At 48.2% G+C, this 144,179-nt stretch overlaps 1 protein-coding gene across 1 annotated transcript; it reads left to right on the top strand.

Annotated features, from left to right (window-relative positions):
• Positions 1-139,385: 139,385 nt before the first annotated feature.
• TCL1A (TCL1 family AKT coactivator A) lies at positions 139,386-142,165 on the top strand. The gene is made up of 3 exons (XM_045815816.1): positions 139,386-139,505; positions 141,512-141,682; positions 142,109-142,165. Exons 1-3 carry the CDS (start codon positions 139,386-139,388, stop codon positions 142,163-142,165), a joined length of 348 nt encoding a protein of 115 aa, XP_045671772.1.
• The last annotated feature ends 2,014 nt before the right edge of the window (positions 142,166-144,179 follow it).

The raw sequence follows: 144,179 nt of genomic DNA, 5'->3' as shown, positions 1-144,179 counted from the left end.
TCACAGATCACAACTCGCAGACGTCAATGCCCTCCTGCCTTACCCCCAATGCCTCTGGATGGACACTTTTGCAGTTTTCTGCCACTTAACAGCCATATGGGCTAGAGATCTGGCCCGGAGCTGCAAATCCTGGGCATCTGTTCTCTCAAGGTTTGGGGGCAAAAGGTACAGACGCTATGGGTCTCACGGGGGCCATGCAATGTTATTTCTAATTCGCCGAATCAAAAAATTGTGCTGGCCGCGAAGACGTTCTGGGATCTTGCAGATGACAGATGAATCACAACTGAGTTTTCCACCGCCTTCTGTCTGCTTTTTCTCGTTAATCACCTACCACGCATCTTGAAGCTCTGGCAGAAAAGCAGTTCAGGAATCCAGGAGAGGTAGAGGGAGGCTCTGGTTTGTTAAGACGTCACTCACATGACACAGGCAAAGCCAGCGTCAGAGCTGGCAGGATTTTAAGCTGCCGGCAAAGAGAACCAGCCCGAGTACTGTTACTAGAACGTAGGGACAGGTGACTTGAAGCCCTTACTAGCTGTAAACTGTGTGTCTGGAATCTCGTGTCCTGGGTGGGGTGTCATTCCTCCAGATCTGCAGGCCGATCAGCAAAGATGAGCAGGAGCTTGAGCGTGCGTGGACTTCCACCGGCCGCTGGGAGAGCCCGTGATGACGGCATCTCTACTCGGCAGCTTGAAAAGTTCTTCAAAACCTGCATTTCCTCCAACTCCTGGAAATTCTTTTTCTTTTTTTTTTTAAGATTTTATGTATTTATTTGAGAGAGAGAGAGAATGAGCTGGGGGAGGGGAAGGGACAGAGAGAGAGAGAAGCAGAGTCCCCGCTGAGCAGGAAGCCTGACGAAGACTCGATCCCAGGACCCGGAGATCATGACCTGAGCCGAAGGCAGACGCTTAACCCGCTGAGCCACCCAGGTGCCCCAGTCCTGCAAATTCTTAAAAGCTGCAGCTGAACCTTGAAATTCTGCTCTATGTTCCTCCTATGTCCTTTTGGCTCGTTGTTTAGGAAGGATTAACCCGTGCAGGATCTTGGAGGCGCAGTCACGCTCCTTTGGAAAGCTTCTGCTACGTAATTTTGATTCTGAGGCCCTTGAGGAGGTTCAGGCTAGCAATGCCGTCCGAAATGTCCCACGGGCCAGGGTGTGCTCACTTCCCACAGAGCCCAGGGTGACACGGGACCTAGAGAAGTTATTTTCTATTTTAGCTTCCCCCGAAGAACGACCAACGCTAACCCTTTTGGGGGAACACTTGGCTTATTTCTGAACATCTCTGGACCCTAATACATCTGACACAGAGTTAAAAGCAATCCAACGTCCTAACAAAAATCCCCGCGAATTCAGGAGAGTCAGCTCACCCCCAAAAATTTGGGATGAAAGGACACCATTTGGTTGCCAGGCACATTGCAGGGACGGTGGCAATGAGGGGTGCGAGTGACTTAATTCGAAATCCTGTGTGGCTCTGTCATTCACTACGCGGGTCTGAGCAACACACTTCAGAAGACGCTCTCTCGAGCCCCAGGCTCCTCACCTGGAACAAGAAGTTGGTGACGTCTCCCCTGCAGGGAAGACGGCATGTTCGAGGACTGCTGCTTCCCCTCCCCGCCACCGTCCCTTGTCCCCTCCCTACCCTCCGGACCTGCTGGTGACTGCGGCTTTGCCAGGGAGCCCAACCTCAGACACCACACTACTTCAAGTGTTCCCAGGAAGCCGGCGCAGAGAACCCAGCAAGAACACCCCTGCCAAATCTATGAACTTCTCACCGTCTTTCAGCTTCGGCTGAGTTCAAGGCTCTAATTAAAGTACTTTCCATTTGCAAAACAACTGCAAACAGTAATTACACACTTCCCCTCCTTACCTTCCAGGAACAGCCTGAGAAGGAGGCAGAGCCTCAGCGTCCCCAGGACCTCAAGCTACACACACACCGTCATGTTCTTCCTACCCCAATGACCCAAATTACACACAGGCTCCTGCTGCTCCGGCCACACGGACCCTAGAGAGGGTCACGGCTCACTCTAGTGCTCTCGGATGTGTGCCAGGACTCCACCGTGCCAGCGACACCGGCATCATCGTCTTCAGGATGAAAACCCCACCATCACACGTTCAGGGTAGAGTCCCCGCTTAGGGTAATAAAGAGCGTGTTTTATAATGACCGGTTCTTCTTACTGTTTATATGGATGTCTAATTGGAAATGTTACGTAACCTTGAAGTACGGAGCATTCCGGAGCTATTAATAACCAGCTGCATCCCAAGCCGAGGACTGTTCAAGCTTAGAATTAGAGAGATCACCTTTTACTAACACACACACACAGACTTGCACACGCATGCACACAGACACATGCACACGGACACACTCGCTGCAGGGATGCCCACGGACGCCTAGAGAACAGGAATAACTTGTCCAAAGTCACAGAGCCAATGAACAACAGAGTCAGGAACAAAGCCCATGCTTCCCGGCCTCTGGGGATGTTCCTTTTATCTACACATCCCATAAGTACCTTCATACATCCTAATGTTGCCCAAATCCCCGGCACCCCCTGGGGTCTCGGGGTGCTGGGCACGTAAGCTCCAAGCAAGGCTGCACGGTCTACATTCCCAATTCAGAGACGGGACACCAACAAGAGAACACCTCATCGTTGTTATGCATTTGTGATATAAACCCGTCCTGTCATCCCAAAAGAAATCAAAGGCACCCAAAATATATGCGTACCCGAGGCCACCATATGTATGGTGCCCTGAGCTCAGCTTTCGAGATCTTCCAAAAACAGGTAGGTTTAAGAGAAACCCAAAATTGAAAAGGGAGAATTTATTCTTGATTACACATTTTCATGTTGGGGGTGGGAGGGCAAAAAATGGGAAAGAACTGACGAATTAAAAACTAAACCATCAGGCATAGGAGTAATGTTTTACTGCGTAATCTGGCTTTGGATATCAGTAGTATGATACACGACATATAAACTGTCCTTTCATAATTACATTATCGTTTTCAAAAGTAACTCAACAAAGATTGTTTCTCTGCATTTGTTTTTATACAAAATCTGACCACTTAGCCACAACGAGCTGAAACACACAACAGCCACAACGCGGGGAGATTAATATGCCCACACAAGATGCATTACTTGCTGTTTGCAGACCCTATGAGCTTGGCAAAATGAAACCTTTGCTCTGGTTTTGTGAATTTCAAGCAGTCACAAAACCCGCTGGGAGCTTAGTTTCTGGGAAAAAGGTGAGACATGCCCATTTCACTTGGGATTCAGTAACACTTTAAAAGGTTCATTAATCCACATCTTAAAAGACCTATGACAACCCCATTAAGGGCCCATAGGCCAAGTTGATGGATTGAGCTGCAACAGGCAAAGAGCAAGTCAGGGTCTAAACATTCTCATGGCCACCTTTTTTGTCACAGTCACTCTGTGTCCCTGCTTAGGTGGGCTGCACCTGTCACTAATATAACCAACAAACAACAGAGAGGGGGATTCTAAAAATCACTTTATTTACATGGTTAATTGTTTAGGCTGAGAAGGCTTTACCTATTCAACGATGATGGATTCTTTCTGGAAGGGACAGGCAGGCTCACCAGCTTGCCACTTTCTAGCCAGTTGGACGTCTAATTGATGCACTGTATTTTATCAGCTCCTAGGGGCCAATGTCTTTTCTCCCAGTGAAAAGCCTAACCTATCCCATAACCTCAATCTGGCACCTTGGGACATTTTATAGCCACCGGGCTTTAGACCAATAAATAATCCATCCACCAGAGCGCTGCTCAGCCTTCCCCTCCTCTGCGTGGAACCTGAATCTTGCAGCTCCCCTCCTCGACCACAACCTCTTCTTGGAAATCAACAGAAATCAACAGTATTCAGGGCAGAGCTGTTAGTCCAGATGTATGTGTCTGATGAGCTCACACACCCTGGCTCAGGCCAAGAACCCACTCTCCTCCCGATCCCAGGATTGTTTCGTTGGAAAGGAACTGAGAGGTCATCCGGGCCGGCTAGGCGAGTCTGGAAACTGAGGCCCCTTCCTGCTAAGGGCTTTCCCTGCGCTGACACCAACACTCTACATGCCGTGGAGACAACTACCAAGCCCAACACTTGGACACTCGATCGAGTAAACGAGCCGCTCAGACCAGGACCCAGTGATTCCCTTCGGGGTCGGCCTAAGTGCACTCAGGCAAACAGTGAAAAGCTACAAGCCGGAGAAATGGGCACCAGCAGAAGGTCCCACTTCTACATCGAACCCCCTCTCCCTTTCTTCTGGGCTGGCAAGGGTGAAGTTCTGCTGACAGGGAGGGCTGGCAAGTGTGAGCCAAGACAACATTTCCGACAGGGTAGGCTCCTGAACGGTGGCCATCTGGGCTCAGCCCCAGTGCTTGGGAAGTAACCATCTCCAAGACTTACACGACCAGGGGCAGGTAGCCTCGATTAGCTGTCACCCCACAGAAAGCTTCAGGACACGGCTTCTGGGGCTGAGCATGTGCCAACAGGCAGAGCCTAGGAGGGGTGGGGAGAGGAACAATAATCTGCCCTTTGCATCCTTGAAGAGGCCCAAGAGAAACAGCATCACAGGAAAAGGAGCACCCAGCGGAGCATGTTAACCTCCCCCCCTTAACTAAGAGAAGTAATCTTATGCTTGCAATTCACATGAGGGGGTAACAGCCACCTTAGGAAGGAATGGACAAAAAAATACATGCTATGGACAATTTATCTCACCGGAGCAGATCCTCGGGGGCACACGTGCTTCCACACACATGCAATGACTCCAGAAGGAGGCAATTAGTAGAACTGGGACAAGTGTGTTTGCTACAAAGGGGTCAGCTTGGCGGAAAGAGTACCCTGGTATCCTTGTGACCTTGATTAAGTCATTCAACGTCTCTGGGCCTCAGTTTCCAAATCTGAGCCATGGAAGAAGGGGGACCTACTTCCCTGGGTGTTTCCGAGGCACGCTACCCAGCACAGCTTGGGCGCCCATGACGTAGTCACTATATATGAGCCGTCTCCCTCCACAAATGAGTCTTCCCCCACAGATGAGTCTGACCCAAGATGCTTATATCCTTATCTGGACCGAACAGGTCTCCTGCCTGCGTGTCAACCCGCATCTGCCTCCCCGATGGCAGAGAAAAGCCCCGGGTCTCGAAGACGCCCAGGCGGTTCAGCCTCCCAGGAAGGGTTTGGGGGTAGAGGAAACGGAGGGGTTCAATAGGAAGCCCCGCAGGCTTCCAGGTTCTCGGTGGGGGCCGAGCAGGGGGCTCAGAGGCGGCCTCCGGGCCGGGCGAAGGGGCTTTGTTCCCGAGGCGGAGGGCCTGGCTTACCGAGCAGCGCATCCGGAGGCGGGCGGGGGGCGCGCGGGGCACGCAGCAGAGCCACAGCCCGGCCGGGGCCGGGGCGCCGGAGCCGAAGGAGGGCGAAGAGGAGGAAGAGGAGGAGAAGGAGGAGGCTGCCGTGGGCTCCTGCCTCATTCTCCCGGGCAGCGCGGACCCGCTAGCCGCCGCCGGCTGGGGCTGGCCGCCGGGCGCCGGACCCCGTGCGCGCCGCTCATGTCCCCGTCCGTAGCTGGCGAGGTGTGCGCGCAGCCGGGTCGTCTCCGGGCGGCGCCCCGGGGCTCCTCATGCCCCGCGCAGGGGCTCGGCGGGAGTACCTCGGGGAGGGAAAGAGAGAAAGAGAGCGTGAGAGCGCGCAGAGCAGCAGCCGGCGGGGGCCGGGGGCGGCGGGCGCCCGGCAGAACCGCGCCGCCCCACCCACCGCGCCGGGTAGGGCGCCGAGCCCCAGAAACTTTAGCACATGGCCGGGCCGCGGCCGCGGTCGCGGGAGGTGCCCGGCTTCGCTCGCGTCCCCCACGCCCTCCCTGCCCCAGCCCCGGCCCCCGAGCCCAGCTTACCAGCGGCGACTGCGACCGCGGCAGTGGGGCGCCCACCCGTCCGCGCGCAGAGCGGTGCGCACGGGCTGGGGTGGGGGGGGAGAAGGGGGCCGGCGGTGTCGGGGTCCCTGCGAGGGAGGGGCACCTGGAAGGTGGCGATCGGCGCGGGTTAGGGCATCCTGGGAGGGGGCGGCGTGAGAGTCGGGGTCTGCAGCCCCTCTGGGCGAAGGTCCGTGCGCCCCGGCCCCCGCCCCGCGGCGCGGCTGCTGAAGGCGCGCGCGGGCTTCCCCGGCCGCGGGTCTGCGGAGCCAGCCCCGTTACCTAGCGACTCGCTCTGGGGAGCCCACGCTGACGCGCGCGACGAACCGGGCTGCGGCAGCCGAGGGGAAGGAAGGGGAGGGGGAGCTGAGGCGGGGGGAGGAGGAGGCCGGGCTGCTGCGGTCGGAGCTCCTCCCTCCGCCTCCCCTTCAGCGCTGGGGAGGGGGCCCCGGGGAAAGACTTGGCCTCAGCCCCGCAGGCCGGGGAGGATAGGGAGGATGCGGGAGCGGAGGCGGGAGGCGTGGAGGTGCTCCTTCCCCTCACTGGGGACGCAGCAGCAGGTGGCGGCGTGGCCAGTTGAGGCCCGGCGCCCACAGGCGCGTGGAAATGCGCCCGGCTGGGTCGGGAGAGCGGCGAGTGTGGCTCTAGGCGCGCGGGAGTGTGTGACACGCTCCCACGCACGTGGCATACATGGGGACCTGAGGACGGGAGTGAAGGAGGAGATTCCTCTTTCCTTGGTCTCCCTCCCTCCTTCCTGGACATTTGCTCCTGTGATGGCTGTCTCTTCATCATGGAAGCCCAGGTCGTGCAGCTCCTGCTCTGAGCTCCTCCTACCTTCTGAGAAAGGGAGGTTGGGGCAGCTGTGCTCTTGGGATCAAACCACCACTACCGCCTCCCCTCCCTGGCCCTTGGTGATGCTTCCCCACCCCACCTCCCATGTCCCTTCGCCTGCCTTGGGGGCTCTATAACGTGCCTCAGGGTGCCTTCCTGTTTCTGCATTTGGGGCCTTGCAGACGGGGGTCCACATTTGGGCCTTTTCAATTGCCTGCAGTATGTAAGAGGTTCCTTATGTTATTTAACATCGTCGCGAAACTGGAGTGCTTGTCAGGGCATACAAATCAAAACCACAACGAGGTACCACCTCACGGGGGTCAGAATGGCTAAAGCTAGCAAGTCAGCAAAGGACAGATGTTGGCCAGGTTGAGGAGGAAGGGGAAACCCTCCTACACTGTTGGTGGGAATGCAAGCTGGTGCAGCCGCTCTGGAAAACAGCATGGAGGTTCCTGGAAAAGTTGAAACTAGAGCTACCCCACGACCCAGCAATTGCTCTACTGGGTATTTACACCAAAGATACAGATGTAGTGATCCACAGGGGACCCAGTGTTTATAGCTGCAATGTCCACAATAGCCCAACTACGGAAGAGTTGAATGGATAAAGAAGATGGGGTCTATATATACAATGGAATTTTACTCAGCTATCAAAAAACGAAATCCTGCCATTTGCAATGACGTGGATGGAACTAGAGCATATTATGCTGAGCGAAATAAGTCAATCAGAGAAAGACAGTTATCATGTGATTTCACTCATATGTGGAATTTAAGAAACAAAGCAGGAACATAGGAAAAGGGAGGGAAAAATAAAACAAGATGAAATCAGAGAGGGAGATAAACTGTAAGAGACTCTTAATCATAGGAAACAAACTGAAGGTTGCTGAAGGGGAGGGAGATGGGGGCTGGGGTAACCAGGTCACAGGCATTAAAGACGGCCTGTGTTGGAAGGAGCACTGGGTGTTATATACAACTGATGAATCCTTAAACTCTACCTCTGATACTAATAATTTAAATTAAAAAATAAAAATAAAATAAAATAAATAAACTGGAGTGCTTGTCCCCAAAACTCCTAGCTGAGTACCAGCATCCAAGGTACGCCATGAATGTGGACATGTGTTTGCTGCAAGGCATGCAGCCTGTCTCTTGATCCTCTGGGACCTCACCAAAATACACCGCAGGGCCCAGGAAACGGTGCTATGACATATGACACCTGCCACAGAATAGGAGCTACCTGCCTCCTCACCGGCAGGACCAAGCTCACGCCCCTCCCCCACCCTGCTGTCCTCTCTTCCTGTCTGGTATGGATGCGGGGAGAACGAGGCAGAAGATGGACCCTACAGAGGACGAGGGAGGGGGATCCTACCAGCCCAAGAACACCCCATACCCCACAGGGCACCTCCCCTCTCTCAGGGGCTTTGCGAAACAGCAAGGCCCAAGTGGGTTTTGTTGACACGGTGACAGGATACTTCCTCCAATCATCATCATCATTGAGAGGCCATAATTCATGTAGAAAAACCCTACAATCTGATCCAAACAGAAAACTGGATCTTAAGAAACCAAGGTCAAAGGCAGCACTTTTCTGGGAAAACCACTTTACAGCTGAGCCCATGTGCAATGGCTGAGCTCTGACATTTTCTAGGGAAATTGGAAGCAGCACCTCTGAATCCCCGACCCTCAATTTTGTTTTGAAGTGATAAGCTCTATAAGTATTACCAAGTGATACTTTTGGAGCCATAGAGAAAAGCAACTCTGTTTGCAGGGACTATGCTGGGTACACAGAGGAGGTGGCATCTGAATGGGGTCTCCAGGCACGAGTAGGTGCTGGGTGGTGGAGAACAGGAACGGGTTGATCAGGAGGCATGTGGGTGTTGTGAACAGCATCCCCCTTGGGCTGGAGCTGAGAGAGACCCAAGACAGGAAAACAAAAGGTTGGACAGGAACGAGGGGAGGTCACAGCCTCTGTTAGTGTCGGTCCCCTCCCTGAAGGCGCAGGCAAGCCCATCTGCTGGGCTGGTCTCTTGGGTGGCAACTGGGGACAGACAGCAGGCAAGGAGCCAGAGGACAGGGCCCAGCCTGCAGGCAGCCAGATTACCAGCTGTGCTTGATCTCCTACTACAGGGACACTAGAGTCGTGAACCCTGCTAGCCTCAGCACTTTGCAGGGCCACTGCGAGGGATAAGGTCCTCCATAAAGCTCAGTGTGTGTGAGACAGGGCTTGGAGACCTGTCCTGGGTACATTGCACGTTCACCCGCACTCAGGTTGTTTCCCAAACCTCGTTCATTCCTTTATGCATTCATTCATTTGGTAAACGTGTATTGAGCACTTACTATGTGCCCGGCCTCTGCTGCTTCTAGGCGCTCAGCCGTGGACATGCCACGGCCCTGCCCTTATGTTACTCACAGTCTAACGGGGAGAGAGACCAGTCAGCAGACGTGCGGCAGGACCTGGGGTCAGTGCTGTGGTGCCTGTGGGCTGCATGGTCTGTCGTAAGAGGGTCCCTTCCCCAGATTTCAGGAGTTGGGGAGGACTTCCTGGTGGAGAATTTTCTAAGATGAGTGGGAATCAGCCGAGTGGAAGGCCATGGGTAGGGGAACGTTCTGTGCACAGGGAACTGTGGGGCCCTCCAAATACTAAACCGTAAAGCCCACTGAGAAAGGTCAAACCTAGTTGCAACTCGTAGAGAACCACAATGTGTAGTCCAGCCAGATAAGCACTTGATGTGGGGGTGGGGAAAGCGGGTCTGGGAGGGAGGAAGGAAGGAGTTCCTTTGAAATGGTTCAGGAAAAGTCAGAAGAATACCTCCTCTTTAAAAATAGGTATCGGGGCGCCTGGGTGGCTCAGTCGGTTAGGTGTCAGACTTCAGCTCAGGTCATGATCTCAGGGATGCAGGCAGGGCTCGATCCCTCTGCTTGTGCCTCTGCCCCTCCCCTGCTCATGCTCTCTCTCAAATACATAAAATCTTTAATCATAAAATAAAGTAAATAAAAATAAAAATGGGTATCTCTGCTGGGTAACAACTTCCCAGTTGTTTACGGTGCTTTGTGGTTTTCCAGAGCCTTCTACATCCCATTTCAATGGCCCTTGTCGCATACAATGGAGTTTGGTCAAGGCGGTCCCTCAGCGTCAATGCTGATACCTGGCAGAGCCCACAACTTGAAGCTGGGGCTTCCTCCTGGGTGGTCCGGTCCTGGTAATCCCTAATAATTTTACCTCTCTAGGGTTCACCAAGCACGCCTGCTTCCTGTAGTGCACGTCTGAAGCTGACTGTATTGGCATCTCCAGCCTCCAAGGAAGAAAATGCCAGCCCCCTGGTCGGCAAGGGGCTTACAGGGGGACTCCCTGGACTCATCAGAGGCTGTGGCCTCTGGGCTGAGAGGCAAGGTGTGAACCGCCTGCATTCTGTGAACAGGGTGGTCTGGGTGAGGGACAGGGCTTCTGTGTTTCGGGGTGATACAAAGGACAGGTAAAATGAAACAAAGAGGACTCTAGCACCATTTTTGTGAAGGAGAGGAAGCTTTGGAGTCTGAAATCTCCCTTTGCAACACCCCTATTCAAGTGGGTTATCAAAATGAGATAATCCCAGGGGCGCCTGGGTGGCATAGCGGTTAAGCGTCTGCCTTCGGCTCAGGGCGTGATCCCAGCGTTATGGGATCGAGCCCCACATCAGGCTCCTCTGCTGGGAGCCTGCTTCTCCCTCTCCCACTCCCGCTGCTTGTGTTCCCTCTCTCACTGGCTGTCTCTGTCAAATAAATAAATAAAATCTTTAAAAAAAAAAAAATGAGATAATCCCAGCGACCCTCCTCAGAAGGGGGGTGAGACCTCGCCCAGGACGGCTGAGGACAGACGAGACGCTGGAGACAAGGAAACAGATAACTTACAAAAGAGGGTATCATGAACTTCCAGAAGCTGAAGGGATTCCTTATCGGAGACAGTTTCATCAGCTCTTAGGGGAGGCCCTGGCAGGCTGACCTAGGCCACCAGAGAGAACAGCACTTAGTAGAGTGGCGATCAGCGAAATCTGGCCTGCTGACTACTTCCGCCAGTCAGCTTTTGCTGGAACGCTGCCTGCCCCTTCCTTCAGTAATTGTCTACAGTGCCTCGTGCTAGAAGAGCGGAGTCAAGTATTTACTACGGAGACCGAATGGCCTCCGAAGCCTAACGGATTTAGTGCAGAGCGGTTTGTCAACACCCGAATTAGAGCAACCCTGGTACCCAAGGGGCTGCCTCATTAGGTGGTGAGCTCCCCATCTCTTGTCGTCTCCAAGCAAAAGCTGAGTCCCGTTAAGCAGTGATGTTGCAAAGTGCCCAAGTGACCTTTAAAGTCCCTTTGAGATGGTAAGAGTCCTGCGGTTAATGACTCAATGAATTATTCAAACTTTTGTTGCCAATAGTCGCGACCACGGATAAGCCATCCTTCTATTGAGCAGCCTCGGGAGGACCGCGTGGCGTAAGGTGCGCGCCACCGGCCTGAAGTCCATCATGGAGAGCGAGACCTTTCTCTGCCTGTTTCATCCGAAATGGACGATGTGCAAATTCAGGCAACCCCAAGGGGGAACATCCGCGGGAAATCTTTTTACACCCAAGCCTCTCCCGCTGGGAAAGACACACTCACGTGTCAATTCATTGATGAATCACTGCGAGGATCGTTTCCGGGCCACCAACACGCCACGGGGCGCACACATTACTGTGTGTTTAGAAGGGCTTAACTGCAGTATAAGCTAACTTAGCTTCATTGGCCTTCTGTCGGGGTCTCTGGGGACGTCATTCAGCAAACTCAGTGCCAGACCTGGAACCGGGCAGAGCCCCTGCCCTTGAAGAGCCGGTGGCTTGGGCCCCAGCTAGCCCGGCCAGAGTGAGAGGAGAACCTGGTAGATCCGAAAGGCAGAGAGAGAGACTTCCTCAGCCAGGTGCGTTTACCCAGCAGAGCACCATTGCTGCTCAGCGCTAGTAACAGCAGTGTGCTTTCTTTCCAAGCGGGATGGCAAAGAAAAGCAAAACAGTCTCTTCACAGAAAAACGAAAGCTGGTGGCCATTTCTCTCCATCTTTTTTTCTCAGCCAGACTGGATGCAAACAGGTTCAGTGTCCCCACCCCAGACTGTCTTGCAAACACCGTGACAGAAACAAAGGGAAATGTTCCCATGCAGTAATCCAAGCCTGCATGCAGAGACAAAGATTTCCCAGCCTGAAAAGGAGAACGTCCCCTTGCGAACAGCACCGGCAAGGCCAAATCGATTAAATACTCTTCTGAATGTCTGCGTGGAGGCCCGCGTCCCCGATCCCAAGTGGTCCAGTCCAGCCCACACCACGGGAAATTCCAGGTACTGCTCTCCCTAAAACCATCGTTGCTTGGAGTTTTTCTTCCTTTCCCTCAGCAGAGTATAATGACAGCAGTGACAAGCCCATTTTACATTTTTACATTTCCTATTTTTCTTGTTGCTGCTTTTGTTTCCAAGGGACAGATAATCAAGGTATTTGGTTGCAGGTTGACCCTTGGCAGGATGCCCCCCACCCCCCGCCGGCCGACAGACACCCCTAAGAGCTTTTCTCCTGAGAAGCATTCGGATGTTATTCAGACCCTGACGCACCCGTTCTTAGCCACTTAATCATGCTCAAAACCTATTTCAACCGAAGTCATGCTTGCTCTCCAGCTCGGGGAAATCTCGGTGTTGCTCTGTGTTTACACGGCATTTAAGAAGACCCTGCGGAATGCCAGGGACTTCCGCCTGGAGGTAAACAAAGCAGCATCCTACAAGAACGTTCTAAATGCTCCATGCCTTCAGGGGGATCCCCGAAGCCAGTTACTCCGTGGTCTTCCTTTTCTCATTTGTGCTGTGTGACAGGGGTCCCCTAATGTCCATGTGGACACCTCCTGTCTGAGCCTTTCATCCAGACCCCAGCGCGCCTAACCCTTCACCGTGGTTTATTTTTCTGTCTCTCTCAGACATAGTTTGGACTGCGTTGAATTCTTAAACGAGAGTTCATTCCTCTGTGTGTGTGTGTGTGTGTGTGTGTGTGTGTGTGTGTGTGTGTTAACAACTTCCAATGCAAGGGGGCAAGGGAATACCAGCCTGGTCCCCAGTTAATTACAAATGAAATGATTCCTAGATATTTTATTGATAATTACCTGGTGTCAGCATATGCTTGGTTTCAGCTCCCAAGGTAAAACTTGGAAAGTATTGTTAAGTTAATTACTCTGTGGACGTCCAAGTACACGTTACCTTATTCCAAGGATTAACATTAATGTAGTAATTCAGTTCTGCTGAGATCTTCCCATAAAATAGACATTTCCCTAAAATTACTGAAAGTGAGAAGGTTTTTGAAGTCAATCATTCTGCCTTAGTCTCAACTATCCATAATGTTAATTGCTCTAAAAACTGACAAATATTCTCCAATGACAGCGAAGCCATGGTAATTAAGAGATCACATGCCACAGAACTGATCTATGATCAGACCGTTTCGAGGAGCTGCCCCCCCCACCACACACAGCCAGTTAACCTTGTCATCTGTTAATGCTAAACAGACTGTCACACTGTCACCCCGGTCATGTGTCAGGAACGCGGAGGCTCTTGGCTGCAAAGAAGACAAGTTTCCCCACCTTCTCTTTCCAATCAAGGTCCTTGCTAAGACTTTCGTTTGTTCCAACAAATCAGCCAGAGCCTGAGCTGCCTCATGAGAAGGCATAGAATCAAGTCCAGTTTGCGGAAGCTGGTTTCCTTGCACTGATTCCTCTAAACAAATAAATGAATAAAGAGGGAGGGGCTTTGGGTTGCTTATGAAAAGGTAACATGGATGTTGAATTGCTGGGGGGGGTTCCATTAAGAAGCCATCCGGGAAAATTTCCAAAGATGTTTCTTTGGGTTAAGAAAACTTTAAATAGGGGTATCTGGATAGACGAGTCTCTGCAATAATGCAGTCATCATCATCGTCATCCCTGCCAGCATTATTGGACCTTCCTCTGCCCCAGGCACTGTCACGTGCTTTATTCCCACCTAAAATTCACAGAACCACTGCAAGTCCCTATCATTAACCCCATTTCACAGATGAAAAAGCAGCATCCCCCAAAAGCCCAAGGCTCTTTTTAATCTCCAAAAATCTAAACTTAGCTGATGAATATTTCAAACTGTTCGAAGTCGTTAATTTAAAAGTAACCGTAAAATATATTTCTATCTGACCAGCCAGAGGCTATAACTAAGAAAATGCAATGCATTCTGTAATATCAGTGAGCATAAAGGCAGAACTTTCAAGACCTAAGTTCTCCCCTTTCAGAGTAACAAGACGCGCCGTGGCTGACTTACCTTGTTGCCTTCTAAACAGCTATCATTTTAAACTACTGTTATTTTCAGACTTGACCCGCTCAACACACTTAGTCACTGCCCACACTTTGTAACAAAAAAAGAGAAGTTCTTCCCCCTTCTGTTTGTTTTCTCTAAACCATTAAGGTTTAAGTAGCAGCAGGCTTGTTAAAATATTGTGATCCATTGCGTTTTTAGAGATCATGGAATATACAATTGCAGAGGGTACCTGTCTGTTAGCTTCCAAACCACTTCTGTCTTCTCAGGTCCTCTCAAGGATCATTCTAACTGCGGTTCCTAGCAGCTCTTATGTGATCAGAGCAACCCTGCTGCTGGCTTGGGGAGGATGGAAGAGGTAGGTGGAAGTGTAGTCAGTACAAAGGATTATGAGTTCCCCATTCCCCAATCACATTGCTGGGACCTTAGAAGTGAGAGTTTCCTCTGCGTGTGGGAGTGCGGGGCTGCTTACTCAAATGGGCGGTGAAGTTATAGGAGAAGGCGGAACAACAAAAAAGAGAAAGCACTAATACAGCAAAATCTGGCCTACGGAGTTAAAATCTGTTGGATCAGCCAGCCAAGCCTTTCTGGCAAAGCAGTACAGAATATATGTTTACCCTGTTAATTTTAAGTATTACAACTGGAGAGTGACTAATAGCAAAGGTCACAGTCTGCAGTGGGGGTTAAGTATGATGGAGTTTGCAAAAATGCAAACTTTTGTTTTTTACAGCAACTTGGGAAGAGGCTGCCTTGAAAAACTAGCGTAACGCTGCCCTTTTCCCCCCACCACTCCCGACACAAGATAAACTAATAAGTATCATAAATCCAATCACAGTCCTGGACCAGGAATTTCCTTGGTGCAGTGTTTTTGAGAAGCACGTACAGTCAAAGCCAATCCAAGGAACTGGGGGGTTTAAGGCATCTAGAGTTTTTTTTGGTCTTTTTATTTTATTTTATTTTATTTTTGCCCTTATTCTGGAGATAAATTTCTGGGAGCAGTTCATAAGGACATGCATGTTGATTCTTCTGCCACGTGACAAATATGCACAGCTTGGAAACGTTTGTTGGCAGTTATTTCTCCTTTACGCACGGTTGATGGTGCTGCCAGCAGAAGTGGCTGCCATTTCCTGAACAGCTACCATGAGCCTTGCAGTCTCCGCATCTTGTTTTGTTCAGTCTTTCTACCAAGACTGAGAGGGGGCTCATGCATTACCCACCCTTACAGAGAAGAAAGCCAAGGGTCAGAGATGTCAAGAACATACCTCAAGCCATCAGTTATCTACTGCTTCATAACAAATTACCATATCATTCAAGAACTTAAAACAGCAAGCATTTATTATTTGACAGTTCATGTGGGTCAGAAGTATGGGTGTGGTTTAGCTGGACCCTCCGCTTCATAGTGTCTCACAAAGCTGTAATCAATGTGTCAACCAGGGCTGGGGGCTCATCTGAAGGCTCAACTGGGGAGATCTCTGCAGGAGGCTTTTTCGCCCATTGTTGTTGGCAGAATTTAGTTCCTTGTGGGAAGCTGGATTGAGAGGCTCACTTCCTAGCTGCCTATTGGCCAGAGACCACTCTCAGTTCCTTGCCCCATGGGCCTCTCCAATATTGCGACTTGCTTCATCAACATGTACAGGTGGAGAAAGCATTAAAGAGAGTCTGCCAGAAAGATGGAAACCACAATCTTATGTGACCCAATCATAGAAGTGACACCCTATTACCTTTGCTCTATTCTGCTGGCTGAAAGCAAGTCAGAGGTCCTGCCCACACTCAAGAAGAGGGGATGATTCTAGGGTGTGAATACAGGAGATAGGGTTACCGGGGATGTCTTTGAGTGTGCCCATCACACCAAACATCTAGTTATAGTTGCCACTAGGCTGACATCCAGTCTCCAAGCTTTTTCTCATGTCCCTTTCTTCTCCTTATCAGATCTTTCTTGTCCTTGGACGTTCTGCTACAGCCACACATTCTTCTAAGAAACCATCTCTGGAAGCTTCATCCTTCCATTTCCTTTTTCCCTGCAGTGAATTACTCTAGCACTGATAGCAGCAGACATAGTATTCAGAGGCATACCATTCTTCTGTGCAAGCTGTTTGGTGGACTCTTAAGGCATGCTTTCAAGGGGCACATAGCCTTAAAATGTGAACCATGCGGGGTGCCTGGGTAGCGCAGTCATTGGGCGTCTGCCTTCGGCTCAGGGCGTGATCCCGGTGATCTGGGATTGAACCCCACATCAGGCTCTTCCACTGGGAGCCTGCTTCCTCCTCTCCCACTCCCCCTCTTGTGTTCCCTCTCTTGCTGGCTGTCTCTCTGTCAAATAAATAAATAAAATCTTTAAAAAAAAAATGTGAACCATGCAACCCAGGGCTCTGCAGATCTTCCTCGGGGCTGATGTTTTGGGGAGACACAGAGGGCAGAATTCTGCACCCAAAGCCCCCTTCCACATAGCTGAATAGCTGTTATCCTCTACATCATATTAGCTTTCATTGGAAGACAGATTCCATGGTGAATAGGTATTTGGAGGCCATTTGTCAGAGAAATGGTTTTACAGATGATAGTTTAATTCCCCAGTTAGCCAACCACTTGCAATATTGTTTCTTTGAGAAAATATGTTTAAAAATCCAAATTTGTGGGGCATCTGGGTGGCTCAGTCAGTTAAGTATCCAACTCTTGATTTTGTCTCAGGTCATGATCTCAGGGTTGTGAGATGGAGCCTGGTGTCAGGCTCCTCACTGGGTGTGGGGTCTGTTCGGGATTCTCTCTCTCCCTCTCCCTCTGCCCCCCACCCCTGCTCTCTTTCTCTTGCAAAAAACAAAACAAAACAAAACAAAACAAAACACCAAATTTGATCCTATGTACAGGGAAAGATCCTCAAGAGTTGCTAAGATGGAGGCCAGGAAGAGCAAAGTACTTTATTATTTTCATCTACATAAGAGAAAGCATTTCTCTGGGTGCCTTCTAGGACCCACCCAGTGATGTCCTTCTCTCCATTACCACTGCACTAGATTTAGTTCATGCACTCAGACTTTCTCACGTGGATGCCTGCAGCAGGCTCCCACCTGGCCTCCCTGCCTCCAACCCATCCTCCACCCTGTAGGCCAAATGAACCTCCTAAACCATGGCAACCATGCCATTCCCCTACTGAAACTCCTTTAATGACATCCCTCAAAATTCCTTGATTGGCTCATGAGGTCTGTCCCGAAGAGCTGTCATTCATGGATGTCTAATATCTTTTGAAAAACCTACTCTTGATAGTTCCCACACATGATTCCCACATTCCCATGGCTGAGTGAAAAATAACATTAACAGTCCCATTACCACTAGGCATGTGACTTGGGTTCTTCCAATCAGATCCCTCCTGGGAGAATTGGATATGGAAGTGTGTTATGAGGCAGCAGGACCAATCATAACCCAGGAGATGGTCTCTGTCAGGCACAACAGTGGAGGAATCTGGAGCAGTATCCTGTCCAGGATGATCGGTGCCGAGTGATGGGTATTGGCAACCATGGTGCTCTGGTGTGTTCAGTATTAGTCATGGCTGCATAGTTACTGACTGCATGGTGTCTTAACCCTGTGGGTTTAACTAATGGAGTGGAGTCTTCTATTTGTTGATAAGAATCCTGACCAATACAAGGCCATCAAGTCCCAGTTCTGACAAATTTCTTCAGCCTCCCTCTCGGCATTTTTCTCATACCCTCCATACTATGATGTGACTGCATTAAAAATATTTGGAGTCCACCAAAAACCTGATTCTTTCTCTACTTCCTGGGCTTTCCCACATGCTATTTCTTGTGCCTGAGACATTTTAACCTGTCCTTTAATTACTTGCATTACTCCTATTCAATTTTCAGGTTCTTTTGTAGACGTCACTTTCCCTGGAAATTCTTTCTTGACCCTCAAAGTCTGTATTAAAGACCCCTCTTTGGGGGCCGCCTGGGTGGCACAGCGGTTGGGCTTCTGCCTTCGGCTCAGGGTGTGATCCTGGCGTTGTGGGATCGAGCCCCACATCAGGCTCCTCCACTATGAGCCTGCTTCTTCCTCTCCCACTCCCCCTGCTTATGTTCCCTCTTTCGCTGGCTGTCTCTATCTCTGTCGAATAAATAAATAAAATCTTTAAAAATAAATAAATAAAGACCCCTCTTTGAGCTGTACTTCCTGTATTGCAACACACAAATTATTGCAAGGTCACAGGTTATTAACTCATCTACATCTGCCTCTAGGTTATGGGCAAAGAACGTGTTTACATTGTTCACCCTTTGCAGTGGATAGCTACTGTTCTGCCTGCGCATAATTGCACTTCCTCTTACTGTGGAAAAGATCTATTTAATTCAGTTAGTTAGAATGCGGCTACTAGCTTTTTGCTGATTCCAACCTCCTTGGCCACAGTGATGAATAAGATGGAAACCTGACACAAGCTGGGCCAGTCAGAGCCCTTCATTAGGAATTTTGAACACGAAAGGAGAAAATGTGATCTTCAGATCCATCCAGGTTCCAAAGCTTGAGATGTGGGTCTAGGGATTTTAGGGGTCATGCTTCTTGTATTATTAGTCTGTTGCATAACAAATACTAACCTAGCAGCTTAAAAGAGCACACATTTATTATCGAAATCTGGGCACAACTTTGCAGGATCTCACCTGAAAGCTATAACTGAGGTGTCACCTGGTGCTCCAGTCTCATCTCAAGGTTTAAATGGGAAGGATCCCCTTCCACATTTACATGGTTGTTGGCAGAACTCAGACCGTTGTAGCCTATAGGACTGAGTGTCTTGGTTTGTTGAATACTGTTGGATAGAGACCACCTTCAGTTCCTACCTGGTTACTGGCTGGAGGTTTCCTTCAATTCCTTTGCCACATGAGCCTCCTCAGCATGTCCATTGGTGTCATCCAATACAGCAAGGGAAAATGTGCTAGCAAGAAAGGTGCTACAGTCTTATGTAATGTAACCACAGAAGGGACATCCCATTACCTTTGCCATATTCTGCTGGTTAGAAGCAAGTCACAGATCTTGCCCACATTCAAGGTAGTGGGGTGGGGAAGTTTACACAAGGTTATGAATGTTAGAGAGCTGAGATAACTGAGGGTCATCTTAGACTCTCTCTGCCATACACATTCTGAATAGAAGAACACATTTTGGAATAAAGTAGAAAGAATAAAGAAAGAAGAACTGAGTGTCCCAGATCCTCATTCCAATTGTTCTTTAGTACCAGCTGTAATCCTACAAGTTGCCACATTATTATTACCCATTCTTCACAGAAGCTGGTGTTTTATCTCTGTATCAATCAAAAAGGTTCTAACTTATATACCATTGTATATTTAGTGCCTAGCATAGTACCTGACATATAAAACATGATCCTTAATAACATTTTATTGAATCATCAAGAGCCCTGCAGCTTGTTCAAATATGTTGGCAATATTTGGCAAAATATTTGAAGTCACCAAATCCTAGGATGTTGGTGGTTAGTCCTCTTGTTCAACCTGCTCATTTTACATTTGGAAGAAATCAAAGTTGAGAGAGAACAAGGGAGTAATCTGTCCCTTATCATACAATTAGTCTTACAGTTTAGAATGAGAACAGGGTTTCTAAATCCTGCCTCTGAATTTGGCCCTCCTAGGGTGAGGCAAAACAACCAGACCCTAAGGTGAGTCAAGGGTGAATCAGGACCACGGACAGCGGTTCACATGTACAGACCCCTCTGCATTTTCGCTTTGAATGGCCAATGGGGTTTCCTGAATCCATGAATTAAGGATTGATATAAAAATAACTGATGTACCAAGCAATAACTTAGCTGAGTGAAGTTATTAGTTTTTATGTAATTTATAGTTTCAATATATGTGAGAATCATATAGCATATCTCTGTCGTGGCTATGAGTACATGATTTTCCTTGATGCTTGTCAGACAAGGAATTTAGATTAATTGCTATTTTTTTAACAGTTTCAGTAATTCTTGATAATCAATTTGTCTCAGAAAGAAATTAGCATTCTTGCAGTTCAATGATCTAAAAATATGCTCTAAGAAAAAATTTATTTTATAGCCTTATGCAGAATGCATGTCCTTTTTGCTGAATAATGTTCTTTGTTTCTGCAAAGTCATGTGCATTCCCCACTGGTTTGTTTCACATAGTTAAAATAGTTGAAATGTTTTGCTTGCTTTTTTTAATACTCGAAGGGTGTCAGCACGCATTTTGACATAGCTGGAAATGGCCCACCAGGGGTTTTCTTTACAATATTTGCAAAAGGTAATCTCTCAAATTTGCTAGTTGTAGAAAATTGAACATAAATACTTTCAACTCAAAAAGACTGCCTGATTTAAATACTTCTTATTCTGTGGTTTTAAGGCACATTGAGTGGGAAAGTGTTTTACAAACTTGACATCACCATGCAAATATTTGTGGCCCTTGTTAGAAATAACAGTATCATTGTGGTGGGATTTATTATCAAGACATGTAAGGGGAAGAGATAGCTTTTCTCTTTGACACACACAAAAAGGCAGTTTCAAATGGGGCAAAAAATTTGGACTTGAGTCTAAGGAGAGGCTGGGAGGGGACTATTGGAGAAGCCGCTCAGTGGGATTCACACTCAACTTAGTGGTGGCTGAGCCTATGTCCCTGGCAGATGTTGAGCTCCTTGAAGCGAAGACCCATGGTATCCATCTTTCTGTCAGCCCCTTCCCTCTGCCCAATGCCACACACTCAACAAATGTTCCTTGCTTTGAAATGGATGCCTTTCTAAGCCAAGTCATCCAAACCAAGCAGTTATGCGTGTTGGGTAAAAACTGAATTTGCATTACCCAAAGAATTATATCTTGTGTCTTTCCTTCCTTTTCTTTTTGGCTTCCTGGGAAATATCCAAAGTTGCAAAACTCCAAAAGGATGATAATTAGAAGTTAATGTAACTCACGGAGAAAATTCTTTCGCATGGGAGCAGTGAAGATGAACCATTATAAAGGAATTTGCAAAATGGGTATTTTACCACATCGTGGGACATTAAGTTAAATGCTTTTAATGGAACCACATCTTTCAAAAGCAGAGAGCCACTGCTAGCTGTTTTCCTTGTACTTCAGTAAATTGAAATTGTTGACCCATATTGCTGTTCTCCGATAAGACAGGTTCCTCTCACTTTGTTTTGCAGGAGAGAAATGGTCTACATGGGGCTTATTCTGGGGCTTTATTCTTTCTCCTTCTCACATGTTGTCAGCTCTGTAGAATGGAATCCCAAGAAGGCCACGAGATTGGTTGGCTGTCTTTGACTTGCCGTTTGACCTTGGGCAAGACATTTATGTAAGTCTCAGTTCTTTCACCTGGAAAATGGGGACCATAGGCTTGCCTCAGAGGCTTCTTATGAAAATTAATAAATCTGCATGGAAGCACTTTGCAAGTCTGGTAAGAGGCTTACTTCCTTGAAGGGATAACAGAAGAGAGAGTTTAGAAGAAAAAGAGCAACATGGATGCAAACCCATGTATTTGCAGATTTTCTGAGTTTGTTTTTATTGGCAGCAGCTGGGTAGGTTGGGGAGGAGTCAAGGAAGGGGGCACAGGTGCACTTCAGCCTGGGGTGTTGAGGAAGGCCTCCTCCTGAACTTCAGCCCTGGCTCAGCCCCCAACCGTGAGACCTTGGGCCGGTCACTTTGCCTGTCTGATCCTTGGTTTCCTCACCTGCAACATGGGGATAACCTGCTGCCTCACAGCACATGAGAAAGTGGATGTGAAAGTCTTACATAAACCATAAAACTCTACAAAAGTACCAGTAATTACTTTACTGTTAGTTAATAGTGAATCTAAAAGCACTTGGATTCCCCACACTTAAAGGGAATATTATCAAGCTAATCCTTTCATTTTAAAGGTGCAGAGCCATGGAATACCAATGCGGTGGCTAATGGAGGTCTCCTTTATGCTCAGGTAATTGGGAAGAGCTGTAATTGAATTTCATTGTTAATGAAACTGACAATTGTGAGTTCCACTTTCATTTCCTCAACCTGTGTTTGTTGCACATCTGCTATTGGCTAGATTTGGGGCTGGGATCCTAAGATAGAGTGAGCCAGGCATGTGCCTCCCTGTCCCCACCTCCTCTAAAAGCAAACTGGGAGGAAGAGTGTTTTCAGTAGAGGAAGGGATAGAGAGCAGTAGAAGCAGAGGGCTTCCTGGGGATCTGTAGGTAATGGGTGGTCTATGGCTAGGATATCACTTGTAAGTGAATTTATTCTACATTGAATCTGGTAGGTTTGCTTCCAGAAAACCTTCCGAATTTTTTTCCTTTTCCTATTATTTTCACTCCATGTGCTGTTGATTGTTGAACACTTGGAAAGTCCACATACTACTTAGCACTTTATTGGAAAAGTTCTCTCTTTGTTGTTAACGTCTGAGTCCTTCATGTCTTTCCAAATGAGCTCTTCAGAAATAAAGCCATAGAACCTGAGAACTGGCACGGGCCTTAGAGAAAATATATTCTGGTTCCCTCATTTTACAGAGATGGGAGCCAAGACCCAGAGAGACCATGCAATGCATTCAAGGTCACACAGTAAATTAGCAGCAGGGTTGGAATATAATCCAGGCTCCTCTCTACGGCTCTTCCCCTGCTCCAGACTACTCCCAGCTCTGAAATGTGCTCTCATCTTCCATGCTGCCGACGGCCCTCATCCCAAAACACTGTTGCCCATTTTGTGGCTAATCATTCAGGATACAAGGTTAAACTAGCAATGCCCTGGGTGCCTTTCTTCCAGAGAGGAAACCACTGATGACAGATTGAATTTGGCATTACAGATGAACACGTTCTGATTTGGTTACTTTGGGATGACTCCTACTTACTGGGTGTGCTTTGTGGCACTCCAGAGCCTCAGAAAAAGTTCTAAACTTAGTGAAATCCCCAAGCTTCCTATCTGCACTAAGAAGCGTTAAAAAGAACAGAGAACTGGGAGCCCGATTACCATGATACGACCCCAGATCTTCCCCTTAATTACCCAGATGAGCATGGGAAAAGGTCATGGGGATTTTTCATTCACTCATTTGATCAGACAGTTATTGGGTTCATTCAGTCATTAAAGTTTAGGGCCTCAGGCTATGCCCTCAGGATACACTCACATACAAAACATGGTCTCTGTCCTTGGGGAGCACAATCTAGACGAGGAACAGACACACAGAAAGTATATATTGTGCAGCTGTACCTGGGCTCCCAGAAAGCTTGGTAAAACCATACCTGATGTAGCCTGGGGGTGAGGTCGAGGGAAGACTGTACAAAAGAGGTGAGGCTGAAGGATAAGGAAGGTCTGAAGGATTCTCGGGTAACAGGTGGGTTCCAGAAGTAGAAAATAACATTCATCTAGTCATCCGTTCATTCCCGTGATAGGTGTTAAGCGTCTCCTATAGATCAAGGAACAAGGAGATGATAAGACACAGTCTCTGCCCCCCAAGGAGGTATCAAAAGCTTGAGCAAAGGCTCCAGGGCTTCGGGAGAGCATCTGGCTTCAGGGAGCAGGAAGTAGCTTTCTCAGGGGGAGTGGAAGCTTTTGTAGAGGAGGAGGGGGAGGAGAGCTTGGAGAAGAGGCTGTACAATGTGTCTTAGCATGTTTGTGATTCACATGGAGGACTAGGACAAAGGTTCGTGGGAAGGAGGGTGGGGCGCAGGGCAGCAGCATCCAATTTTAACTTTCGGAAGATCTTTCTGGTGGAATAGTGAAGAATGAATGAAAGTGGGCAAGGAAGGGGCACCAAAGTAGACAAATCAGGGGACTGTCGCTGATGTCCTGTGGGGGTGGCCCAGAGAAGTGCCAAGGCAGAAAAGAGAGAGGGGATGTTACTAGGCAGGAATCACAAAGTTGTGTTTTCTAGGCCCATGTTACTAAAGAGAAAGTTGAAAGAAAACAGGCTTCTGTGGTTTATATATACAATAGAATATTACTCGGCCATCAAAAAGGACGAATACCTTCCATTTTCATTGACCTGGATGGAACTGGAAGAGATTATACTAAGTGAAGTAAGTCAATCAGAGGAAGACAATTATCATGTGGTTTCACTCCTTTGTGGAATATAAAAAATAGTGCAGAGGATCATAGGGAAGGGAGGGAAAACTGAATGGGAAGAAATTAGAGAGAGAGACAAACCATGAGAGACTCTGGACTTGGGAACCAAACTGAGGGTTACAGAAGCGGTGGGGGGGGGGATGGGGTAGCTGGGTGACGGGCATTAAGGAGGGCACGGGATGTAACGAGCACTGGGTGTTATACACAACTGACGAATCATCGAACACTACATCAGAAACTAATGATGTACCACATGTTGGCTAACTGAATTTAAATTAAAAAAAAAGAAAACAGGCCTGTCCTTCATCATGTCCCTGCTTAGAATCATCCTCCGCCATCCACGATGCTCCGTCTTAGGAAAGCTGAGCCCTGCCCTGGTCCCACCACTGGCCAGAGAAACATGTCGCCATGTGCTGGGCCGATTTCTTCCCCGTCATACCTGGGGCTTGAGGTCTGTTTACCCCAGCTTCAGCTCTGCAACTGTCTATGCCCACGCTTCTGGGCCCCGACAGCTGATCCCTGCAGCATCTGCTGTTACCAAGGATATTTAGGGTCTTAGTTGGGCCATTTTAATAGCCTGGCCCTCTAGGCAGACAGGGGGCTGGAGGACAGAAAGTGGGAAGCACCAGCATAATCAGGGAAGCCATCTGCGGAGGACGTGGGGTGGTGCAGTGCAGAAACGCGGAGGGACTTAGCGAGGAGAAAGAGAAGCCACCTTCTGGGGCCAGAAGCAGCCTGCACAGGGACTCTGGTGGGATGGCCCTGGCGGTCTGTGGCCAACCGCTGTCCTGATGAGTCAGGGCATCCCAGGCTGGCTGGCAGATACGGTAAACAGCACCCCTGACTGTAAGGCGGCAGCTTCCTGTGCTAGGATGTGGTCTGTCCATGAGAGGAGAGGAAGGAGAAGCTAGAAACAGAGGGGGGAGGTCGTGCTGCAGGAGTCAGACAGAGCCTGATTACAGAGGCCTTAAAAGACAAGCAGCAGGCATGAGCCCGCAGCTCTTCATCCCCTCTTCTCCCTACACTCTGAAACCCTGATGCCGGTACCCAAGTCAGTGCTTAAATCACTCTGGCTCCCTCTCCAATTCCAGGTCTCCCCAGACCTCGGGCAAGTTCCTCGGCCTCACTGGGCCTCAGTTTACCCATCTGTAATACGGGGTCGGTGATAATAGTACCCACATGCTATGCTCTGTTGAATGATAAAAGGAAATCATGTGGTTAAGTCCCTAACACAGTGCTGAGTATACAGGAAGTGCTCAGTGCAGGTAGGTTGTTGTCCGTGTTTCCGAGAGGCTCATGGGTTGGGTCCTGGGTGTTCTGGCCTGTCTGGTGTTTCGTGTTGACTGGCTTTGCACGGCCCCTCCATTGTCCCTCCGCTGTTGGTCCCTCAGAATCCTCAGCTACTCCACAACCAGCAATGTGGTTCTTTTCTTCTAAAAGACTGCTGTCAATTTCATACATTTTGCATGAGCCCCTCCCTTGGAAGTGGGCTTTCAAAAATAAATGCAATTTAGAATGACATACTTTTCCCTTGCCTGCCGCATTTCCATGAGCCTTGTACAGCTGGGAGGAAAATCAGCCAGGGGTTCTCAGGGAGGCTGCTCGGCTGTGGAAATCCTTGGGCTATAAATAGTGTGTGTGTGTTTTTTTTAATATGATGGACTCATTTTCTCTGATCATAAAATCCATGGCTTCTATTTATAGCCACGATGTTGCTCGCTAGTACTGGGGGATTTTAAAAATAGGCTTCAGGACTAGGGTGTGCTCAGGCAGCTCTCGCCGTACGAAGGCAGCAGAAGGGGCCTGGAGATTCGGGACTGCGACTTAGGGCCTTTGCATTAACCCCATGCGGTCGCGGAGTCCTCCTTGGTTCCGCGTTCCCTCGTGCCTTGTGCCTTCCGCTTGCATTATTCGCTCTAGTGAAGACATTTATTCACTCATTCATTGAGAACCTGCTTTGGGAAAGCCATGACGCTATGCTTTCAGGACAGAAACAGCGAGCTCCTAGTATCAAGGTATTCAGATTCTAATGGAGGAGAGACGTGTAAATACATGGAGGAGTCCACGATGGGCCTGTGATAAATGCCACAGCACAGGGGTGCGAAGGGCCTAGGTGGCATGGGGGCAAGGGATGCTCCATTCTGCCCAGGGCAGCTGCAGAGCCCCCTCTGGTAGGTGAGAATAGCAGCTCCCAAAGATATCCAGGTCCTGATCCCGGGAACCTGGGGATGTTACCTTAACGTGGCTAAAAAAGAGTTTTGCAGAAGCGGTTAAGTTAGGGATCTTGAGAGAGGGAGACTCTCCTGGTTTCTGGGTGGGCTCAATGTAATCATGAGAGTCCTTGTAAGAAGGAGGCAGTAGGAGCAGATGTGCAAGAGGAGGAAGAGAAAGAAGATGAGAAAGGAGGAGGAGGGGGGGGGAGGAGGAGGAGGAAGAAGAGGAGGAGGAGAAAGGACCGCAGAAGCAGGGAGAAAATCGAAGATGCCTTGCTGTTGGCTGTGAAGACGGAAGGGCCACAAGCCAAGGAATGTAGCTTGAGAAGCTGAAAAAGGCAAGGAGATGCATCGTCCCCCCAGAGCTCCCTGAAGGAGCGCAAGCCTGCGGATACTCTGGTTTTAGCACCGTGGAGCCGACGGTGACCTCTGGCCTGCAGGGCTGTACAAGAATAAAGGTGTGTTGTTTTAAGCCATCAAGGTTGTGATGATCCTTTTCGGCAGCCATCAAAAACGAATCCCCCCAAGGTGGCGCTCTGGCTGGACCACGGTCATGAAGACCCATGTCGGGGCAACTCCCTGCTGTCGGCACCTGCAGCTAGTCTATGTTTGACCCTCTCTCCTTGACGCCGCTTGTGCCGCAGTAAGCCAGGCTCAGCTCCAGCTCCAAGGTGGCAGGTTTGGGCCCCAAATCCTTAGCATCATCCATCCCCCAGGCCGTAGAGTTGGCTCAGGACGAGCACATGACATACGTTGATCCAGTTAGATGTTAAAAGAGTTGCCTTCCTGGGGCGCCTGGGAGGCTCAGTCGGTGAAGCATCTGCCTTCGGCTCAGGTCAGGATCTCAGGGTCCTGGATCGAGTCCTGCATCAGGCTCCCTGCTCAGTGGGGAGTCTGCTTCTCCCACTCTCTCTGCCCTTCTCCACTGCTCATGCTCTCTCTCTCTCTCAAATAAATAAAATCTTTAAAAAATAATAAATAAAAATATATAAACATAAATGTACATATAGCTAGGTCTCCTCTCCTATAGGTTCTGTTTCTCTGGAAAACCTGGACTAGTACAACTGTATGTTAACTAACTGGAATTTAAATAAAAACTTGAAAACAATCGCTGGATTGGGGATCTCTGTCCCTGGCCTCCAAAGTATCGAATACAAATGGACAGGTCGTGTTGTGAGCAGAGGGAGTCAAGAATGACGGGGGTCAGAAGCAGGCGCTGTGCCTGAAGCCTGTGTCTGGTATACAGGAAAGCTAAGGCCAGAGACAAAGGCCACAATCACACTGTCCCACAAGAGCCAACTGAGGGTTCGACCACAGTCTGTGGGGCTCAGAGCTGGGAGGAGTGTGGCCAAGGTGGACTGCAAACCCTTTGTTTTGCAGATAAGGAGGTAAGGAGAGCAGGGAGGCTTGCTGGAGGTCATACTGTGAGTTACTGGCCCTAGAACCAGAAGTCACATGTCTCCAGCCTCTCGTCACTGTCCCCCCAAGCTCTGCTTTGCCCTGACGCTGCTGTCACGTGGGTGAGTGGGCAGCCTCGGTCTGGGCCAGCCACCTACACACTGGTGCCCAGAACAGCTATCCCGGCAGCCTATACCCAGGGGTTCTATATGGGCTAGACTCACAGGGGAAAGCCCTCTCATGCCTTCTGTCTGTATGTGGCTACAGGGGGCCGTATGTGGTTTCCTGTAGCCGCTGGCTATTTGGTGTGTGGGACAGAGCTGGAGAGTCAGAGTCTCAGAACTGGGGCTGGCCAAATTCCGCCTCGTACAGCTCTGTGTCCACGGACAGCTGTTTAACCCGGCAGACCCACTGTTCTCCCACGAGATCTTTCTACCTTTCAAGGGCAGCAGATGGGTAGAGATATTGGAGGTAATAAGTACTTAATGAATCATAAGATGCTGGCATCCACCAAGATAGTTATCGCTCAGATTTTCCCTCCTCCTACAAAGGAGGCTCCACAGAGACTGGGAGCCCTGACAGCAGGTCCATAGAGCGCTCCAGGGAGTGGAGCTTGGTCCCAGGGACATCCCGTAGTTCGATGCCTTTGATCTAGAAATAAGCCATGTAGGCATCTGCCTTAAACTGAGCGTGGAGAAGTACGCCAGCGACTGTGGGAACTCTCCACAGAGTCTCGTTGTGCTTCTCAGTGCAAAAAGAAAGTGAGCTGGTGTAAGGGTTGGGGGAGAGGTCTTTAAAAAGAGGAAAAATTTCTCTTCCACTAGCTCAACAGAAGAATGTACATCTTTTATGCAACCAAAGCGGAAGGTCAGCAAGTGGCATAAAAATATAAGTCATAAAATATAGAATGTTGTAGAGATGGAAGGAACCTGATAAATCATCTAACTCACCACACTCATTCCCCAGATGATGAGCCTGAGGTCCCCAAAAGGAATGCACCTTGCCCAAGACTATGGAGGAAATTCATAGTCTCGTTGGGGCTGGAAGATGCTTCTGTGTTCTTGTTGTGTGCTTTTCACATAACCTCTGGGACGCCCACAATCCAGGCCCTGAGCCCTGGAACCTGTGAAATGTGCCAGCTGTCCTCAGTCATGTGCGCCTACTGGTCACCAAACACAGTGTCAGTCTCTCAAATAAGATAATGATACTCATTTGCTAAGCTTGGGAGACATATGAAAATCTTTGTGTGAGATTTTATAGCATCCAAGAGATTTCCTTCTAGAAAATACTGTGAGTTTACAGCTAAGGGGTGCATTTCAACAAAGGTGAACCCTCCCTTTCCAAGCTGCTGTTATCCCCAGATCCCCACTGATCACCTCCATTTCTTCTGCAACAGCCACGACACTCTGTAAGTTAACACCTAGCCCACTGAAAAGTGAGATGCGCCATCCTGGCTACGATCAAACATGGCTTTGAGATCAAAGCTGGCTTCAAATGCCAGATCTGCCGATTGATTTCTATGTGGCCTTGGCCAAGACTCTTCAATCCCATGGGACCAGCTCCTTCTCTAATCAGGTGTGAGGGAGGATTAGATAAAAATGTAGAAGTTGCCTTGTTTATGGCGCTGTCTGTGGTGCTGATTATTCTCTTCGTGTTGCTGGGTACTAACCATCACCATGGGCAGAAACAACAGACACTGGGCGAGAGACAGGGGAGGCTCTCAACATCTTTAGATAAGGATCTACTGCACCACAGGGGTCAATTTTATTCAACTAGTATTACCAAGGAGCCACAAAGTGCCTATGGAAGGGATGCTGGGAAGAGAGAACCAAAATCACTGCCTCCAGGGGATCCATGATCCAGTGGGCGTGTAGACAGATGCAAATGATCACACAAGGCAGAAAGGTATCCCAAGCAACAAATAGACAAAGGGACCCATAAGAGGAGACAATGAGGCCCAACAGTGGGGACCACACCCTTGTAAACACCAGGGGAGCATTAATGATCAATGGTATAATTTCTGTTTTGATGGAGGTGCTGGCTACACCCACGGATACATGGATAGACTCCCCAAGTATCACAGTCTGGAGAGATATTTGATAATGCAACCCAGGAAGGATTTTTCAATCATCAAATTCTGTGCAATGAGAACAACTTTTTTTAGGCAGAGCACTTTTAAAGGCCTGCCCTTCCTGCCAAACCCTGGGCTACATGAACTTTCTCTCCCTCACAACTGAGTGTGCTGTGCAGAAAAGTCTGCATGTTGGGAAAATAAACTTACTTGTATTTTTCTCAAAGAGTGGAGCTGTGCAGTATTAGACTAGGGATGGGGACAGCCAGAGCTATAGACTATAGATAGGAAAGACTCTGTTCCTAAATTGTGACCTTCTTCAAGCAATTACAGATATAGAGAAGGAAATATTCTCTGTAGTGTCACAGGACCTTCTCACTGATATCTACTTTCTCTGACCTCTTTACTTTGAAAATCTGATTTATGGAATAGAGCAATGTACCCAGCTTAAAAATGATCCTGCCTTTTGAAGACTGTCTTTGATATGGTTCCAGCTTGTGAGAGAAAAGCAAAATTTGGGGATTAGGTTCCAGGAAAGCTCCTCAAAGGGAACAAATTATGTCTTTTTTCTTCTTCCATGTTGCTCCTGCCTGGAACACAGGTGTGATGGCTGGAGCTGCTGCACCCATAATGTAAGCATTCAAAAAAGACAAGGAGTATCACAGTGTTATAGGTCCTGGACCAATACCAGCCACCCCCATTTCTGAATGTATCCTTATGTGAGAATAATAAACCCATATGGTGTATGTCATCATTATTTGGGTTTTCGATTGCATTGCCTAAATGCAAATCCCTATGTGATAAACACTGACAATAGAAAGTGTATTTCCTACATAGGTGGTGTGGACACTGGCAAGGATCAACCTATAGCAAAGAACGAAAGTAATAAAGAAGAGGATCTGAATAGGACCAGAGATTCTTGGCCACCTCGGGCCAAGAACTGCACCAGTTTCCAACTAGGAGGGGTTGGTGTTGATGAGTATAACCAAACAGGCTTCTACTCATGTGAACTTAATTTAAAAAATTAACAGATGTATTGATGTACATTTGATATATAAAAAATTGCACACATTTAATCTCTAACACTTGATGGGTTAGAACATACGCACACATTTGTGAAACCATCATCACAATCAAGGTAATAAACACCTATCACCTCCAAAAGTTCACTGCGTCCCCATCTTCTTAACTCACTGTGGCAAGAACGCAGTGGGACCACTTCATGAATTTTTAAGTGCACTATACATACTGTTAATGATAAGCATGATACTGTACAACAGATCTCTAGAAGCTCTTCATCTTGCATCACTGAGCTTCATACCCACTGAACAACTCCCCACTTCCCCTCCCTCATCTTCTAGCACCACCACTAATTTCTGCTTCTATGCGTCAACAATTCCAAACTATCCACCAAATCGGTAACAGCTTTGTTTCAGCAGGAAAGGAAGCAGCATTACGTGAAGCGCATAGTAAAGCAAACCTAGAGCACATCTGTTTACCTGTTAACGCTACGTCCTTCTCTAGCTTTACAACTAGTTCAAATGTTGTAACTCCTACCCTAGGTAGAGTCTGAAGATTCACGCACCTTGGGTCATTGGCATTGATGCACAGGATCGTGGAGACACGATGGTTTCCGTAAGTCATCTGGCTTTTCGGTGCCCTAAGAAGGACCGCATACTCAAGGCATATCGAAGAACATTGATGCTCTGTCTGAGGTTCTTATTTGTTCAACTCCACATTTTGTTCTTCCTTTCATTGAATTCCCATTGCTGGAAGGTAGAAAGCTTCTCATGGAGACAGCTCACGAATCCCAAGCCCCCTTTCCTCATAAGCGTGGATCAGTCACACTAAACCAGGTTTAGCTTCCACTGATCTGTTTTAAGGGATTGGTCGGCTTCACCTGCCACCAGTTTGCTGCAATGCTTGATGGGTACCATCATTTTACACACGTCTCACAACAAGACAAAAACTTGACTGTATACAGACATTTCTCTAAAGACAACACACAAATAGCCAACAGGTCTATGCGAAGATGTTCAACATCACGAATCATCAGCAATGCAAATCAAAACCACAAAATCACTGCACACCTGTTAGCAGGGCCGTTATTAAAAATAAATAAATAAAAGCTAAGTGCTGGTGATGATGTGGCGAAATTGGAACCCTTGTCCTCTGTTGGTGGGAATGCAAAATGGTGGAAAACTATGGACAAAAGTATGGAGGGTCCTCAAAAATTTTAAAATAGAACTACTGTATGATCCCGCAGTCCCATTCCTGGGTATGTAGCCAAAAGAATGGAAATCAGGATCTTGAAGAGATGTCTACACTCTCCTACTCATTGTGATAATAATTCACAACAGCTAAGATAGGGGAACAATCCCAATGTCCATCGACACAAAAATGGAAAAAGAAAATGTTGTCTAGCCATGCAGTGGAATATTATTCAGCCTTTAAAAAGAAGGAAATCGTATCATTTGTTGCATGCTTGGAACTGGAGAAAATTACGTTGAGTGAAATAAACCAGTCACAGGAAGTCAAATACTGCAGATTCCATTTGCATGACCTAACTAGAGTAGTGAAACTTATAGAAGCAGAAACTAGAATGGTGCTTGCCAGGGATGGGAAGAAGGGAAATGATGTTCCGTGGGTATAAGGTCTCAGTTACGCCGGATGAGTAAGTTCTAGAAATCTGCTGCACAGCATGATATCTGTAGACAGAAGCCCAGGAGCATGCACTTAAAACTGTGTTAAGAGGTGAGTCTCAGTGGAGTGTTCTTACCACACACACACAAACAAGATGAACACACAGTTCTGGAGGTGATGGATAGGTTTACAACCTTGACTGTGGTCACGGTATCCCGGTGTACGCAGATGTCCAAACTCATCAAATTGCATACATTAAATGTGTTCAGTGATTGTGGGCCTCATTTATATCTCAATAAAGCTGGAAGAAACTAAACTCAAAATTTTGTACACTCCTCGCCCCCCACAGTAGCCATTTAGACTAGATTGAAGTTCTCCCTGCCCAAATCCTGTACACGCTTGACTGTTGCTTTTCAAGACAATGAGGTAATGCAGGGCCCCCTTTCCCCGCCAGATATACTCGCCCTGGTCTTAGCAGATTTACCCCCTGCAGCTCCATGCTTAGGCTCCTCTGCCTATAATAACTTTGGTTTTAAAATTGCACCAGAATGTGATCTTTTGGAAGACATCGCAAGTGACAATTAGGAATTCAATTGAAGATAAAATCCAAGTCTGCGCGGGGCTGCCAAGTCCAATAACTCAAATCAGGTAACACCACCTGGCAGGCAGAGGCAACGTTTTCACAGAAGGCAAGCTCTTTTCAAACACCAGTTGTAAGCGGTATCCTGATTTCAGGCCCATCAACATTTAAAAAGACATGATCTTAGAATTGAGGAAATACAATGTAATAACTGTCATGCGGAATTTACTCAAGTTAATTTGTGAGCAAATGGTATTCAATAAATTCCATGCTTCGGGTACAGCCCAAATCAATGATTTCCTTACGGCCTCTTTCGAACATTCAAAGGTGAAAACCCTTTCAGGTATCATTAGAGTCAAGGCAGGCTTGCTAGCACCCAGCTCCACCAGGCAGAGATGGGGCGGGTTCCGCGGCCGCTGCTGCCCCAGCACAGAGTCGGGCACATACCTGCGGCTCCATTATACCTGAATGATTTTTGAATGGGCTCCCCCAGACTACAGTCGTCAGCATTCTATGATCAACAGCGGTGAAGTGGTGTGGCCGGCAGCTGACGTTGCTATGGCATTGACCAGGTGGCTTATAAAAACAGAAATTTATTTCTCACAGCTTGGGAGGCTGCAAGTCTGAGATGAAGGAGCCAGAGTAGGTTCTGGGGGACCCACTCTTGCAAGTTGCAGATGGCTGACTTCTTATTGTGTCCTCCTGTGGTGAAAAGAGGCAAGGGGCCTCTCTGACCTCTTCTCATAAAAGCACTGATCCCATCAGGAGGGTCCCACCCTCATGACCTAAGTACCTCCGGTGAACATTAATTAAGGGGAACCTCACTAAAGCAGACTTGGGATGCTACAAGGGGAGGCTGGCCGCAGGGAAACACTCAATGTCAGTTACAGGAAGAACTGTCAATTACAGACCCAGCAGAAGAAGGGCCAACAGGAAAGAACCATCAATTAAAGCCTCCAACAGGGAAAGATGTACATTGCATTTCATACAAGAAATCGACTACTGATGAGATACCTCATTGCCCTGAACCCTTTCTTTTCTCAAATGGGTTTCCATTTTAAACAACCCCTCCCAACTTCCTCCTTTTCCATAAAACAATGTTTCTCTCATTTGTTAGACTTTGTTACGGTTTTGCCATGGCTTGCTTGTGCCAGATTGCAATCCTCTGTTATGCCCAAATAAACACTTTTTTTTCCCCCCCGCTGGTAAAATAACTGGCAGGTTTATTTTTAAGGTTAATGCTCCCAATGGCCCCACCTTCAAATACCATCACATTAGGATTCAAGTTTCAACACATGAGTTTGGGAAAACATAAAGATAAAATCCATGGCAGTCAGGAGTGGAAAGTAGTCAGTGGAGGAAGGAATGTATCAGCCGAGGATGGAGTTCTTGCAGAAGGAACTGCAAGAACAAAGCACAAAGATGGGGACATGTCTAGGAGGGTCAAACAATGGGGGAGTTCTTGCTCTGGCAGGAGGGGATGTGAGAGATAAGGAGCCATGACTCTGGGGGTTGCAGGACAGGTGGCTGGAGCATTCCTGGCCTTTGCTGCCATGCTGCAGAATTGAATTTTTCCAACCCCATTTGGCAGAAGTCAGAGAGTTACAAGGTATTTGACCTTTATCTTATGCCATTTAAAATGTGCTTAAACATTCAGGTTGGCTTTGGCACTTGAGCTAAAATGATGAACCTTTCTTTTATTTCAAACTAGCCAACTAGGTTATCACTTCTAATCTTAAGTACAAATATGACATTTCTTGCTAAACAAACTCCAAGGCAAAATATAATTGCTCCAAGGCCGCCCTTCGCAACGTCGGTGCCTCACTACGGCATTGTACGCCGGAACACCTACATTCAGGTTCAACACCTGGACTTCTAGATTTGTGAGAACCTCCCGTCCTCCAACTCTGACAGTTCTGAACCATGTTCTGTTACACTAGGAGCTCTAATATAAGGATAACGTGGCTGGGCTACTTGGCAGACTAGAACTCCTCTGTTGCCATCAAACTCCTTCCAATCCTTTCAGTTAAAATTGGTGTAGGGGGGCGCCTGCATGGCTCAGCTGGTGAAGCCTCTGACTCTCAGTTTTGGCTCAGGTCATGATCTCAGGGTTGTGAGATCCAGCCCCGAGTTGGGCTCTGTGCACGCAAGGAGTCTGCTTGAGATTCTCTCTCCCTCTCCCTCTGTCCCTCCACCCTGTCTTCTCTCTCTCTCTCTCAAATAAATAAATACATTTTTATAAAAAAGATGAGCGTTGTAAGTTGAATTGTGTCCCCCAAAAAGATATGTGCAAGTCCTAATTCCTGGGACCTATGAATGTGACCTTATTTGGACATAGGGTCTTTGTGGACGTAATCAAGTTAAGACGAGGTCAGATTGGTCAGAGCAGTGTGACTGTCACCAGTGGGAGCTGGGGGACAGCCATGTGGGGGAAATGGTATGGAAGGGAACACGTGTAGATTCACCAGGCTCAACCTAGGGTGTGGCCTTGGGGCTTCTGTTCCCCACAGGCACCTGAAAATGCCTTAATTGGGGGCTCAAGCCACAGGCGACATTTTTGTTACAATCCCAGAAACCAAATGTCGGGTCTTCTGAATATGGCCTGCCCAGAGCGTTTGTGTCCTCTGCTGATGTCGATTTCAGCCACGAAAGCTTGGTCGCCTTGATTATACGGATACGAATTGGGGGAGAAAAAGAATCCGATTTGAAGAATTATCGAGGTTTCATTAGTCATAGCCTAATCCAACTTTCTTTTTAAATATTGGTAGATTAATTTTTTAAAGTTCAGAATATACAATGGGGAAAAGACAGTCTTTTCAATAAATGGTGTTGGGAAAACTGGACAGCTCTGTGCCAAAGAATGAAATGGGACCATTTTCTTACACCATTTGCAAAAATAAACTCAAAATGGACTAAAGTGTGACCTGAAACCCAGAAAATTCCTAAAAGAAACCATAGGCAGTAAGTAATCTCTCAGCCATCAGTCTTAGCACGTATTTGGATCTGTCTCCTGAGGCAAGGGAAACAAAAGCAAAAATAAACTGTTGGGACCACACCAGAATAAAAAAATCTTCTGCACAGCAAAGGGAACCATCTGCAAAATGAAAAGGCAACCTACTGAATGGGAGAAGAAATTTGAAAATGATACATCCAATTAGGGGTTAATATCCAAAATGCATAAATAATATACAATTTAACGCCAAAGCCACAAATAATCTAATATATGTAATATATATTTAGTTATATATAATATAATTATTATTTTTATTATTTCAATATTTTTATTATTTATTATTATGCTATGTATTATATTATTATATTATATATGAATATAATTATATGTCATATATTATATATAATATCATATTATATATAATTATATTATAATCATATATTAAATATATAATAAATAAATATATTATGTATTATTAAATTATATATTTAATAATATATAAATATGTAATGATCTACTATATAATGGAATACCACTCAGCCATAAAAAAGAACGAGCTCTTGCCATTTGTGACAACCTGGATGGTCCTAGAAGGTATTATGCTAAGTGAAATCAAAGAAAAATACCATATGATTTTACTTTCATGTGGGATCTAAAAAACAAAACAAATGCATAAACAAATACAGATTGATAAATACAGAGACAAACTCATGGTTGCCGGAGAGGAGGGGGTGGGGGGATGGGCACAAGAGGTGCCGGGATGAGAAGTACAAATGTCCAGTTGTAAACGAACGAGTCATGGGGACGGAAAGTACAGCGCAGGGAATCTAGTCAATAACATTATAATAACGTTGCGGGGTGAGCACACTTATTGTGGTGAGCCCTGCATAGTGTATAGGATTGTTGAATCGTGATGTTGTAAAACTGAAACTAATATAACATTATATGTCAACTATACTTCAATAATACCAAAATTTTTAGAAAGTGACCCAGGGGCGCCTAGGTGGCTCAGTCGGTTAAGCGTCCAACTCGGTTTCTGCTCAAGTCATGATCTCAGGCTTAAGATTCTCTCTCCCACTTTCTCTGCCCCTCTGGCTCATGCTCACTCTCTTTCTCTCAAATAAATAAATAAATAAATAAATCTTGCAAAAAAATGTGACCGAAGGGCTCAGTGCTTTCCCCTGTGACACACCAGGCCTCATGTACAGCTTTGAGTGGGAAACTAAGAGTTCTGTCTCTCTGTCAGGGGCTCCTTGCCCTCTGCCCAGATCCCCTGGGAAGTGACTGACCACAGGGGTTGCTTGCTGCCCTAAGTATCGAGGGTAGGCATTCGGAATGTGTCACGATCTAATCCCCGCTCTGCCACCTGCCACATGCGTGGTCCTGGCTAATTAGGGATCTTCCTGTGCCTCAGTTTTCACATCTGCAAAATCAAGGTGGTAATAAATGATACCCATCTGGTGGGATTACTGTGAGGGTCAAACAGGTTAACCTAAGCCAGTAAAGTTCTTAACACAGTGCCTGGTAGACAGTAACTATGTCTTATTTGCTATCACTAACCAGAGATACAGGAAGTAAACAGTTGGTTATTTCCAGGGGTGAATTTAAAATGATTTATACCCAGTTTGTAGGAAGTCTTAAATGAATGAACAGATGAATAAATAAACAGATGGATGATTGGATGGGTCAAAATACTTCTGAAGGATAGCTAACGGCTTTGCTATTTTTCCCCCCGACATGTCCATTTAACAGGGAATTCCTTCGTCATAGGGAGTTAGCAGTGTGACATCGGATGCCGGGGCCTCCCGACAGGGTGGACATGTAGATGCACGGGGCTCCAATTAAAACCGTCTTCCTAGCCACAAAGTCCCCAGGCCCTCCCACGTTCCGACACAGGCTAATTGGGGCCTTGAGTTGCAGGAGGGAATCCCAGCTATGAGTGACATGCGTTTCAGCTCCCACGGCAGGTTGTCAGCTCACGGAAGCGGGAGCCTAGAAGTGAAAGTTAATGACACAGGGACACAGAAATAGATGGCAAACGTACAGTTACCTCTCGTTTTAGCATTTTCTGTCCTGTCGGGAACACAGTTAAAGTCATACCATCTTTGGAGGCCAGAGGTAAGGGTCACCTTGGACAGGCATCCACTCTGTCGCCATCCAGTAAGCACCTACTACGTGCTTGGTACTGTGCCTGAGGTTGGGAACGTCCAGGGGACCCAGAGGCAGCCCCTCTCTTCCACTGGGTCATGGAGAAAAGATGAATGATTCAACATTTCTGAGCATTGAGGGAGAGAGGGCGTTGTGAACTGGATTTTTATCATACAAGAGAGTGGAGAAGCCCTCTTAGACCTGCCTTGAGGGTCAGGGAAAGCTGTAGGGGGAAGGCACATCTGAATCTGGGCTCAGCCGACGAAGAAGAGCTTACTGTTGGGAAAGCTGGGAGGCCCCTCGCAGCAGCAACAGCATGTGCAAAGGCACGGGGGCATCAAGAGCCTGGCACTTGTGTTGTGGCTACGGCAGCAGTTAATATGTGTTGGGGAGAGGTGGGAGATGAGCACAAGCAAAGCCAAGAAGGAACTTAAACTCTACCCTGCCGGCTACTGGGGGGTCGTGAGCAAGGGAGCGTCACGTGCGATCAACCCATCTCCTCATTTTCACCGAGGAAGAAGATGAGGCCCTGAAGGAAATGACTCTCCTAGGACCACTAAGAGAATCCCTGTTGGCGGCAGGGCTCTCTAAACTCTGTGTTCAATTCCTTCCCATCGCACTCTAAACCCAGGAAAACAAAACAAAACAGAACAAAACAAAAACATAAAACCAATCTCCATCAGGAATGAGGCTGCATAAGGATAAAGAATTCTGGTCGGAGTTATTTGAGATTGAATTTCCGTTCCATCTGACAGCTTGGACACTCAGCTTCCTCATCTGTAAACTAGAGAAGATCACGTTTTCCACGCAGGATTAAATGAGACAAACACTATGAACACACCCAGCACGGTGATTGGAAAATAGTGGGGGGATCAGCTGCCCTAGTCTTGGATGGGAGGAGACCATGCTGTGGAATCCCACCTTACTTTGTCAAAGACATCTGTAGACCAGGAGTATTTTCTTGGGGGATCTTTAGGGGAAATGCTCAGGACTCTGTGCTGGGGGTTTCCCTTGACCTACCCTTCCTCTCTCTCCGCCAAACTAGTACGGGGCTGCCTGGGAAGACTTTTCCTCCTGCAAACCTTCCTGCTCGGCATTCATATTCGGAGCAGCTTTGCTTCTCTGAAATGATTACCCACAAGTTATTTGCACTAATTTGCATGTCATGTTTATTGCATTTTGAAATGGTTCTTTTGTTTCCAGAACAGCGGACATACTGGGGAAGGAGCAAGGGGAGGAGTATGACCTATCTGAATGTAGGGATAGGAAACAGGCTTAAGCTTAACGTGTTTTTGAAGCTGGGAATGCACGAGGGCGAGGGGCCTGGGGAACCACTCTGCAGAGCGTGCATTGCACTAGCACGCGTGCTGTTTCAACCCGGAGGCCTGGGTGGCACCTGATCGCCACACCAAAGGGCACTTGATGAAATTGTGTAATTAAGCCCCAGTAGGCTCTGCGTCATCTTGTAACAGCTACGGGCTGGTGAGTCGCCCTGCTCTATGGGAACAGCGAAATGCAAAGAACTTTTCCGTATCTTCTGCCTCTTTGCCTATTGACAGGGGTAACCTGGTTGTTTATTTTGACTTTTTGAAATTCTCTCCTTCCCTGGATCCTCTCTGGCTGCTCTGTAGTGCCTTAAAGGTCTGGGTCCCCCCGGGGTCAGTCCTGGGACCCCCTCCTCTCTTCTGTCTGATCTTCCCTTGTTAGGAATGTGCATTCGACATCATAGGGTCTCTAAGAGAATGAACCCAAATCTTCCTCTAGTTTTGAATTAGATTCTTTCCCAAGATGGGGATCTTTGGCGTAAGCCTGAGCTGCCATCAGGAGGAGGAAGCCAGCCCGGAAAGAGAGCCTGCACTGGAATGCGGTTGGGGATGGGGGTCCCCGCGGACACAGCCCTCCCTCCACCTAGCTTGGGTCACCAAAGCTCCGGAGAGAAATTCCTGATCTCCCAGCTCTTGGTGGCTGTGGGAGTGGAACTGGTGTCTGTCTCTGGCGAGGCTTTGTATCTCCCTGTGTCATTAACACTCCTTTCGGTCATGTCAATGTAAGGACAGCTTTTACCGGATATTCTTGGACCAGCCCTGAACGATCCCAACCAGTTACTTCCCACTGAGATGGTATGTGTTCTGTGTACAGGTTGGAGACTGCTGTAAGGGCGGGCAGGGGGAGTGCGGGCTGGGAGAGGCAACGCCCAGCACCTTCTTCATGGAAGAACTTGTTGCCCAGAGGCTGGGGGTGCTATCAGCAGACCGCCTGCCCCTGCCAGGCCCTTCAGGGATGCCTGACAGTAGAAAGCCTGGCTAGGGAGAACGGGCGCTCTGTGGACCCGCGTCCTGGCTCACCCGTCCTTCTCCCTCTGTCCCTCTGTCCCTCTGTCCCTCTGCCCGCTCCCGCTGCCTGCCCTGCCCCTGCTTCTCTGAGATGGCTTCCCAGAGAACCCAGTCGCTGCCTCTAGTGGGATCTAGTAGGAGGACTGGCGAATTTTGAAGGGGGCAGGTGAACTCTTATCCCCCGGCACTGGGCAGGAGGCAACAACCCGACTCGGTTGGGGCTGAAAGAAGGAAACATCCAGCAGGTACCACCCTCCTTCCCTCCAGGTATCGTCAAGGCCGGGGAACGTGGGCAGCAGCCAGACTGGATACTGATACTTACACGGCCCTCTGAGGTGTCCCCAAACCTCAGAAAAATCTCTTAAATCCAACAGCCTTGAGCTGACAGTGTTGATGGTGTTTCTGATCCACACTGGGACCAGAGACGGAAGATGCAGCTCCCCAGAGAAGTAGTTCAAGGCTGGCCAGTGGTGGGGGAGCGGTCAGAGCGGAGGCCAGAGTGAGAGGTGACAGTTTACAGGGGAAAGGCGGCATCCCCCCTGGCCCCTGCTGGAGACTAACTTCCCAAGGATTAACCGGAAGGGCCTCTGGCTAAGGGAGTGTGGCACTAAGGGGAGGAGTAACTTCCTGGGCTGGAATTTGAGAGGGGACATTTGAGTGACAGCAGACAAGGTACATTTGCTGATGGACCCACACAGAGGACAGCTGAGGGACACGAAAAGAAAACAAGGGCTTTCTGGCAGGCCCGTGGGGGAGGGGCTGCTCCCTGGAGAGAGGACAAGAGAGGCCTTCCCCATGTCCTCTCCAATATGGGCACTCGAGAACTATCCAAAGGTGACACAGAGGTGCCTCTTCTGGAGCTTGGGCTGGGGAGAACTCGGGCCCTGGGGGAGACGGGGAGGCTGCCCTAAAGGAAAAAGCAAGGACGAGCCATTCCAGAAGGCCATCCTAAGACAAAGGCTGCAGGCCAGGGAGTGGGGCCCAAACAGTTTTCCCCGCCTCCTCAACCTTTCCAGGACGCCAAGGGCCTGGGGCAGCCACTGCCAAGACAAAGGGATCCTGCTGGATGCTGAGGGCTCTCGAGGATTTATCAAGAATCTGCTAGAAGCCTCCTATCAACCTAGCAGAGTGGAGGTGAGTGTCCCCATTTCCCAGATGGGCACACTGAGAGCCAGAGTCAGTGAGGTGCCCAAACAGGTCCCTACACACCTCTGCGCCCCCCTCTCTGGCGAAACCCCTGCTTGCTGGGGTTCCACCCCGTCTCCGATGAAGGCTGCGAGCGGCGCCCCAGCCCATTTGCTAAATGCTGATGATCCAGCAAGTGAGGAGAGCTCCAGGCCGGCCTCACACACACATTTGCTTATTTGCTGAGTGTGCCCGCTCCAAGGAGCCAGCGGGGACATTAGGGCTTTCACTGCGGGTTTACAAGATGATCAGGCCTGCGGGGGAGGCGGCGGGAGGGGCCTGAAGCAGGAAGAGCAGGGGTAGAGGTGGAGCAGGGCAGAGAGGTGCGGGGGGCTCTGCACTGGAAGGAGGGAGAGCTTTGGGAGCACCCCTCCTCTGCCAGCGCAAGCCGGGCACAGTCTGTGGTCGGACTTCTGTCCAGCGAGAGAGGGGGATGGGAATGGCTCGGCCCCTGTTCGCAGCATCAGCAACTCTCTTCTGTTTTTGTCGACACAGCCACATAGCCAGGCCCTTGTAACCGACTGGCTTCTTTGGGTGATGAGAAAGCTGGGGCTCAGAGAGGTTAAGTAACTTGTCCAAGGCCACACAGAGCCTGCCTGGAATAAGAGCACCTGCTTTCCCAACCACGCTCCCGGCATCCAGGCAGGGGGCTACGAAGGCGCTCTGCATGCCCTCCATCTGCAGCTCACGGGGGGAGGGTTTCCTCCCACCTGGGGACTGAACCACTTTCTCCCCAAGTTTGCCAAGAAAATCCTGTGCCTCCTAAAGTAAGAAAGCTAATATTTGCTTCGTGTGTCTCAGTGCTCCATGCGCAAACTCCACTGGCAGGAATCTTGGGGGCTGCTGAGCAAGGGGGTTCAAGCAACCAGCCCCACCCCCACCTCCAGCAGCAGGCCCTTTATTATCTTCATTGTACATACCTGTTGACCTGATTGTAGGTATATTTCTGTCCCTAACACACATATGAACTGTCAGGCCAGAGGTGGGGTTTCCTTTTTAAACAATCTACCATGTAGTGAGTGCTGAGGAAATGCCAGGTGCCCCGTGAAATTGAGTTTCTCACACTTGTGGCGGCTGGGAGTCCGGATCAGGGTGTCAGCAGGGTCAGGCTCTGGGGAAGCGGCTTCGTGCCTCGTAGAGGGCTGCCTTCTCGCCATGTCCTCCCATGGTGCAGAGAGAGGGAGGGAGAGAGGGAGGGAGCAAGCTTCTTTCTGGTATCTCTTCTTTTAAGGGCACGCAGCCCACCATCAGCGTGCCCCCCTCCACGACCTCATTTAAACGTAATCACCTCCCAAAGGCTTCACCTTTAAATACCATCACATTAGAAGGTTAGGGTTTCGAATATGCATTTGGGGGAATGGGGGACATAGCTCAACCCATAGCAACACCTGAAGTGGGTAGACTCACCTTCATTGTGGAGATAAGAGAAGGGAGGACCAGAGAGGTGAAGCAACTTGCCTAAGATCACACAGCTAAGAAGTAACAGAACTAAGATCTGACCTTAAGCTTCCACTTTCTTCCTTGCCCCCTGCATGCCTCAGGGGTGGCAGATGGCAAATCCAAGCACCTCATAGACCACAGTGGAAAGAGGTGGAGGAATCAGGAAGAGGTCAAGTTCGTGGAATTGCAGGCTTGACCTGAAAGTGGAAGGCCACTCTCCAAAGGGAATCTTTAATTAGACGGGCTCAGCTCCCTCTTGCAGGAATGTCTGGTTGACACTCTCACTGCCAGGGAACACCTCGCGTCAGCATGTCCTCCCGAAGTGTGGAGGTCTCCCCCAGCTGCCAGCACACGCTTTCGAAGGTGGTTTATTGGAGTTTGCTCCCTGGGGGCCACTTCCTGAGCAGAACTTGAAGGCAGTGCGAGATGCTTACTTGGAGGTTTTCCTCCTTGGGCGGCATTGGAAGGGACGGAGGCTGGTCTGAGTAAGCAGGTCCAGGCAGCCTGGGACTCCTGGGGCCGTGATGCTCGGGGCTGCTAAGCCAGGCCATCGGTCCCTCTGCCTCGCTGGACCCTCCGTGGGACCAGAGCAGGAAGCGGCATCCCTGTGGCGTCCCTGCCTCCTTCAGCAGCCCTCCCCCACCCTCTGGGCTCCTCCTGGGGTCCTGGAAAGCAAGAGCAGCTGGAGGACACAGATCGTGGCATCAAGAGCCGGGGGTCTAGGAGTCTCCTGTCAGAGGCATCCTGCCAGCTCTGCAGCCTACAGGTACTTTCTCTGAGCCTCAATTTCCCCCACGTAGAAAATGAAGAACTCTAAGGGCTCTGGGAGCTATAATTCAGTACCCTGAATAATAATAACAGTAACTATTAATTTATTCACCCCCTTCTACATCCCAGGTCCAGGGGAAAGTGCTTTATGCATACACCATCTCGTGTAATCATTGGAAACACCCCGTGAGAGATTGGAGGATTGATTCCCTCTTTGGTTTACAAACACGGAAACCAAATCTCAGGTAGGTTAGATTAAAGTTGCTTCCAGTGACAGTTGGCTACACTTGGGGCATCCACTCAGCAACCGTCTCTACCTCCCCCCTTCCTAACAGAACCACAATTTTGCCCAGGCGGTTCTCTGTTCCCGCACACCTCAGGGGATGTGGCCACGTCTCTGGATCCAGAGCTTAGCCCCATTATCTCTAAGCCACCCAGCTCGTGGCGTTCAAGGCGACGCCAATGCTCCATGGTGGCCCGTGGCTGGTGCGGGGCAAGGTTCTCCTGAGCCGATGGCATTGCTCAGCGTGTGGCCCCAGCTACTTCTGGCGACCGCCCAGTGAGCACGAGAGACCCCGCTCGGGGCGGAGCCAGTGTTGAGCAGAGAGGGAGAAGCCGTGTCTCTGACATCAGCGTTGAGTTGACCAGCTGGCTGCTCTAGAGCCTGCTCTCCCTCCAGACTTCCTATTTCCTTAGATAATCAATTTTCTTATTTTTCAACCCAGTCCAACACTATTTGAATCATCCTGATGGACACAGTGAATAAACGGCAGATAGGAGATAAACGGAAATTAATCCAACTCTGAACTCGTGCCTTTTCAGATGAGTACCCAAATGAAATAAGATTTCTTGTCTGTTTCAATAAATAATTTAACAAGCATTTATTGAGTGACTACTGAGTATGTGAACATTCTACATACAGGAAATCATTCAGTGCTCACAGTAGGCTGAGAAGGCCGATTGAGCTGCTATCTTTTCTTTTTTTTTCCCAAAAGAGCAAACAAAGACTCAGGGCACTTAAGTGACTGAGGTGAAGTTCAAAAAGCTTATAAGTGGCTGAAAATAGTTTCAAAACCAGATATCCAATTTTTTCCACTGTTGCACACTGTTTCCCCAAAACCTGCAGCCTGCAAGCTTCTCTCCCCGCAGTGAGATCAGCAGCAAGCCATAGACTGAGACCAATTCCGGTCCTAGTTTCAACTTTCCCCATACACTCTGGAAAATGGCCCGTAAGGTACCGGGACCCATCAGGAGATGAGATGAGATCAGGTCTTCCGATCAGCTGAGAAAGACCATCTGGGAATCAGGAGGGGAAGCAAGATGACTTCTCCCATTTTGATAGAAAGGAAGAAGTCCTAGCTCTAGCTGCCTCCCTGGTCGATGGGCTGGGGGAGCAGTCGGCCTCACCTCTTGTCCAGGGCTCACCTCTTCCCCGGGAGAAATACCTTCATCACACAAGTTTGTTGAGCATATACTATGTGCCACATTCAGTTCTAAGTGCCCAGGGTAGACCAATGAGGAACACACAATTCTAGTTGTCAGGGGCCACCCTTGCTGTTGGGGGTGTTGGTTGAATCCTACCTCTCCCACTTTTAAAGGAGTGGCCTTGTGTAGGAAGTAAACTTTGTTGGTTGTCTCTTAAAACTTTGTGATCACCTAAGCGCCCAGTTTATTTTTTTAAAAGATTTTATTTATGTATTTGAGAGAGAGAGAGAGCAAGCACAAGCAGGGGGAGTGACAGTGGGAGAGGGAGAAGCAGACCCCCCCCTGAGCAAAGAGCCCGATGTGGGGTTTGACCCCAGAACTCTGAGATCATGACCTGAGCTGAAGGCAGACGTGTAACCTACTGAGCCCCCCAGGTGCCACCTGGTTTACTTATAATGGCTCCGGTGGTTGAGGGCATGCCAAGACCAGAGGGAGGGATCTCAGGCAGCACCTAGTTCCAAGCTGACTGGAAGCCAGACCCCCAGGCAGCAGCTTTTAAAGTATGCAAATACATACAGTCCTATGGGACCGCAATGGGGAATCCTGGCCATGAGACCAGGCGATCTGGAGGTGTCCTCTACACAATGGTTGCAAAGACCAGGGCTCCGGGTGAGTATCTAAGCTCTTTTCTGGGAGAGACTGACGAGCCACACTGGGGAGGAGGGAGAGTGCAGGTGCTCCCCAGAGCACATGACCAGTGTGGCAACCAGAAGCCTGCCCCTCAGGGGGAAACTCGACAAGCACGCAGACCTCTCTCACAGACGGACTGGCCGTGTGTCTCGGTCTGTGGTCCCCGCAGTGCTCTGGAGGTGGTAGCCTGCCATGAACTGCCTCTCGGATTGTTACAGTCTGGTGAGACCAGGCATGCAAGCCCCCCTGGCCACCAGAGTCAGATGCTCGAGGGGTGTCCCCTGGACTGCCACGACAGAAACTGGGGCACCAGACATAAAAACGAAAACAAAAATGGGACACCAGACGTGTGTGTCCCCGCTTCCCTCCTGGAGAGAGTGGCACGGTGGAGCATGGGCAGAGGGAGAGGTGGGGATGGTGCACCGCCATGAGCGTCGGCGTGCAAACATGGCGCCCACCAGCTCCTCCATCTCTGCGGAGAATCCCAACGGCCCCCACTCCACCAGCAGACACTTTAAGATAGGTAGTCGAATCTCCTTCACACACAGTCTGGCGCTTTCCAAACCGCTCCTGCGCTGGGCCCTGGGGTGAGTGAGTCTGTGGGTGAGCCCTTCAAGAATGGTCTCCCGATTCCCTACAGCCCCCTGGGTCTCGCGGGTGCAAGCCCCATTGATCTCTAAGGCCAGCTGCTTTGGGACTTGCCTCTCAGGGGCAGGTCATAAGTGTTGGGGTGCCTGATGTGCGGTATGAACCCCGTGCGCCTTAGGGAGAAGCTCCAGGTTTGTGAGATCCCTTCCAGTGTTGAGTTACCATGTTGGGGGCGGGGTTTGGGGCAAGACTCCGCCTCTCCCACCTGCCTGGGTGTGGTCTTTTCCTCATTTGATGTGAAGCAGCTGTTGGCTGGTTTTCAGGCTTTTTCCGGTGGGGGTTGTTGCATAGGTAGCTGTGGATTCAGGGTGTCCATTGTGCCCGCGGGAGGAGAGGAGTTCAGGATGTTTCTACGCGGCCGTCCTGGCCCACCTCTCTTTCCCCTCACTTTCGATCTGCCTGTATCATTACATCGGGGTGAATTTCTTGAAGACAGCATACAGCTGAATCATGTTTATTATTTATTTCAATGGATGTATTTAGACCATTTGCATTTCATATAATTATTTACAGGATAGGGCTTAAGTCCTTCACTTTATTTTTTTAGTTATTTTTGTTTTTTCCGTTTGTTCTCTCTGTTTTCTTTCCCCTGCCTTCCTGTGGGCCACCTGTCCATTTTTAGGTGAAATCTGGCCATTTTAAAATGATGCAGTCAGGCTCTAGATTTATTTAAACTTGGTGTTTTAGCTGGTTTGGGGACACTGCTCCAGCAGGGCGAGGGGGACGCTGCCCCAGGTGGAGGTGGAGATAGCTGTCCAGGTTCCCAACTTGGCCTTTGTTTGGTCTCAGGAAGGGGGCTCCTCATCACTACTGGGTGGGGGTGGAAGGCCAGGCTCCCCACGTGGTTTCTGTTGACAGTGTTGGGAAAAAAGCCTCATTACCAGCTGGGGTGGGGGTGACATTCCTGGCTTCTTATTTGGATTTCTCTGACACAGCCTCAGTGGACATGCTGGGGAGCCTTGTTACAACATCATGAGGCGAAATTCTAGGTTCCCCACTGGCCTTTGCTGGCCTGGGTCAGGGTGGGGGCCTCATTTTTTTCTGTGGTCTGTGGTCTCTGGTCTAAAGTGGAGTGGTTAATGTCTGAATCTTACTAGGCTGCCTCTTCCCTGGGCCATTGGCTAAAAGGAAGCAAGCTTTGTTGGGGCCCGTTAATTATGTCTGGTCCTGTAGGCAGGTGCCGGTTGGTGCTGGCTTCTTCAAAGTTCGAGTCCGAGATATATGCAAACCTAGGGAACTCACCACCAATCATACCTAGAGTTTGGGGGCGCCCGGGTGGCTCGGTCAGTTAAGCATCTGACTCTTGATTTCAGCTCAGGTCATGATCTCAGAGGTCCTGGGATCGAGCCCCACATTGGGCTCTGCGCTCAGTGCAGAGTCTGGTCGTACCTCTCCCTCTGTTCCTCCCCCTGCTCATGCACCCTCTCTCTCTCTCAAATAAATAAATAAATAAATCTTAAAAAAAAATATCTAGAGTTTTTAATAGTCCTTACGCAGGAGGAATAGGGAAAACCATGTTTGCCCCTTCTCCTCAGAAGTGCAGGTCCCCATGAAGATATATTTTTAATTGGAAAAAGCAAGATACATAACAGACTTAAAGACTGCGTGTGTGTGTGTGTGTGTGTGTGTGTGTGTGTGTGTACATGTGTATGGACACAGACTATCTCTGGATGGTCAACCACAAAATACTGACAACACCGTTGCTATGGGCACCGGGGTCTGGGAGGGAAGGAGAACTGTACTTCTCTCCCTAGTCTTTTATGCCATTTCACATTTGTGCCTTGGGCACGGGTCACATATGCAGAAGAAAAAAATAAATTAATTTTAAAAAGAATGTGTCATGATGAATACATTTTACATTCTCTGAGAATGTCTCTGTGACTTTCTAACACTTCGTGTTACGTGCCATGGGCTGCCTTGTCGTCCCTCAGAACTATTTGTGGGGGTCCTAACCCCCGGCCCCCGAGAATGTGACAGTTTGGAGGTAGGGTCTTGAAAGAGCTAATTAAGTCAAAATAAGGTCATTGGGATGGATCCTAATCCCATCTGACTGGTGTCCTTATAAGAAGAGGAGAGCAGGACACAGACAGGCACAGAGGGAAGACCATATGAGGACAGAGAGAGAAGGTGGCCCCCTGTAAGCCAGGGAGAGAGGCCTCGGGAGAAACCAGCCCCGCCGACACCTTGATCTTGGACTTCCGACCTCCAGGACTGTGAGCAGATCAATTCGTGCTGTTTAAGCCCTCCTGGACGGTGGTACTTGTCATGACAGCCCAAGCAGACTAAGACACCTTATTTGTGGGTGACATTGAGTGTGAGGCCTGGGCCAGAGGGTCCTCCTGTCACTCAAGGTCAGTCTTGCCGGTGTGCCTGCTATGGGATCTTTGAGGCCCAGGCTGACTGTCTGGGATGAACCCTATGCCAGCGTTCCCTGAGTGGGGGGACCCCACCTTGTCTCAGACTCTCTACCATGGTGGGAGCAGCATGAGAAACCCCCCCAGGAGGGCTTCATCCATAACAGGGAGCGCCATGTGGGTTCTCCATCAGTTACACACCTCGGGGGAGCAGAGCTGGTGAAATAGGGTCCTTCAACCTCCCAACAGGAATGTTGGTGCCAATGCTTTGAAGATTTTTGGTGCAAATGCTCTGAAGAACATCATCCCCCATGCTATGTGGGGGTCCCTTATTCACTTGATCTTAGCCAAAAGGCCAAGCAGCAATGCAGGGGTCGCTTTATAGAAAGACCTGAGGGACCCAGCCCATGTTGGTCCTAAAGTCAGAAGCATTTATCACCCACCCAACTGCCTCTGCTTCCTTTTAAAACATCAGAACCTATCAGGTGATGATCTCAGGGTCGTGGGATCGAGCCCCGTGTTGGCTCCGCGCTGAGCATGCACGGAGCCTACCTAAGATTCTCTTTCACCCTCCCTCTGCCTTTCCCCCTACCTCGTGCATTCTCTTTCTAAAAACAGCATCAGAGCGCGTGCTGGCCTCTCTCTACCACGTCATAGTCAGGCTCCTTGATGACCAGGCATGGCAATAGTCTTTGAATGATTTTCGTCTCTCCTCTCCCACTGTTTGTTTGTTTTGTTTTTTTTAAATCTCTCTTTCTCCTTGTTATGGTTTGAAGTATGTCAGTATTATTTCACCCGTTTTTTGTCGTAAGCTCCTTGAACTCTGGAGATGTGTGTTTATGAACCGATGCGTGCATAGAATCACGTGGAAGGAGCTAATCCCCAGCTCTTGCCGAGGGCATGGTTAATAACAGCAGCAGCAATTAAAGCCATGATGAATGTTCCCGGAGGCTGTGTGCGCTGATGACTCTGTTGCTACCCTTTTCAGGCATGGTTTCATTTGATCTCATGATCACCCCCTCAGGAAAGATATTGTCTTCAGTTTATAGAGAAAAACAGAGGTTCTGGGAGGTTATAGCACATGGTCAGAGCTCACCCAGCTTTTAAGGAGCTGAGTGTGGGTTTGAAATGTGGCTGTTGGATTCCAGAGGCTAAGCTCTTAGCCGCTGGAATGCTTCTTGCCGGAGCGAGGGGCAGGTGTTTACCTTGCGCCAGGTGTGGGGAAGATGCTCAGCCCATCACCGTCCTCTGTGAGCTCTTTGAGATATAGGGCTTTCGCTTAGAGCTGGTTCTTCAGGGTCTAGAATATACCTGGCACTGAGGAAGCGCTCATGCCGTATTTGTCAAGCGTACGGAATGGGCGTGTACGAGTATGAAGGAATACGTGAATGAACGTGAGAATCAAGAGCTGTGGGAGTACAGAGCAGGAAAGATTTTTTTTTTTAAAGATTTTATTTATTTATTCGACAGAGATAGAGACAGCCAGCGAGAGAGGGAACACAAGCAGGGGGAGTGGGAGAGGAAGAAGCAGGCTTATAGTGGAAGAGCCTGATGTGGGGCTCGATCCCAGAATGCCGGAATCACGCCCTGAGCCGAAGGCAGACGCTTAACCGCTGTGCCACCCAGGCGCCCCAGGAAAGATTTTTTTTTCCCACTTTGGGATCCGTGAAAGGAAAAGAGAAGAATCTCTAAGAATTCTCTTTGATTCTGGTGGTAAAAATCTCTCAAACCTCCAAACACGCTCTGTGACCTGTTCCAGGGCAGGCTGGAAGGCAGAAGTCCGACCTCAGGAGGCATCACAGGGGGGTGGAGATGGGGGAGATTCCACACCCACCGCAGGACAGAAGGGAAGAGGGGAACCCCAGGTCTGTCTGCTTCGTGGCTGGAGGGCAGAGACTTGGAAATCTTTCCTGCCTAGAAATCTGCTTTGCAACCAACGTTTTTCCAGATGGACTTTGAGGTTCTCCCTCCCGTAGAGCGCTCTGTGCTCTGTTCGTCTCCCGGGGTTGTTGGATCCAGGGAAGGCTGTCCTGACCCAACGGCTGGGCGTAGGCTGTGTGCGGCTTCCGGGAATTGCTTAGGGACTCCAAAGAAGGTCTGCAAAGAAAAGCCTGTTCTGTGAAACTCCCATTGAAAAAGGCAGAGGGGCAGGAAATCCTCTTAAAAACCTGCCACTCTGAAGCCAGTTTCATATTTCTTTCCGCTTCCAGGACTGCCTTGGATGCAACCAGATGGGAAGGCTGTCGCTTCCAGGACCTGGAGGTGGGCACTCAGAGGGCTGGGCTGCTCCCTCCCTGGGGGTGCAAACCTCATTGCTGTTCTCAATCGCATGAGTGTAAGCATTGCGTGGTGTGCTTTTGGGTTTACAGAACACTTTCATGCATCTGATACTCCATTCACTCCTTCCAAGCAGCCGGACCCACAGAGGCTTTGGCCGTGAGATCCATCCAGACCTGCTGGGTGTGACTGGCAGGACCCAGGTGCCTTCCTCCATCCCAGAAGCGCTGTGGGAGCCTCCCCCGCAAGGCTAGGCCAACCTTCCTAATCAGGAGCTGGGTCTTCCTCCTAGCCTTTCCACACATTCTAGAAGTGGGCGGTAGCAGCCTCCTCTCCATTCACGGAGGAGCGAGCAGACTCGCAGAGGAAGCGACCTACTCAAGGTGACCAAGTTGGCTGTGAACTCAGACCTTCTGGATGCTGGAGCTGTTGCAGGCCCAAGGCTCTGAGTTGTCCCACCCTGCACTCGGGACTCTTCGAGCCAACACAAGGCTGCTTCTGCGCGCCGGCGGGTCCTGCTGGAGGCCCAGCTCTGGATGTGCAGGTGGCCCATTGGGCGCTGTCTGAATGGGCGCGGCTTTCCTCGGCCTGCGTCATCAGAGTGGGCGTGGCTGTCTTCAGCCTGCATCCTGCACAGTTTAGAACCCGGAGGCTGCAAGCATTATCAGAGGGGAGGAGCGGTCCACTGGGGAGGTGGCGATGGCCCCCAGGGGTGACCAGAAGGTGGGATTTCATCTCCCATAATTCCCTTAGCTATTTCCCCCATTCCTGGTCATGGACAATTGATGGTTTTCAGTCCCATATAAGGTGCTAGGGAAATGCCCCCGTTCCACAGCCGCACCCACACGTCCCTCATCACTCCCTTCTGGCTTAGTTATAAATGAGATGTCTGCCTGGCGCATCCCATCTTCGCCCCTGCCACATACACTCGTGCTGGCTGTGTGCTCTTGGGCAAATCGCTCAGCGGTATGGATTGAATTGTGCACCCCCCCATGATATGCTGAAGTCCTAACCCTCAGCACCCCAGAATAGGACCTAATTTGGAATTAGGGTCATTGCAGATGTCATTAGTTAAGAAGAGGTCATACTAGAGTAGGGTGGGCCCTGATTCAATATGACTGGTGTCCTGGGGCGCCTGGGTGGCTCAGTTGTTAAGCGTCTGCCTTCGGCTCAGGGCGTGATCCCGGAGTCCTGGGATCGAGTCCCACATCCGGCTCCCTGCTCCGCGCTGGGAGCCTGCTTCTTCCTCTCCCACTCCCCCTGCTTGTGTTCCCTCTCTCGCTGGCTGTCTCTCTCTCTGTCAAATAAATAAATAAAATCTTTAAAAAAAAATATGACCTGTGTCCTTATAAGAAGAGGAGAAGGGACATATAGAGGAGAAGGCCATGTGAAGACAGACACACAGAGACAAGGCTCTGTGACAGGGAAGGTGGAAACGGAGGGACGCAGCTGCAAGTCAGGAACACCCAGGATCGCCAGTGACCTCCAGAAGCTAGGAGCGGAGCGTGGAGCTGACTGTCCTTCGGAGCCCTCCAGAAGGAACCAACCTTGCCAGCGCCTTGATTTCGGACTCACTTCTAGCTTCTGGAACTGTGAGAGAATATATTTCTGTTGTTTCAAGGCACCCAGTTAGTGGCGATCTGTTACAGCTGCTTTAGGAAACGAGTACACTTAGCCACACCGCCAGAGCACTGCAGCAGCTTGCATCATGTCTCTCTCTCTTGCTCGACACCCTGCGGTGCCTCCCCCTTATCTTCCAGATCAACTGCAGCTATCTGGCATGGCTCACCAGTCCTTTCCCATTGGGTCCTGTCCTGCCTACCTCTCTGGCCTCCTCCCCAGCCCTCCCTGCCACAAGCCATCTGGCACAGCTACAAAATGCCTTGCCATCCCTTCCTTGCCTGGGGAACTCCTATTCATTCTTCAAAACCCAGCCCAAATGGTCCCTCCTCAGGAAAGGCTTCCAAGGTCTATCTAGACAGAAAGAGTGAGTTGCTCTCTCTTCAGTGCTTGAGAGCACCCTGAAATACCTCTGTGATTGGGGTAACCGAAGAACAGATGCCACATGGGGGCACCTGGGGGGCTCCGTCTGTTAAGCATCTGCCTTCAGCTCAGCTCATGATCCCAGGGTCCTGGGATCAAGTCCCGCATTGGGTTCCCTGCTCAGCAGGCAGCCTGCTTCTTCCTCTCCCTCTGCCGCTCCCCCTGCTTGTGCTCTCTCTCTGTCAAATAAATAAATAAAATCTTAAAAACAAAACAAAACAAAAAGAACAGATGCCACACCAGGGCAGGCACTTTTGTTCACTGTTGTGTCCTCAGAGTCAAGATAATAGGCACTCACTAAATATTTGCTGAACAAATGTGTGAGTGAAAGCAGGAATGAATGAATGAATGAATGAATGAGTGCAATGTGCTGTAATTATAGTCCCTCGAGAGTTTCCTTGTGGACGAAGTTCTCTGGTTTGGCGGATACGACTCATTTGTCCTGTGAGCCTGTGGATGACAGGGAGAAACAGACTTCTTTCTGCATCTGTGACCGGAGGGGACAAGGTTTGAGGAATACAGGGCTCACGGTGATAAAAGGAAGCCTGGTGTACTCATCGAAATAATAAAAAGACGTTCTTGTGTCGCGTGCCAGCCCACTGCGACGGCTGGAAAGAGAGCGCAGAAAACAAGGAAGGTCTGACACAAGCCAGTCTGCAGGGGCCGTGTGTCCCCGGGCGCCAGGAACAATACCTATGAAATGTCATCAGGAACACAGGCCTGAGAGTGGGAGGTCACCCTGTCCTGCCTCCGGGGTTACAGGTGAGGAAACAGAGCAGGAGAGGGAAGGAGTGTGCGCAGGTCCCGCAGTCAGGTGGCCGAGGACTGTCATGCGATCATTCGTCTGCTGTTTTTATTGGAGTGCTACATGCCTCCTGTTTGATCCCAACACATAGAAGGTGGAACGCCCAAGTGGGAAGGGCCCTTGGAGACTGCTCAGCCCCCAGGTGCTGTCGCAGAGATGAACACTGAAACTCATGTTCCAGCGCGGAGGGGGAGGGAGGACGTCATAAACAAAGGAATGCACTAGAAGCAGAGCGCGCTGAGAGCTATGCGGGGAATTTAAATGGCCCCTTGGCATCACGTTGTTGTCGTTAAGAAGGCGTCCCTAGGCAGGTGGCATTTAAGCTGGGAAATGAATGACAGGAAGGAGCCAGCCGGCCGACAGTCTCCCAGAAAAGCAGAGTGAACAATAAACGCAACGATCTTAGGGGCAAATCAGGTATGGTGTCCCCCTGAAAGAGGAAATAACGCAAGCCAGGGACACCAGCCAGAGACTCCTGCAGATCGCTGCCTTAGCTCACGTTCCATAGATGTGCAGCCAGAGATGAAGAGCCTTGTGTAAGCCAGTGAAAGAGGGGATGTTCTCAGGAGAAACCTATAGGGGGTGAGGAATGTGCAGCGTGGAAGGGGGAGAGGCTAGGCAAAGCTGCGGCTGGGGAGGAGTTCGGACCCAGCCGGACCCCACGGGGAGCTCTGGGCCTTGTGTTGCACCATAGCGGCTGTCCTGGCAGAGGCAGAAGTCATCGGCCATGGGCCACTCCCGTGGAGTCTGGCCATACATGCCAGGCCCTATGTTTCTGGGCAACACAGCTCCCAGCCATCAAGGGCCATCCCCCCAAAAAGGATGCAGGCATGAGTGGTTAGCTTTCAACCCCTGCAACAGCTGGGGACTGGGTGTTTCAGCCCCTGAAAGAAATCTGGGCAGGACACCAACTCCATGGAGTAAATCTATCAAATGCCGGAAAGGTGGGGGAAGGTACTTTGACACCCACTGTCCCGGTTCGGATTTATAATCACCGGGTGTGGAAGTCTGGATATTTTGCGGATTAAACACTGGTGCTTGGAGAGCTTAAGGCTCTGGCCAAGTTCACTCTGCTGGGAAGCGGGAAGTCGGGCCTCAGACCCAGGTTTTGTGACTCTCCAGGTGCTCGTCCCACTTTTTCACGCTGCCTCTGACCCGTCTGCAAATGCCAAGTCAGGTGACACAGACCACAGGTGCCATTTGTGTCCCGTGTTGCTTCAGTGTGGACGATTCGTAGCCAGCCATGGTAACACGCTCCCCAGAGGGGTGACTCCCGAGAGCCAGCGATGATGTGGAACCCACCTGTGATCGTGTCCTGGTCTGCCTCCCTGGTTCAGTTCAGGTGGCCTGTACCTTGCAGAAGAGTTCTCCGGGCTTCCTGCCTGAATGCCGCCGAGTCGGCTCAGCGGAGACCCTGTGCGACTCAGGGTCTGAAGGTACGTGGTGTCAAAGGGCCCCTTCAAGCTCCAGGTCAAAACCACATAGCTGAGCTTGTGCCACTTTGGGCTTCGTCTGCCTTGTTGGGCGTCGACTAGAGACGCAGCTTGCGGTGCCCATTAGTGCCTGGGGAACGGTGGGTCCCTATAAGGAGCTTTGAGCCCCCAGCTTTTGTTCACAGTACTCATTTTTCTTCAAGATTTTGTTTATTTATTTTAGAGTGAAAGAGAGAGGGGGGGAGAGTGTGCAGGGGGTGGGAAGGGGCAGAGGGAGAGGGACAAGCAGACTCCACGCTGAGCACAAAGCCCGATGTGGGGCTCGATCTCATGACCCTGAGATCACTACCTGAGCCAAAATCAAGAGTCGGATGCCTAGCTGAGCCACTCAGGCGCCCCCACATTAGTCATTTTTAATTAGAAATTTTCCTCAAGGTACAGATGTTGAAAAAAATCACCTTCTTCTCAATGAGATCGTCATTCTGACCACCATTTATTGTTTTCAGGCTGAATATAGTAACTCCTTCTGGAAGTAGAGGCTGCTTGCCCCTAAACTAAGTAACTCCAGATTTGGCCTGTTATGGTGGAATCTGTGTCCCCCCCTTCATATATTGACATCCTAACCGCCACCCACCCCCCCATGGTATCTCAGAATGTGACCTTATTTGGAAAAAAGGACCATTGCCGACGTCATCAGTTAAAATGAGGCCATGCTGGAGTAGGGAGAGCCCCCAATCCAATATGGTGGGTGTCCTTCTAGAATAGGCCTGATTTTTTTCCACTAGAACACATGACTTTCAATAAATAAATCCACCAGGCTACATGTTGGTATGACCAGTGATCATTCTGATGGCTCCTTGGGTGGACAGAACTGGATGTGACGATGATGGGATGGGAAAATGATCCCAAAAGGCCATTAGCCCCGGAGCTGGGCTCTAGGCGGACGCATGGCTCCTAAGCTCTCCGACCATGGGCTCAGTCCAAAGATAGATCTCTGGGTGCCAGATGTCCGTCCAGCTGTGCTGCGTCCCGGAGCTTCTCCGTTTGTCCAACTACATTCACACCAACCTCGGTTTGTCCCATTCCTTTTAACTGGGCACTCCAGGTTTAAAAAAAAAAAAAAAGTAAGGCCCTTCTATGTTTCTCTTCCAACGTGTGATGTTTCTGCCAGAATGAAGCCAGTCACCTTCCCCTGGCAAGACGATCAGATGCAAGAGGGACTCTTCTTAATGCTGCTTCTCCGTAATGGGAGTCACGCAGGCTGAACCAAATGATCGGGGAAAATAACAACAGCTCTTTTCAGCGTCAAGTCTGACAGACGTCAGCCTGCTTGGCTTCGGGCCCTCCTGTGTGCAGTCACTCCCTCGCCCCGTTGCTGCTCCTTTGCTGTGGACCGGGAAGTCACATCATACCCCTTTGTTATCATTGTGGGTTAAGTAAGAGCGAATGTTTTGATAAAGGTCTTCCCCTTTCTGGTTTTATACCATTTTGAGAATCTGATGAAGGATATGCCCTCCACCCCCAATTCACATAAAAACAGAAACCGTAAAACATTTAATATAATTTCAGGTAGTCTCTGTTTTCCGGAGCCAATCCCTGTTTATGCCATCAGGTTAAGAATCCCTGACTTAAAATGGGACTGAAAAGAAAAAAAAAAATCCCCTGAATGACTTTTAAGAGTATTGGTGACTTTCTACCAAGGCTAGTCTGTGAAAATGTGAAGCTTTGTGTTGCAACCTGATTGGGAAAAGAGATGATGGAGGAAGAAGGAAGAGAAGGGGCAGATCGTAAAGAAGGAACAGGGGGAGGGGAAGGAGGAAGGGAGAGCCACGGGGGCACGCTGACAAGTGTCAGGAAGACGAGACTCGGAGAACAGACATGTGTCCTGACAACCTGGGCTGACCGGGGAGTCAGAAGCATGGCTCCTGTCACAGTGGCTTAGATTCAATGTGCTGGGGAAGAACCGCCCCCCCCCCCCAGTCACTCGGGGATCTCTGCCTGCCCGGAAAACAGCATTGGGGCTGTACTTTCTTCCTGGCCAGGCACCAGAGATGCTCTGAAAGGACTCTAGTTTTGTCTTCATGGAGGACAACATGAACGAGAGAAGGAGAAGAGCTGCTACCTACAAGCTGTGTGATCTTTGGCAAATTCCTGTATTCTCTGAGCCTCCGTGTCCTCTTCTGAAACATGGGAGTGATTGCCCCTCTCTGGCCTGCCTCTCAGGGATGTGATGAGAGTCAGGAACTTTACAGATGGAAAACACCAGGCTGACATAAGGAAAGGCCGTCAGTCAGGGGGGTGATGATGGCTCATGGCCTCAGTAGACCTCGTGAGCAGAGACATGGTACTGCCACCCGGGACTCATTCTCCTCCAGGACAGGAGACAGTCAGGCTCAGGGGCCTGGAATGATCTGCCACTTTGTTCTGAAATCCTCCCAAATGCAACTGGTTCTGTGTGTCCCCTTCCGCCTGCCCCAGAGTGGAGAGATGGCCTTGCTCTTCTCCCAGCCTTCCATCTTGCTTTCCCTCAGCTCACTGAGACCCTGTGCTAGCAAGAGCTGAGCCACTGCGCGTGGCCCTGGCTGCCTTCCCAGAGACGTTGTGGCTATGATGTGGTACTCAGTGCCTAGTGGGCCCAGCCTCTAGAAATGGCTTCTGGGGGTGAGTAGAGTCACATTTTCTCATCATGCAAAGTCACCGAATTCAACCTAGCTTTATGAGTGCTTGCAAAGTGCAGGAATGAAGACTGTTCCCTGGGGACGCCAACAGACGGCAGAGGTGGTCCGGGTCACTTACGGTTGGAGAAGCCACCAGCAGTGTTGAGTGGTTTGCGTGGGCTGCACACTGTATGGACATTGTCTCTAACCCCCAAAGCATTCTAGTGAGGTCACCGAATCCCCATGTGTAGATGGGGGACACGAGGCACAGAGGACGTGGGTGATTTGCTCTCAATGTGCAGCTGTGAAGGAGGGAGCCGGCTTTGGTCTCTCCGGATCCAAATCCCATATGCTGAGTTAGACCGTAGTCTGGAGCATAGGCCAGGAGATCACGTGTTTGTAATCACGTCAAGGCTGGTAACTCAATTTTCCAGTATTTATTACCCAGTGGACAAAGTGCTAAGTGCTTCCCCTGGCTGCTCTCCGATGTCCATGACACCACAACATGGTTTCTCTTCATCCCTCCTTCCTACCAAGGAGATAACTTAGACACAGAGGGTCACACAAAACGTCCAAGTTCACACACAGAGGAAACGTCCGGGGCACAAGTGTTGACAGCGTAGCTCTCTGCTACACTGTCCTCGTCAAATGGGGAAGAGCTCTGCAGGGTGGCGAGGTTTCATATGAAGAGGGGTGCGGCAAGACTCTCCCTACAATGGTCAATTTTATGTGTCCACTTGACGGGGTCATCAGTGTCTGGACATCTGGTCCGGCATTATTCTGGGTGTGTCTGTGAGAGTGCTTCTGGATGATATTAGCATTTGAATTAGCAGAAAGAGTAAAGCACATGGCCCCCTCTTCTCCTGCCCGCTGTGGGTGGGCCTCATACAATCAGTTGAGGGCCTAAATAGAACAAATGACTGAGTGAGAGGGAACGCCCCCTTCCTGATTGCTTTCGAGCTGGGACCTCAGTTCTTCCTCCTTTCAGACTTGATCTGAAATACGGTCCTTCCTGGGTCTTGAGCCTATTGGCCTTTGAGCTGACACGACACCATTGACTCTCCTGGGTCTCCAGCGTGCCAACTACAGATCTAGGACTCGGCAAACTTCACAACTGTGTGAGCCAATTACTTATTATCTATCTGTCTATCTATCTATCTATCTATCTATCTATCTATCTATCCATCCATCCATCCATCCATCCATCTATCCATCCATCCATCCATCCATCCATCCATCCATCCATCCATCCATCTATCTATCCATCCATCTATCTATCTCCTATTGATTCTGCTTCTCTGGAGAACTCCGGTCAATACACTCTCTCTCTGATACCACAAGCAGCAACGTCCAGGGTACACAGCGTATCTCCAACTTATCCCCAGTTCACCCCAGTAAGGGCAAATTAGAGCCCTCACAGGTGGGGAAAATCATAGAAAACCTCTCCATAGCGTCTGATTTAGGGTCTCCCAGTTTATCTGAGCTCGGCAAATCAGATGACATTTACTGCATTCCCTGGATGTCTGCTTTGGTTTGAACTCAATTTTCAAGGAAGGCAAGAGAAAGAGGGAAGGGAGGTCCCTGCTCTTGAGGACTGGAGTGGAAAAGAGGTAGACCACCCAATGTGCATAGGGAAGTGCTGAGTGTGGATCAGGCTGGAGTTTACTTGACTCCAAAGTCCAACTGATGCCGACGGGGGTCGGTTATGATAAGGAAGGGCCACTCTTGTGTCCTTCCCACCCGGGCGAGGCCAGTGGCAGGGGTTTTACTTGGGTCGGGGTACAGGAGATGTGGCGAGCTGAGGGTCTGAGTTTCCACAGCAAAGGGTAGCCCTCAGTCTAAAGAGCTGGAATCCACAGTGACAGCAAACATGGGTTTGTGCAGCAAAGTGTTGGGGTGGGGGGTGATCGTGTCAAAGTGGAAAACAGCCCTAACTGCAGCTGAGTGAATTGTCCTCTCCGAGGATAAGCCGGCCCTTGGCCATGTTTGGAACAAGACAGAGACAAGGCCAGCCTGCGATGCCCAGATTGTGAGTATAAGGAAGGACCCCTCCAAGGAAGGCCACGGCTCCCCTCCATCTGGCTCCCCCTGCACTCCCCTCCTGCGAGGAGGCTAGACAGGCCACCAGCTGCCTCAGGGGGCCAAGGGACAAAGGGCCAAGCTGGCGCTGTTGAGAAGGGCTGCTGTCTACAGAGGAGACATGGCCCGTTTCACCATCCCAGCTCCAAATCCCGAGAAGGCCTTACCTTGGGCTGTCCGGGTCTGTGTTGGGCTCCCGTTTTCTCTGAGTTCCACAGTATCTCAGAAATGAACCTGAACTTCAGTCCCCACTGCGAGATGAAGAAACCTGGTCTTTCTAGAAGCTCCGGCCAGGGGCGGAGCCCTCCTCCGTGCATGAATCCCCCGCGGCACTCAATGTACTGAGCGGACCACCTGTTTGCTCCATCTCCCAGAGTCCGCTGTCGCCGACCATCGCTGGAGTGCCAGACACCAGCAAAGAGCTCCACAGGCTATGTTGGATGAATGAATGAGCTAGTGAGTGAATGAATGAAAGTCTGTGCGCTGGAATGCAGGGCGCCCTGGGCTGGCACCAGCGAGGAAGGCCAAGCCAGCCATTCTGAAGCTGTTCTATCATTAATGATAGCGCGAGAGTGGTGGGATTATTAACCGGCTGAGCCTGGAGCATTCTGCTGCCTTCTGAGCTGGCCAGGCGTGAGTGGCTCAGAAGCCAGCTCGTCCAGTGAATTCGCTTTGGTGGGTCCCTCCACGCCTGCATGCACGAATGCCCTCCAATGACTGTCTCGGCTTCATGAAGTGCTCTAGCTGCCTCCCTGGATACCAAAAAGTAACTGGCTACCAGGAGCTTTCTGACACCATTTAGTTTTGAAAGGACTTTGGTATCCTGCCAGCCTCTCCGAAAATGGGCTCGGACATTCACACATGCATTTTCAGAGGACCAGCCACATGCTTAGCTCCACATAGGGTCCTGGGGTTCAGAGATGAAAGACCCAGGTCTGGCTCTCAAGGAGCTCACCTCCTAGCGGAGGAGACAAGAGCCTACCAGGTGCAGTGGACTGTGTCTAGGATGGGGCTTGTGGCTAGGGAGTGGGGGTCAGGCATGTGAGAACCCAGACAAAGGCTAACTGTCCCAGCCTGGGAAAAGAAGACAGGATGTGTTCAGAGGAGGAGACACTTAAAGAACAAATAGGTATTCTGTGACAGATGAAGGAAGGGTATCTGGATGAAGGGATCAGCATGCACGGTGGCTCAGAGGCGGGAGGAGATCTTTGGGGAACTGCAGGCAGCAGCCTGCATGCAGTCAGGGATGGGCACAGCTATGGGGAAGGAAGAGGGTACAGGTTAGGCAGGGGTCAGAGCTGGGACATCTTCCGAGACATAAAAAGTGATTTGCATTTTCATCCCGTGGGTTCCAAGGTGCCCTCAAAAGGTTTCAAGCAGAAGAGGTGAGATCAGAGCTAGGCTTTAGGTGGATCCCCCATGGTGTTGAGCTTAAAAGGCTCTGGGCGGAGTCTGACATGCAGAACATTCTCAGCAAATGGGTTCATCTGCTACCTCCGGCCCCTCCCTTTGGTCCTGGGCTTATCCCACCTTCCTTGGCACCCTGGGCCCCTTCTTCCATTTATTCCTGACTTCTGCAGCAGCCCCTCCTGTAGGCCTGATCCAGGCTCACTGAGCCTTTCCAGTGAGTGACAGGGAGGGATGGAAGCAAGGCGTTCCACTCTGTGTCCAGGGGAGCTAACAGGGCTGCGATCTAAACTAGCAGGAGATGAGCCCACTGACTTTAATACATGTGGTTACATGCTAATCAGTTTCCTTGAATTCACCCCCAGTGAACCACTAGCTCGGAAAATAAGGGCTATCTGGAGGGGTGGCCCAGTGGGATCATTGTGCACACGAGCTCTTCCTGGTAAGGAGTACCGATGGCTCAAATATGCTCTAATGAAACAGAGAATTCCCTAGCAGAGGAAGGAGAAAAATTGAGGAGAACAGCCTTGCTTTTGTGCTGAATTCACAGTCGAAAGCCTCTCCAAATGAAGAAAGGCAACCCCCGAGCCCTGGGGAGAAGGCTTGAAATTGCCAGAGAAGCAGAAACTCGCGGAGAGGCAGTGGCAGGGATGACGCGGGAAGCTCAGAAGTTCTGGCCCTTGCTGGGCGTGCAGACCACAAGCAGGGTCTCTGCGATGCCCTCAGCATGGCTGTGGGGGCCACATCAGGTGGATTGCCACCCATTCTGTCCACCCAACAGCTCCAGTTGCACCCCCATGGGACAAGCGCTCTCCCCTTCTTCCTGAGTTCATTTCCGTCTGACAAGAGATTATCTTTGTTACTCTAAACTGCAAGATTATATGTATAGAGCCCCTGCTTTGTAGCAGGCATCCGACAAATAGAAGCCATAAATAGAAACCTTTACAGCTTCCCCGAGGCCTTCTGCAGCGGGAGGTTAAAGTGAACTGGTTCGGGCTGCAGGGCAGACAGACTTTACGGTGCATCTCTGATTGGAAGGGTCGTGGAGGAACAGAATTGTCCCCTCACTCATCAGCTGTGCTCTGAAAGGTCAGGCTCTGCTGGAGTCGAAGAACACATGTGCCCACCTGTCACATCCCCTCTGGGTCTCCGAGTCCTATATTTCCTGCACCAATATGCCCCCACGCAACCTCTGAGTGTTAGTCCCATGGCCTTTAAGAACTCAGGGAGGCCGAGCTGGAGCCTAAATTCTTCCAGTCTGGTGAACGATGCATGTTCCTGCCGGAGGGGGGGTGCAATCTTGTCAACCAGGACTGGGCCAATGGCCCATCTGGCCAGACAATCTGTCCTTACGAAATTACAGCCAAGGCGGGGTGGAGTGGAGGAAAAGGGCAAGGAGATTTGGGGTCAGAGCTCAGTCTGTGGTTTGGGGCATGGGACGACACCTCCCTTTTTCTGTATCTTCAAGTTAGGGGTGACGGTCCCATTTTCACTGCGCCTTTGTGGGCAGGAGCTGAGCTGCGGGGCATGGAGGGCCTTGTTGAGTGTTGGAGGCCGAGAAGCTATTCAGCACATAGAATTTCCATTCGTTTACTTCCCCATTCTCTCCTTCCTAAAAGACCCCCAAACTCAGGGACTCTGCATAGACGCCAGTTCCTATGAGTTTCCCATGATCTCTGGGGACGGCAGGCTCCTCCCTTGCCAACATTCCTAACTGCCTCAGTGACTCTTCCTGTCTGGATGTCCCACATGAGAGCTCTAGGCTCACGGTCCCTTCCAAGATGACCACCCGTTGGCTCATCCTCCCCTCTAAGGAGCTTCTGGGGAAACACTGGCTCCCACCTGCCTTATCTTCAACCAGTGCTGAAGAAGCGGGGCCATTCATTAGAGCCGCACTCCCAGTGCTCACAGCTCCCCTCCCCAGCGTAATCCTGTCGTTCACTGGGTGGAGCTACTAAGTGCGAATTCTCACTGCCCCAAACCCACCCCATGCCCTCCTGTCTCCATGCTTCGGTCTTGTAAGGCACCGCCTTACAAACGCACGTGCACACAAGTGCACACGCACACACATACCTGTGAAATCTCCAGCCTCTGCCTCAAAGTCTCCTCTGGCCTCGGTGACTCACAACCACAGTGGTTGAAATCTTCTGAGCACTGCGGAAGTCACCTCCTTTCTACGTACCTGTCCCCACGGGTCCAAGTGCTAGAAAGACTTAAGAAAGAATTTCTTTCTCCCCCCACAGTGGGATGGAATATCGTCTTCCTTGTAACCTGTATTAGCTTGCTCGGGCTGCCGTAATGAAATACTGCAGACTGACAGCTTAAACCACAGAAATTTATATTCTCACTCTTCTGGAGGCCGGAAGTCCAAGATCAAGGTGGCAGCAGGGCTGGTTTCTTCTGAGGTCCCTCCCGTTGGCTTGCAGATGGCCGTCTTCCCTTGTGTCTTCAATGGCCTTTCCACTTGAGCCCCACATCCCTGAGGTCTCTCTTTGTGTTGAAATTTCCTCTTCTTATAAGGACACTGGCCACATTGGATTAGGGTCCAGTCTAAAGACTTCATTTTAACTCAATGACTCCTTTGAAGGCCTTGTCTCCAAATACAGCCACATTTTGTGGTCCTGGGGATTGGGCTTCACCCTATGAATTTTGAAGAGGCCACAATCGATCCATAACATAATCCTTTATGGCTTTGTGATTCTTACAATACTTGGCCTCAAGTGAGTGTCATATGCATGCTTCTCGCATCTCTCTCTACCAAAATACAGAAACAAAATCCAAATCACACCCTGTGTCCCTTTTTACCAGCATCAATAAATATTCCACTTCCCAGATCTCAATTGTGAGCATACCACGTGTGATGGTTTGTTTTATGTGTCAGCCGCGTGGGGCCATGGGGCGTCCAGACATTGAGTCAAGTGCTATTCTCGTTATATCCGTGAGGGTGTTTCTGGATGAGATTAGCATCTGAATCATAGACTGAGCAAAGCAGATTGCCCTCCCCAGTGTGGGTGGGCCTCACCTAACCCACTGAAGGCCCGAAGAGAACACAAAGGCTGATCCTCCTGCAGTAAGAGAGAACTCCCCCTGCCTGACAGCCTGTGGGATGGGCCGTCAGACCTCCGCCTTCAGACTCAGCCTGGGCCTACGCCATTGGCTCTCCTGGGTCTCCAGCCTGCTGGCTGTACTCTTGACAGCTTACAGATGGGCCAAGTTATTATAATATGCTATGATATGTAACAATAGGACATGATATGATATGTGTGACCTATTATATGTTATACTATGACAGATATTATGTATATTCTATTGGTTTACACATATGGATATACATACATATATACATACCTATATGCATCTATCTGTGGAGAACCCAGACTAACACGCCATGCTTAGACCACCCATCCCCTCCTCGTTTCCAGCTCACTTGCTCTGCTGCCATCACTCCAGCACCTCACTGACCCCACTAGGACCCCCATTCCCTCGCCCCTCCCATCTTTCACTGTCTTGTCCCCCTACCCATGTCCTATTCTCCCCTCGCCATCTTAGACTCCAAGGTTCCATAATGGTTGCCTTGGTTATCCACTGAATGCATTCTGCTCTTCCCACCCTGCTTAAACTCCATCCCTGCTTTGATGGCACAATGCTCTGCCTACCCCTGACCTACACATTTTTAGAAAACAACAACAACCATAACAAACCACTGTGATGAGGGACATCTCTTTAAATTTGATCATGAACTTCAAGGCCGCCTTCTGTGCTACCCAGAATTCAAATACGTCCACAGACAACTCATGAGCCCCTTGCAAGAGCGACTTCACGTCTTCCCCTCCTTCTCCAACACACAGCCTCTACAGCTGTGATACACTGAGTATATGTGTTTCCCACCCAAATCCACATGTTGAAGCCGTAACCCCCAGTGTTATGATGTTTGGAGATGGGAGGTAATCAGTCCTGGATGAGGTCATGAGAGCAGGGACTTGGTGATGGGATTAGTGCCCTTGTAAGAAGAGACCCCGGAGAGCTGTGTGTGTGTGTATGTGTGTGTGTGTGTGTGTGTGTGTGTGTGTGTGTAGCAAGCAGGCAGCTGTCTGCAAGCCAGGAGGAGAGCCTCATCAGGGACCAAACCAGCTGATACCTGAATCATGACCTTCCCACCTGCAGAACCGGGAGGCATACATTTCTGTTGTTCAGACCACCCAGGCTGCAATATTTTGTTACGGCAGCCCGAGCGGACTACAGTGACAATGGATGCTTTCTCCTCTTACTTCTTATTTAACAGCTTTATTAAGATATAATTCACATACCATACAATCCACCCATTTAAAGTCTAAAATTCAGTGTTTCTTGGTATATTGAGTTGTGCAATCAACACCAATCAATCTTAGACCATTTTCATCCCCCAAAAGAAACCCATACCCGTCCATAGTCACATCCCTTTCCCCTCCAGCCCCATCTCAGCCTTAGGCAATCACTAACGAACTTGCTCTCTCTCTAGATTTGCCTATTCTTTTTTTTTTTTTTTTAAGATTTTATTTTTATTTATTCGACAGAGACAGAGACAGCCAGCGAGAGAGGGAACACAAGCAGGGGGAGTGGGAGAGGAAGAAGCAGGCTCCTAGCGGAGGAGCCTGATGTGGGGCTCGATCCCATAACACCTGGATCACGCCCTGAGCCGAAGGCAGACGCTTAACCGCTGTGCCACCCAGGCGCCCCATAGATTTGCCTATTCTTGACATTTCATGTAAGTAGAGTCATACAATATGTGATCTTTCGTGGTGACTGGCTTCTTTCACTTAGCATAGTGTTTTCAAGGTTATTCCCTGTTATGGCATGAGTCAGTACTTCTTTCCTTTTCATTGTTGAAGAAACGTCCCTTGCATAGATATACCACATGCTATTTTCTACTCATCGTTTGGGATGTTTCCACTTTTTGGCTCTTATGACTAATGCCTGAACATTCACGTATGAGTTTTTCAGTTGACGTATGTTTTTTTTCTCTCGGGTATATATGTAAAAGTATATACCTCCTGTTTCCCTGAGAAATTAACATCGAAGCAATTTTTAAAAATCTACAGAAACTTCCCATCTCAAAAATCAACCAACCTATCTGCGTCCTGTTCCTGGAGAGGACTTGCCCTGGTCACATCTAAGTTGGTTCTTCCCAGGCCGTGCTAGGGTCCCACACACTTTCTTATTCAAGGATTTTGTTTCTTCCAACACCCATTGGCTCTGCAATGTCAACACTTTGTCCCTCTACTGGACCATGCCTGTTAGCACACAACCCTGCCAGAGTATCCCCAGATGAAGGACAGCTCTCTAGACCCCATGACCCCTTCCAGCCACATCTCCATTTCTCTCCTTCCGTTTATAGCAAAATCACTCAGGAGCGATCTGCTCCCACTATCTCCACTCGCCTCCCCTTCATTTTATTTCCTGATGTTATTGGAGTTATGCTATTATACCCATCCCTCTAGTGTGACAGCCCTCTTTAAGGCCACTGGTGTCTGCCATCTTGCCAAATCCAATGACTGAACCTTAGACCTCATCTCAGTCTACTTAGCAATAGCATCTGGCATAGCCAGTCACTCCAGGACACCACGCTCTCCTTGTTTCTTCCCATCCAGCTGCCCACTCCTTCTTTTTTTTTTTTTTTAAAGATTTTATTTATTTATTTGAGAGAGACAGCCAGCGAGAGAGGGAACACAAGCAGGGGGAGTGGGAGAAGAAGAAGCAGGCTCATAGCGGAAGAGCCCCATGTGGGGCTCGATCCCAGAACGCCGGGATCACGCCCTGAGCCGAAGGCAGATGCTTAATGACTGCGCCACCCAGGCGCCCCAGTGCCACCCAGGCGCCCCTGCCCACTCCTTCTGATCCCCTTTGCTGGTCTCTTCTCTCTTCTAGCCCTCAAAGTGTTCAAATGCTCCAGTGTTTCAATACTTTACCCATTTTTCTTCTCTATACTCTCACTCCTTAGGAACTATTATTCACTTCCATGGCTTTAAATATCAACCATGCCAGGGAATGGCACACTTTCCATAAAGGGCTAGATAGTAAATATTGTAGGTTTTTTAAGCCAGGCAGTCTGTTGTAACTCTTGGTGTTATAGCATGAAAGCAGCTGCAGACAACGTGTAAATGGATGAGTGTGGACATGTTCCAATAAAACTTTATCTACAAAAGTCTGGCAGTAGCTGGATTTGGCCCATAGGTTATGGTCTTCCAAACCCAGGGCTATACCAATGACTCTAAACTTGATATGTTTTAGTCTAACCTCCCCATAGGTCTGTATACCAGACCCATATATCAATTGCCCATTTTTTTTCTCCACTTGGTTGTCTGCTGGGTTTATCAAACTTAACACATCCAAAACAGAATTCTTGTATCCGTCCACCTCCCCCGACAAAAAACCCATTCCTTCCTCATGTTCCTTCAGCTCAGTAAATGGCACCACCATTTATTCAGCTATGGAAGCCATGCTTGCACACCTCCTTTCCTTCCCTCATACTCACATCTAATCCGTTAGCAATACTGCTAGCTCTCCCCTCAAAACACACCCAGAAGCTGAGCATACTCAGTTCACGGTTGCCACAGTAGTCACCCGGACTCCTGCAAAAGCTTCCTCCCTTACCCCTTATAGGCACATCTCCATGCAACAACCAGAGTGGCCTTTCAAATCTTTAATCTTTAATCAGATCCTCTCAATCTGATTCCTCTGAGGGAAATAATTCCACAGATTCTATGTTGAGAGATCCAGCCATGCCTAACTCCCCAACCTCATGGCCTAAGACTCTCATCTTGTTCCTTCCACTCTACTCAATTGCTCTTTCTTTTCCTTGAGTACATCAAGCTAATTCTCACCCAAGGGGCTTTGCACCTACTGTTCCCTCTGCCTGGAGTGCCCTTCCTATGATTTGCTCTATTCCTCTGTCTCTGCTCAAAAGTCAGCTCTACAGAGATACTTTCGTGGGCAATTTCTCCAAAACACCTCCCCAAAGCCATCGTTTTTCCTCTAAGTCGTTTTGTGGCTTTATTATTATTTTTTTCTTATAGTGCTTCTAACTCTTTGATGTTATCTATTTATTAGTTTATCAGTTCATCCGTCTCTCTAGAACAGAACCCTGTGAAAGCAAAGCCCTTATCTTGTTCATCACTATGTTCCCACTGCTTAGAACAGTGCCTTATATATAACAGGTATTTAGTAAAGTATTTGCTGAAAGGATGAATGTGTGGCCATGACGTTCACGGCCAAGCTTGATGATGTCCACTTTATTTTTGCTCAGGCGGGAAGGCTACAGGACTTGGCAAAATGAGCCCTTCAGGAAGCTTCAACAATTCTAGGTCCTAGCTCCGGCTGTGTTAACTGCGACCACAGGCAGGATATACCCTGGTGTGAGCCTCTGTTTTCTAATTTGTATAATGAAGATGTGGGTTAAGATATTCTCTCTAGTCCCTTCCAGCTTGGATGTCAATGAATGAAATTGAATCGAGCCATTTTAATGGAATTTCAAGATCAGCAGGAGGAGAGGTCCTAAGGAAGCAATTCAGCAGGACTCTTCAAAGGATGCCACCTCCTTCTTGCGGTCTTGGCACCTGTGGAAACAACTCCTATTAGTGAGAATAGCACATTGGGTGGGCAGCCTATGCCCATGTGGTCATGAGGTCGGTGGTTATGAGAAGGGATAATAATGACCTCAGCCCTTCAAGATGTAAAGAGTCGCGCGTACCCAGCTTTTCTTGCTGGCTTATCCTATTAGTCTTGAAGATCATGAACTGATTCACGTTGCTGCCAAGAAAGCTCTCGTCCTATAAATATGACTCAAGAATGCAGGTCAATCAGCTGCATGTCACATCTTCAGAAAAAAAAAATACAGCACTTGGTTAGAGTTTAAATTCTGCAGTTGCACTCCACGTGTCACTTAAATTTATTGGCTATGATATCACCACCAGACTGCTATTAAAATGGGGAAGGATCATCAGTCAGTGCTACAGGGATCACCTTCAAGAGAAGCCAGAAAAATGTCCTGGTTCTCCTCATTAAAAACTCTAAGTCCTGAGTGTTTCCGTGTTCCTGCTGACTTTTCATGTCCTGCTGTTTATCAGGGCAACCTTTCAAAAGGGTGAACTCAAGAGGGACTAGTACAAATGTTGCGGACTCTACACTTTACAAGGCCCACGGTCACACATAATCTTTTGGGGCCTCGCTTTTGATGTGGACTATTGCTGAGTCCTGAGGAAGCATCTGACCTTAGTCTTCTTCACCATGTCACCTTGGGACAATCTCTTCCTGGCTCTGGCCCTCAGTTTCCCCATCTGTAATTTTGAAAATCTTCACTGAGTCCCATTGGACTGGCATTCCCAGACTCCCAGAGATATTTTAAGGTTGAAATTGAGATCCAAGGGCTGTTTCCATATTTCAAAATGCCTCTCGGGAAGTCTCCATTTGCCCATGATCGGGCCACGCGAGTTAATTAAATGTCAAGCTTCTTTGCTTTGGGATGGAATGATAACCAACTCAGGGGGTAGTTTAGACGTTCTCACACAGATTAAAAGCCCAGATGGGCTATAGGTGAGGTTACAGGGAATCCTGGATATTATTTTATTGCCTATGTGTGCCTGATTTATAGACAGAGGGCGGAGGGAGGAATTGCAGGCTCACCATCAAAATCTATCAAAGGAAAAGGGTGGAGAAAGGGTGCGGTGCCTCATTGTGGGTGCTGACAGTGTTGCCTGCACCCCCACTCCACGGATGGTCTCTGAAATTCCCTTCCCAGCTGTAAATTCTATGATTTCGACATTCACATTCATTTGAGAACATGTTTTTATCCATCCGAGAAATGCATTGGAGAGGATATTGCTGTCTTTTTGCTTTTTAAAATAGCCCCTTTCATGATGAAGTCATCCTCAGGCACCAGCAGAAAGGGAGAGCAATTCATTGTGGTCCACGCTACAGACCCAGCTATGTCAAGGTCCTGAAAACAATCAATATGGCACCGGTATTAAAGAGATACGTCTCGCCTCATGCCCTGAAGTTCAGCAGTTGCTTGGCTCTGCTGAGCAAGGACAAAAGCCAGATTCCACCAGGGGACCTGTGGCTTTGAGGATCTGTGGGTGAAAATAGGAGCCATGTTGACAATTGTGCCCCAAGCTCAGGGGCTGAGTTGTGTGACCTTCAGTAAGTCATTGACTTTCTCTGGACCTCAGTTTCCCTCCCTGTAGTAGGTGGGAGTCAGGCTATAGTGGATCCTGTGTGCACCCCACTGGGTCCCCTCTACTTCTGCAGTACCTCTGTCCCCCACCTGCTCCAAGCGTCAACTACTAACAGCCCCAGCTGCCCCCCTCTGCAGAGCATGAAGGAATCCATCTCTTCTGGAAGGTAGTATGTCAGCCGCTCCCCTCCCCGGGTGGGGGCAGCCAATCACGAACCGACAAGGAGAACAAAAGTCAGAGCTCCAACTATACTTTAATACATTTATGTTCTTAACCGGGCGGGGGGGGGGGGGCGGGGAAGAACAAAAGTCTAGCCGTTGCCTCAAGCTGGAACCAGCCCTGTGGCGTGATTTCCATCCTGAGCTCCCTGTGGGGTCAGGGGAAGTCAGACGTCAGTGGAGACCACATCTTTGCTTAGCTCCTTCCCTAACCTATTCCTCTTCCCTTGGTCCCTTGCTCCTGAGATAACTCCTTCAAAACACTATGTCCCCGAAGCCCTGTGAAAGACTCTGCATCCAGGAAATCGGAACTGAGGCACTAAAGCTTAAAAAAAATTTCCTTGTAGGCATATTGGCTGGTTCTTCAAATAGTCTAGAAGAGAGCTTCTGGAGCTGGACTTCCCCGGAAGTGTTTTGTCCCCATCCTTTCTCAATGGGAGACCTTATTCCTTGGCCTGGCATAATCCTCTCACCCTGGAACACTTCCTGTTAGTCTAACCAGCCAAATAAAATCACTCGGATCAACCCCACTCTAGTTTCCTCTGTCGGTGCTTCCTGTGTTAATCTCATTACACTCCCAGGTCATCCCACCAGTGGGTACAACTTGCTCCCTGTCTCTCCATGGTGAGTTTCTCCAGGGACAACCATGGTGAGTCAGAGAGAGCCCCGCTCTGGGAGTGAAGGGATCTGTGTTGGCACAGGACTGGGCCACGTCTGTGTGTCCTGCTCCTCTAGGGTCTCAGTCCTATCACCCTTGTCAAACAAAGGGCGTGCGTTGGATCGGTATCCGTTTCAGCATGCTGTGAGGTTCACGTGCGTTCACATCCTCGGGGAAGCTGTGGTACAGATTGCTTCAGCTTTAATTTAAGTTCATTTATTCCTGTTGGAGGTTTTTGCAGAAAATCCATTTTGAAACAATTAACTTGATTCTCTATGATCTCGAGACCCAGTCACAGAAGATCTGGAGTGCTAGGCTGAGGGTTCTGGCTTCGTTCTTCAGGTCACCCTTCCCCACACTGTGTTCCACGGAAAACCATTTCCACAAAAGAGAAGGGAAGACGGTTTTCCAGATGAGCTGGGGAAGAGTGGCCCTTTCGGGGAGTGTCACAGTAGCCTCATCCTGCAGGGGCTCTGGGAAGTCCAGCCGCATTGGATGCTTGCTTTGTGTTGCTCTGCCCGTCATTCCCCATGTAACTTGAGCACAGAGCCTTTTTTCCAAGGCGTATCACTAACATTCTGCAGGAACTAGGGTGCCCTGGACCACCGTTTGGGAAACTGCTCTGCAAAGAGACACATTTGTAAGTTTTCAGCCCGGTAGAGACTGAGATGTCTGTTTGAAGTTGATCTAACCAAAAACTGGTGGAAAGACACTGGAGAAGTAGAGGCTGCAGGCTAGGAGACCAAGGATGGGCTGTTGTCATGGCCAGGGCGACGGAGGATGGGACCTCCCTCGGGGCAGGCTGGCAGAGGAAGTCAGGAAGAAGAGGAGACATGGAGGGGCAGGCAGGAAGCGTGGTCGAACCCTGGGAACCTGGTGCTGTGAGGCTCGCTGCCTGGTCTTCAGTTCTCTCCTGGGGGCTTGTTCTGAACACCTTCTGGCTCAGCTCTGCTTAGCCCTGTGGTGCCACAGAAGCCACAAACCTACTGTGAGGGTCCATCCTCTGTAGAGATGGGGGAGCCTGAATCCAGGACTCTGTTTGTCCCCTGGCACGAGCATCGCAGGGCTCCCGTCCCCTGCCAGCAGTCTCTGGCCTCTCACCTCGTCTCCTGTCCCAGACCTCTGTCTGCCTGCAGAGAAAGTGTACGGGCTCAGGATTGGGTTGATGTCCTGAGTCCCCATCGGCCATGCTGACATCTACCTGCTCCCTGGACTAGCTTCTGAGCGTTCAGTACTTTCCAGTCTACCCAGCATCACCTCCTCTTCACTAACCCTTCCAGCAATGCTGAGAGAGGTATTCCTTTTCCCATTTTATAGATTGGAGAGGGGGAGTAACTCACTTCTGGTCACACTGCCAAGGAGTTGTAGAACCAGTACCTAGACCCACTTCAGTTCGAAGTTCTATGCTCTTCCGCATCAATTCCAAGGCATAATTAAGTCAGTCCATTTGCCTGTCTGTCTGTCTTTCATCCCCCAAAGTGGCATAGTCTCCCATGCCTCCCTGTTCACACTTGAAGTCGCCACGGTGTGCAGGGAGACCCACGCTCCTTTCGAGAGTCTATCTTGGGGAGGCTCTCAGATGGCCCGGCTCTTTTCAGCAGAATCCCACTGAGACTCCTGCTGGGGGATAGAGGCAAATGCCGAAAGTCACAAAACGTTCAAAAATTGCTCTTCTTCCTAAGACTTTAATGACTGTCTGGGATGGGACGGGAGCTCGGGCCGCGCGTGTGGACCGTGCACAATTACCACGGGGCTGGCTGGCTCTGTACCAGGGGCTGGCCTCAGCAGGTGATCCCTGCTCTTCAGCCAGGTGGCAAATGCTCCCTGGGCACTGCGTGCTTGCACAGCTCACCCAGGAGAGAGGAGAGGCAGGGGGCCGAAGCCCTTCTGCAGGTGAAAATTTCCACTGCTGGAGGTGTGTTGTGTTGGACTCTGCCAAGAAGGCAAGACCATTGGCCAAAAACACCAAAGGAATATATTTGAAGAATGCTGGGAATGTACAAAGGACAGGCGGGCGGGAGCAGGGAATCCTCCGAGGTCATGGCAGAGAAGATGAGAGCTGGGACGGGAAGAGGGCAGGCGGAGGGCAGTGATGTGCCTGGTGCAGAGTGTGTATGGGGGGGGGGAACTGGGGGGCAGAAAAGTGCCAGAGAGAATGGAGGGTGATGTCACAACCACATCCCGTATCATCTGCTTGCCACTTTCCTAGCATCAAACCCAGGCTGGCTTGACCGTCACTTCCGCTCTCATCAGCTGCTGCTTGGGTGTTGGAACCCACAGAAAAGCAGTCCTCACAAACATGAGCCACATATTTGGGGATCCTTTAGTGAGTGCAGGAGGCTGGGCCGGAGGGGGTGCATGGCTGTGATGGGACTGTGATCACGCAGCCAGTTCACAGCGGAATTGGAGTCCCTGCTTGGGTCTCCTGACTCTCAGGGAAATGTTCCTGTTAGCGTGCCATGCTGTCTGCTATTCCAAAGGTCTGGGCAGCTGGCTTAATCTCCCGAGCCTAGTTGGGTCGTCTTCAGTCTTGCAACGTAGCAGGATCTCTAGGCGGTCGATGAGATCTCTGTGGTTATAGATCGTGCATTCCTAGACCAGGATGCTACACTCACCATGGCCCCCAACCATCATTATCACTTGCTCCTTCTCACCTACACCTGGGGTTCATATGACGTGGCCTTCCACTAGCCCCTTCTGGAATGCTGCAGCTCTGTCCCTTTTGTTCTGGAAATGCCCACTTCTATGGCCAAACGGAGGCCCTTTGGGGGTCAGATCAATCGGACAGTCTCCCTGGTTACTGGCCCTAACTTTCAGCTGGGTCACCATCTGTCCAGTCTTGAAAGCCAACACCACAGGACCTGACATAAAGAAAAAGCCATTGGAGGCGTATCCAACCCAACATTTCAACAGACACTGAGCATCTATTACGTGCCAGATGCTACTTTTGAGACAAAGGGATGAGGACCTCACAGGCTCGGAAAACTACTCAATGCAATATGAGAAAGTCAATAATAGAAATAAGTTCCAAGTGTTATGAGAACCCAGACGAAAGCAAAAATAACTCTGCCTGGGGCTCCGAGGCTGTCGCAGTGGTCTGGTGGAGAAATGCTGGCAGGCGGAGCAGACTGTGGAGCTGGAAATGGAGAGAAGCAGAAAATCTGAGTCATGAAGAAGGTGGGCTGTGTCCTTGGAGACTGGCTGGAGGTGCAGGTGGGGGCAGTGCAGTCAGGGATGGAAGCCCAGCAGGGGGAAGATTGGGGAGCAGCAGGAGGGCTCTGCGCTGCTTGCTTCCGAAGCCCATCTCAGATCAAGCACATTTTATCCGAATAAAGTCCACACCATGATTTGAAATGACCTCATTACTCCCTTCACAGCCCATGAAAACCCACTCTTTCTGAGTTGAGCTCAAATCTCTCCTTCTCTGAGATGCCTTCCTTAAACCCAGAGGGCCCCGTCCTTCCCTGTTTGGGGTCTTCCTGGTGCTCTGTTTATTTGCCAATGCTGGCATGTCGCCTCACCTGCCTGGGGGCCAGGCAAACCTCACACAGAGACAGTCTGTCTCTAGGGTCCTGGCTCTGTTTCCCTCCTCTCCTCACACCCCTCCCATGCCCAGCGCCACAGCCAGCACATAACAGGATGAGTAAATGGGTGTTACATTAAGCCAAACTGCAGGGCTTCTGCTGAGCTACGCCAAGGAGCAGCAGAAGTTTCTGGAGCCCTCCTCAGAAGTTTCTAGAAGAAACCAATTTATAAGATACAAGAGCCAGACACAAACCGAAGCAAGCCAGGAGGAAGGAGCATGGCTCCACATCCACCTCTCCAGATTGTCTTCCTCCAAGGCTTCACTCTGTGAAGGGAACTGGCACCCAAGTGAAGGTGATAGGCAGCCAATGTTGGCCACCCATGCACAGAGTCTCAGCTGTATTCCTGGCGCAGGTGGAATTCGCAGTCTGGATCCAGGCATCGGGAGCAGCCCTGGGCCAGTCTGGAGCAGTGAGGCTTGTCTTCTGCACTCTTAACTTGGCTTTGCCCACCCCGCCAGTGAGTGCCTGCCTCCCATCTCTGAGCACCCATCTGCCACCACCGGCTTCCTGTTTCCAGTGCCTGCAGAGCACGGAATGACAGCACACCCCTCATTTATCACTCCTGCAGCCATCAAAGAATCTATCCTTGATCTTGGTTTTGAACTCTGCCCATTGCATAGTGTTACGAGCCAGGCCATTCAGTAGTCTTGAAGCATCCTTTCTGAAGCCCAGCCCTGCGCTGGGCGCCCCACAAGAGTGGGAGGCCTTATTGTGCCCACTGTGATGGTAGCACCCATTACAGGGGCTGGCATAAGGTCTGTGCTCTGTGGATGCTTGTTGAATAAATGTTGGGTGCATGAATGACAGTCTCTGTCCTGAGGCAGCCTAGGATCTGGCAGAAGAGATACTAGCTTGGGCCAGACTGTATGATCTAAATACTAATTCTGCCACATATGAGCTGGGTGACTTTGGTTTCTCCGTGCCTCGGTTGACCCATGTGCAAATCCAGATAATCATGACCCTTGGCTCATAGGATCGCTGCAAGGATTAAATGAGTTGACACTGAAAAGTGCATAGCACAGTGCCTACACACAGCAAATGCTCAGAGACTCATTAAGAGGATAAATACATGAAGAGATAAGTGAATGAATGAATGGATGAATGAATGAATGAATGAATTCTAACACATGGTATACAGCACTTGGGGAACATGGAGGATTCGGGAAGCTCAGCGGAGGGGTGGTATTTGATGGGCGGAGTTTCACAAGGTTGAGCTGGGAAAATGGTACCCCAGGCTGAGGGCAGGTGCAGTGAGTTGGGAACGTGCAGGGCAGTGTGGGGAGCAGGTGACTCAGGCTGACTGGAGCAGAAAGGGGAGCAGTGGGAACCAGTGCTGAAGGGGCCGGTTGGGCCCAGGCACATGGGGCTTTGAATGCCACGCTGGGAGCTTGACAAACAACTTCACCATGGGGGAGGGAAAATAAGGTCCAGAACAGGAAGCAGATGGTGCTCAGAGGGTCTCGAAAAGAAGCAGACACCAGCCCTACCTCCCTTTTGCTTTACCCCGGCCTCATTCAAGCAGGTGCTCTGATGAGGATGATCCAGGGCCGTGGGGAGAAAGCCCTCAACACCTTTCCTGGTTGCTTGCACGTTAGTAATCATTGCCGGATTTACTGGATCCTTGAGTATCTGTAAAGCACAGAATTTCATTGTCCATCTTCTCCTGCTTTCCCTTTCTAAGGTAAGGAGTTGAAGGCTCAGAAAAGCAAAGCGTCTTTGGAACACTGTCCCCTGCGATCTGAATATTTCCCTTTAATGTGAACTCGATATCAGCAAATAAAATTGATTTTATCAGCCATTCCAACACCAGTTATCAAGAACTGTTTTTCATCTTCATCAGGCAAGATGAAGCTATTGAGTCCAACGTGATATACCCAGAACTGTTGGAGCCTAACTTCAAAGCAGCATGACATGAGACATTCATTCACTCATTCATTCATCCCACAAGTGTTGATTGCATATCTTACCGGTGCCGGGCAATGATCTGGGCTCCTGAAGCCACATAGCCTATGGAAAGGCCCCGGGTTGGCATCAGACTACAGGCTAATTCTGGCCCTGCCTCTCCCAGCTGTGTCTCCTTGGGAAAGTCACGTCATTGCTCTGAGCCCTGACCTCCTCATGACTAGAATGAGGGCCCAGTACAAAGCTTACCATCTTTAGTATTGAACAGGACCACATGTGTAAAGTGTCCTTCTCACGGGAGGACACCCTAATGCTGGGTCACAGCCCAATGTGTGCTATAAGATACCTCACTAGTGAACATTTTGTCACCACCTGCCTGAGCTCTGAAGGAAATCCCAGGTTCTGGGGGACTTAATTGTTTTCCTCTGATAAATATCATGGGCCATAAAAGCTGACAGCAGCAACTGGCGGTCTGACATTTTGAGACGTCGCATCTCCTTGTGGAAGCAACACTCGCTGCTCTGAGAGATGGAGCTCAGCCCACGCTGGGGGCAGAGGAGTGACAGCAGCGGGAAGGCCATGACTGATAAGATGCTGTCACCCTCCATCCACCACCCTGCTCAAGTATCAGAGCCCTTGGTTGAAAATGCCAAACAATTTCCTCCTCCAGAATTCATCAAAGACTACGGGGGTTTGGGGAATAAACAGGCGAGATGCTGAACCCAACTGCAAATATATTCATGAAATCATGGGATCGGGACTCGTGCAGATCCCACTTTTTCCCTTCCTTGGGCCCTGTCATGTGTTGGAACACTGTGGTCGCAGCTGCAGGTGTGGACCACTGACAGACTGGATGACTTAGGCGAGGCACTTAACCCACTGGGACCACAGTGTCTTCACCTGGGAATAAATGTATCTGGGTTTATTTTGAGGGTGAAATGATATGGTGAGTTTTACATTTCTATACTGGGAGAATCCTTGTAGCCAAGGTCTGTAACCCTGCCTATATGTTAGACTTACCTGGGGAGCTATTTAAAAATACCTTCTCAGGGTGTCTGGGTGGCTCAGTCATTAAGCGTCTGCCTTCGGCTCAGGTCATGATCTCAGGGTCCTGGGATCGAGCCCTGCATCGGGCTCCCTGCTCCCCTGGGAGCCTGCTTCTTCCCCTCCCACTCTTCCTGCTTGTGTTCCTTCTCTCGCTGGCTATCTCTCTCTGTGTCAAATAAATAAATAAAATATTAAAAAAATAAAAATACCTTCTCTTGGGTCTTGTCTCTTTTAATCGGTCTTGTTTAATTGGTCTGGACTGGGGCATTGTTTATGTTTGTTTATTCAATTGTTTTGTTTTAAAACTTCCCAGGTGATAGACACCGTCCTGAGAATCCTGACATTGAGTCTACTTACGCATTAAATGTTTTAAGCATGGGAATGACATGGTCATATTTATGCCTTTAAAAGATCACTCTGGGGACAGTGTGGAGAATGGGTTGTGGCAGGTGCAAGACTGGATTCAGGGAGGCCAATTAGAGCCTTTGTATTAAATGTGTGGTCCATGAACCAGCAGTCTTGGCCCCTCTTGTTAGAAAGGCAGAATCTGAGTATATATCCTACACTACTGCCATTGAAAGCCTGCATTTTAACAAGATCCAGGTGATACCTGCATGCATAAAATCTTGGGAAAGGCTGGATTGGAAGACTATGCAATGCAAAGGTCGAGGCTGGAGATACGATGACTCCACCCCCAGGCAGGAAAGCAGAGAGTCAGAATAGGAGGAACCAGATGGGAGCAGAATCAAGAGAGTATAAGGATGGGGGTTGGTGTGGGGTTAAGACAAGGGAGTTGAGAACACATTTGTTATTTAGGCCCTAGGATGGTGTCTCTGTCTGCAGATGTGTGGAGAAAACTGATGAGTTTTGTTCTTTAATTCAACTGTTTTTGCACAGCACCTTACACTGATTATTATCTTGTAACTTTCATGCATTATGCTACATAAATGCCCTCACTCTGGTGTAGTCAGAAAAGGGAGTTTTTAAAAGAGTTATTTATTTATTTATGAGAGAGAACGAGTGGGGAGAGGGGCAGAGGGAGAGGGACAAGCAGACTCACCACTGAGCACGGAGCCCAATGCAGAGCTCGCTCCCAGGGCCCTGAGATCATGACCTGAGCTGAAGTCAGATGCTTGACTGACTGAGCCACCCAGGCACCCCAGAAAAGGAATTTTTATTACAAGTCTTCACATTTGGAAAAAGGCTTGATGGAGTTAAGTGCCTGCCCTTGGTCACACACCTAGGAGGTGGCAGAATGAAGCCTAAATGTGGATCTTCAGACTTCGAATCCTGTGCTCTTTTCCAAGCCTGAATGTTGGTCATTTGTTTTGTTGTTTTGTGCCCACTCGTCTTTGTTGTGATGGTCCAAATACTGCATGAGTGTCCAGTTAAGTCAACATGATCAACTCTCTTCCATTAATCACCAGTCTTTCCAAAGATAGCAAACCATATTGACTCCTGGTGTTGAATTTTAGCTGAAAGAAACATTGCCATCCAGGAGTCCTGTCATTGGTTCTAAAGAGATCAATAACTTTAAAATGCTGTTACTAATAATAAAATTATATGAAAATAGTACAGTTAAGCTGAGGCATCAATCCATGTTCTGCAAGCCTGGAGGGAGGACACCTGCCTCTGCCACCTACTACAGGGTGACTTGGGAGAGTGATTTCTACTTTGATTTCAGTTTCCTCACCTGTGAAATGACAGCACCTCGGCTCTAAATTACCATATTTCTATTAGAAGTTGGTTGTAAATAACTTTCTTCTTTTTATTCACATTTATAAAGAATATAGTATAAAGAATGATATATGGCAGAGAAGATGTGTGCATGACATAAACAGGTATGTAGTGAGCCAAAATACAGTATGCTCAAGTAATGGCTCATTTATTTGGATACTGAAGGAAGCCAGGAGGAATGCTTTAAGCTCCAGTGTGCAAAGACAGGGCTTGACCAAGGAAAGAGGTAACTTCACTCATTCATCCATTAGCTAGTACTAAACACCCACCCTGTACAGGACAAAAAGATAGATAAGCCATCACCTTTGGCCTTCAAAGTATTCACAGTCTGTTACAAGAGACAGAACTGTTTAAAAGAGAAGTGCTATCATAGAAATATGATCAAGTCTGAGATGGATAGAAGGCTAAAAAAAAAGTGAAATCTTTTTTGGGGGATGGAGAAAATGGGCAAAAGAAAAGGTCAAATTTGAATTTACACTTGAGAATTGGTTGGAGGTTGCCATATAAAGAAGGAGAGAGGGCATTCTAAACAGAGGTAACAGCATGACAAGGGCATGGGAGGTTTTAAAGGGCAGGATCCAGGAAACAAGTGGTGACAGATTCAATGAGATTAGAGCACAGAAATCATGGTGGGAGTCAAGGGGAGATGATGATGATGGTGGGAGTCAAGGGGAGAGACAGGAGGTACACCATTTTGAGGGGTCCTGTATACTATGGAAGGGGGTTGGATCTTGCCAAGGGCATGAGATGACTATATCCATGCCTTTAAGGGATCACTCCAGCAAAAAGAATAGAGGGATAATTATGTCAAGGCGAGAAAGTCATAAGGAACCTTGGCTGGGAGACTGAAGAAAGAGTCCACGAGAGAAATTAAGACGGTTGAACCGGTGCCCCTGGAATGAAGAGGCAAAAACGGTGGTGAACACCTTTCAGAACCACGGACAGTTCCTTTTACTTCATTCCTCTGTTGCCAGAACATATTATAAATATTTTATCCAATTGTTTTAAAAATAGCTACCATTTACGGAGTGTCAGGAAAATTGCATATATCATATGTCTTTTAAGCCTAAATAGCAGTTCTGAAAGGCAGGTTATTGGCTCTATGTTGCCGGTGGAAAAAAAAATTGCGTCTCACTGAGGAATCACTCATCCAGGGTCACACAGCTGACAAGCAGCACCTCCAGAACTTCATCCTGCTATTGACCATCACATTAAGTTACCCCCACCAAACATCTTCCAATTTTAAACTGATAATTAGTTTTCCCATTTTTGTTAATTAAAAAAATACAGCTCTGGCCAGGAATTCTAATTGGCCATCCAGAACGGGCACACTGCACGGTATATATTTCTAGCCCCAACTAAAGAAACTTGGCATTCCTTGCTACCTGGATTGCTTTACTGTGAGTAACTGCAAGGATACCTATGCAGGTTTTTTCAAATGTTAGGATGGATTTGAACAGCCTTCAACCCTCTTTCAAGGACTCATAGGGAGCTGGGGTCCTTGGGTTGAGAACCAGGACATTAGAAGGTGAAGGAGGTATGGCATGGGAACAGTGACACTCTTGTCAAGGTTTAAATTAGTCTTCTCTGCAAAACTGGGAAAATACTCAGCCCCATCACCTCCTTTCGCCAACTTGGGTACATTTCCTTCCATTTCCACAAAGTGAAGCCTGTGAATATTTTCAGTTCCAATATGAACTTGTCACTGTGTGTGGAGTGGAAATAGGTTGGACGTCAAATAAATACTTGATAAAGTTCCTGCCTCACAAAAGGGTGCAGGGTGTTCAGAGAAGTTGCAACACAATGAGGGTTCTATTATGGTATGTTTCTGGACACTGTTTGCTTGTTTTTTGGTCAGAGTTCATGTCCTTGCTACCCACCCTGGGGATTTTGCAGCTGTCTCTAAGTTCTCTCCTTTCACTCTGTTCTGCACACAGCATCAGACTGATACTCAGGAGAGCAACTCTAATGAAGTTACTCCCCGACTTCAAGATCCTCAATGGCTCCCTACTGCTTCCCCATGTAGTTCACAGTCCTTAGCTCGGTGTGGAGGGACCTTCACAATTTAGCCATAGCGTGTCATTCTAACCTCAGATCCTGCCATGTCCCTCCACAAACATTATGGTCCAGCCACATGAGTCTGATTGCTATTCCACAAGTTTATTGCTTAGGAAGTGCAAATTGCCTTAACCTCACCTCCTTGTCAAGACAATCCCATAAGGCCAGGGATGGATAAGACAATAGCTTCCTGGACAACTGCTCAGGATGTTCATTGCTGTACTGTCCTCTGTCCCTATAGACACTTTTATTAGTTATCTAGTGCTGCATAAAAAATTAACACAAAGTTAGCAGCTTACAACAACACATATTTACTACCTTAGTTTCTGCGGATCCAGAATCAGCACACCTTAGTTGGGAGTTCTACTGAGGATCTCTCACAGGACTGCAGTGAAGTTGTTAACCCGGGCTGGGGTCTAATCTGAAGGCTCAACTGAGGAAGGGTCCACTTCCGAGCCTATTTACATGTTTGTTGACAGGATTCAGTTCCTTTAGGGATGTTGGACTGTGGGCCTCTGCTGCTAGTTGACCAGAGGATGCCTCCAGTTCTTTGCCACATTGGTCTCCCCAATATGACAACATTTCATCAATATCATCAGTGAAGGGAATTGGCAATATGAAAGTTGGAATCTTTTGTAATCTGATGAGAAAAGCAACTTTCCCGCAATGTTAAGGTATTCTATTCACTAGAATCAAGCTACTCAAGGGGAGGGGATTACACAAGGCTGTGATTACCAGAGGGTGGGGAGCACTGGGGGTTATCTTAGAAACTGCCTACTACAGTACTTATTGAAAATCTATCATCCCTTCAAAACTTGAACCAAATCCTACCTCTCAGAGATCTTTCTACATGTCTTGTTACATAATTCTTTCTCCCTTTGTAAGATCAGCTACCAATTCTTTTATTTGTCTTTCTGGAGGAACACGTGCCTTAACACCTATATCAATGACCATCTTTACCACCATCACAGGTCTCAGAAGAATCTGTTTCTGCCTTTGCACTTCACACAGCCTACTTGAACAGAGGAGATGCTCAGCAAATGTTTGTTGAAGGCAAATGGCCAACTCTTCTGCTCTTTTAGAAATAGCTTTTAGCCTCCAATTCAAACATACAAAATAATTCACTAAGAAGGCGTTAATCTTGGGAGATAAGGGAATATATGCTTTTCTTAGACATTACAAAATCCAGCAGTTGACAGGTTAAGAAATAGGAATTTACCATCCACTGGATCAGAGAGAAACGTTTCTCTGTAAACATTCATGTTGACCATATGTCAAAATCAACAAGTTAATAATAACAACAGTCATAAATAACATTTGCTGTGCCAAGAGCTCTATGTTCATCTGCTTTATGCCACTTATTCTCACAATAGTCCTACCATGTTGGTGTATTTATTATCCCCTTTCTATAGGCAAGGAAGTTAAGACAAAGAGGTGATAAATTGCTCAAGATAACAGAGTCTGATTACAAAGGCTGTGCTCTTAACTGTCCTCCTGCTTGCCTCCTATAAATAATTTCCTTTTCCTGATTACTAGTAAAAAGTCTGTAATTTTATTCCAGTGAATTTAGACCTGCATTGGGCTGGTTCTGAGGTAAAGCTTTGGGAGCAGTTCTTCAACGTGCATATCAAGAGAGCTGGATCTTGGATTCAGTTATGCCCCAAACTTGCAATATAACTTTGGAAAATTCACTTACTTTCTCAGGGTCCCAATTTTCACTTCTGGAAACAGATGCAAACTAGGTAACACCTCAGGTTCAGTGCAATTCTGACAGGGTGTTAAGATTTCATATGAACCATTATAGGGGCACCGGAGTGGCTCAGTCAGTTAAGCATCCTGACTGTGGATTTCAGCTCAGGTCATGATCTCAGGGTCGTGATATGGAGCCCCGCATCAGTCTCTATGTTGATGTGGAGACTGCTTGAGATTCTCTCTCTCCCTCTTCTTCTGCCCTTTCTTCCACTCATTCTTGCTCTAAGAAACAAACAAATAAATGAACAAATACATAAATAAATAAAAAGAAATAATCTGACCACTGCTACTTTTGTCAAGAATCCTTCTTTTAAGAGACTTTTTACAGAGGGAGAACAATTTAAAGTTACATTTCAAAACATAACAATGAAATAGAGAGAACAAGCTTCAGTTATGTAATTTGGGACAATTTTTAATGAGGCCTTTTTTAGAAAATCTTGTCAATAAGTCATAACAGACTGTGTTCTCTATTACAGACCCAGAGGTTCCATTACAGACCATTTAGAAAGATTAAAAAACACTTTGTCCAGGGGGACTTGGTTCTCAGAGCATCCAGGATATCACATTAAGCATCTGAAATACTCATTTTCAGTTCCTTGCGGTGCATTAATGAATCTACAAAGAACACACTTATTAACATCAACATGTGCTGAGGGATAATGGACCTAATCCACATTTTCATCTGTCTCTCTCTGCCTATGAATAAAGAGAACAGGAAAGTGAGAATGCAGTTGCTTCCTACTCAAGACTCTTATCATCCTGGTTGTGAGGTAGGGGAGTGTGTAGTGTAACAGATTGGATGCTGGTCTTGGGGTCAAGTACATGGGGTTCAAGACTTGGCTACAACACACCTTGCACAAGTCACCTGATCCTCTCCGGGCCTCCATTTCTTTGTGTTCATAAGAGACCAGACCAGCAATTTTCCAAATATGCACCCTAAAGTTGTAGGCATTTCTTGGTCAGTGCCTGTGGGGATGCTGTTGGGTAATAACTCAATGAAAGGGCTTCTCAGCATATATATGTGTATATATATATATACACATGTATATATAGACGTCAACCAACTTCTCTTATTCTGAGCCCCACATGCAGAGTCCGTACTAGAATCAAAACGTCTTCCCTCCAAAGGTGAGCAGGGCTGGGTTTTGTCACCTGGGCTATGCCTTTTAATTCAGTCAGTTGTCAAATATGCAGCAAGAACCCACTGTGCGTCAGACGCCAGGATGTGGGTAGTGTAGTGATGACGAAATCACGGACCCTCCCTGCATTCATTTTTCATTGTTTTCAGAACAAATTATCAGAAACTTAGTGACCTAAAACAACACACATTTATTACCTCACAAGTTTCTAAGGCCAGAAGTTGAACACTGTTACAATCAAGCGTCAGCAGGGATACATTCCTATGGAGGCTCTGGGGAAGAATCTGCTTCTGGGCTTATTCAGGTTATTGGCCTACTTGGTTCCTTGTGGTTGTAGGACTGAGGTCCCCATTTCCTTGCTAAACATCAACTGGGGGCCTCCCTTTGCTCTTGGAGTTTCTATGTGCTTTGCATGTGGTCTCCTACATTTCAGAGCCAGCAACAGCACAAACATAGAAGGCCCAAATTGGTAAGAAAGAAGTAAAATTCTCACTATTTGCAGATGACATGAGACTATATATAGAAATGACTATATAGAGAAATGACTAATGACTCCACCAAAAAACTACTAGAACTAGTAAATGAATTCAGTAAAGTTACAGGATACAAAAACCAATGTACAGAAATCTGCTGCATTTCTATACACTAATAATGGAGCGCCAGAAAGAGAAATTAAGAAAACAACCCCATTTGCCATGTCACCAAAAATAATAAAATATCTAGGAATAAACTTAACCAAAAAAGTGCAAGACATGTAGTCTGAAAACTATAAAACACTGGTGAAAGAAATTCAAGATGACACAAAGAAATGGAAAGACATTCCATGCTCACGGGTTGGAAGAACAAATATCGTTAAAATGCCTATACCACCCAAACCAATCTACACCTTTAATGCAATTCCTATCAAAATGTCAACGACATTTTTTTTTTCACAGAACTAGAACAAGCAATCCTAAAATTTGTATGGAACCACAAAAGACTCTGAATAGCCAAAGCAATCATGAAAAAGATTGCACTGCAGGTATCACAATCTCAGATTTCAAGTTATAATACAAAGCTGTAGTAATCAAAACAATATAGTACTGGCATAAAAATGGACCTAAAAATAGAAAACCCAGAATAAACCCCCAATTACATGGTCCATTAATTTCAACAAAGCAGGAAAGAATATGCAATGGGAAAAAGCCAGTCCCTTCAACAACTGATGTTGGGAAAACTGGACAGACACATGCAAAAGACCGATACTAGACCACTTTCTTATACTATACACAAAAATAAACTCTAAAAGGATTAAAGACCTAAATGTAAGACCTGAAACCATAAAAATACTAGAAGAGAACACAGGCAGTAATTTCTCTGACATCAGCCATAGCAACATTCTTCCAGATATCTCCTAAGGCAAGGGAAACAAAAGCGAAAATAAACTATTGGGACTACATCAAAATAAAAAGCTCTTGCACAGTGAAGGAAACAATAAACAAAACGAAAAGGCAGCCTCCTGAATGGGAGAAGGTATTTGCAAATGACATATCTGGTAAAGGGTTAGTATCCAAAATATGGGAAGAACTGGTACAACTCAGCATCCAAAAACCAAATAAGCCAGTTAAAAAACGGGCAGGAAACATGGAGAGATATTTCTCCAAAGCAGACGTCCAGATGACTAACAGACCCATGAAAAGAAGCTCAACCTCACTCAGCATCGGGGAAATGCAAATCCAGACCACAGTGAGCTGTCAGCTCACACCTGTCAGAATGGCTAAAATCACAAACACAAGAAACAACAGGTGTCGGCGAAGATGTGGAGGAAGGGGAACCCTCATGCACTGTTGGTGGGAATGCAAACCGGTGCAGCCACTCTGGAAAACAGGATGGAGGTTCCTCAGAAAGTTAAAAGTAGAACTACCCTGTGATCAGAGGAATCACACTACTATTTACCCCCCAAAATACAAAAAGACTAGTTCAAAGGGGTCTACGCACCCCAATGTTTATTGCAACATTATTTACAATGCCAAATTATGGAAAGAGCCCAAGTGTCCATCAACTGATGAATGGATAAAGAAGATGTGGTGTATCCATGCAATGGACTGTTATTCAGCCATAAAAAAAGAATGAAATCTTGCCATTTGCAATAGCATGGGTAGAGCTAGAGTGTATTAGGCTAAGCTAAATTAGCCAGTCAGAGAAAGACAAATACCATAGGATCTCACTCATACGTGGAATTTAAGAAGCAAAACAAATGAAGGGTGCCTCGGTGGCTCAGTCAGTTAAGTGTCTGCCTTCAGGTCGGATCACGATCCCGGAGTCCCAGGATGGAGCCCCACATCGGGCTCTCTGCTCAGCGGGGAGTCTGCTTGTACCTCTGCCCCTCCCCCTGTCATGCTCTCTCTTACTCTCTCTCAAATAAATAAAATCTTTAAAAAAAAAAGAAAGAAAGAAAGAAAACAAATGAGAAAAGAAAAAAAGACAGACAAACCAAGGAACAGACTTTTTTTAAAAATAATTTTATTTATTTATTTGACAGAGAGAGAGACAGCCAGCGAGAGAGGGAACACAAGCAGGGGGAGTGGGAGAGGAAGAAGCAGGCTCCCAGCGGAGAAGCCTGATGTGGGGCTCGATCCCAGGACCCTGGGATCACACCCTGAGCCAAAGGCAGATGCTTAATGACTGAGCCACCCAGGCGCCCCTAAGGAGCAGACTCTTAACTACAGAACACACTGATGGTTATCAGAGGGGACGGGGGTGCTGGTCCAGTAAAATATAGCTGTAGCCAGAGATGGCCAAGAGGCCTAGACTCGGCAACAAAATGAAACGTTGTACTAGCAGGGAGCTAGAGAACCACACACACAAAGAAAGGCTGGAGAGTGTTTTCACAGAAAATATCTACCCATAGGAGCCTTGATGGTTAAATATGAAGGGTCCAGGCCCAGCAGGAGGAAAGGCACTGCAGACAGAGAGAACAGCAAAGGTCCAGAGTCCTCAGAGCAGCCATGCCTACTATACAGTGGACAGGAGCACAGGGGGCCGGGCGTGCAGCTCAAGGGTAGGTGGAGGCCAGCCTCGGGAGAGTTCTGCTGTTAGTTGTACAGCCCTCACACTCCCAGGATTGATGTCAGGCTCAAGCAGGCCTGGGCTGAGAGCCCCAGATCAGCCAACGATCCACGTCACTTTCTATAAAGGGATTTCATTGTGAAGACTGAGAAGAGCATGACCCGCATACCGACGAAGACCTTGCCTCTCTTTGTTCTCAGCAGGCAAGGCTGACCTGCACGTGGCGACCTGGGCTGGAGGAGCTGGCCCTTTGGGGACCTCGACACCTGCCTCCTCCCATCTTCTTCTTTCTCACAACTAGCACCCCTCACCCCTTAATGACCTAACTATTCTGACTGAATGCCTGACTACCCAGGAAAGTCATTCCCTGACTTAAGTCCAGGAAAGCCGGTGGCCCACCCAGTTGCTGGGAAGCAGCACCTAGGGGAGGAAGGACCCACCTAGCACTCAGGGTCTGAAAATGGGGTCCAGCTCCATCCTTGACCAGCTGCCGTCCTAGGATAACAGCGCTTTCCTGGTCCTGTTCCCGTCTTCTGAGGACTGATAGCCTTGACTTGGTTACCTGTCCAGCCTCCCAAGTCCTATGGGGATTCTAAGTGCAAGTCGAAGGTTCTGTAAATCTTCGGGCAGAAAACTATTTTCTTTTTTTCTTTTTTTTTTCTTTTTTTTTTTTTTTTGCCTCTCCAAACAACCTAAAACCTATACAGGCAACAAAAGCAGAGTGGGAAATTGCAGGCAGAGGACTGGATTTTACTTTCGGCTAATGGTGGGGCTTGGATAATTGTTAGGGCTTGGTTGATAAATAATACTCTTTTCTTCCCCACCCAAGGTTAGAACACCTTACAGAGTACAGACATAGGAGCCAGGCAGGGGGAGGTCCAAACAAACCTCAACCAAGGAAAGCAAGGTCAAGGTAAGGGGCTCAGTTGTGCAGGGTCCCTAAAATTTTACCTACCCAGGAGCTAGCTCTCAAAGAGGACCCAGAGGGGGCTGACGGAGCCCCAGCATGTCTCGTTCCTTCTCCAGGCTCCCTGTCAGACAAATGCTGCCTTCCCCCCTGAGGCTGCATGAATGAGTAACTGAGAGGCAGAGAGTGTCACCTTAGCGGGGGGTCCCTCCACATGGAAATACAAGGAGTGGAGAAAACGATCCCCCAAAGAGCCAATAATAATCATGATGACAATTAATCATAATGTAATAATTAATAGACTACATACAACATACATGGATTACTTCGTGTGCCAGGCTCTGAAAGATCCTCAAGACAATTTTATGAGATAGATGATGGAGAAACTAAGAAGAGGTCACTGGCTTCAGGGTGGCCCACCTCGTGGGTGGCAGGTGTTCTGAAGTGCTCTCTTTCCAAGGGACTTGTTCCAGACCCACTCTCTTTTTACAGCCGGGACATCCAGGGCAAGGCTCAGGAGCACAGGAGTCATGGCTCCCATCTGTAGAAAGACAATCACAGGAATACCTGTCCACACGGGGCTTGGGGGAAGATGGTAAACCAGAAAGGACTTCTGTTCTGAACTTAACTGAGTGGGGTAGACTGGATAATGTAGTGGAAGGAGCAAGAGCTGGACCCAATCAGGAGTCCTGAATTCCTCACCCTTCAAGAGGAGTAAGATCCAGCTACAGTATAGGATTATTAGGATTAAAGTGACCACGTGAAATGTCTACTATCCACTATTTGGTGGTGGTGGTGATGGCTGTCATTGCTTTGGGGTCTCCTGCCCTGCTTCCCCCACTAGGCTCTGAACTGCTTCAGAGAGGGCGTTCCATCTCTTCCTCTCATGTCCGCAAGACTATTACAGTGTCTGGGATATAACAGCCGCGCGGTGAATATTAGGTGAAGCAGATGAGCTTTCATTTCCTTCCTCCTCACCTCCGCCTGCCCATGCAGCTCAGGCCAGGTCTCCAGGCCACTTGGTCACTTAGCACCCTGAATTTCCTCTTAGAAAAGCACTCACCATCCTTGTAATAGATTTCTGAGGTGTTTGCTTTCCCTGCCAGGTTGTCAACACCACTGGTGGAGATCTGCATCTTTCCTAGTCACCACTGACTTGGCAAAATGCGTGAATATGGCGCTCGCTCCATGGACATCTTTAGGATGGATGGAGGAAAAAAATGGAGCCAGGGGCCCTTGCAATTCCAATCATGCCCGACAGAGGGCGCTCTGCTCTGCGCTCGTAAAGATCATGCTCTTTGTCTTGTTAAAACTTTGAATGCACTCAGTGGCTGGGCTTTACTTACGTAATGCCCTGTTTACCAATCTCATCTGAAGCTGCCCATGCCCCACAACTGACCTCCCGGCTCAGCTGGGGCAGTAAGACAGCCGTAATAGGACTAAAAAGCCATTTCTGCATTTTGAAGACATAGGTGCAATGCTTGGCTGGCATTCAATGGTGTAGCTTTATCATTTTTGAGTCGGGCATCAAAGGTGGTGGGACTCGCACTGGGGTGGAAATCCTAGCCCTGGGCTCACTTGTATGAAACTTTGGACAAGAGGCTTCCCTCATTCACTCATTCATTCCCTCCCTCACTGTACTTATTGAACAAACTTTTCCCGAATGTCAACTACGCCACGAGCACAAGGAATATTAGGGTTGAAAAACCAAGCCCTCACCCTTTGGGAGCGTGGAGCTGAGAGGGAAGACAGGCAGGAAATGGGCATTTTGAGGCCATGCCAGGGCCATGTAGGGACTGGGTAGGGTAATACAGGGGAACAGAGGGGGAGCCCTGACTTCATCCCAGGGGTGGGTCAGGGAGCACTTCCAGGAAGGGGTGGCCTCCAAGCGGAGTCTGGAAGGTGAGTGGATAGGTGCGGTGATGGAGCTCCTGGCAGGAGAACTAGCAAGAATGAAGGCAAGGAGGCTGGGAGGAGCGTATTCCTCTGGGAGAACCATGGCAAACGTGGTTATGGTACAGGGTCCAGACAGCAAGGGGCCTTGTGGACCAGCGGAGAAGGTCCCACTCTATCCTGATGGCAAGAAGGAGCTTTTGAAGGTTTTTAAGCAGGGCTGTGACAAGGTCAGATTGGTATTTTGAAAGATCATTCCTGATCACGTGGAAAGCAGACTGGGGAGGAGTGGGGGGGGGGGTCAGGCTGGCATCCGAAGCCCCCTCTCCCCTGGAGGGTGAGACCTCTCTCACCTGACATGTTCAAGGCTGGAAGAAGATGGCCTTTAAGGTCCCTTTGGGCTCTGAAATCCTGTTTTCTACTGAGACAGATACACACTGAGTCCTTCGGAGTGAACAGAGGTTATCAGAAACATATCACAACCAGGGGAAAAAAGGTTTCCACACGCTGGGGTCTAAAAATACCATGATTTTCCCTGGGCCTGCCTGTCCCACGCTTCTTCAGTGAGTCTGACGGGGTGTCAGGGAGCTGATGTGAGTACCTGTCTTCAGCTCCAGTGATGAAAAGGCTTGAGGAGGCAATCAAGAATGGAAAACGTCACTCACCTTGCTTGACAGGCATCCTGCTGGGGCAACTTGACTCCAGCAAAGTGTCCAAAGGCAGGAGGACTCAAACTAAGAAGCTTGATTGCAGTCGGCCCTGATTTTCCGCAGAGCCAGTGGCTTTGGCTGCTTCTAGAAACCAGTACTGACGGATACGGCCTTTTTGAAACCCACCTGCCCTCGTCATGCCAAAGGCTGGGGAAAAAAATGATCTCTATTCCTTCCCCCTGTGCCCACACTCAGGAAGGCAGGGTGGAGGGGAAGGGGGGATGTGTGAGAAGGGGAACGTGGTCCTGAATATGCCAGCTGGCCAGATAGAGAGGGCAGGGCAGCTGTTCCTGAGAAAGGAGACAATGTCAGTGATGTCCCAAGTCAGGAGCGCCAGGGACCCGATGCTGTCGTGCTGGAACAGGGTCTGAGTGTGACTTTTTCGGGACTTGGAGATTTCTCTGATGTTGGAGGAGACAGAGTGTGGGAGAGGTCTTGGTGGCACAGAGATGAGGCTGGTTGGACCTGCACAAACCAGGGATTCCCTGTTCCTCCCATATATCGAATACTGGAAACATTCACCTATAAAACCACCTGGGCCTGGCAGTGTGTGTGTGTGTGTGTGTGTGTGTGTGTGTGTGTGTGTGTATTTTTAAAGCTTCCCAAAGGGTATACACAGCATTGTACTGTGTGTATCCTCTAAAAGCACACAAGATGCTACTATAAATTGTTTAGGTATTTATTCTTAAGTCACGAAAGTACAAAAATATGGGCAGGAAAGCTCTATGCCAACGTCAATGTAGAGGGAACATCTGGGAAGAAGGAGGCAAAAGTTTTGTGGTATCTGCCATATTTTCCTTTGACACAGATGTGTCATCTTGTTCTTACTTTTCTGTATGTTGTATTTCATAATTTAGCACTAAAATATAAAAGCAGAAATTGTCAGCTGTAATACAACTAGAGCTCTCTCTTAAAGGTCACCCAGACTCTGGTCCTTCGGGGCTGCCCTCCCGCCACGTGCCCGCTCCCAACAGACAACCTCAGTTCCAAGAGCGGCCCTTTCTCCCAGACCAGGTGGCACCTTAGAATTGGGCCACTTTCTCCAGAAAGACCCCTGATCTGTCTCCACCATGTGGGCTTCTGAGTCTAACTGGTGCTGCAGAGATGGGGTCTGATGTCTGCATTGTCACTGGGTTCGCTCACTCTGCCACCTCCTGCCCCATCATGGCCCAGCCCCCCTTCGTGGCCTTCTGCCTTGGATACTGTTCTGGAGGGGGAGGGGCTAGACATTGCACCTCCCTGGGTGCTCTGGGGTGGCTGGGTTTATGATCGCGAGGCAACCCTCTGAGCCTGTCGTCCCTGGCTTCTTGGCCACCAACCCCCATTAGATCCATCTGTTCTCACATTTTCTCCACCTCCCCATGCTGCCCCTATTCTCCTAACCTCCCCACCCCCCCAGGCATTCTGGAACCCCATCCTGCAGAGCAGATGTCAGTCTGCACTGCCCTCTCTCTGCATCTTGCCCTAACTGAGGCTTGGTTCCCCCCCTCCCCACTTTCCCTGGGCTGCTGCTTCCCCGACAGGCCCCTGTGGTGGGAGGAGCTTGTCCTCACGTCAGGGTCAGAGACAGGCCGAGCATTCTTCTCATCCTCTCTGCCCCTCTGGACCATTCTTTCTCCAGCATCAAGTACACACCTGGTTCTTCAAGCACCACGTCCTCGGGCTCTGTGCTCCCATAGCCTTTCCTTCCTGTCATTTTTTTCCCCAAGCCCCCGGATATTCCGCCTTTATTGATGGAGAATTTGGATTCCATGCCGTGAATGATTTTGACGTCAGATTGCAAGCTAGTGGGCCACAGGCTGAATCAGTCTGCATGGGTTTGCTTGGTTTAAAATAGGAATGTCGGGGCGCCTGGGTGGCACAGCGGTTAAGCGTCTGCCTTCGGCTCAGGGTGTGATCCCGGCGTTATGGGATCGAGCCCCACATCAGGCTTCTCCGCTATGAGCCTGCTTCTTCCCCTCCCACTCCCCCTGCTTGTGTTCCCTCTCTCGCTGGCTGTCTCTATCTCTGTCGAATAAATAAATAAAATCTTTAAAAAAATAAAATAAAATAGGAATGTCCTCTGCCAAAATAAAATACCATGGACTGGGTGGCTTAAGCAACAGACGTTTATGTTCTCCTGGTTCGGGAGGCTGGAGGTCCAAGACCAAGGTGGCGGCACGGTCAGCACCTGGAGGGAGCTGTCTTCCTGGCGTGCAGACGGCTGCCTTGTTGCTGTGTCCTCACGTGGCCTTTCCTGTGTGTGCTCGGGGAGGAGAGGGAGCGGGAGGGGGACAGAAAGCACTCACTCTGTCTGTTTCTATAAAGACCAGGTCCTATGGGACCACAGCCCCACTCTTATGACCCCAGTAACTTTACTCTCTCAGAGGGCCATCTCCAAATAAAGCCATGAGGGAGGTTGGGCTTCCACACGTGAATCTGGGGGCTCGTACACATTCAGTCCATAACGGAGTGTGAATTCTTGAAGCATTCGTGTTTGCCGCAGTCTCTGCCAGTCCCTGGTTCTTTCTACGGTGGACATTGGCATATCTACCACTCCGCATGACCTTCACACTTGGCCACCTTGGCCACCTGATTCAGCCACATCCTGAGCCATGTTCTCACCCAGAACCCTTGAACCCCTGAAGCTAGGATCCCTCTGGTCACAGACTCCTAACTTCCTGTCCTGCTGAACTGGGTCCACTGGATAAAGGACACAAGTTTGCTTCAAAGTACCGGGTCCTAAAAACAGTGTGGAGGTCCCTTAAAAAGTTAAAAATTGAGCTACCCTATGATCCAGCCATTGCACTACTGGGTGTTTACCCCAAAGACACAGACGTAGTGAAGAGAAGGGCCATATGCACCCCAATGTTCATAGCAGCAATGTCCACAATAGCTAAATCGTGGAAGGAGCCAAGATGCCCTGCAACAGATGACTGGATTAAGAAGTTGTGGCCCATATATACAATGGAATATTACTCAGCTATCAGAAAGAACGAATTCTCAACATTTGCTGCAACATGGATGGCACTGGAGGAGATAATGCTAAGTGAAATAAGTCAAGCAGAGAAAGACAACTATCATATGATTTCTCTCATCTATGGAACATAAGAACTAGGATGATCAGTAGGGGAAGAAAGGGATAAAGAAAGGGGGGTAATCAGAAGGGGGAATGAAACATGAGAGACTATGGACTATGAGAAACAAACTGAGGGCCTCAGAGGGGAGGGGGGTGGGGGAATGGGATAGACCAGTGATGGGTAGTAAGGAGGGCACATATTGCATGGTGCACTGGGTGTTATACACAACTAATGAATCATCGAGCTTTACATCGGAAACCGGGGATGTACTGTATGGTGACTAACATAATATAATAAAAAATCATTAATTAAAAAACTAAAAAAAACACAACGTACCGGGTCCTGGGATGACTTCTAACCAGGAGCATTGATTTGGCTCCGTGTGCCACACCCAAGCAAGACCAGAAAATCTGGTCTGCACCCCAGAAAGGAGCACCAGAAAGAGCACTCGGATGGGAGTTGGGAAACTAATGAGACCAGGAGCAAATCGTTATCTTTTGGGGACTCAGTTTCCCCATCTGTAAATAGGAGAACTACTGATTCCTCCTTCCCGGGGTTTTTGTGGGAATTAAACTGGATATCTGTGGATGCATGTTGTAAGCAGCTAACACAGAGCACAGAGAGTCACTTGTCACTTGGAAGGACACATGTCCCCCTAATGGATGCTGGAAAGACACCATCTCCTTATACAGATGTATTAATTAGGCTTCTCCAGGGAAACAGAACCAGTCTGCGTGCAGGTCTTGTCTGAAAGCCACAGGCTCAAGGCCCAAGAAGACTCGATGATTCAGTGTGAGTCTGAAGTCAGGAAAAGATAAATGTCTCCGCTCAGTGGTCAGGCAGGAGGGGTTCCCTCTCAACCAGCCTCTTTGTTCTTCTCCAGTCCTTGATATATTAGATGAGACCAGCCCGAATTGGAAGGGCAATCTGCTTTGCTCAGTCTGCTGATTCGAAAGTTACGCTCATCCAGAAATGCCCACACTGACCCACTCAGAATCACGTTTGACCAAATGTCTGGGCCCCCCGTGGTCCAATCAAGTTGACACATAAAATTAACTATCACAACCGAGGATACAGAATCTCCAAGGTCAGCAGTCTCCTCTTCTTTGTGCATACAGATGAGAATCATGGCCATTGGAATGGTCCATACAGGGTACTTTGTCCTCTATAGCCTTGGACTTCATTATTTTCAGGGATGGCAGAAGCAGTGGGGTCAAGACAGCAAAGGAAGGGTGTTCGGAAAAGTGGAAAATGCCATGGACAGGTCTAGCGGCATTGGTATCGAACTTTATAACAAGTTCAAATTGGCTCAGATCAATCATTATTTTCTGAGAACCCATCACAGGCAAGATGCTGGCCTGCCCACTAGAGGCTGGAGAGACGTGATGGCTCTGGGGTCCCTAAAGCATCCTGATTCCATGTGCAGCACGAGTCTGCCTAAGAACATGTTGACAACGTGACCTCGAGCTTCTCCCTGAGCCTTGATGTCCTTATCTGAAAAAGAAGGCTCCGAACAAGGAAGGATGTGCAGCATTGCTGAAAACTGAACCCCCAATACTGCGGTTGCGGCCCTTACCTCTCTGAGCCTCGGTTTCCTGCTGGGTAAACGAAATGAGAGTCATCACTACCTTCCTGGTTTATTGTGAGTGTTTACGAGATAGAATCTTGAAGATGCTCGGCACACATGGCAGGGGCCCAATGGAACTTTATAAGTGTCACTTATTCCTAAATCTGTACAGTCATTAGACGTGCATTTCCTGAGTGGCTTCTGTGAGCAGGGGCTGTGCTGGGGGCTGGGACAACAGGAAATGACCCTGGATCCGAATCTCTGGAGTGAGTAGAGGTGTAGGACCTAAAAACAATGATTTAACTCTTTGTCTTGGTTCTTCTTCCATTTGTACGAAGATGACCAAGACTTCTTTTCCCGGGGCGCCTGGGTGGCACAGCAGTTAAGCATCTGCCTTCAGCTCAGGGCGTGATCCCGGCGTTATGGGATCGAGCCCCACATCAGGCTCCTCCGCTATGAGCCTGCTTCTTCCTCTCCCACTCCCCCTGCTTGTGTTCCCTCTCTCGCTGGCTGTCTCTATCTCTGTCGAATAAATAAATAAAATCTTTAAAAAAAAAAGACTTCTTTTCCCAGGGCGATCTAATTTTAGATACTCAACATGCTTGATACAAGCCCAGGATCCACTCAGGCTCACACTGATGTCTAGCTGTGTCCTTTTGAACCTGGACGTGTCTGGGTCCCTGCAGCCTCGCGGAGAATGAAGAAGCGAGCAGCCAAAAGGAAAGCCGCTCACTCCAAATAACAAAATACATTCCAGATGGATTACAGAGGTAATGTAAATGTGAGAAAATCAACAGGACACTGGAAGAAGTAGAAATGAATATTTATTGGCTATCTGGGGCAGAAAAGACTTGCTAAGTAGAGCCGTAATAGAAAAAAGCCCAAGGAAAAACAATGGGAAGAAGGGACTCCAAAAAAAAAAAAAAATTAAAGATTTTATTTACTTATTTAGGGACAGAGGGAACGTAAGCAGGGGGAGGGGCAGAGGGAGAGAATCTCAAGCAGACTCACTGAGAGGAGAGCCTCATGCAGGGCTTGGTCTCATGACCCTGAGATCATGACCTGAGCCGAAATCAAGAGTCAGAGGCTCAACCCACTGAGCCATCCAGGCGCCCTGGGACACCAGCAAAATTTAGAATTTCTACACATTCTGAGGGGAGGTGTGGAGGGGAGAAAACACATGGGGAAAATATTTACAGCAAAAAGTTACTATACTATGTAAAGAATTCATACCCATTAATAACGAATATGTTCCGTTGTTAAATGAGTGAAAGACATGATTTCCAAATGAGAAAGACACACTTAGTAGGGAAACATACGGGAAAAAGCACTTCTCCTCTGTGGTAACAAAGGACACGGCAGCTGAGACAAGGGTCAGCTACCAGCCACACCTCGCGGTGCTGTTAAAGCAGAACGATTCCGGGCTGGCAAGGGACGGAGCATAGAGTTCTGTTCCTTTGTCAGTCGGAGCGCATCACTTGGCGGTACGACTTTTTTTTTTTTTTAAGATCTTTGATGAACACATAATATACTGAGAGCTTCAAATAATGGCAAGAGGTAGCAGCTGAGCATTTCTCTAGAGTCCCAAGGCTAAGCCGCAAGAGATGCAAGGACTTCTCAAGGTCATGCATTTATTCTTTTACCCATTCAACAATTATTCAATGAGTACCCGCTATGTGCACGGCCCAGAGCTGCAAGATCTCCCAATACAGCCATGAAACAGTGGTCATGGTCTCCCAGCTAGCTGGTCCTCTGTCCAACTAGACCGCTGTAGAGAGAACTTCAAGTAGCCTTGTGGGGCGATAGAGTCTTTCTCTCCAACATCTGAAAGAGGCAGAGGGCGCTGACCATGCAGAGCCCGGAGCCTGGGTAATTAGAGTCTCTCAGTAATTTAGGATGGCACGAAAGCCTCAGGGATATTCACCTAAGGAGGGGGCAGCCAGCGTGGCAGGATGTGGAGGCCAATGAATGACCTGGACTTCAGGCTTGACCTGGCTCCTTTCTGGCTGTGGGCACTTGAGTGAGCCACTGACCCTGTCGCTGTGGCTGGCAGCCCCATAGGGGTGAGGGGCAGAGGACTCAAGGGACGCCTGGTGCGAAAGCATTTGGCAAACTGTGACGTGTCCCATGCATGGGAGTGTTCAGAGGACACCAAGCTTCCTCTGGGAGCAGTTGTTTATTTCAATTAACGCCACAGAATCGGAGCCCTCCTGTTGGGGCTGCAGGATCCCAGGTGCGGTATGGGTTCCTCCTGTGTCCGTGCTTGCGTAAAGGGAGGCTGCTCCACGTGGTGACGACTGCACGAGGCTCCCAGCAGTTACAGAGCTCTAAGGACTTGAACGCTAATTCTGTTCTGATTCATATATTGCTTAATTAGGGTTTTTACCCTGTACCAGATGGCTGTCTTCATTAAATCATGATCCATTCGCTCTGACTGGAAGCAGCTGGTTTGGGGGGTTGATGGCAATTTATTTCCTGCGTGTCAAAATGAGCCACGAGGAAGGGAATTCAGACAGAAATAATGCAATTTGTTCCATTTAATTTTATCTGTAAAATTAGGGTGTTTTTCCCCTTGAACCTTTTAAAGGTCCCCACCATGATCCTTACAAACAAGCAATTGGGGAGGCCAGAACAGGGTCACCTCCTGAGAACCTGGAAGGGAGCTAGCAGGTCCAGCCCCTGTCTGGGTTTCCAGAGCCTGGATGTACGGATGAGCCAGCCGGACAGCGTCAGGGTAAACCAGTGCTGTCACTTTGGGAGGCAAAGCCATCGCTCTTGGAAAGGAAATTTGTGTGCTTTCTTCTTTTGCTTCTTGGCTTTGTTCTGTTTTGTTTCACTGATGGGAGAGTAAGCCCCAGCAAGGGAAGGTCACTTGCCCAAGGACACCGAGTGGGCAGGTCAGGGCCGGTCCACAGGAGCCGAGACTCTCCCTGCTCATCATGGGGTCCCCAGACCAGCAGCATCAGCATCACCTGTTTGCTCGGGAGACGTGTAGAGTCTATACCCTACCCCGACCTACTGACTCAGAAGCAGCATTTTAGTAAGATCCTCGGGGGATTTGTGTGCTCATGAAGGTTTGAGCAGCATGGTGACTCCAATCACATCCAAAGGGGACAAGGGTGACTTGGACACGGCTTGCTTGAGAACTGTCATTCACGGAGCGTATGCCAGGCACTAGGAGCCCTACAGCTTTTGTAAGACGGTTCATGTGTTTTATCTCATTTAATTTTCACGGAAGTGTTGAATGCAAAGCAGGCCCTTTCTTCCCATTTTGCTGGTGGAGAAACTGAGGCCCTGAGAAGTCAAGAGTACTTGCCCAAAGACACACAACTGGTAGATGGGATTTAAACCCATGTCTGTCTAAAAGTCAAGCAGGAGCTTGCTTTCTTTCTTTCTTTCTTTCTTTCTTTCTTTCTTTCTTTCTTTCTTTCTTGTTATTTGCAGATGATATGATTATACAGATAGAAAACCCTAATGGAGCTACAGTAACCTATTTGGTTTTTTTTTTAAGATTTTATTTATTTATTGGACAGAGAGAGACACAGCGAGAGAGGGAACACCAGCAGGAGAAGTGGGAGAGGCAGAAGCAGGCTTTCCGCTGAGCAGGGAGCCCGATGCGGGGCTCGATCCCAGGACCCTGGGATCATGACCTGAGCTGAAGGCAGACACTCAACGACTGAGCCACCCAGGCACCCCCCAGGCAGGAGCTTTCAACTGCCCTAACCAACATCTCTAATGCCAGTGACCTTCTAACCATCGTGAGAGCTCAAGATGTTTTCCACATCTTTCTGAAGGTATTACGTTCATCCCTGCCATCTGAAATTAAGTGGCTGAAAACGTCATTTTTTCAAAATTATAAACTCTATAATGAATATCTATTATTTTAGAAGGAGACCGTAGATCCTAAGAAAATATGCAGATTGGTTTGTCCTTTCTGCTGAGTTCTTTAAATAAACTTTTAATTTTATTTTAGAGAAGTTTTAGATCTAGAGAAAAATTGCGACGATAGTACGGAGAGTTCCCAGATCCCCCATGCCTGGTTTCTCCTGTCATTACCACCTTCCATTATTATGGTACATTTGTCCTCGTCAATTAACCAAACTTTGTTCGGATTTCCTCAGTTTCCAACCCAATGATATTTTCCTGTCCCAAGACCCCATCCAAGGCACCGCATCCCATTTACCCGTCATGTCTTCTGAGGCTCCTCTTGGCTGTGGTAGTTCTCAGACTCTCCTTGGTTTTGATGAATGACAGTTTTGTTGAGTCAGGCACTTTGTAGAATGTCCCTCCGTTGGGATTTGTCTGGTGTTTTTCCCATGACTAGGTTGGGCTTATGGGTTTGGGGAGGAAGACCAGACAGATCACCATGTCATAGCAAGAGGGGGAGGGTACCTACTAGAAACATGACTTATCGCTGTTGTCCTTGGCCCTGACCGAGGCCATGCTTGTTGGTTGATCCACTGTAAGGTTACTCATTCCCTTTCCCCACTTTTTCATACTGTTCTCTTCAGAGGCATGTGGAGGGGAAGAAAACATCTTAGGGTCATTGGCTGGATCTCTGTGAATCAGGCTGACAACAGACAGATTAGTATGAGAAAAACAAAGAAGTTCATTGGCATGTGCATTGTGCATATAGGTGGGAGCACTCCGTGACCAGTCACTCAAAGGGGTGTCTAGAACAGGGGCTTAGATACCATCTGAACAAAACAAAACAAAATTACATTTTGAATAGGAGTGACAAGACCAAGGAAAACGACTTTGAGCTTCTAGGGAAGGCAAATATACAGGAGGAGGATGGAAGATTAGGGCTCGTTAGTGTAGTTTTACGTAGATTCCTTGGGTGCTGTCTCTGGGCTGAGAGCCTAGAGTTATCTCATTGATGAACTCCTTCCTATCTCAGCACCAGGAATGGGTTAAGCATCCTCCTTTCATCCTTATGCCTTTTCCAGACCTCTTTCCCTCCTCACTTGATGTTCATGCTACCCAGTATACCTCCCCTTACCCTGATTAGTTACTGATCTCTCTGTTATTCCTCTTACTCACTGAGAACTTGAACTCCTGGTTCACCTTCTTCTCCACCAAAATCTCTCTCAGTGGCTACAATGTATGTGTGGATAACTCAGCTCCCTTGGTCCATCAGCTCCTGAACTTTCTATATCCAACAACCTTCTTTATCCCAACAAAACCACCTGCCCCCACTGGCACACCCTGGACATTGTCACCACCAAGTGATCATATCACCTTGGAAACCTCAGTTGCAAGGATTCCATAATTCACTTGCTCCGGTCCCCCTGCCACCATTCCTCCCTCTCACCGTACTCTCCATTCCAAGGGCTGGTACTCTCTCAGAGTATGACCTCTTCTTACTTTAGACTCTTTGGTTCACCCTTAAAGTCAATTTCTTGCAGAATGCACCACACTGTTGCCCCTCTTCTACCATTTCTCTTACTTGGCCAGATGCCACCAGATTGAGCTCAATGACCCTCTTCAATGACCCTCCTTAGTTGCTGGCACCCAAGCAGCTGAGCATTGCTGGAGAGAGCCTCACATGTGGGATAACTTGTTTTATATGAATATTTAGGCCTGCAAGCCCCATATGGACACAGTTGAAGTAGCCGCTATGCCCAACCCTTCCCTGCTCCCTTCTATCCTAAGACCCTCGCTTGTGCCCAGCATGAGGTTAGGCACTGGGGATGCAGGGATGAGCAATTGTGGACCTGGTCCTGCCCTTCCAGGAAATGAGGTCCAACTGCCAGTTTTCTCCCCGTCTTCAAGTCCTGCTGGCTCAGACGCTGGGTTTCTGCGTGAGTCCCTTTCACAGCAGTCTCTGGCCTTTCCCACCTCACTTAGGGTTCACGATACCTGGCCTTGGGTATCACCATAGCAATGACTTTATGGATAGTAATAACCAATGCTCAGAACCCTCCTTAAATCCCACCAACGGCCCCCCATCATCTCTTCTGATCCCCATGGCAACCCTTGAGACAGGTCGAGTTGGGGTTACATACCTCCTTTGATGCAGTGCCCTCCAGCACACAGTGCCCCACAAAAGCCTGCTGAATGAATGAGTGAATGAGCAAACAAGAAACACTGGCTCAGAGGGCTCAAGTTCCCTCAGCTAGTGAGTGTGGATCTGGGGCACATCCCAGTGCCAGGATTTTTGCTCCAGGCTTGTTTTCCTGCATGCAGGGATGGGGAAGAAGGGCTTCCGGAGCGCACGATCAAGCCACATTTCTTTTCTTTTTTTTTTTTTTTAAAGATTTTATTTATTTATTCGACAGAGATAGAGACAGCCAGCGAGAGAGGGAACACAAGCAGGGGGAGTGGGAGAGGAAGAAGTAGGCTCATAGCAGAGGAGCCTGATGTGGGGCTTGATCCCATAACACCAGGATCACGCCCTGAGCCGAAGGCAGACGCTTAACTGCCTGCCACCCAGGCGCCCCAAGCCACATTTCTGATAGTGTCCGTGGGAGCCCCTACAGCATTGAATGGGGGGGATGGGGGAACAATGTCACTGTTTCTGATTCTTTCATTACTTCAGTGTTATTATTTAAGAACAGCTGTCATTCATCAAGAGGCTTCTACAATTGGTGGTTTACCCTTCTCATCTTCCCAACAGCTCTGGGACATAGGAAGCATTATCCCCCCTTCTCAGGCATGGACAAGAATGGACAGGCGATCTGCCAGGCGAGCGAGGGTTGGAGCCAGTATGTGCGTCAACATCTGCCTACTCCAAAACCTTTGCCACTTCCACTAACGTGTCATACTACAAACCGGGGCGATCCCTCAGGGCTCTAGATTTGAGGGATCCGAGAGGACCCAAGAGGAGGAAGAAGGGGAAATGAATGCAGAGTGGAGTCATCAGAAGTAAGGAGGAGCTGGGGCACCACTTGGCTAGGACACCTGCGACTGCAGAGCACACGGCCTCCCTATTCTTCAGCCCACCGCTCAAACCCCCTAGCTCTCCTTCCACGGAGTGCTAGAATTCCGGTTCTAGAAGACACTCAGCAATCACCAACTCCCCTCCTTTTACAGATGAGACAATCGAAGGTCAGAGAAGGCGAAAGGCTTGCTCAAGGGTGAACAGCAACTTGATGCCAGCATTGGCGTTGGGATCCAGGTTCTCTGATTCCTGAGCCATGGCCCCCAAGTGGCCATATTATAATCCTAGTGACCTGCTTCCATCTGGGGCCAGGGATGCAGGCATTGCCTTGGGGAAGGGCATAAGTCATCCCCCATTCCATTCTCTCTTCGTGTCCCGGGCCTGCCGACCACTTCCTCTGAAGATGGGGAGAAAACTGCCTGCCATCCCCCATCTAGACTCTCTCTCACCTCTGCAGTTGAGCTTTGGCAAAAGACTTCTTTCTTGAGATGCGCTCTGGATCTTTCTCCTGCACTGCTTTTTCACACACCCCAAACCCCGGCCAGAGCAGCAGGGACTTGGCTCTGGAGCCTGAGTTCCAAATTACTGCTGGATCAACTCCCCAGATCATCAGCCCCTGACACCCAGTGTTCAGTGGCAACGGAGCCCACAGAATGACGGCTCGTCCCCCATCGAGTTGCAGCCCGATGGCGGTGCACCTTGCCATTAAGAGAGCCGTGCCTGGCAAGAGAGACGCGGACACACAGGGCTTGGTAATTTCAAGATCCAACTCTGAGTGAATTCATCGAAGGGCCCGGTTAGCTTCAGGGCAAGCAGGAAGAGATTAAATAAATTAATGGAGGCGATAGCACTTTTTAAACTGTAAAATGGTTGTGAAAGCACTTTCTCACCACGAGGTGTTATGTAAAAGGAAGCTGAGCTGGGTGTGAACGGCCTGAGAGGATGGGAGGGGAGTGTGGGGAGCATTTCTCCAGAGCTGGCAAAGCAGCAATGTTGGCTCCTGGGTTTCCGGCTCCATTATGGACTCAGGATTATCACTGTTGCTGGGGAGTGAATAGTTTTCTCCCCTTCTGAGGGACGTTGCTTTGCAGCCAACTCTAGTGCCCGCCCACACGGCTTCCTGTAACAGCGCATGCTGCCTGCAAGGGAAATATGTTTAATTGTTCCCTTCTTTATTAAAAAATGCGATTCTGTATGAAATTAGTTAAATGTAGTAAGTTCTAGAGAACAATGAATGATCCCTTGAAGATTTATAAAAGGCATCAACTGCTATATAAGGAATTTGATATTTTTCTAACCAGTAACTATTACTAGTGATTACATGGCTATTTACCTTTGTCAAAACCCATAAAATGACACACATAAAACTGGTGAACTTTGTGGCATGTAAATCCGCAATAAAACTGATTTTTTAAAAAGGAGTAAACACCTGGGGACATTATGGTATTTTTTTCAAACAATTATTATTAGGTAAATGTCAACCAAATATATTTCTAGATAGAGAATGTTTCTTTCTACATTATTTAAAATTTTTGTCTTTAGGACACACATCGAAGGTTGAAATAGAGGTCTAAAACTTTGGATAGGCTTCCCATCAAAACCCCTCTCTAAGAATTTTCTCATATTTTGTAGCTTTGTAGTTCAAAATATAAAGCCATTATTTTCCATAATAATGCTAATTACAGGTGTCGGGGCCAAGGGCAGGCCACCCCAAGATGGGCCACTTTGGCATGAAGACTGTTTTGAATTAAAAAGCCATCAGGGGCATGCGGCAGGCTCAGGTGGCGGAGCCTGCGACTCTTGATCTCAGGGTTGTGAGTTTGAGTCCCACGTGGGTGTGGAAGCCCACTTCAAAAAATTAAAAAAAAAAACAAAAACAAAAACATTAAGACCCAGCAGATTCAGAAAAGCTCTTTACCTTCCCCACAACTGCCTAAAAATAATTTAGATAGAGGACCTGCTCCAGGAAGAGAGCTATCAGCATAGATCACTACGTTATGATAGGAACCAGGGATGGGAGCCAGAGAGGGACCTGGCAAGGAGTGTTTGACTTTCAGCCTTCTGTGCCCCCTTGTTTCTGAGTGGCCCAGCAAACGTTTATTTGCCAAACATTTCCTTTCTTTCCATCTACCTATGAAGTGCATTTCTTCCCCGCTGAAGTCCCCGTCACCTTGCCTCCTTCTCCTTGATACAGGAGGATACACGCACCTGACTGTGTCTGACTGCCTCTGGAATTTCCACGTCTGTGTGGATTCTCCGTACGTACGGTATTCAACGAGATTTTCCGCTGCTCACCTGTCTCATTTTGATTGTTAGTCCAGCTAGAAGGACCATGAAGGGGACAGGATATTCTTGCTCCCTGACCCAGGAAAGCTCTTGTTTTAACTTTCTGACACATTTAATCAGGTGGAAAATTTTACCTGACTCGTTGCCACATTCTTCACCGGCCAGATGCTCAGCAAGGAAATGTAAAGATCGTTTGCAACAGCACTGAAGGCAAAGTGTGTCCCCTTCACCAGCTGTATTCTAGTGAAATTTCCTAGCGATGCATAGCTTTCAAGTCAGGCGTGATACACCTTTTCTTTGCAACAATCTGGCAATGGCAGTGGGTCAAGCATTTTCCGTGATTCCTCCTGTGAGGCGGGAGCACTGGTTTTTAGTCTTGATATTTCCACTGTCAAGGAAGGAACGTGATTAGTGGAACTCTTCATGTCTCCTGTTTCTTTCCATACGGAAGGAACTTGGCTAATGGCCTCTCTCTACCCCCTTCCCTCAATCTCACCAGGGGCCAAAGTGACTTATCTGATGGGCAAACATGGCAAATTAAACCAGGCAGGCTCAGGTTAGCTCCTTTCCTCTTCGTCTTGAGAGTGAGCCTCCCCACCAACGCCTGAGTTCTCTACTCTCCTGTGTCCTAGGACTGACCCGGGAGGACCCGCTCCCCTATGGACCATCCCACTCCAGCTGCTAGGACCAAGTGGTTAAGTCGGTTTAATTCTAGGGTTTAATTCTGCTAAGTCCACTTACCCAAGGATATAAGCCATGTTCTCTAATCTAAATGTTTCATCCGGGGGTGCCTGGGTGTCTTAGTCGGTTATGCGGCCAACGCTTGATTTCCACTCAAGTCATGATCTCAGGGTCCCTGAGTTTGAGCCATGCGTTGGGCTCTGCACTCAGCATGGAGTTGGCTTGAGATTCTCTCTCCCTCTCCCTCTGCCTTTTCCCCCTTGCATGGTAAACACATGCTCGCACTCTCTCTCTCTCAAAAATAAATATATATATTTATATTTTATATGTATTTTTATATAAATATATTTATATAAAAATAAATAAATAAATAAAATAAAAAATCTCACACTCTGTCTCTCAAAAATAAATAAATAAAATAAACGAATATATTTATTTTATATAAATATTTATGTATCATTTATATATAAATATTTTATATATCATATAAATATTTATATTTTATATAAAAATAAATAAATAAATAAAAATCTTTCACTCTCAAAAATAAATAAAATAAACAAATATATTTATTTTATAGAAAATTTATATTATATATATTTATATATCTTTATATAAATATTTATATTTTATAAATAAATAAATATCTAAAACATTAATAAATGTTCCATCCACCTTCTCTTTTGGACACGGAAGGGGGTGTCATTAATGAATGATCCTCAAAGACCCTCATAAGACAAAGCAATGGACATGCACTGAATTTCCAACCCTACCACTTCCCTAGAATGTGACTATGCACCTGTTACTTAATCTTGTCTGATCTCCGTCTGTGAAGCAATGCTGGCATTGCAGGGCAGGTGTGAGTATAAAATGACATAATGGAGGGGAAAGGGGTTGGTAAACTGTGACAACCTCTGTACGTATGAGCCGTGCCTAAAAACATTTCCTAGACTCGATATTTGTGTCCCCTGCCTCCAGTTCCTATGTTGAAACCTAATCCCCAATGTGATGGTCTTAGAAGGTGGGGCCTTCTCTGGGAGGTGATGACGTCATGAGGATGGGGCCCCCATGAATGGGATTAGTGCCCTTATGAAAAAGTCTTCAGAGAGCTCCCTTGTCCCTTCTGCCACGTGAGGACCCAGCAAGAAGATGGGAAGTAGGTCCTCACCAGACACTGAATCTCTTGGCACCTTGATCTTGATGTCCCAGCCTTCAGACTTGTAAGAAATAAATTTCTGTTGTGGATAAGCCACCCCATCTATGGTATTCTGTTACGGCAGCCCAAATGGAGTAAGACAACACTGTGACCTGTCCTTGGTAAACACATGCACACAGGCATGTAGAGACCCAAGCTATTTGCATGATAGCTGATCTCTCAGCTTTGCATAGATCATTGTCCGCTCTGTAGTCCTGGCTCTGGGACGAGCCCCGAGCAGGCAAGGGCACCATTTGTTGCATGTCATGTGAAGGTGGTGAGGTGGATGACAGCACAGGCTCTGGGGTCAAACAGCAATGGTTTGACTGGGGCTCCACCACTCACGATCTGGGTCTCTGTGGGTGAATTACTTCACCCCTTTGTCTGATGACAAATGAGGGTGATAGTGGGAAGTGCTCGGTAGGGTTGCCATGAGAAGTAAATGAAGCAGAGCCTGGGATAGACTCAATTTGAATCCCGTCATATCATACATTCATTACATGTCAACACGCATTGCGGTGTCTACCCAACACCTCCATGTGGCACACGTGATGTCCACGGCCCCCAGGCCAGCCAGGATCCTCACCGAAGCTCCCCACCTGGGCCCAACCCCCTTCTCATCCCTCGTAGCCCAGTCAGCTCAGCATCACTCATGTTCTCAATTCCCCTAACCAACCACCTCATGCATGTGTGCCCCAAGCTCCTTGCAGATGAACAGCACTTATGCTCATTTACTTATACATTCATTCACTCACCTCGTACCTACTGAGCACCTACTCGTGCTAAGCCCTGGGCGGGGAGTCGGGGCTGCAGAGACGTATCAGTTTCCTTCTGCTACCCTCGAGGAGCTCACCCAGTGCGTAACAGACTCAAATGGCTCCACTCCACAGTTGGCTTGGAAGGGCCAACTGCGGAAGGACGAGGGACGGGCAGTGCTTTGGGAGCACAGGACATGACTCCTTCCAAGGAGATCATGTTTAACTAGAATTCTGCAGGCAGGAAATGCTGAGGAAAAGCCCCTTGAGCTAAGGGAAGGGTGAGGAAAGGGATCAAGGTAAACAACGACAAGGAGGTAGGAAGCTATGAGGATTATGACCAGAAAGGTTGTAGAGATCCAGAGCCTAGAATCACCAGGAAGAATTCTGTAACCAGAGATGAGGTTGGGCAGGTGAACCCCAGTTGGGCTTTGCAGAGCCCTGAATCCACGCGGAGAGCTTCCAGGTGGCGTCTGGTAAAGGTACTTGACCCAGGGCTTGCAGTCACCAGGGCAGCTCCTTGGAATGATGCATAGAGCAAGCTGGGAGGATAGATTGTGACCGGGTAGGGGGGGGGGCAGATACCTTTTAAAGACTAGTGGGCAGCTATGACCTTCAGTCCCTTGTTCATTCATTCACCCGAGGAACGGTTGTTGAGTTTCCAACGTCAGGCAGCTGCGTGCGTCTTTGAACGGGGTACTTGAGCTCCCTGGGCCTCAGCTCCTTCACCTGTGAAAGAAGTGTCAGTGTTCAGGGACTGAGGTTGTGCTATCTGGTGCTGGGTCTTGGGCCCAGGATGTTTCTGGTGCTTTCTGGAGTCTTCCATAGGCTCTCCCTCTGCCCGACCAACAATACTGGACTTGAGGGCTTAACTCGTCAGCTTTTCCAAGCTCCATTAGACCCTCACTTCCCTGGGGGCAAGGGCAGATATTTCCATATCATCTGGGCACACATCATTGGTGCTTGCTCAGAAATGGAATGTCACACGAATGTCAACATTGTCTGAAAGGCCATCTTCTCCAGGCAGATGGGAAATCACGGATGCAAAGGGGGTTTTTCATCTATTGAGCATTCGCATTATGCACATATCATGTGGCTGGGGCTTTCCATGGCCTTCACTTAACCCCCAACAAACCTAGGAGGAAGATATTGTATTCTCACGTTCTCCAGGACCCACCCAAGGACCAAAGAGACAAAACAAGGCATGTGGTGAAGTCACAAAACAAGGACGCAGCAGAGCTGGGAACCTAGCACAGCTGCGGCTGCCTCTCCATCCCGCGTTCTTTCCGCTACACCACGTTATAGAATCACGCCGGCCTGCTGTCCTGTTCAGCACCTGTCATCCTCTGGGATTTGGGGGTGCCCCTGGCTATCTCAGGATCCCAGGCGTGATGGCTCTCCCCACCTCACACATGCCATCGTGCTGTAGCGACAGGATCCGGGGAGGAAGCACTGCTTAAATGCGTCTCATACGGCACCTACCCCAGCAGGAAAGTCAACTGATGAAACATGCCCTGTGTGCCCTTTCAAACCCTGGTGGAGAACAACAATTAAAACTTCTCATTTCAGGAGCTGCCCTGGAGATAGTGGAAAGGAAATTGAATGTGGAAAGAGGAGGGGAGAGCAGGGCTTCCACGGGGGATCTGAGTAACTTCGGGATTGTTCAGAGAGATGATCATTCTACAGCTGGCTTAGCTAGCAGTCTGTGGATGGAAACTCTCAAGGGCAAGCCCAGAAAATTTCCAGAGTGGTCAGTGAAAAATAGCATTACTCAATATGAATATAAGTCGTACATACACGTTTGCTTATAACAGTGCTTTCTAACTTAAAAAAATAGAATGTCCGTTAAAGAAAATTTTGCAAGAAAGCAAAGCAGGAAGGCAGGAGGAATCCCCTTGGTCCTACCCCCTTGCCCCAAAAACGAGTCCTCTTGGGCACAGAGTCATGAGTAGTATCTGACTCACTCTGTTCCACTCCTCTTTTCACATATTCAAAGCTACAATTTGGAGGAAAAGCAAAGTTTTATTTAACACCTACAATCCGCCAGGCAAACCCTCATTGCCTTGCTTTTGTTGTCTCAATTAATTCTCATAATGATACTATGAAGTCAGTCTCATTATCCCTGTGTTAGGGAGGAGGAAACTGAAAATCAGAGAGGGTCTGAATTTTACCCAAGTCACACAGCTTTCACTTGGAGACTGGATTCCCACTTGGCTCGGATAGACTCCAAAGTCCCAGGTATGCCCAGGGGCCTTGGAGGGGACAGCAAGGAATAAGATTAAGACTTGGCCCTTACTCTCCAACGACGTATAGTCTAAGAGGTTTAGCCAGGTGTGCATGGCATCGACCAGAAGCCCAGACAAAATGGAAATGGTGAGAAGAGGTTTAGTTCAAGAATGGTCCTTTCAGTTGAAGGGAGGCAAGAGAGGACCAGATTAATGGAAGGGGTGACATTTGATCTGGTTCTTGAAAAGAGGGGTAGGACTTTAAAAGCCATATTGGGGGAGATGGAGGGCATTCTAGGCAGAGTGAACAGCCTGAAGAAAGAAAAAGGTAGGACATACTCAAGAGCCAAGAATAGGAGATACATTTGTTTGGCTAGAACTTAGGGATGTATGAATAGAAGATACAGAAAATGCAGCTGGAAATGAGGGTAGAGACAGACGTTCAAGGTCCTTGGCTAAGGGTTGGAACTTCTGTTATTGAGCAGGGAAATGACATGCTCTGAGTAGCAGTTTAAGAAAATCATTCTAGCAGTATCTTGAAGGCTAAATTAAAGTCAGGAGGATAGCTGTAGGTAGGCTGCAATTATTGTCCCAGGGATAAGGTTCTTGATAACAATGATGGGGATGGGGAGGAGAGGAGGAGATCACTGGAATATGAGATATGTGAGAGAGACAGAGATTTCTCGCCTGAGTTACTAAGCAGATGGGGGAGCCATTAATCACAAGAGAGAACTCAGGAAGAGAAAAGAGAAGACTCTTTCGGGAGAAAACCACAATGAGATCAGTTTCTGTCCAATTAAGTCTGCAGTAGCTGTAAGGCATCCGGGTGGAATGCCCAATAGGCAGGTGGTCGTGTGTGTCAAGAACAGGAGATGCCGGTCTAGCATGTTTTAACACATCCTATTGCAGACCCAGTGGAGGCAATGAGCCAACCCAGCCTCATCCTCCCTGCGGGAGACCCAGCAACACCTCAGCCTCCAATTCTGGAACCTCTTCATATCCCTGACTTTCCAACGGCCCCCCACGGGGTCACTTCCTTTCTTTGGGATCTTCCTCCTGAAGTCACAACTTCTAGCATTCCCCACTCTGGTCTAATCTTCCCATTTCTCATGCCCTTAATTCCAGGGAAGCTTCAGGGGTATTCCTTATCCCCCAGCCTCTCCATCTTCTCCTAGTCTTGGGCTCCCTTATGCCCATTTTCTGTCCCTACCCCGTCTTTATTCCATGGTGGACCGTCTAAGCCATTCTTTCATCAACATCCCTGAGTTCATGGTACCTCTACGCCTACACTGCATGCAGCTGGCAAAACTCCACCACGGCAGAAGAACCCCATCTCCCTCTCCGCTCCTGGGCTAGATCGCTGAGCGGCCAAGCCACCAGGTGACTGCACTGATTATGTCTGCTAAAAATTCACAGTCCTTCCTTAATCAGGCCATCATGTCATTGTCAAAACCTTTGACCTGTCGTTTCTCAGCATTCTTTCCCATTCCAGGTTCTCTCTCCTTCCTCCACGAACTGTCCCCTCTTGTTCGTGTACTTGTAATCTCTTTTCCGCTGGCTGCGTGCTTACGTCTCTCAGCTTCAGCTCTCATGCAACCTCTCCCCTGGTTTTTTCCTTCCCATTCTGTCAAAGGAGTTGTCTCTAATGCCATTCATTGACTCCCCTTCAGTTCTCAGCGCATTAAAACTCACCTTTCTCTTTACCACCCTTCTGGAACCACTCCCAAGAGCCACTGGTGATACGTTTCTTCTATGCCTCATCTCACCGTGCTTGTGTCCTAGATTTGACTCTGCTTATCACTGGGTTTTTCTTGACTCTCCTATTTGCGTGGTTTCCATGGCATTCCAGCTTCTGGTTGATCTCCTATCACTTTTACTCTCTCCCAGAATTCCCCATAGGCTCCTTCTCCTCTTTCCATCACTTAAATGTTATTTCTTAACATTCTATTCTCAGTCTGTGGCTCTTTTAATTTTACACACACCTTTGACTAGGGGCTCTTGTTCAGTGCCATTTTTCAAATTACCAACTAAATACCCACAACTCCAAAGATTGTATCATCAGCCAGAAACTTCTTCCAGTGAGCCAGACTCACCGTTATCTGCATACCAGATCTTTCTACCTTGACACATCACTGGCTTCTCAAACTCAACATGTCCAAGTGTTCTCTCTCTCCTAGTTGGTGACATGACCATCTACCTGGTCGATCCTGAAAGTCATCCTTGACACTTTCTCTCATTGCCCATCACAACCGATAGATCTCCAGGTTCTGATTATTTTACCTCCTGAATACATCTGAAATCATTTCCTTTTTCAATATCACCCAGTGTTTTATACATCCTTAACATGTCTCCCTAAATTCCTATAACCTTTTCCTTGCTAGTCTCCTACAAACAGCTTTGTTTCCTTCAAATCCATCCTCCCCAGTTAAAGGTAAATCCTATGGAACCACTCTCCTTTGTAACACATTTCAAAGACCCTTGATTACCCAAAAACAGTGTTGGCCAAACAGATTTCTGAAATACTGGATTTTCAGAGCATTAAAAATTGTTACCAATGCCTGGGTGGCTCAGTTGGTTAAGTGTCTGCCTTGGACTCAGATTATGATCCCAGGGTCCTGGGCTCGAGCCCCACATTGGGCTCCCTGCTCAGCGGGAAGCCTGCTTCTCCCTCTCCCTCTGCCCCTTCCCCTGCTTGTATTCTCTCTCTGTGTGTCAAATAAATAAATAAAATCTTTAAAAAAATTTAAAAATTAAATTAATTAATTAATTAATTAAATAAAATAAAAATTGTTACCAAGTCAATAACCTGAATAGTTTTCTTCATTGCAAAACTTCTCAGTCCCTAATGTGCTACTGTTTCTTGGGAATCACTACCCGGACATATTTGGCCTCAAGACTTTTTCCTAAGGAGCATATCACGGGATTAGTTTTCCAGGAAACATGTTTCAGAACTCATTAGTCTACACAATAAAGTCAGAGCTCCAGAGCTGGGCACCAAAGATTCCGGGATGTCACCGAACTGACCACTTTTGTCTTGTTCCTACTACTCCCTGACTCACCTCCTACGCTGTGGAAATAGACATGTAGACCCGTACACATCCCTACTCTTACCATCTTGTCTCTCAACCCCATACTGTTGCTGAAGCCATGCCCTCTGGATTGTTCTTCCAATCCACTTAGAATTCAATCCCAATCCAACTGACTCATTTCTCACAAATGAGCACAGTTTTCACCTCCTCCGAGAAGCCTAGATCACGGAATATATACAACATACAGGAGTCAGGTCTGCAGAAGAGACACTTCAACAGCTAAAGGAGAATTGGGACCAACTCATACCCTGTGCGTCACAGAGGGGCTAAGAAAACTTCCAGAGTCACCAAGACTGTCCTGGGCCTCACCCAGGTTGGCTTGTCCTAAGGAAAAACAGGAGCGGGAGGGAAGGTACACTCTCTGGAGTCCTCATATGGCAAGAGAAGGAGCCCAGAGAGTCTAAGACACCCATGTTCAGTCCCTTTACTCATCTCGCCAATCCGGTAAGCCTTCCTACTTCCAGGAGCAGCAAATTCATCAGACAGACTAATGGGTAGAAAACTCCAACATTTTCAAAAGAACAAAAGTTCCTAGTTTACAGAGCAAGGTTGAAAACCTGGTCAAGAGAGAAAATGAGTTCTTCTCTACATGAAACATTGCTCGGTCTTCATAACGCCAGGGAAACAGACCATTTAAATGCATCAAAAGAGTTTCATAGAAGCTGTGGTCTGCTGATCTAATTAATGCAGTTCAGAGCGCCTTCTGAAATTCTCCCTGTGGTTTTAAGAAGAGGGGCACAACAGAGCCTAGAAAAGAGAAAGTAAATAAGGATCCAAATGTTCTCCTTTTCTGGGTGTTCAGACGACCAGGTTTCAAAAGTCTTTGATGAGCTTCATCGTGGTCTGGGCTACAAAAGTCACCGTCCCTCCCCATTTCGCATTTCCTCTGAGATCCTTCTGGTTATTCTAGGGAGGAAGGTGCTTGCAGCAACACGCTCAGCTTCTAGTTCTTCTTCTCAAAATGTCTTCTGGCTACCCACCATTCCATTTGATCGTCCACTCCCTGAGGGTCTCTCCTTCCTTCAACCCTCAGCTTCCTTTCCCTGTTGCCTCCACCCTTCCCTTAATCCCCATCAATCCAATGAGCCTCTGTCTCCCTAACCCTGGACTTCCCACAATGGGACAACTGCAAATGCAAAATGCAAAGTATTGTGAAACTCTTTCGCCATAGGATGCATCAGCAACCTAACTCCCCAGCAAAATGCCACGGTCTCTCCTTCAGCCTAGACCCACTTTGTTCCGAGAGGTTGAGACACAGTGGGGTGTCCATAAAGCTCTGCTAGTAAACAGCTGCTTAAGTTTAAGCCACCAAACTAGTCTGGCCTCAATGTCCCCATCTGTCCAATGGGGATAATAATACATAAGGTGCACCATTAGTGATAATCAAATGAAACGACCTCACGCACCAAAATGCCATAAATATATTAGTTCAGTGGAGACACACTGGGGGTTTCAGACCTTTCTGGAGAATGTGTCCTCATCATTAGGTTGGTGTGGGGGTTACACATGAATGAAAAGTGAAGGTGATGCCTGCAGCTCAGGTCCAGGCTGGTGGGAGCCACATTCTAGCCCCCAGTCTCCCGCATAATCCACGTGTGCCAGCGTCCCGCTCCTCCCCATCCTCCAGGGCCACCTGACAGATGTGGGTGACCCCCCAGCCTTCCTTTGAGCTGGACCCCTACCCTTTGTGCCCTCTGTTTACTCAGTTATGCTGCCTGTCTCATCAAACACCGCCACACCAATAAATACTAATTAGTCTGGAAAAAAAAAAAAAGAAAAAAAGCATTCTCTAAAGAACAGGAATGGGGGTGAGCCACATGGTGGAGACTTGTCTTCTTTCCAGAATTAATGAATGCTTCCCAGATTTTAATTACATTTCTCAAAAACAACAACAAACCTATTCCGTGAGGGATTCACCCCCGTTTTATGGACCGCGGAGCCAACTGCGTCAAGAGGCAGAAAAACAAAACACGCGAGGGACAGTCAGGGCTCATGGGAAGTGAGCACGACCGAAGCAGGACGTGGTGCTGACGGCTCCACACGTCAGCTTCACAAGCCTGAGCCTTAGTGATTAGTAGTATACCTGTTCTGCACGTGGGGAAACTGAGGCTCACACAGGTTAAGCCGTTTGCTGAAGGCTTGGCCATCTGACCCCAGAGCTCATGCTCCTACCCCCGGGGTATCCTGCCTAAGGAAGGAGGGGAGATGAGAGAAACACATGTCCTGCGAAGCCCTGTGTGCCCCAGAGCTCACCGTGGCAAATTCCCTCCTAACTTCGCCTCTTAAGGAGCACCTATCACAAGAGCAGAAACGGCCCTCGGTTCTAAACTCAGACGGACCATCACCGGTGATTTGAATGATGTGAGGTTCAAGTCTTTGTTGGCAGAGTCACTCAATCGGCCTTGGTCTCAGTTTCCTCATCTATAAAATGGGACTAGTGATCCCCGCTCATCTACCTTCCATGGGTGTTGTGGAACTCAAACCAGAAAGGAGACACCAGATGTAAACAGTCGTGACACAGACACCCCTGAAAAGCTGTGTCATTTAAGGTAGGGAATCACACTGAGCAAGCCTCCCTTCTCTTTGAGTTAGGGCAGCGGGTACAGAGCGCTGGGCGAGGCCCCTCCAGCCCTTGCCGTCACCAAGGCTTCTGTGCCTCCTGGTTCTGGGGAGCCAGAGCTGACCAAGGCCACTGGGAGACACCCCCCCCCCCACCCACTGTGGACGCCCCCACATGACATGTTGCCTGGAACAATCTGGCTCCAATGGCCCCTGCAAGGCAAGGCAGCCTGGACCACGCGCCCCTTCCCTCGGGCCCGACCTTGTGCTGGGGAGGCTGGCCACAGCTCAGGTGGCATTCACAGCCACGTGTTCCTTCAGCGTTACTGAGGTGCATGCAGACGCCTTGTCAGAAACAATAATGCCTGCGATTCGTGTGCTGCTCTTCACAGACGGTGGGACAGAAAACCAGAGGCTGTGGCCCTCCCGTCTACACTTTTCCTCACGAACTCTCTAGATTGGTTCTCAACCTGAGGGATTTTGTCCCCCAGGGGCATCTGGCGATGTCTAGTGACATTTTAAGGTGTCACAGCTAGGAAGGGCTGGTGTATGGGTAGAAGCCTGGGATGCTACCAAACACCCCACCGTGATCCCCAAGATGTCAGGGGTGCCGAGGAACCCTGGTCTAATATTCCAGAGCGTCCCTTCACAGTTGACAGCTGCTGTAGGTCTCACTAGCCGGTGCCCGTCCGTCTTTCTTTAATGCATATGGCGCTTAGGGGAGGGCGGTGCTGACCAGCCCCAGTTACCACCACGAACCCAACAATGAGAGTCATTGGCAAAGAAAATGCTGCCTCTTTTGCACACAATGATGATGTTTGCCACCCTGTTTTAGGTTGGGTTTATGAGACTCGTGCTAAAATAGCATACGGACTAGTTTAATGCACCCTGTGCACTCTGCCGTCTACCTGGCCTGCCGGCCCGTGAGCGACAGTGCTCAGGCTTGATGTGTTTGTCAGAACAGGTAGGCTTCCAAGAAATAAAAGTTCTTCTCATTCAAAGGATTTTTTTTTTCTTTTCCAAATTAGAACTCTTCATATACACAAGTAAGCATTGCGTGTGCAAACCACGGTGTTAGTTCAAAATTATATTCAAATATAATATACTTCAAATAAGATCCCATTCAGGTCCCCTTTAATGTGTTTATTAATCTTCCAACAGACTCTGCACCTTTTTTGCCCAAGACCTTCTGCTCCCTCACGAGCAGGTGAGAAGCAGCTTCATGCTCTGATGGGAGCACAGAGCTGCAGAGAAGCAGGTGGATTTCATGTGGAGGCATATGGAGGAGACCAGTCAGCTCCAAACCTGTTCCTTTCCTCTTCTCTACACAGCTAGACTCCATTTCCCAGCTTCCTCTGCAGCTAGACTCCATTTCCCAGCTTCCTCTGGAATTCTTCATTCTGGGCTGTGACCCGCAAGTGACAAGAGTTGCTCACACCCCACCCTGTGAGACCCTCCCATGGCTCTCCTTTCCCCTGCCAGAGATGGAAGATCCAGCAGATGACTGAGATCCTAGGGACAGCCTGACCACACGATGGAAGGGATACAAGTCTCTGAATGGCCTGGGGAAAGATCACTCCCAAGTGAGAATGCCCACATTGGAATGAGACATTAATCTGTACTGTGTTAAGTTACTGAAATTTGGGGCATTCCTCACTACCGTAGCTAGTATTACCTGTCCGAACAAATATCAGATGTGCAAATCTCCTCCAGGTCACCAGAAGACTAGTCAGAAGTGTCACCTCCAACTGCAAAGTGGGTTCAGAGCCAGACATGTGCCCTGCCATCCCCTCCAGAGAAGCCAATTCTTCCTTGGGTTCCCGTTATGCCTTATAAAGACCCTTCTCACAATACCTGGACTAATGCTCACTAAGATTTTATCTCTTTGTGTCCCTACAGTGGTTGCCACAGACTTTCTGGATAGGAAGGGCTCAGGGGTAGGAATCTGACTGGGGGTAGGGGTAGGAGACTTGTCCTGAAGCTGAAATTGGCAGCAAATGCACCATTTCCCTTCTGGTCTAAAATTAAAAGTTTCTAAAAATGCTTTCAGACACACCATACCAGAGTGAGAAACGAGCATTGTCTATGTCAAAGAAAGGGCCAGGGGCTCTCCTACCAGACCACTGCAGTGGTTTAAAGACACCAGAAAAAAAGCAGCTTACCCTAGGCTCTGCCGTTGACTCTTTGTGACATTAAACAATTAATCATTTCAGCCGCTTCTTCCTCTATGAAATGGCAACAATAACAGCCCCTGCCTCCGAGGATTAAATAGGACGATGCATGAAGATCCTTATCCCAGGGCCTGGTACCTGAAGTTAGGCATCCTCATTATTATCTGTAAATCTCCAGCATCCAGCCCGGCGCCTAAAACCGCAGTGCTTGTTGAAAGCATGAATAACTGAATTTATAAAAAGAATTATCCAAGTCAGAGGAACGCAGGAGAAAGCTACTGCTCAGTCACTGTTGACTCAGTGATCATAATTAACCTCATAGATACATTTTGATGACACTCTTTTTCAGCAAGGATTCTCCCTTAGATTTAATTAGGAAGGCAGTCAACATCCTACCAGGGTACTTGTCTTTTTTTATTCTCCTCTTAAAAAACAAGCAAAAATCCCTCTGACTGCTATTTTGTTTGGCACAGCAAGATCCATTACCCCGGGTCCTCGCTGTGGCACTGCAGGTCCCATTGAAAAATGAATGGGCTGGCTGTGCTCACCTGCTTTTGAAAAAGACCAGGGACAGCCCCAGGGATCTAAGAGTCACTGGAAGGAAGACAATGGTTGGGCTCAGGAGCTATTAACACAAGAAAGCCCTTAGCAACCATCACAATAGACAGAGGGGGAAGCTGGGGCTTTGGGATGGATAAAATTGCCCAAGGTCATTAGGAGGGAACAGTAGGTGTGACCCTAAAAGCTTTACTCTTACCCTCTCCTCTAAGAGTCCAGGTGAAAAGCTCCAGGGTTCTTCCTAAAGATTCTCTCGACCCTCTCTCTGTCCCAGGATCTAATGCAATCCATGCTGGCTTCTCCAGAGGCCGGTGTGGGCGTCTGGGGACCCTGATCCCAATGCAAGGCCCGGATGCCACACTAGCAGACGACCGGGCTGAGCAGCTGAGTAAAGCTCAGGACAGATGTTTCCAGGGAAAATCACCTCCAGGTCTCTGGAAGACTAGTCAGAGGTGTCACCTAACTGCAAGGTGGGGGCGGGGGGGGGAGTGGTCTGAGTAAAGAGGTCAAATTGCCCGCAGAATAACTCAGGGGCTGGGGCTGGGGGGGATCAGCCCAACAGCGATCTTGTTTAAAGAGCTATAGTTGGGCGGCTTCCCCAATTCATCCATCTTCAATCCCTATCCAGCCCCAGGTCCGTTCATCCAGAGAGGCCGCACCTGAGCGAGATCGGGGGGCCTGACTCTGAGCCAGACTGCCTGCACTTGAATCCCCGTCCTGCCACGTCCCCGTGAGACTGTGGGCAAGTCACTTAGCATCTGCATGACTCAGTTTCCTTCTCTACAGAATGAGGACAGGAATAGCACCTGCCTCATAGCGCTGGGGAGAGGATTACGTGGAGCCTGAGCACTCGTGTGTGTGTGTGTGTGTGTGTGTGTGTGTGTGTGTGTACGTATATGTACTGTATACCATTCTGTATCCTATGTCGTACTGTATCCTGTATAAGTGTACACGCTACGGAACATGAGTACATATTCTATACGTACTATACCATGTGTAGCATACATACAATGCTGCGTGTATATGAGAATATACACATGTATAGCATGAGAGCACTATATATATATATACATGCATATGCTTATGGATTTATGGATTTATTTACCATTCTTATTCCTCGGCCATCTCTGCTGGGCCTGGCACTGATCTCAGCACCCAGGGGAATACAAAGATGAACAACACTTGGTCTCCTCTGACCTCAAGGAGTTAAAATACTAAGATGAGCATCCAAAGACCCTCTGGCCAGATGGAGCCGGGTGGCGCCCCGGGGAGCTCACATTGCGCACGGAGGTCAAGAGCCGGGACAGGGAGACCATGTCATGGGACAGGACGAAGGATGGGTGGTAGCAAGTGCGGGAGGCCAGAGGAAGTGAGTGGAGACCCTGGGCCATGGGGAGGGCAGCTGACGGACTGGTGCTAGAGCCTCTCTGGGGGGCAGGTTTTAAACGAAGAGGGGCTGCAAGCAGGGAAGCATCTCTCTCCCATCAATTCCTTGCCTCATCATTCACTTTACAGAGTGTTTCATCGCACAAGTCTAGAACTGAGCGATGCCTTGTCTTCAGTCACAGTCAGAGCAGGCTTTCCTCGATGCCCCCGTGTGCCAGGCCCCCTCCTCAGCACCTTGCCAGTGTTACCCCATCAGTCCCCCAACTGCCCCTTTATCGGATCCTGTCGCAGACGAGGAAACTGAGCAATGGCAGGGTAGACCAGCTGCCCAAGTTCACTCAGCTGGCGCAGCAGTCAGGCTCAACACTCCACACCCTGGGCTGTTATGCTGGTGGGAGCCCTGGCGCTCAGAGCTGGGGGGTCAGTCCCCCGGGCTGCACAGTCAGGAAGTGGACAAGGTGGAACTCGCAGGGCCTCAGAGGCGGGTCCGAGGCCTGGTCCCTGCAGACTTTCAAGGTAAGCACCTCACATCCCTCTGTTTCACGGCTCACGGGGACTGGCCCACCTGCCCTAGGGACAAGGAGGATCCTGGCTCCTCTATTCAGCAGAAAAATACTCTTTTCTGACTCAACCCAAAGGGCGCACAGATGTCTTCTGCCCTCTGAAGTGTGGCTGCTGCCAAAAGCTTGGTGGCCCACAGCCCGAGGCTGGCTTTCTGGGAGAAAGACCCAGAAGATGTGGTCAGAAGGAGAACAAGGATTTCCCTCCTTGTCTGGAATCAGCAGGCATCGTTATAGGCGGCATTCACTTTCAGCCTTGAGGAATCCATACTTCCCTGTAGCCCAAAGGAACTCTTTGTGGGGGGAGGACATTACCACGGATACAACGGAGTCTGTTTAGCGGAGCCCGACTGGATGGGGACAGCCCGGAAATGCCGCTGGGCCCAGACCCTGCTGGTCATTCCCATCCTGGAGCAGGCCACCCACTCACGGGGGCAGAGGGGGCCTGAGTCCTGCAGTGGCCCCACTGCAGAGCCCCTGCACGACCGGAGGAAAGACACGTCCCCTCTGTCAGCTTCTGCTTCCTCTTCAGTAAAATGAAGGTAATCATGGGGAGTTCTGCCCTGTGTTTCCGGTACTGACTCAACGACCACGTAAGCGTCTTTGCAAAAATGCACAGGGGTATCATTCCCACCGGGTGATGGCCGATCGCCCCCCGCCCCGCCGCCATCAGACTCAGCATCTACTTCCTTTGATAAATCCGCAAGGGGTTCCAAGGCTCGTGTCTTAGCTCTGCCACTTACTAGCTTATCACTTTGAACAACGCACGGTTTTCTTATCTGTGAAGTGGGGACCATAAGAGTACCTCCCTGCAAGATCGCTGTGAGAATTAAGTGAGCAAGTTCACGGGACAGCGTCTGACTCAAAGCCATGGGGGGCTGCTAGAGATTGGCCGTGGCGCACACGCCAGCTGGCTGTGTAATTTGGCTGTTTGTCTTTCCCACGACAGTGGCGGCCCCTGAGGACCGGGGCCAAGCCTTTCCTATTTTCATACATTCACCTTGACCTGGGAATGGGTTCCTCCTGCCCAGCTCTCCGTGGCCTCACCTCTCTTCCAGCTGCTGGGCTGGCCATTCAGCTGAGCTCGACCAGCTTCGTCCAGGTGCTTTGTCTCAGCCTTAGGCCACGATACTCTTGCCCCTGTCCCTGGGCTTCTCTCATGGGCATCACCCTCCTAGACAGTCTGGCTCCGTCACTGGGAATATAGGGCAGCTCTGGGCAGCTCTGGGCAGCTCTTGATCAATGGGATCGGAGCTGAGCCCCCCATTTCCTTCACCCGGAGGGACAGTCCTGGGAAGTGTTTCATAAAGTGACTCAGAACAGCCACGGGATTGAGCAAGCAGTCACTCGTGGAGGTGGCCAACGCCATAACGCCTCCTGGCATTGGGTTCTGTGCTCCGCCTTTCTCCTCCCCAGGCCCTCATTCCTGCTCTCTGGCATTACATTCTCAAGTGAACAACCCCACTACCAGCCTTTCTCTCAGGTCCTCTTTCCGGGGGCGGGGGGGGTGGGCAGGCTAAGACAACCTGTGCGCCCCGTCACTGCGAGTGGCAACCCCATCCACACCGGTTCCAGGAACGAGCCCGGGGAGACACACTCTGCCCTCCTCCCTCCCTGTCTTTACTCTCCCTGCCTCCACACGCACACCCACCTGGATGGTTTTCCTTCTGTTGATCCCTAAGTCCTACCTCACTTCCTGTTGACTCTGCTGTACTTTCTGTTGGTTTAACTTGACTTCCTGTTGATCCGACTTCCTGTCGCTTCCACCTTATTTCCTGTTGACTCGACTTCCTTGATAGCTTTTCCAACAGCTCATCTGTCCCCATCCAGCCGCCTGGGCTGTGCCATCGTCATCCCTGGCCAGCACACAGCAGTCATCTCGGTGGTCTCCCTGAGGGGACCAGAGCCGAGGAGCATGTCCAGCCTGCTCTGCAGCTTGAGCCTTCCCTCTCTCTGACAACGGGCGTGATGACGAGAGTCTGGAGGAAGGGGGGCAATTTAGGAGGCTGTCCCCAGAGACCCAGGCAAGAGGTGGTAAAATCCCCCAAGTCTGCAGCACACTTGGCAAGAGATGTTCAAGTTCACCCCCCATCTCTCCTTTCCCGGGAGCCCTGTACCTCATGACATTGTACCCCCAGGAGTCCCGTGGGAGGGAGCAACCACGAAGAGGCTGACGAACCAAGCACATTTGCCACCGGGGGACTTGAGAACCCACTGTGAGCTGGCTTCTTGTCCTCAAATAAAAGTGCTGCTTCATCTCCAGGCAGGGCATGGAGCAGCCAAAGGGAATTAGATTCAGAAACTGCATAACGAGGCCAGACCCACTCCAGCCCTCTCTGTGAATCATCCCGGCACCGGTGCCCTCAGCCTCTGTGTGGAGGGACAGCAGTTCCAACCTGGGGGACAGGAAGGCTGCAGTCTGCTATTTATATATTAATCATTGTCACCCACAGATGCTGGGGGATCATCCCGGGGACGAGGTCCAGAAACCCAAAATCTAAAACACTATTTAGGGACTAATAAAGGCCAAGTAGGGCTCATCTTTTTTTTTTTTTTTTAACTAACTTTTTCTTTCTTTCTTTTGCCGACCATCATATTGAACTCCCACAATCCTCTGAGGGGCACTATTTTTCCCATTTTACAGATAAAGAAACTGAGACTCAGAGAAGTAATTTTGCTCGGGTCTTATAGTTGTGTCTGCCTTTCTCCATACCCACTACTCCATGCCAAAATTCCCTTTTAGTCTTTTCCTTCAAGAATGATGCAAGGCTGGGGGCACCTGGGTGGCTCAGTCGGTTAAGCGTCTGCCTTCGGCTCAGGTTGGGATCCTGGGATCCTGGGATGGGCTCCCTGCTCAGCAGGGAGTCTGCCTCTCCCTCTCCCTGCCATCCCCACTCAACCCCTGCTCATTGTCTCTCTCGCTCCTGCTCTCTCTCAAATAAATAAAAAAAATTTTTAAAAAAGAATTATGCAAGCCTGGTCGGAAAGACTTCTCTGGGTAGAAAGAATAGACTATCACCATTGACCTACTTTTCAAAGGCTATTATTTTTTTTTTTTTGGTCTGGAGCCAAAGAACCTATTCTTTTTCATCCAAAGCCTGTCTGCTGTTTGAGGCCCCTCCAGCACCCCTTCCTCCAGGAAGACCCCAGGGACTACTCCTACCTCCAAGCTCCTCCAGCAGCTAAGCCTGTGCCAGTCCTTTGGTTCTTCATGGTCAGCATTTCATTAACTTCTCTGTCGTATGATTGAACACTTGATGGTCACTTGATTGTAACATGAACCTTTTCACTCAAATATACATAGAGCCAAATGCAAGTGTCGGGAGTAGGCAGCGTGCTGACCATGCACAAAGTGAATGGAGCTATGCAAAGAGCACCCACCTCAAAAAGGAGAACGTGACTACACCCCCAGGATCTCCCCAAGTACTCCCTTGCAGCCACGCCCCCTCCTCCCCAGGGGAACCACTCTCCTGACTTCTAACGCTGTAGATGAGGTTTGCCTCGCTTTGTACCTTTCACAAATGCGATTATAGATGGAGTCGTGGAGTACGTACTCCTTTGAGTCTGACTTCTTTTGCCCACATGAGATTCATCCGTTCTGTTGTGTGTAACCGCAGTGTGTTCATTCTCCTTGCTAAGTTGTGTTCCATAGTGCGAATACACCACAACGGAATGAAAACCATTCAACCACTGGTGGGCGTTTCAGTAGTTTCCAGCTTGAGCCTGTTTGGAACAGTGCTGCAGTGAACATTCTAGTACATGTCTTCTGGTGGACATCTGTCCACGTATCTGTTGGGTCTGTACCCAGGAACGGAATTGTTGGCTGATGGGGTTACATGTTTTCAGCGTTAGTAGAATCACCAAACAGCTTTTCAAAGCGAACGAATTTACTATTCTCCCAACAGGGTAGGAAGATCCAGTTGTTCACAACCTTACCAGCATGTGGTGTTTTCTGTCTTTTTTTCCTTTTATCCATTCTGGTAAGCATAGAGTGATGTCTCCTATTGGTTTTGATTTGCATTTCCTTGATGACTCATGAAGGTGAGCTTATTTTCGTATGTCTATAGACCAGTGTGGATTACTGCTCTTCAGTGAAGTCCCCATTGAAATATTTTACCCCTTTATCTATTGGGCTGCCTCTTTTTCATATTGATTTGTAGAAATTCTTTATATATGCTGGATGAGGGTCCTTTTTCAGATACTTGTACTGAAAGTATCTCTTTGGATACTATCTATTTAGATACTCTGTGAGTTGCCTTTTCCTTCTTTTAATAGTGCATGATGATAAATAGACTTCCTTAATTTTAATATAGCCCAGATTTATTACTGTTTCCTTTATGATTAGTGATTTTATGTTCTACTTAAGAAACCTACCTACTTCAGGATCTCAAAGATGCTGTTACATTTTCCTTTAAAAGCTGTAATTGTTTTACCTTTTCTCATTTTTTTTAAGTTTATTTATTTATTTACTTACTTACTTATTCATTTATTTTGTAATTTCTGCACCCAGTGTGGGGCTCAAACTCATGGCCCTGAGATCAAGAGCCAAATACTCTACCGACTAAACCAGCCAGGCGCCCCTACCTTTCTCATTCAAATCTGCAATCCATCTGGAAGTACTTTTGTATATTGTATGAAGTAACAATTGAGGTTCATATTGGCTCATGTCTATATCTGTTTCACCCAGCACCATTGGTTGAGAAAAGCATTCTACCCCTATTGGTTGCAGTACCCTTTTGTAGATCGGCTTCTGGACTCTCTCTGCGATCCCATTCTTGAATTTTTCTATCTTTGAATCTACCACACTGTCTTAATTATTATAGCTTTCCACCGGGTAGTCCTCTAGCTTTGTTCTTCTTCAAGATGGCCTTGGCTGCTCTTGGTTCTCCTGATAACACATGAATTTTCAAATCACCTTATCAATTTTTGCCAAAAACCCACAAGACTGGTTGGGATCTTGATTGGAATTGCTCTGAATGACATCTTCATGATACTGAGTCTTCTGACCCACGATATATACTATCATTCCATTTATTTAGGTTTTCTTTTATTTCTTTCTGTAATATTTTGCAGATTTCCATTCTAAGTGTTCAGAATACAAGGAAACAAGATAAAGTCTCTGCCCGTATGGAGCTTATATTCAAGTGGGGAGTTAAAAAAAGAGAAAGTCTGAAATCTTTATTGTATGAGTAATACAATAAACCAGCAAGACGGCTAAGTGTTGGGCAGACATGATAAATGTATTAAATCAGAAAGATGCTATGACTTTCTCTAGCAGCACTAGAAGAGATAAAACTAACGGCAGAGCGTTGTAAATTAGAATGAGAGAAAAACAGTAACTCTTTGACTTAATATTCCAGAAATATATTCCAGTCTCCAAAGATTATTGCCACAACTGATTTGCCTGGCTTTAACAAAATATAGCAAGGCCCAGGTAACCCGGTGGTCAAATGTTTGGCACAAACAGCAACCAGGAAACGAAAAAGATCTCAGTCGGGGCGCCTGGGTGGCACAGTCGTTAAGCGTCTGCCTTGGGCTCAGGGCGTGATCCCAGCGTTCTGGGATCAAGCCCCACATCGGGCTCCTCCGCTGGAAGCCTGCTTCTTCCTCTCCCACTCCCCCTGCTTGTGTTCCCTCTCTTGCTGGCTGTCTCTGTCAAATAAATAAATAAAATCTTTAAAAAAGAAAAAGAAAAAGAAAAAGATCTCAGTGAGGGAAAGACAAACGGCTGTTACACAGCCTTTGTCATCCAAATAACGACATGCGAAATTAGACAAACGATTAGAAAAATTAAGACACATGGAAGCTGGCAGGAGTAGCGGCTCACAGGAAGAAAAGGAAAAGCAAATAAATGCTTGGAAAGGAAACAAAACTAAAAAGGCACAGGGATGGCGGAGTACAAACTTTAACTAGTAGGGCAGATTAGCCTGGGTGCAGACTCCTTGTGAACATTTCCAAATCATACTAAGGTCAGTCACTTCCCCTCATAGAGTCCGTAAAAGGAGGCTTGCTTATATTTACTTTCTTTACAAACTCAAGGACAGATGTCATACTCTGGAGGGAGATAATTTTCCTCCCGCAAAATGATATTTCTATGTTGTCAAAAAGGAGAGGGAAAAACATTAGCTATCAAAAAATAGATCACATAATCGGTAATTTTTAGAGCTTTAGACATTCTTTCCAAAAGAAAGTCATGTATTTCCATATGAACACACCTTTGCAGACATTTCCAGGACCCTGACGCCTAACCTCGAATTTCAGGTTGCAATCTCCGGCTCATTTCCCAGCAACGCAAATAAATAATGTTGCTATTTTTGTTCCACTTTCCCAAAGTTAAGGAACCTTCCAGGAAGTCGTCTCTGCAGTTACACCCTTTAATAATAACGTGCTTAAAACCCATGTTTATGACTCGAGTGTAATCTTGGCTGATCGTCCCAGCTCCATTTCATTGCATCTATTCAGTGTACCACCTGGTGGCCTCACCAACGGGAAACATCTGGCTTGGTCTCAGCTTCCATCCTTGCAGGTCTACGTTTCCAGATCCCAGCATGCCTCCTGCCCAAGTGCACCTGAGTGTTGAACCCCTGCATCCCACTCCCACCCCACAACGTTACATTGGTGTTAGCCAAGGTTCTCAGAAAGGCAGAACCAATAGGAGATGATAGATAGATGATAGATAGATAGATAGATAGATAGATAGATAGATAGATAGATAGATGATAGATAGATAGAAAGATAGATAGATAGATAGATAGATAGATAGATAGATAGAAAGATAGATAGGTAGATAGAGACATAGGGACATAGGGACATAGAGACATAAACAGAGATAGATAAAGAGATTTATTTTGAGGAATTGGCTCACACAATTATGGCGCTAAGAAGTCCCATGAGTTGCAGTTTGCAAGCTGGAGACCCAGGAAAGATAGTGACATAGTTTGAAGTCTTGAGAGCCAGAAAGCCAATGGTGTTGACTCTAGTCCAGATCTGAAGACCTGAGGGCAGGAGACCAGTGTCTCAGCTCAAGCTGTCAGGCAGAGAGCACATTCAACATTCGTCTACCATTTTGGTCTACTCACGTCCTCAACAGATTAAATGATGCCCACCCACATTGGGCAGGAACAACTGCTTTATGCATCTCACCAACTCAGATGCTAATCTCTTCAGGAAACATCCTCAAGACACACTCAGAAATAATATCTAAATAACTCTCTGGACATCCCTTGTCCCAGTCATGCTGGCACACAAAATTAACTAACCAACCAGCCCCACACCTACTCCTTCCAGCACTCATCCCAGATCCTGAGTGGAGTCAAACAAGCCCCAGCGGTCCCTGATGTTCCGTCTAGGTGACTGGGCTACTTTCTCCGAATTAATCAAAGAAAGAGCTGACCTGATGGAATGCTCTCTTCTGACTAGGAAAGATGTTTTCCTAATGTGACCTAATGGTGTTTTGATTCACTGAAGGATCTTTTTAGTTTGTTTTTTCTTTATTTGCAATGGGTGAAATGTTTGATTGAGTGGAAGCACAAGTGAATGGAAAAATAGAATAAAAACAAAAATAAGAAGGTAGATGCAAAATAAAATTGGTACTACTCATAAGGCAGTGCAGCTGTGGTGAGTACCCAAGTTCCCCTCTACTTATCCTGATCGCAACTTCTTTGTTAAATGTAAAAGTCGTGTCCTTTTCTATGGAGAGGGTCTGTGACATCCCCCCTGCCCAGAGCTCCCTTGAGCAGCCTCAATTATCCAGAAGATTTCCCAGAACTAGAGAGTTAGTGAAAAGCATTCTGTGCAGTTTCTGGATAACACAACACCTACAGGTGACAGCTCATGTTTCTGTTCTTAGAAAAGCCTCTCAGGCCCTACTCAGAGCCCATCTGCTTGCATATCACACCCACAGAGTCCCAAGAAATTCATGACTCTTTGTTGACAAAGATTAAGAGCAAGCATTTGCAAAGTGCAATGAAGGAAGCTGGCACATTTGGGGGCCAGGGTAACGCTGCATTCTGTGTGTGCGTGTGCGTGCACCTGTGTGTATTGCGACTTTCAAATCCAGTGTGTACTTTATATCACAGCACATCTCAGTATAGACTAGCCACATTTCCAAGCGCTCAGTAACCACGTGGGAATAGTGGCTACGTATCAGACAGCACATCCGTGGAAATTTACCATACAGATGCCTCCATAAACGTGTTCTTAGAGGAAGCACGCCATCAAGAAGGGAACAGGAAGGAGAAAAACATATAAGATCTAATAGTAAATAAACATTTATGAAGTGTACTGCTGTCTAAGAAATGTCCAAAAGTAAATTGGAAGCTCAAGGTCACTAGGCTTTAGCACAGGTCCCCAGGGTGTAAACTGCTCGGCTGGTCCATTACCTCTTTGGGTTTCTGCTCTCACTCGCTTTAGCCTCTGATTTATTACTTTCTTGTCAGTTCAGTGATGCCTTTAAAAAGATCTTTGAGACGTGTTTTATCTAGAATTTTCATTGTTTTCAGCTGAAATATTGTTCAGACTATCTACATCTTATCCATCCAAAAACAGATAGCTCTTTCCATCCTGTTTTTAACCTTCTATTGGTTCCCTAAACTTACATTTAAAGGCATTTTTTTTCCATACCATAACATCTAAAGTCAATCAGTTTATTTATTCTCCCCTTAAAGAAATGAACCTTGTTGTGGGGGTGCCTGGCTGGCTCAGTCCATGGAGCAGGCAACTCTTGATCTCAGGGTCATGAGCTCGAACCCCATGTTGGGGGTAGAGATTACTTAATTTTAAAAAAAGGTAAAAAAAAAATTAAGAAAAAAAAAGAAAAGAACTTTGGAATTTACTTACATTTCTTCATTCTTTTGACCCCATTTCCATTCCATGTTGACATCTAGAATTTTATTTCCAAATTAAAAAAAAAAAAAGTAAAACTACTTTAGACAATATTGTTGTTGTTATTGCTGTTGATAATCTTCCATTGTGGCTTGTATCTCATTTATTTCTTCTGGAGTTTTTCCCCTTGTCCTAAAGAGCTGCCTCTATGTGCCAGATAGGGTCTGGGGAGTGAAGGTTGCTCACATTTCATCCTCACAGTTGAATGATAGTTTAGCTGGACATATAATTCTAGTTCAAATGCAGTATGGAGACATTTGTATTGCAGTCGATGAGAAATCTATGTGCATTGAAATCTCTGATCTTTTTTCTTGTTGACAGATTTTAAAAACTTTTCTCCTTGACATTTTATTATGGTGTGTTTATCTATCTTTCCCCTTATTTTTTCTATTCTGATAACATCAATCTTCTTTAGTTCTGGGAATTTCTCAGTTACTCATTCAAATATTTCCTCCCTTTTATCCTCTTTTCTCTGCTGCTGGAATTCTTCTAATATGACCCTGGTAGGTATGGATTTATCCTCCACATCTCTTAACCTCACACCTTCCACCTTTCTATCCAGTGCTGGCACATCAAGGAAGAGTCCCAGATAACTTCCAGGCTTCTGGGCTATTCAACATATCTTCTGTCTTTTGTTTCAAAATTGCGTTATTTTTGTTTCCAAGATAATAAGAACAAACATGAATTGAGTACTTAACTGTATGTCAGGTGCTATTCTAAACACTTCACAAATATTGGCTATTTAATCCTCAAGAAAACCCTATGGAATAGATGGGATATTATTATCCCCATCTTACAAACTCACAGCACAGAGAAGGCGAGTGACTTGCCCAAGGTAACAGACCTGATAAATGGCTGACGGAATGTAGATCCAGGCAACCTGATTCCAGAGGCTGTGCATGTGTCCCTACAGGACTGCATCTCCAGGAGATGATTTTTTAAAAATAACCACTTACGCTTGTGACATTGCCATAAAACATTATCTTACTTTCTATGGGCATATCAATTATGCTTGTTTGAAATACCTGCTCTGACTGCTCTAATAGCTCTATTCCCTCGGGTGTAAGTTCTTCTGTCTATTGCCTCTCTTTTGTGCTGTGTGTGTTCTTCCATCCTCCTGTGATTCCTTTCTGTGAGTTCATCTAGGATGTGGTGCTCCTCTGTAGGAGTTCCAGCTGTCCTGGCTTTGGAATCTATCTGGGGGATGGGAAGAACTTCTATGGGGCATATTTCTCCTCCTTTCCAGAGATAAGAAGTTTGGCTGGGTGTCCAGTGGGTAGGAGTCTTCTGCTTATTTATGGACTCCCTCTTCCTCCCTCTACTGCCCCAACTCCTATCCTGATTACCAATCTCCCAGAGGTTAGATGTCATTTTTCCCTTAACCAGGGGTGGTCAGTATAGGGGATGGTGGGGAGCTCTTCATGTCAGCTAGAACAAATGCTTGTGCTGTAAAATTCTGGCTAATCCTTTCATGAATGGCCACCAACCCATTCCCACTCTCCCCTCCCACTAGGCATAACCATCTCTGGGCTTGGGAATGCCCATCACATTACTCCCACCTCACTTAGACAGTACTGCCTTGCAAGCATGCTGCACTGCTTTTTCTCCTTTGGTTGGAAAAAAAAAAGAAAACAAAAGAAAAATCAAAGAAAATAAAGAGAATGAAAGATAATATTTGAAGAAACAATAGCCAAGGACTTTTGAGCTCTAAAGAAAAACCAATGGAGGTCTCATGTGCCAGAACAGAGGCATGTGGCCACCCCAAAACAAGCACTGCCTTAGAGAAATCAGGCTTTCTTCATCAGCTGGGTCATGCTTATTCTCAGTTACATAAAGAGGTTAGAGGTAGAGCCCTGCAAAAGTGGGGGTTCTGCAGCAAGGAGGAAGCGGGAGGCGAGTGCTGGGTAGGGGACCTGCAGGATGTGCTTCACCACAGCTGTCGAGCTTTTCAATAGAAAAGGCACCTAACAGCATTCAACACATACAGTAAAGAGCTTAAGAACGAAGAATGAATGGTAGGACCTTTTTTTAACCAATAAAGCTTATCTACCAAAACTTTCACGAAACATCCTGCTTACGGGTTAAACTTCAGAAGAATTTTATTAAAGACAGGAACAAGAAAGGAATGCCTGCCATCACCCATTCCTGTTGTTTCACATATTTTGACAAACACTAAACGTTAACGAGACAAAAAGAATTAGAGACAGAGAAAGAAAGCGAGAGAGGGGGATAGACTGACCTAGGGAGGCATAGGATTGGAAAGGAAGGGTGAAAAAAAAAAAAAAACTATCATTTGCCGGTAAACCAACCATCAAAACTAATATGAGAGTTTAGCAAGGATGTTACAGGCAAAGTCAACACTCAAATTTTATGCCAGAAAGTAGCATTAAAACATACCATTCACAAAAGCAACAAAGATATAAAATATCTCAAAGTAAGGTGAATAAAATATGTAATACCTTATGGAGGATATTAAAAAATGTTATTAAATAACAGAAGAGGTTTTCCTCAGCCTTACAAATTCAATGAAATACCAATACAAATCCCAAAAGTAGTAAGAAAAATTCAGAGATGTGAAAGTTCAATTTTGAAAAAGAACAAAGAGGGAGGACATATTCCACCAAGTATTTCAAGTTCAAATTCATAACTTTGTTAAGTGTGGTTTTACCATAGTAACAGACAGAGCCCAGAAACAGACTCATGTCTACATGGGAACTTGGTATTCAATATTGGTAGTATCAGAAATCTTGTGTCAAAGGAAAAATTATGCAGGATATTTGGGAAATTGGCTAAATATTTGGAAAAGTTAACATACAATTAGATTATGACCTAGGATACAAAATACACATATTAGAATATAGTATAATAATACTCGTATACCTCGTATATAAAAATAAGTTCCACATGATATTGACAGAATCCTTTTTAAAAGACCCTAAAATTGATATTAGCAAACTAAATCCAACAATAGGTTAAAAAAACTCATTTACCATGATCGAAGGGGATTTATTCCTGGGATGCAAGGGTGGTTCAATATTTGCAAATCAATTAATGTGATACATCACATCAATAAGAGAAAGGATAAGAACTATATGATCATTTCAATAGACACAGAAAAAGCATTTGATAAAGTACAACCTCCATTCATGATAAAAACCCTCAACAAAGAAGGTTTAGAGGGAACATACCTCAACATAATAAAGGCCTTATATGAAAAACCCACAGCTAACATTCAATGGTGAAAAATAGAGCTTTTCCCCTAACGTCAGGAACAAGACAAGGATGTCCACTCTCATCACTTCACCACTAGCAATCCTAGCCACAGCAATCAGACAATAAAATGAAATAAAATGTATCCACATTAGTAAGGAAGATGTAAAACTCTCACTATTTGCAGATGGTGTGAGACAATCTACAGAAAACCCTAGAGTCCGCCGAAAAAACTACTAGAACTGATAAATAAATTCAGTAAGGTCACAGGATACAAAATCAATATATAGAAATCCATTGCATTTTTATACACTACTAATGAAATAAGAAAAAGAGAGATTAAGAAACAGTCTCATTTATTATTATACCAAAAATAATAAAATACGTAGAAACAAACTGAACTAAGGAGATGAAAGATCTCTACTCCGAAAACTATAAAAGATTGATGAAAGAAATTGAAGAGGACACAAACAAATGGAAATATATTCCACACTCATGTACTAGGAGAACAAATATTGTTAAAATATCCACACTACCCAAAGCAATCTATACATTTAATGCAATCCCTATCAAAATACCAACAGTATTTTTCACAGAAGTAGAACAAACAATCCTGAAATTTGTATGGAACCACAACAGATCCCAAATAGCCAAAGCAATCCTGAAAAGGAAAAACAAAACTAGAGGTATCACAATCCCAGATTTCAAGATATACTACAAAACTGTAGTAATCAAAACGGTATGGTATGGGCACAAAAATAGACACATAGATCAACAGAACAGAATAGAAACCCCAGAAATAAGCTCATGATCACATGTTCAATTAATCTTCTCTAAAGGAGGCAAGATTATCCTATGGGGAAAAGTCTCTTCAACAAAAGATGTCGGGAAACCTGAACAGCTATATGAAAAAGAATGAAACTGGACCACTTTCTTACACCATACACAAAAATAAACTCAAAAAGGATTAAAGACCAAAATGTAAGACCTGAAACCATAAAAATCCTGGAAGAGAGCATAGGTGGTAATCTCTCTGACATTGGCCATAGCAACATTTTCTGGATATGCCTCCTGAGGCAAAGGAAACAAAAGTAAAAATAAACTATTGGGACTACATCAAAACAAAAAGTCAGCACAGCATAGGAAACAATCAACAAAACCAAAAGACAACCTACTGATGGGAGAAGACATTTGCAAGTGACATATCTGATAAAGGATTGGTATCCAAAATATATAAAGAACTGATAGAACTCAACATACATTTAAAAAAACACAAATAGGGGCACCTGGGTGGCTCCGTCGTTAAGCGTCTGCCTTCGGCTCAGGGCGTTAAGCGTCTGCCTTCGGCTCCCAGAGTTATGGGATTGAGCCCCACATCAGGCTCCTCCGCTATGAGCCTGCTTCTTCCTCTCCCACTCCCCGTGCTTGTGTTCCCTCTCTCGCTGGCTGTCTCTATCTCTGTCGAATAAATAAATAAAATCTTTAAAACAACAACAACAACAACAACAACAACAACAACAACAAACCCCACAACTAATCCAATTAAAATATGGGCAGAAGACATGGACAGACGTTTCTCCAAAGACACCCCAATGGCTAACAGACACATGAAATGATGCTCAACATCCCTCATCATCAGGGAAATACAAATCAAAACCGTAATGAGCTACCACATCACACCTAACAGAACGGCTGTTATCAAGAAGACAAGGCATAACAAGTGTTGGCAAGCATGTGGAGAAAAAAGAACCCTCACGCACCATTGGTGGGAAGGCAACCTGGTGCATCCATTGTAGAAAACAGTAAGGAGTTTCCTCAAAAAATCAAAGAATTACTATATGATCCAGGAATCACACTGCTGGGTATTTACCCAGAGAATAAGAAAACACTAATTTGAAAAGATATATGTACTCCAATGTTTACTGCAGCATTACTTACAACAGCCAAATTTTGGAAGCAACCCAACTGTCCATCGATAGATGAATGGATAAAGAATATGTGGTCTATATGTGCAATGGAATATTACTCAGCCATAAAAAAGAATAAAATCTTGCCATTTGCAACAACATGGAAGGAACTAGAGGGTATAATGCTAAGTGAAATACACGGAGAAAGACAAATACCATATAATTACATGCATATGTGGAATTTAAGAAACAAAACAAAGAAACAAAGAGACAAAAAAGCAGAATCTTAACTATAGAGAACAAACTGATGGTTACTAGAGGAGGGCTGGGCAGGGGGATAGGTGAAACAGGTGAAGGAGCTGAAGAGTCCACTTATTGTGATGGGCACTGCGTAACGTATGGAATTGTTAAATCACTATATTGTACATCTGAAACTAATATAACATTGTATGTTAATTATAGAGAAATTTAATATATATAAATCTAAAAAAAAGAAATGTATTAATAATAAAAAATAAATATTGAAAATACAACCAGCATATAATCCAGCAATCCTACTTGTAGGTATTCATCTGAAGAATATAAGAATACTTTCTTGGAAAAAAAATAAAATATACTGAAATTGAAAATCTAGCTCAAGAGCTATCAGATAAATGGTATAGAGGAAATTTTCAGTGTGGAAGCTGAAAGCAGTACCTAGTAAATCTATTTATCTCAGCTTATATATGTTAGAAGCATGAGGATTGTGAGCCAGTTTTCTAGAAGGAATGAAGAGATCGGTGAAATATTTTTCTGAGGTCCAATTAATACGATCAAATTAAATTAAAGAATAATTGAAGGTAGAAGAACCAGAAACAAGCTGATATGTAGGACCAGCTATACTGTGGGCATAATACCCAAAGTATGGAATAATCAGAAATTTTTCTGATACAAACTTAGGTAAACTTTAACTCATCAGGGCAAATGGATGCCTCATTTCTAGCTCAAAGTGTCCACTGAAATTCCACTACAGGCTGCCCACTCCCCCAGCTTGTCAGGGTCAAATCTTCGGTGCATTCTGAGTCAGGGCTATGGGTGTCTTTTCATCTGTGTGGTGTGTGCATTGGGTTAGTACAGGGCCTTGCTGCTCAGAGGTGGTTCACAGACCACCAGCCTCAGGCTCACCTTGGACCTTGTTAGAAATTCCGAGTCTCAACCCAATCCTACTGAATTAGAATCATTTTAACAAGATCCCCATACACACCTTAAAGTTTGAAAAATGTTTAAAACATAAAGAAAATTCCGTGAAGTTTGAAGAGAGAGATAGCAGCCATGCAGTGGATGAGGCTATGATCCCTTCCAGAGTTCTACTTGAAAAATCCTTGACCCACACTCTCCATTAATCTACAGATAAAATTTCATCCCTTGGGAGAAAGGCCATGCCATCCCTTTTCTCCTGGGCTCACTTGATCATCAGGCTTAACTACCTAAAACATGGCCCAGCTGTTGGAACAAACAAAACCCACTCTAGGTGTCTAACATGAATGTCTTAACATCTACGTATCAAGTCACGTGCGTGCTTTGGAGAGGTTTACAGTGAGAATTGATGGCAGAAAGAATAGCTTTAACATTCTCATGGTTATTTAGTTTTATAAATCTTGTTCACACCTCAAAAACAGTCGCTCAATCTCAGAGAAGCAGTTCTTAATCCTCACTGCACATTGGAATCGCCTGAAAAATCCTTTGGGAAAGAAAGGAAGGAAGGAAGGAAGGAAGGAAGGAAGGAAGGAAGGAAGGAAGGAAGGAAGAACACTTAAAGCCTCAGTCTCAGAGATTCTAGTCTAAATGGTCAGGGGTGATGTCCAGACACAGGTATGTTACAAAAGCCTCACAGGTGATTCTAATAAGCCGTGAGGGTTGCATCCACTGGCTTAGTGGTTTGGGGCCGTTCATTGTTGGCCTACACGTAAGTAGCAGTAAGTAGTTTCTTTACAATGTGCTGGTCATTGCCCAATGGTTGGGATGACACTGATGACCAGGATTTTTTTTTTTTTAAGATTTATTTATTTATTAGACAGAGAGAGACAGCCAGCGAGAGAGGGAACACAAGCAGGGGGAGTGGGAGAGGAAGAAGCAGGCTCCCAGCGGAGGAGCCTGATGTGGGGCTTGATCCCGTAACGCCGGGATCACGCCCTGAGCCGAAGGCAGACGCCCAACTGCTGTGCCACCCAGGCGCCCCTGATGACCAGGATTTTAAGAGGAGAATGGTTTTTTATATTAGAAGTGATTTTTGACAGAAAATAAGAGAGCCTACGACTAAATGATGCAGAGACATACATCCAAGGTTTGTGTCACAGAGACCTCTAGAGGGAAGTGGTGAATGAGACACCCACCGTCTCTCCCTCTTGTTCCTCCTCCTGTAGACCAATGTTAACGTGCCCACCAGCCCTCTGGGGATCTGGCTGAAATGCAGATTCTCACCCAGCTGAGCTGGGGAAGGCTCGAGCTGTAGCTGAACCGGGGACCGCACTTACATGGCAAGGCTCTAGACCCTACCGATGGTCGTGACTCACCCCCAAGGCTCTTCCTTGGGACCCAACCAAGAAGATGGCCTCCTCACTCCTGAAAAACGAATTCCACTGTGGTCCTTCACATCCAGAACCACTCTGCTTTAAACCATTCTTAACCTCCCACTAGACAACTTTATCAAAGGATCACGGACTATTGCGTTAGAATGGGCTTCGAGGGCACCTACCGGGGCCCATTCATCACGCAAGTGTGGCAATGAGGCCACGATGGCAAAGGATTTGCCATGTTCACGGGTGATAGAGGCAGAGTCGAAACGGGATCCAGAGCCAGAACACGAAAGCATCAGTTAAGGATTCTATGTTTAAAAAACAAAACAAAACAACAACAAAACGCCACTTGATTATCCCCAGGGAGCTTGTAGACAAATAAAGGAGAGTCAGAAAGGAGTATATATGACTCTAAAGCTAGGCCCACTGACCTTCAAGCCCTAAGATGTGGCAGGTAACATGCTGGAGAGGCTTGCGGGCTTGCCTGTCCCTGCGACCGCACAGGAGCTATTCCTTTGTCGTGGGATTCCCATAAAGAGGGCTCGAGGGCCCCAAGAAGCTGCCCTATGCACTCCTCAGTCATCTTACGCCACTTTCATGCTTTGGAACCCCTTCTCAAATGATTTTCTACATCTACACAAGAATGACATACGCTCTTGCTTAATACGAAGGCGCCCTCACGGGATGCTGAACGCATATATTGCTCTTTGAAAGGGGGTCGAGGGTGAAAGGATCATATATATTCCCAGAACATTCAAAAGCATATCCAGCCAAGGGAGTCTGATTCTTGCTCCATCATTTGTTCCTTCTGTGGCCTCTTCCAAAAGCAGGAGAAGTAATGCAATTGGCATCTCAGTGGCATTCTGTGTCCTGGAGCCATTGACATGGCTGGGTCAGTGGCCACACTGGCTCCTAGGTGCCCCCTTCCCTTGCCACACTGTTGAAGCTGGATTTGTCACCATTTTTGACCCAAAGCTCAAGACTGGGCTGAGACTTCCCCAGCAGACATAATACCATATTATCTTGCTCCCAGTGGCTATCTGGGTCTGGACTTAAGAACGATCTACAGGGAAATCAGCCTGAATGCCCCAAGTCTGAATATTAAATACTAGCACCACCAGGGGCTGCCCTGGGAAGGAGGTTTGCTAGGCTCATGTCTGCCTCCTTCACTCCCCACTTGGCTTGGCTTTTGTCTTCTATTTTGTGTTCCTGGTAAATCCAATTATATCTCTATTACCGTAGGCCACCTCGGCACTTTCTTGGGAATTAGGTTGTCCGGATAGGCAGAGAAACAAATACATACCTTTGCTGTCAGGGGATCTGGGTTAAGCTCATTTTCACTTTTGTGATATTGCAAAAGATCACCAAGTATTCTCTTAGTGCCTGGTCGGCGAGACAGGAAAGAGCTGGAAGGTGAATTGCTGCCCATGGTGATGTTTGAGCAATGAGGCCGGAGCTCGGTTTACATGTTTCTCATTGTACTTTATTTTCTTAATTGCCTTAATGGGCATGTGGTATACTGCAAAATGAAGTGAAATTGTTTTCCTTATTTGCTGTAATTTACAGAGAGTGGGTTTGATCATATAACCCAGGGACTTTTCAATTCCATTGATCTTGGGGTGGAGAGAAGGGATTCTTTTCAAGCATTCATTTTGAACGATGTGTTCACCAATGAATTCAAAGCCTATAAAAGGAAAAACCCATGTTTCTTCACCACCGTGTTTCACAATAGCCATTAGATGACCACACCATCATCAAAGCCGTGGAAAATGTGTGTGGGTGGGGGACTGGAGCTTCAAGAGTTGCCCTTGGCCAAGGAAATTGATTCTCACACCCCATGCCCAGGCTGAAGGTGATGCCGTGAACCTGGGAAAGTCCAGGCTTGGTTCAGGCTCCGCATGGTTCTCTTCTGATCCCAGAAGACGTGGAGGGGGGTCCTGGCTCTGGGTTGCCCAGCGTCGACTGTGAGTTCCCAGCAGACGCCTGATGTCCCGGCCTGGGGTGTGACTTGACCAGCCACACGCAGTGGCTGACTCGGACAGGGCAGTGGGGTGTGGGCATCCCAGGGAGTGGAGGACGCCGGCACCTCCTGACAGAGGAAAGGCCAAAGACCACAGCCAGCGGTGCCTCCCCAGCAGTGGGGAGTGGGACCTGGGTGGCTGGGGGCTTGCAGAAAGCCACGAGTCTATGGGGCGGGGGCTGCTCTCCTAGACGCGGCCAGGGTCCCAGGGCACAAGACCACCTGCGATCAGACCCGGCCTCGCGCCCAGCCCTCCTCCCGCCCTGCCGCTGGGGGGCGCCCGCGCGTCCCGCTATAAAGAGTCAGGTTCCTACGTCCGGCGCACCAGCGAGTGGGTTCCAGAGGCTCCCGCTCCGGCTCCGGCTCCGGCTCCGGAGTCGCCCGGGGCGCCATGGGCGAGCTCCCGTTCTTCAGGGCGCACACAGCCTTGCACCCGGACCACCTGTGGATCTGGGAGAGGTCCGTGTACGTGGACGAGAACCAGCGCACCTGGCTGCCCATAACCATCGAGGTACAGCGGCCCTGGGGCGGGCCGGGCGGGCGGCGTGGGCGTTCGCGGCCGCCACGCAGGGGGACCTGCCCCGGGCTTCGGGGGTGTGGGGCCTCCCCTGGGCGTCTGGGGAGCACACTTCACCAGAAACGCAGTGGTGTAAGAGCTGGAGTAGGAAGCAAAATAAAAGTATGTCCTAGTAGGACGTTTATGTCAGAGAACAGCAAACAGCAAAAAGTCACCGGTAGTGACTGTGTCCCTGTTTTACAGATGAGAAAACTGAGTCACAACCTATAAACCTGTCCGAAGTAGTACTGCTAGTAGGTGATAGGCTTGAAATTTCAGGCCCATAACCACCATCTTTATTGGTATTTCTTTTTTAAGTACACATATATGTTCTTTTAAAAATCGAGTTTAATATTTACTTTTTTTTAAGTCAGGTGTTGGAAAAGAATGTATGTGAATATCTTTTTTAAAATCTCTGGTTAGGGAGTATCTTGTCAAACATGCCACCAAAACCACAAAGCCGTGTATTTACCGTAATCATTATAAAATTATGCACGAATATAACCCCCTAGCCGACTGGGGGGCACGGTTTGCCCCCATGTAATTGGAAGGACCGATATCCCTAATATGTAAAGACTGATTTAAATCAATAAGAAAAAAGATGAACAAGCAGTCCAAAGTGGTTGAAGGATGTAGAAAAGCATATAGGAACACAGCAAGAATGGTGATTTCCACTTAGATCTTGCAGGATGATCTGAATTATTTCTTAACAATTCTAGTTTATTTTATAGATAGAAAATTTAAAAAACGATCTCTACTTTGGAAAAGTAGTTATTGAACCAACATGAGGGCCTAATTTATATGCCAGGCACGATTTGGGGCTGTGAGGGTTTGCAGTGAATGTGATAAAATCCAGCCACTCGTAAAGCTGGCACTGCAGGGGGTGCAGGACAACAAAATGATGAGGCCCCTGGTAAGTTGTGCAGGATGAGAGGCAGTCACGAGTGGGGAGGGGTCTACAGGCAAGACCCCTCGAGTATTCATTTGCACTTGCCTGTCGTGCTTTTGTCCATTTTATTTGAAACCTTGTGAATCTCCCTTTTAGACACGCGTGCTTCATGTGTATTTCAGAGTTGGATTTTGCTGAAATGTGTCCCTATAGACATATATTTGTGCAGAGACCTGTCTAAAAGAAGGGTATGAGCCTTGTGTAGATCGAGGGGAGGAAGTTCCAGGCAGAGGACCACGGATGCAAGAGATTGCTGGGAACGTGGCATGTCCCCGAAATAGCGAGGAGGCCTTTGTGGCTGGCACAGGATGGAGGGTGAAGGACAGATGGCAAATGAGGGAGGCAGGGGACAGTGGGAAGATTTCAGTTCCTTCTGCCTGCCATGAGAAGCCACCGGAGGGTGTCAGGCAGGGGAGTGACACGATTTTTGGACGCACACCCTCGCTGCTGTGCCGAGAGCTGATTGGGGGGCACGTGCCCAGCAAGGCAGCAAGTTAGCTCTTTGAAGGAGAGGGGCGGTGGTGGAGCTGGGGAACGTGGTCTCTCAGCTGACTGTGGGGGCGGGGGATATGTGTTTCAGTGGGGCTCTGTGGGGGCACCTGGCTGGCTCCGCGTGCGACTCTTGATCTTGGGGTTGTGGGTTCAAGCCCCACATTGGGTATAGAGATTACTTAAAAAAAAAAGTTAAAATAAAAGGGGCTGTAGGACAAAATAAAGAAAGAAAACCTCACAGCAGCTAAGGAATCAAGGACAGGCTTTAGGACTGTCAGGAAGCAACGGGCCCGGTGTGGCCCCATCTGGGTGTCCAGACACCTGCGGGTGCCAGTCATCCTGGCCTCGCCAGCGTCCCTGAGAGGGGCGTGCATGGCTTAAGCGGGGATGATGCTGGGGACGGCGATCACCAGCATTTCAGATGCCGGCTGGGCCTTGAGGGGGCGGGAAGGACTCTGGGGATTTGTGCGCTGGGGACCCTGGGCCCTGAAGGCGTGCCCTGGTCTTCCCTTCCCTTCAGACGGAGAGTAGCCTCCAGGTGCTCATGCGTCAGGAGGATGTGTCCCTGGGGGAGGCCGTGTGCCCCAGCCTGCTAGCCCCGTGCCCATTGCCTTCCATGTGGCAGCTCTACCCTGGAAGAAGATACCGAGGCTCAGACTCGAGTTTCTGGCGCATAGTGTACCACATCGAGGCAAGTGTGTCCTTCTCCCAGGGGCCGTCAGGTCATCTTGGGTGGCCCTGCCCCTCCGCCCCCACGTCTGGCCTCGGAGCTGTATCCGTTCCCCCATCTCTGCCCCAAAAGCTAAACAAGGGAAGGAGTTCACACCGCAGGTTCTTAAAGGGCTGGGTGAGAGAGAGAGGGTTAGAAGTGACAGCCTGGGCCACGCTCTCAGGTGTAACGGAAGCTTCCTGGGCCACAGGGGGGCCTCTCCGCTGGGCAGTCAGGGGGTGAAGGCTGGCGGGAGGAGGGGCTCCTGGAATCCCCCGCCCCCGGGCAGCTTCCTGCCTGTTGCTCCAAGCTCCTGGAAGGCCCCGAGCCAGGGACAGAAGGACGGAAAGAGACCCCCCCCCCAACCCCGCCTCGGGCCCCGGCCTCTTACCCCCTTCTCTCATGCAGTTCAGCGGCAAGGAGGACATGCTCCTCGAGCAGCTGCCAGACCTGGAGGACGAGTGACCAGGTGAGTAGCTTCGGGGCCCAGCACCCGTTAGTCCAGAGTGACCAGGTCAGAAAGAGGGAACACCCTTCCCCCGTGAGGGCCGTGCTGACTCGCACCCCGACTGCACTGCCTTCTGAGGGTCTCAGGCTCTGGGGGTCCAGGCTCTCCCCTTTAGCACCTTGGGGGCTAATAATTTTGAGGGGAGCCCCCTTCCTGGTAGGGGCGCATATCTGTACAGTGCCTCACAGGTTTGTGGGCGCTGAGCTAGGAATTACGTCATTTCGTAGATCACAGAAAGGAGTTTTGAGGAAGCACAGTGACGTGCAGGTCACAGAGCCGGGTTCCAAACCCCGGTGTTCCGACCCCCGGCTGCTCACTCTATTCGTAATCTGTCCCGGCTCAGACACAAGGCTTCAGCTCGGCCCCCCCCAGCCCCCAGAAGTGACCACCATGCTCCCCGTGCAGACTCGCCCCAGCAGCTCTGCTCCTGCCCACCCTCCACCCTGCCCCACGCCTCTGCCATGTCCTTCCCTTGGCCTTTGACTGTCTTCTCTTGTCCTTCTCTTGGCCTCGGGGCCCAGGTCCCCCAGCTCCCGTCTCCTCCTGCCGCCGGAGTCCAAGCGCTGCTGGCCTGCGTGGGAATGTTCACGCTTGCGTTCACCTTCGTTTCCTGGCCCTGCATGTTCCGCTCCGCCACCCCCAGGCTGGGAGGGAACGAGGGGCAGAGGATGAGCCCTCCCCGGGGCTTCGGGGCTTGCCTGCAGCCCCCTCGGCCTCCCCCGACAGATTGGCACTGCAGAGGAGGCAGGGTGGTACGGCTTCCTCCAGCTGCCCCAGCTGTAGCCGCCGCTCTCTTGTCTCCGGCCCCGATGGTGTTCGGCCTCTCTCTCCATTCTGCCCCTCGTGCGCCGTATCCCGTGGCTGCTTCTCGTGCTGTCCCCTCAGCTCCGAGTGCCTCTGGCTGCAAGGGCATGGGGCGCACTCACTTGAGCCGGGGCCAGGCCTTAGAGCCTCTGGACCAGCTGTCGCACGTGGTGCATGCCTGCGCTTGACCGTGCCTATAAAAGCCCCCCCCCCCCCAGGCAGGCTCTGGTCCAGTTACAGGAAGGCCCGAGAGGAGCCCAGATCTGTGCGCAGGACCGAGAAGCCCGCTGGTCCCCGGTCCACAGCTCACGACCTAGATAGAGGGAGGCCGAGCAAGCGAGCACTGCGGACGCCCTCAGGCGGCCCATGTGTACAGAGAGACAGAGGTCGAAGGCGCCCCTTCTTTTTAACGGTGCCCACACACCTTGGTGTTATGAAGTTGTATGTAGTGTGAACACTTTGTGATGTTGATTGATTAAATGTAAAACAGTTCATTTACCTTTGTGCTCGAACCAGCTTCTGTCCGTGACCTGGATTCCAGTGGAGAGAAGCAAGAACAGGCAGTCACCAAATCAGAAATTCGGAAAGGGGAAGAATACTTGTGAATGTAGTGTATTTCTTTTACTTTGGTGATAAGACCGGAAATCTTTTTTTCTTTTCTCTTTTCTCTTTTTCTTTGCTTGTATATAATTCAAATACTCAGAACCCCAGTGTTCTTGGAGGCATGATTTGAGAACCCTTGGAGACAGGGACCTCAGAAAGTCTTCGTCAGCAACTCCTCATGGTCAGGGTCCCTCTGTGTGGTCCCTCCTCCCTGCAGGCGCACTCACCAGGCACTGTCCTTACATGTCTAGTTCCAGTGCCAGCAGGAGTCCCTCTCCCCACGTGAAACTGTCCCCAGCTCCCCAAGCCTCAGCCAGAGTCCTTTCCTGTCTGCCCCTGACCCGCAGTCACAGCCCAGCCCACCCGGTGCCCCGTCCCCCCTGCTTCCTTCGCAAGATGAGCTGCCCCCCTCTACCTGAGGAGGTAAGCAGGGCCTCAGGTACGACCAAGGGCTGCCCTCCAGGAGAAGGAATCCGTCCCCTGTGGCGTGCTGGTCCTCCCCACTTGTGTGTGACTGCAGTCCGAAGCTCCCTCGTCACAGAGAGCCGTGGGGGTAATGATATG

The sequence above is a fragment of the Ursus americanus genome, chromosome 26, assembly GCF_024610735.1.
Source record: "Ursus americanus isolate L20-20 chromosome 26, mUrsAme1.1.p, whole genome shotgun sequence".
NCBI classification, from domain to species: domain Eukaryota; kingdom Metazoa; phylum Chordata; class Mammalia; order Carnivora; family Ursidae; genus Ursus; species Ursus americanus.
The sequence above is the reverse complement of the archived record's forward strand: the minus strand, read 5'-3'. Positions and strand labels throughout refer to the sequence as shown.

Bases quoted from the DNA above. Each gene is read 5' to 3' on its own strand.
- TCL1A (XM_045815816.1), top strand. From the start codon at position 139,386: ATGGGCGAGCTCCCGTTCTTCAGGGCGCACACAGCCTTGCACCCGGAC. The intron at 139,506-141,511 runs GTACAGCGGCCC...CCTTCCCTTCAG, and splicing joins GGCTGCCCATAACCATCGAG to ACGGAGAGTAGCCTCCAGGT. The intron at 141,683-142,108 runs GCAAGTGTGTCC...TCTCTCATGCAG, and splicing joins GCATAGTGTACCACATCGAG to TTCAGCGGCAAGGAGGACAT.